The sequence below is a fragment of the Rhinolophus ferrumequinum genome, chromosome 22 (assembly GCF_004115265.2).
Source record: "Rhinolophus ferrumequinum isolate MPI-CBG mRhiFer1 chromosome 22, mRhiFer1_v1.p, whole genome shotgun sequence".
In the NCBI taxonomy this organism is placed as follows: domain Eukaryota; kingdom Metazoa; phylum Chordata; class Mammalia; order Chiroptera; family Rhinolophidae; genus Rhinolophus; species Rhinolophus ferrumequinum.
Genome location: NC_046305.1, coordinates 49,823,122 through 49,935,296, shown reverse-complemented (window position 1 = coordinate 49,935,296; position 112,175 = coordinate 49,823,122). Strand labels below are relative to the sequence as shown.

The window sequence follows — 112,175 nt, the reverse complement described above, 5'->3', positions numbered from 1 at the left end:
TAAATAACTTCTGTTAGAAATTTTCTTTTTAAACTTTTTATTGTGATATAGTAGTAGATTCATATGCAGTTGTTGTAAGTTTGGGATCTTTTTTGATATATGACATTGAGATATATGACAATTCCATGGCGTCCTACTCCAGCTGCTTCCCTCCACACACAGCCATCCTGTCGGGTAGCTTTCCTTGTTATGATAGGTTCACTGAGAACTTGGACCCCACCGTATACCCAAGTAAGCCACCAAGGTAAGCTGGCCGGGAAGCCCCAAATTTTCAGAGAGAAAGCACTCACTTCCCAATGGTCCCATGCACAGCTTCTGCACGGACATCTAGAAAGTGTATAGGGGCTGTTTTCTCAATGTATGGTGCTCTCACTGCCTGGGAAGCTCATTTAAAATGTAGATTTATGGGCCTTAAGGCAGACAGACCAGTGGATTTCTGAGGGTGGCTTCCGGAATTTTTAACAGCTTTCCAGGAGGTTCTTATAGACGCTAACAAGGCTGGAGGACTGGCTGTGAGAATCAAAGGTGTCTTAGAACAAATCAGGACCTTCACAGTGGGTAAAGGTCAACTCTGATTTGCCTGGAGAAAGGGGCTGAGGGCCAGAGTGATGCTAGCTGTGCTTTTCTTTTTTTTTTTTTTCCTCTAGGCATGCTAACTCCACAGCCTGAGCACAGCCAAACAACCACCTGTGTTTTGGTTCAAAAAATTCCCCTTACTTCCTTGAATCTAATTAGTTCTTTCCACTTTTATACAGTCTTATTTTGGATATGTTGACCTTGGCCCTGACGGGGTATGCTCTCAGGATGTCCTGTCCAGGCTCTTGAGAGGTTCAGATGAGTTAGAATTAACACTGAATCAAGTGCTTGGTTGTTGTTGAGGCCGTATTCCTGAAGAAGGAAGAAGCATTAAATAATTGTGTGCCCCTGTGCAAGTTACTTCACTCTCTCTACCTTATTTTCCTCATCTAAAAAAATAGGGATCATAATAGCAGCTTAGCGCATAAGATTATTATGAGGATTAAATAAGGACTACACTTAAAACCCTTAGAAAAATAAGTGCTTTGTAGTAAGTTTGCAATAATTCTTACCCATTATTATTACGAATTTACATTCACAGTTTTCCTTCATTATTAATCAGTTTAAATGTATATTTAAAACTTTTGGCTACCAATTATTCAAATTGAACTGAAAAGGCTGATAACTGTATGTCTCCCAAATTTGGAAAGAGGCATTATTTAAAATACATAATTTTAAATTTTTATTTATTTATTAGAACTCATTTGCGGATTCCCTACTAATATAATTCTCATGCAGAATTAATTTGATCCATCTAATGTGTGAATTAAAGGGAAGGATAGAGAGAGAGGAAATTTAAAATTGAATATGTAAATTAAAATTCATAATGAAAAGTAATAGATGTTCATGGTCTTCCATAAGAACTGTTCTGAACTTCTCCACATTTAAATTTGGGTCTCCTGCCCTTTGGGCCTGGGCAGTGCTAAAGGCTTTCCATATCTCCCCACTCCTTAGTGCTCCAGGACTAACCCCTTAGGATAACTAATGGTGGGAACATTTCCTCATTTTCCAGAAGCCCTCCCTTTTATCACTGGGTGTGATTTACCACCTGACTTTGGTCAGATGATCACAAAGGAGCTCAATGCAGGCATATTTCTGAAGTCTGGAATATTCATTCTTATTCTTGGCTACTCAGTTACACACCCATACCCAGGCACATGTACTTTTTCATTTTTGCCCAAAATGGATACAACAAGCAGAATGTTTTGCTATATACTGTTTCACTTAGAAATGTATCATGAGCATTTTCTTAGGCCGAGGATTTTACAACATTTTCATTGACTCAGTAATATCCATCATATGATTATACCATGATTTATTTCACCAGTCCGCTTTTTTCTTGTTTGTTTGTTTGTTTTTTATAATAATATTGTGGTGAAGATTTTGGCCCGTAAGAAACACTTACCGAGCCTTCGAAGTTTCCCTGGGCAAGGGGCAGTCACCATGTGTGTGACAGGAAATGGTTTATTTAACATTCCAGTACATGGTCATTAAGTTAGACTTATACATTATCTTCAGGTCCTCCATATTTTTGTGTTTTATTTATTTGTCAAGATCTGAAGGAGGCTTATTAAATTCTCTCACTATTATTTTTCTGTCCATATCTCCTTGTATTTCTGGGGGCTTCATATAGTCCAATGCTTTATTTTTCAGTGCAAAATCTTTCATGTTATGGCTTTGTTGCATACTATATTTTATATCAAGAAAAATAAATATTATGGTTTGGTTTGGTGATTCTTCCTTCTTATTTTGTGTGTGTGGTTTTAATCTCACCTCCCTTTTTTGTTATATCAACTGCATGTTTCTTAATTTTTCCCCCTAGTACTTTGGGAGGCCTACGTTTTTATTTTAAAATAACACATGCAATCCTATATTTTTCCAACTACTCACATAGAGACTAAATAATATCTTTGTAAGTGAAGAATATCGTGGCTTTCTACTTCCTCATATTTCTTCTTCTCCCTTCCTTTCCTCTTCCTCACACGGTTCCCAAGTTTATGTTGGTATAATCTGGAGTTTTAAGCCTTAATTTAAAAAATTTACTATGTGTGGAGAATTATTTATGATATTTGTATTCTGATTGTAACTATACTTACCTATAGTATGTTTAATTCATTTTCTGCTTAATATCGTCAGTATTCATCACCAGCCTTTTTCATACTTTGCCTTCTTGAACTCTTTTTAAAAATTCTCTTTTGACTTGAGTGGATCATGACATACATTTCTCTTTAAAGAAAGAATTTGTGGGTATTTTGAGTTTTTGCATAATTGAGAATGCCATTCACTTACCTTCACTCATAAATGAAATTTGGCTTATTGTGGAGTTCTTGGCTGAAACTTTTCATACTTACCATTCTACAGATGTTCTATTCTTTTCTGAAATTTAATATGTTTTGGAGAAGTATCAAGCCAAAATCTTCACCACAGTATTATTTTATTATAATATATTTTCATCCTTCGTAGGTAACTTAATAAACATCTTGTTCATCCAACTTGGAACCGGAGGGACTAACTCCACGTGGGGAGGGATGGCTGGAATTAAGAGCTGTGATTTTGGGTTTCTTGTCCTCACCCTAGCTTTTCTTTTCCATTAGAGCTGTTACAATCCCCATGACCAATAGTGGCCCCCCCCCGACCCCTCCAGACCATGTGCACAAACCCTCCCCTTAAATGTCCATATCCCAGCTGAGTCTAATGTGTCTCGTTCACTAATAACACCATGCTAAATGATAGTAATTATATCACATAGAATAATATTTGTGATGGTGACGAGAGCTAATACTCACCAAGTGTTTCCCATGCCAGGTTCTGTTCTACAGTCTTGGCAGGTACTAACTCATGTACTCCCTAACTTAGTCCTTGACTTGCTTCCATATGGCAGAGGCCATCGTTTCCTTATCTTTTGGAAACATATTGAGCACACTGGGACACTTTGGATTCCGGGCTGAAGAGAATGGGGCTCAGACAGAGAAAGAAATTCCCTTTTTCCTATTTAAGACTCACTTTCCAACTCCTCTTTTTCTCATCCTAGAATCTTGCACTTTCCAGGACTTAACATTGAAACAGCCATTCTCTTCCCAGGAAGCAGCACCTCCTACTCTACGTTCACAACTGGACAAGAACGTGAAAACATAACTGTTCGTTAGCAGTACACAAGCCGTGGGTTTCTTATATTTCTAAAATTGTAGAATCATGTCTTTATACTTGCAACTAAAAATTTATCTAGATGTTCCCCCTTCCCCCTTCTCCCCTGTACATGGTAAATTCCTTCCAATTTGCTGTTTCAGGTCTTTGATCAGCGCAGAAGTCTCCTCCTGTTGTATCTTTGATGCTTATGGTTCACTTGCCCTGATTTTCCCTGAGGAGTACCAACAGCTATGTAGTGGGTTTCTATTGCTCTTTTCCATATCTGTGATCTCCTCTCTGATAATTCTCGTCTGTTTTTTTCCTCTTGGCATTCTGGGAGAATTTCTGATGTTTATTCTTTACAAAACTGATTGGACTTTCTGTGTTGCTAAGTCTGCTCTTTCATTCCTCTTAATTCTGCTGTGGCACTGTTTGCTAACTCTGCCAGCTCCTTTCCCATCTCGGTCTATTATCTTATTGTCTTATATTTCATCTCTTGTTTTATAGAGTCCATGTTTTCTTTAAAAATTTTTTGCGAGCACAAAATAGATTCAAAGCTTACTTTTACTTTCTTAGGTAAATATCTTTGGAAATTATGCTATTCTTTTACTTTTGGTGCTCACTGTTTGTTTTCTTCCAAGGTCCCTGAAACAAAAAGACAGGTTGTCAGCTGTCTCTTTGTTGTTATTTTCCTTGTCTGTTACTTATCTGTAAAGAGGAGGGTCTCAATCCCAGTGTATATGTAGGACCACACTAGACACAGTAATTAGGTCAACAGGATTTTTAAAAAGTCAAGAAGTGTCTTTGACTACTAGACAAGTCAGTACCTAAAAAATATTTAAAGGGAAGGCAATCAGCCTATAATTTAAGAAGGATATAGAGTTGTCCTAGAAATTATTGCTTCGCTGTAATACAATCATGAAAAAAATTGGTGAAAGTTGAGGTTCTGATCTGGGAGTCATTAGAGATATCCGTGTTTGTTGTAAGGCCATAAGAACACTCCTTGTCATTATATTTGTTTTAAAGATGTGATTGAGGATTTTTTTGGGGGGGGGGTTACATTATATTCTGTTGGTTCAGCTTACTTACAATTATTTTATCTCATCCATTTTCTGTTGGTTTTATTAGTCTAACTCAGTTCTGGAGGTGCCTCGTTCTTTCTTCCATCTACAGATCTAGCCAGTGTAGAGTTGATAGCTGTAGCAAATGAGAAAGACAGAAAAATGCAACTGGAAAACTTGGATGAGTTAGAAAGACTGAACAGTTTTCAGGAAAGCTGAGTACAGAAGCTAGAGGAATTCCCCCTGCCTGTCCTCCCCGCCCGCCCAAAGAGACTCAAAACTCTGTTCTGGCCAATGGAGTCATGACCAGATATTATCCTGGGCTGAGGGCTTTCCTTATAGTGGCAATCAAACAGCAATCTGGAAATTGCGTTATCGTTTGTTGTTCAAATCCTGCCTACTTCCAAGATGCATTTGGAGCAGATTACAACATGTATCATATGTGCAATTAAACCATTAAAAAAAAGAAAGAAAGAAAAAGGAGCCAAAATTGATGTCATTACCTCAAATCTTGCTCCTTTCTAATTTATTCTGTCCCCAGTAGTTGGAATAGACTGGGGGATAGTGACCAATAAGATATGGTGGAAGTGATGGTATGCGACTTCCAAGGTTAGGTCATAAAAAAACATTGAAACTTCAGCCTTGATGTCTTAGATCACTTGCTCTGGGGGAATCCAGCCACCAGCTCATGAGGACCCTCAAGTAAACCCATGGAGAGGCCCAAATGGAGAGCAACCGACTTACCAGCACCAAGTGGCTAGTCATAGCCATGTGAATGAGTGGGTCCTACCTCCCAGGCAGCCTCTGTAATTGTAGGTCCAGTCAATATCTGACTGCAGGCTCATGAGAGACACAAAGGTGCTCCAGGATTCCTGACCCACAGAAACTGTGAGAGATAATACATGCTTATTTTTGTTTTAAGCCACTAAGTTTCAAAGCAATTTGTTACACAGCAATAGATAACTAATACACACATCATTACAGGAGACATTTTTACTAAATATTGACATGGCACAGCCCCGGGCTCTATCCCTGTAGCCTTTAAATTTCATTTCTTCAGTACTCACTGGTTAACTGTTAAGACAAAGCCACATAGTTTAGGCTTCTGTTATAACTACCTTCAAACTCAATTTCTGTAAATAGGTAAGATAATGCTAGATCCTGTAACAGATGAATCTGGAGATCTTAGAGGATTAATACAATAAACGTTTATTTTTTTTAATTTCCTGTAATGTTCAAAAGCCCAGTTAGTGGGAATTGGTAGGGTTGGAGGCCTTCTGATCTGCAATCATTCAAAGACTCTGACTACCATCTTCCACATACAGCTTCCAAGGTTACTGTGAGTGATGATAGCCAGCAATTCATATGGAAATCTCTTTTCCCTCCTTTAGTTATGACAAAGCAAGCCTGCTTGCCTTCAAGCCTGGAACTCCTGGGACCCTTTAGGGAACCTCGTCTGAAGATATATTCCTATGTAGCGTCAGCCTGCCTCTGGTGCTGGGGAGTGTTTGGCCAATTACTTCCTTCCTGCCTTGGGAGATGTCTCAGTACTCATTCATTTGCCAAACATTACTATGTTCCAGGCACTGTGCTAAGTGCTGAATATTCAGAGATATATAGGATAAAATTGCTATCCTAAATTTGCTTGCGGTCAGATGGGAGAAAAGCAAGAAATAAAACAATTCGGTAAGTGCTGTAATAGAAGTGCACAGGAGTACTGGCGAATCACAAAGGAGGGAGCAACTAACTTTGTCTTGGGAAGTTTGTGAAATTTCATAAAGAAGGAGACAGCTGAATCTGGAAGGGTGAGAAGTAGCTGATCATAGAAAAAAAGGCAGGACAGGGCACAAAGAACATGGAATTCATTCATCACTACGTACCAGGCCTGTGCCTTCTGGGGACCAGCTGATGGTTCCACATGGCTGGGGCAGATACATGTGAATGGAGGTGGGAGATGAGGCTAGAGGGGTGGTACATTAGTCAGAGGCTTGCATACAACAGAGATAATTTTGGCTATGTTAAATTTAAAAAAAAGGGGGAGGGACTCTGGGGTAGCTTAGCAAATTGAAGCAAGTCTGATGAACCAGGATCCAAAAAAAAAAATCTTAGCATTTTCCAGAAATCTACCAGGTAAGCAGGAACTAACTGTGAGTCTCTTTAGGGGCTTCTGTCAAGATAAGTCAATTTCAACCAAGTTTCAGTCTCTCTGTTACTCCACTCAAGATTCATATTTAGGGAGAGAGTGTATGGTTGGCCCATCTGAGTAAAAAACTAAGCCTGACGCTTGGCCAGGGGAAGTCACATAAACATTACTAAGAGTCTCACCAAGACTATCCACTTGAGGAAGGTTATTTCCTGTAGGTAAAATTGAAATGTTGTTATAGAAAAAAAGGAGAATCGATTCTGGGCAGATAAAAACAGACATTCTTTCTAGGGGGGTTGAAGTCAGTTGTAACGGCTTTGTAAGACATGTTGAGGAATTGAGAATTTGTTGGATGAAGAGCCATTGAAGAATTTTAACTAGCGAAGTGACATGATAAATCCCAGGCAGAATCGGTCAGTTAACTTTATTTTAAGTAATTTATTTTCATCTATAATGGATATTTAACTCTTTCTACAAGTCTCAATGACATGGAAAAGTACAAATCCTATTCTTTTGCCTCTTTCCATAAGGCCAAACAAGTATATGTACGTTTTGATTTTTCTCGAGGTTTGTGTGAGAAAGGGAGGAATCCAATCTCAATTGATAAGGAAAGTTTTCATGTTCTTTCTGAGTCAGGTACTCCTCCATTCCACTCAATGATGTGCTGGAGATGGCTTGTCCTGGCTTGTAAGCATCATTTGCTAAATTTCCTGAAATTTTGTGAGCTAGTTGTTAAGTACAGTCCTTATTAACAATTAAATTACATAAACTTCACTTAAAAATATGAAATACAAAGGTAATAAATACTGAAAGCTCTTCACTTCTTAATTATTTTACTATTATCCATGCTCTCGAGGTTACGTATAGCTAGTGTATAGTGGGAATATTTTATAAAGTTGTACTACTGCATATCTCTTCCCATCTCTGTGTTCAGTGACATTGTGTTTCTTGAAATTGGTGGTGGTGGGAGAATTTACACCAAGGAAATTGGCAAACGTTACAAGCCAGGGCCTCTTTACCAGGGGAGAGCTGGTTGTTGAATATTTACCAGCATACTACTGCCTCTCTCTCCATACCCCAGTCCTTTTGTTCCCCAACTCCTTAATTCCAAAGGAAGAATAGCCAGAAACTGGGGCAGTTTCTTCACAGTCTAGTTTAGCGGACAAGTCAAAAGAAAACACAAAGAGGGCAAAAAGTCAAGTTAGTTTTATTTGTTTTGTAACAGTCTTCCACCTGGCTATTAGCTCTGACATGAAGGTGTGGAAAGTTGGAGAATTCAAGACACAGTCCCAATAATGGCTGTCTCCTCTGCCAGGGATTTCTCAAGGAGGTTATGATTGTGCTTCTTAGCTGAGTCTTTACTGATCTATTTCATTGATGGAAAAATTTGCAGAGAAAGGCAGTGGAGCCATCTGTTTTTCCCTCCAGGAAACTTTATGAATCCTTCCAGAATCCTCTTTGTCTTCACTGGAGAACTTCCAGACAGCAATGGGGCTGGAACCTACAGTATATCCCACGGCTACCTTGGTGGCCATTGCCACAGCAGGGCACCACTTTTCCTGGCTTTGGGAGCTGCAACGTCTAGGACAGTGGAGAGTACCTTGTCTTTCATAAAAAGCTTTCCTTCCTCTTATCTAACTGCTGAACCCAGAATTTTGTTTCCTTTTCTTCCTTCCCAATTGCATATTTAGTTATAATACAATCATAACAAGAAGAGAAGTTTCCCTGACTATTTCACTATCACTTCTAGTCACACACGTACTTCATTTTATAGATTGTATTTACGCTCAGAAGAGTTTCCATTCAACCAGGCAAACCTTTTTCATCTAAACTTTTCTAACTTGCGTGATGTGATCATTTGCACACAATATGCATAGAGGGGTAATTCAGGGTCAGGGGAAGGACAGAGGAGGAAGTAGAGGGAGTGGGATGGTGTGTGGGGGGACACTCCTTCCCCCAGCATGCCCAAAGGACCCTCCTCAGGAACTCCGGGCCTTCCGCATGGCTTGGACCCAAGAGTCCAAGCGGCTCTTTCAGGACCCATGGACTCCCGTCTGCCAGGAGTCAGAGACCATCTAAGGGGCTGGTTGTCTCTACACGTGGGCCCTAGTAAACTGAGTACCTGCAGTGCCACTTTCAGCAATGAATTCTTGCACGATTAAAGGCAGTCTTCTTTTGTAATATAATTCTCAGGAATTCAGGGCTGCAGAAATGTTGACTTCTTGCCTCCCCCTTAATTTACTTCCTTCATTTTATTTATTGGCTTACTTTGTATCAGTAGCGTAGTTAACAATCTGAGTGTTTGAAGGTGGTGACTGTCATTGCTTCAGTATCCATTTTACAATAAGGACTTCTGACCGGTTTGGATAAGGCCTTCCTCCTTTTCCTTTCATTTCCAAATTAGTTGAGTTAAAAGAAACCCCACTTATTTCTTTTAGTATGCTCATAGTGTTTCCTGGGTATCGATTCACTTGATCTACCTTGTGAAGGGGGGCAGAACTTGTTACCCCCAATTAACTGAGGGAACCTTGTCATATGGAACAGTTATGTGACATCTTGGGGTTCCCAGAGTCAGCAAGGGGCAGCCAACATTTCTGACTTGAACTTCATTGTTCTTGTGGGAAAATCTGATCCCCAGGTCATGCTGACATTCAGAAATATTTGTCTAATTCTGTGTTGGATGCTTCACCTGTGTGGCAAGTGACAAAGGCATGGTGAAAAGCAGATAGGCCTTTTTATAATGCCCCCAAATACTAGGCATGGGGATTACAGAGCCAGGCTCAAAACTGTCTAACTGAACTTTGACTGACTCTGTCCCTTCTGGTCACAGACCTCCCAATGAAGGTGTTATAACTGCTGTTGAGCTATTAGCCCTTTTCCTCTGAAGGGAGAGGCACTTTTGATGTCCTGTTGCCAATGCTTCTTTTTATTGCTAAGTCCACATGCCCTGTGAGGTTAGTTTAACAAGGGAAGGACCAGAAGTAGAATTTAAAGCTGTACCTAATGGAGCCCAGGGGGGTTCTAATCCTGAGTCAGTCATAATTTTTTGCCTCAAAACAGATACTGAGGGATCCAGCTGAATAGAGTAAGGGCCTCCACAGACACACAGCTGCCTGTGAATGGAACCTGGCACTAGTTGTGTGGCAGCTTAAGATGGGGCATGAAAGGACATTTTTCAGAGGACGAAAGTAAGTGCCAGTTGGTCTCCAGACATTTCTCAAGGTCAAGGAGCCTCAGGTTCCTACTAAACAGATGCGGTCAAGATTCTGTTTCGAGTCTTGTCTGCGGAAACTGATCCATTCCACACTGAAAAACGCTCACCACGTAACTGCAAGGCAGGTTGGGAGGGTCAGAAGGAAAGCACCCACCTGCCCTTCTTCCCAGTCTCCCTGCTGTTGGAGGAACCTCTCAGGGAAGGACACCACTTAGCAGGCTCCAGGTTTGGAAGCCAACTCATTAATCCTTATGATATCCCTGGAGGTAGGTTGGTGGCAAATGGCATCTCTAGTTTGTAGACAGAAAACTGAGGTACAGAGAGGTTAAGGGATGACAAAACACAGCAACTAAGTAGCAGAAAGAAAAAAAAAATCCTGGACCCTTGATGCCAACATCGGCTTCCTCTTTTGTTGGGAAGACTAAGGGAAAATGGCAATATCCCTGGGTAAGTAGAGGCATTGAAGTAGATGCTGCTTCATCCAAGGAAATACAGTCACACACACACTTGTGGCCCAGCAGAGACGAGGGGAGCAGCAGCCTTCACCTACACCTACACTTATACATCTAGTTCCAAACAGCACCAGCAGTTTCCACTTAAACAGAATGTAGGTTTCTTTTTCTTTTCTGGTTTGGATTAGGTCCTAGTTGAGACAGATGCTTTATTCTGGTAAGGATCACGCTATTCTCAGGCCCTGAGTTTATATCTTCTTAAAATTGCTCTTCAGGAGCAAAACTGTAGGAGCAATAGTGCAGCCATTGGGGTCAATGATGCACTGGCTGGTTCCCAGGCCTGGCATTTTGTTACCTCTCTCACCGTACAGAAGAAGGTCTGTGTGGCATAGCATTGGATGCAAGGGCAAGATTCAAGCAGCAGCCAGGAGGTCGCATGTCTGCAAGACAAATACGTACACCTCTTTCTAGTCAACTGTCCATTGTCTGATCCATTCCTTCATTGAAGTTTGGTCCCTTTGGATTAACCCAGGTAAGCTATATCTTAGGCTTTCTCTTTTAGAATGTAAATTTTCCTTGGAGTAATTATCAAACAATCAGACCTCGGTACGAATTTAATTTTTAGACCGCTCTGCTTTAGATCGGGGCACCAAAGAACGGGAACATGTCACGGAGAGGAATAGCTTCAGAAGAAGCTTTGCTCTAGAAAAGCATTTCTAGAATGCATATCTTCAAAGGAAGGTGGTAACCAGAGGGCCACACAGTGGATTTGGACACTTTGGGATGGTGCTGGGTGTGGGGGAGACAGAATGCAGGTAGCTTTTCTGGGTACCTCTTTTGGGTCCCCGATGGTCTCCTGTCTAGATCCCTGCCATGTCACCGTGGTTTCCATTCCCCTTACCTCCGCTTTGGCACTGTAGTCCATGAAGCATAACTGTGGTTTAATAAACCATCTTGGTGATCACTTTCTCCCTCTGCTCTGGGCTTTGATTGGCTCGAGGTAAAACGGCTCCCTGTGGGAATATGCACTTGTACCTGAGGATTTCCTCTGGCTGGACTCTGTGTTTGAGGAGTATTGGTTGTGGGGATGAAGAATAGGAGAACTTCGAGACCCTTCTTGTACCTTTTACTTCTACATACCTTCCAGGGAGGAAGCCTGGCCTGGGACTGGGCTTTGGGACCCTGGCTGTGGTTGTTTGAGCCCCCACTTTGTAAGAGGCTCCCCCTAGTGCCACTCTGTTGGCCCTTTCTATATATGTCTGGTGTCTGAGAGCTGACTCTCCTCAAGACAGGTCTGTGGGCAGGTATCCTCTGGCTGGAAGCTGGGCTTGTTCCCCCTTCCTAATAAAGGAGGTGTAGATTTTAGGCTGAGCACCGACGTTGGAAAAGGAGAGAAAAGAAAAAGGACTTTGTGTTTCAGGGAAGAAAACGGTGACCAGGCCTCAAACCCTTTTTAGTTCACAGGGAGAGGGCTTGGGGTCTTGATTTCTTTCTCTGATGGTGCCCGGAGCAGAATTCCCATCAACATAAGCTGTGTAATCCAGGGACTACAGTGACCCAAGGGAAAGGACAGTGAGAACTCTGGGTATCTCTGGTTTAAACTGAACACTCCAAAATGGTACAATGGAGTTCAGAAGCCACAGAAACAAGTTGAAGCCATAAACAGTATGAGCAATTCCATAGGAAAGCTGGGCTCGGTAGTATAAGCTGACCACAGGCTCGATTTGGCTTGCACACATTTTGTTTTCCCCATGTGATATATTCAAAATTTAATTGACAACATTAAAATGTTGGAAATTTCACGTGAAAGTTTGGATTTCTGGCTTCTCTCAAACAATCAGATGGCCAGGTAGACCTGCGTGGACCTGGGCAGCACCTGCCCTCTGCCCTCTGGGACTTTCACAGCCCAGCTCTCCATGGCTTTAGAACAGGCCACTTCACCACCTGAAATCACCTGCCTGTATCCTGTAGGCATTTGCATTTGGGACCCCTGATACATGGTCACATGGCATCTGCTAGGGAAAGGCTGGGGTGACAAAGTCTGGCTGAGTTAGTGAGCTTGAGACAAGACTAGTAAAAAGCGATCGGGCAATCACAACTCTGATCAGAAGGATTTCTCTGGAAAAAAGGAGATGAAAGCAGAGTCCTCCAGAGCCGTTAAGATAGAGGGGCAGGGCAGTCATATGAGACAGGGAACTTTGATGGGCCAATGGGTTTATCTCGGTAGCTCTTATGTACGAGAAAGACAGTTTCCTAGCTGTACCACACGCACTGTTCCATCATATGCTTGTCCAACCAGAGGTGGGTGTGAGGGAAGGCACATCAAAAGATGCCTTGGGAAGAAGACTCAAATCCTGTTGACATCTTCTTCTTTCATCTTGCCCTGTATGTCAGCTCTGCTGGTTTTTTTCTTTTCTTTTCTTGTTTCTTTCTTTGGTACCACTTCACACAGTGAGATCATCTGACCTGGCCCTACTGCTGGCTTTGCTCAGCCTGCTCAGGGGTCTGGTGTCATCCCCTGTCAGCTCTGGACACAGGGAAGGTGCTTTCTCAGCCGGCAACCCGTGGTTTGTCACCTCTTTCTCACTCTCCTTCCCCACTCCAGGGGTTTCCACTCTCTCCCCCTCCAGCACTGCCATGGTCTCCTGCCCTTCTTCCTGGCTCACTCTCTCTGCTTCCTGCCCTTTCTCCCCGACCTTGGGTCCTGCTCCCCGCTCCTCAGGCTGCTCCTCCCCCTCCACTTCCTGTGCTCCCACCTGAGCGTAGGAAGGCAGTGTCTCTTGGTAAGCCCGGGAGAGGTCCCCAAGGGGCCCTGTGCCCATCTTCTCCCCCAACTGACTGAAAGGCTTGGCAGGCAGTGGGCTGGTCTCCACCACGCCCACCTCAGTCAAAGGGAAATAGTGGGACACGATTTTCTCTTCTTCGAGGAGCTGGTAGCCCTTGGCTTTCTGGATGGAGGAGACAGCGACGGAGTGGAGGGACTTGTCGGGGATCCCCCCCAGCGGCTGCTCCGCGGGCCTCCTGAAGGCAGCCCGGATCGTCTTCAGGCCTAGGTGGCTCATCTCCAGCAGATTGAGGAAGAGGGACACAGAAGCCACAGACAACATGAACAGGATGAAGACGGTTTTCTCGGTGGGCCGGGACACGAAACAGTCCACCACGTTGGGACAGGGCCACCGGCTGCAGCGATAGAGGGGCAGGATCCGGAACCCGTACAGGAAGTAGTGGCCCACGATGAAGCCCACCTCGAAGAGGGTCTTGAAGACGATGTGGCAGATGTAGGTCCTCAGCAGGGTCCCCTCCAGCCGGAACTTCTTGGTGCCTTTGCTGCTGCTGCTGCTGCCCTTCTTGAGGCTGCCCTGGTCGGCGGGGAGCGGCAGCCTGTCGCCACGGTCACCTGCCACCAGCTGGCACAGCTCCTCGGCCTCGCGCTCCTTCCGCTTCTCCTCCACGCGCACGTGGTGCATGGCGTGGCCCACGTACACGAGCGACGGCGTGGACACGAAGATGATCTGCAGCACCCACAGACGGACGTGGGAGATGGGGAAGGCCTGGTCGTAGCAGACGTTCTCGCAGCCCGGCTGCTGCGTGTTGCACACGAAGTCGGACTGCTCGTCCCCCCACACGAATTCTGCGGCCGTGCCGAGGATGAGGATGCGGAAGATGAAAAGCACGGTGAGCCACACCCGGCCGATGACCGTGGAGTGCTCATTCACCTCCTCCAAGATGTTCCCCAGGAAACTCCAGTCGCCCATGTCTCACCTGCCTGGAGGAGGGAGAAGGCAGAAGCTGAGGGGCCACAGGGCAGCCCCAAGGCAGTGCCTCTTTGCGAACTCTTGGAATACCTGTCCTTTCTGAGTTGCTGGAACAGTCCACGTGTGAACAGCACCTACTGAGTGCCTCCTCTGGGCAGACTAGGATTAGGGGACAAAAGGGGCACAAAATTATCTGCTTCCATTAGCTTCCTCATCTGTAAATTGGGTTTAATGGCAATCCCTGTTCTTCACAAGTGATCTAAAAGGATAAGTAGGGCAATATGTGTATGATGCCCTGAACTCCACCCCAAATGAGGGTTGACTATTGACGATAAATAGAAACCCATGGTTCCATGGAGTTAAATCAAGACCACAAGCAGAACCAAGGTTCATGAAGCATAATGCTGGAAGAATACCTTATACCACCAGGGTTTGGCCCGGCCCCCCCCACCCCGAAATTCTTGCACATATGAAATTGTCTGTAGCTATCTTTATTTTTGACTATTTTAGATATATAATGATCATATGTTTGAAGGGAAGGTGAAGGAAACTGATACGTATTGACTATCAGTATCTACTTTGTGACAGACTTTTGACATTATTTCATTTCATCTGATCCTGCTAGACTGTCATCTTCAGGAAGATATGGACCATACCTTTTTTATTTACAGCCGTATAGTCAATGCCTGTCACAGGGCCCAGGAGAGCTCGATAAATGTTTGTTAATTAATTTGGTTCCAACACAGGAGACAACTGAGAGGTCACATGAATTATCTATGATCAGACAGCCAAGTAACAACAGTCTGTCTGCCTGACCTCAACGGCTGGGTCCGTCCCACCACACCACTGAGATACACTGCCTGCGATCAGAGCTACACAGTTCTCTGCCTCCCGTATTCTTAACTTACGTTTTCCCTTTTGTTGGCTGAAATCTGAAAACCCTTCTTAATAGCTTTACAAATGGAGAGCAGTATTTTAAAATTATTGTTATTACTCTTTTAAACCCAGGGAATGGAAAGAGAGTGCTTTGGGAAGGAATCATGTTATAGAGTGAGGAAGGTTCACTAGGACACTTTCAGAATGAAAAGGGTTTAGGGTCTATAACATGTGGTTATTTTCACAAAGCTAAAAATTGATCTGTGGAAAACACCAACAACCATTAAACATGATAGTATCTAATGCCCTAGCAATAGCGACGACTGATGGAGATGGAGTTGAACTGACAGGGGTGATATGTGCAAACTGGGTCATTTATCCTGGGCAAACCCATTGTGCAAGCTGGTAACCTGTGAAGGATTATGATCAAACTCCCCCCTCGGCCTAGGACAGATGTTCCTCCAGCTTGATCATCTTTAGAGTTGTGACATTGATTCATCACTGCGCTTAGACCAGAGCAAGAGTCCTTCTGAGAGACGCTGCTCTCGCTTACCTCCAGCCATGTCCCACACTATGGGATCAGACGCCCGTGGGGCCAAAGGAATATGCCCACTGCTTTTAATGACAGTGGTATTTGTTAAACACTTGAATGGGTGATGAAAAGGGGTGTCTTCAATTAGGTGTGATTTTCATCTTAAGGAGAGGATAAACAAAATGGCATCTTAAAGCTTCCTTCCAGCCTGTGGTTTGGAGCCTGGCCAGACAGTAAGTGCTTGCTTGCTGACATTGATTGAAAGCATGAGCAGTGCCCAACCTGTGCTCTCAGAGTACCCACAATGGCTATCTCCTTGTTGGAGAGCAGAGGGCTTTACTTCTCTTGGAGCCCCAGAAACTCCCAATTAGGTGGGGGCATCCGACAGCAGCTCCTTTCCTCCTGGGAAGGTGAGAGCAGCCGTGGCATCCCCAGGCATGACTCCAGCACTGGGAAGAGCTCCTTGTAGCAGTGGGGGATTGACAGTAACAGAAGGCCCTCTACTCAGAACCAGCGGTTCAGAATCCTGGTTGCATGCATCTACGAGTAGTTCTACTTCTGCTGCTAACACTCCTCCAAGTACAGTTAAATCTAGTGCTTGCCCTTTAAAGAGAGGCAGCCATTCCCACCTCCTTCTGGAAACAGGTGGGAAACGTCACAATCAGGTAAGCAGCCCAAGCATAAATCCTATTGGTGGCAGAGCCACCAATAGGTTGAACTGTTTGATAAGAAATTTGGTGGAAAATCCAAATTTCTTATCAAACAGTTCAATCTGACATTCATGTTGAAACAACAATTTATGTAATTTATTCCTATAAGGTCAAGTCTGGCTTTAACGTACTCTAAATCTAGTGTTGCTAATGACATTCCCACTGATATGTCAACTCAGTTTTGAAGTCTTACTCGTATTATACCCTGTTAGTCCTCTTGGATTTCTATGTGTATTTCACTCATGTACCCACACGAATGTGTGCAGTGAGCCTTGTTTTTCCTCTTTTGGATCAAAAGCTCTCAGATGGCAGGGATCATTTTGTCTTCATCTTCCATGAACCATCATGACACAGAACAAAGGCCGTCACAGAGTGGGAGCGCATAGACATCAGTAAATGGGACCAATAGTAATTGTCCGAAATCTGAAATTCTCAATCCCCCAGTGCACGTAATGCCGCTATTACTTAGAGTCTCGGGGAACTCCAGTCGTGTTTGCTGCAGGTAGCTGTGGGGAGATTGAGAACTTGCCAAGAAATGGTAACTACCGAAAAAGGATAATAAATTGATCCTAAACTTGCTGTTAGGAGACACTGTTTTATGTAATATCAAGTATATAAACTGGAAGGCCAATGCCTGTTGACACATGAGTGTCAGGACACATGTTTATGACACACAAAGTATGCTAGGATTGTTTGAGTGTGTGTGTGTTTTTTAATAGTTACAAAGTTTCTTGTAATAATGGAAGGAGAGAAACCATAACTTAGGACAAACTCTTCTCATTTTCCTGCTATTGAAACAGGCCGACTATACTGTCAGGGAGAGTATCCTTATATGTGTGAGTGGAAAGTGCCCTTGGTTCTTGGTGTCTAACAATAAAAATTATACTTAAAGGAAGTCAGATCAGAATAAATCTGAGCAAACTGTTCCACTGCAGCGGGGAGACCTCTAAGCTGAAGGAAGAAGAGTTTTCTTCCCGTCTTCAAAGAGGCAATTCTCTGTTTTCTTTTGCTTGTGAAAATTTAGCGAACAGATCTATTACAGATGGAAACTAAACTGCTGGAGTTCAAGCGTCCACCCCAGGCCATTCATCTGAACATCCCACCAGAGGGGCCCGGTTTTAGGGTGGCCCTTATCTATTGATAAATTATGTACTTTCACACACCTTATTTCAGTTCTCATAACATCCTGTGAACTAGGCCAGTGGTTCTCAGACTTGGATTTCACAGAGTGGTACAACAACAACAAAATAGGCTGACCACCAAAGGGCTGTCAAGTCCTTATTTTGCCAAGCAAGGACATAAAAACAAGAAAAGTATGAAATCACTAGCTATGATTACTACCTATTTCCAACATCATTTCATAAACGGGGAATCTTAATACAAAATCGGAAAGGACATAATTTCAGAATGAAAGCCAGGCCTTCAAATCAAACACATTTAACTTGGTGAAAAATTGATTACATTGTTTACTACATTATTGTCACTTTTTTCTTTTTGGTCACAGCCTGCTGAAAAATTCCTTTGGACCAGAACTGACATGTCCACAGATGGATGTTTGAGAACCGTTTGTCACCAGCCCCCATTACCAGACTGGGAGCCTAAGTCAGTGTCCCAGGACGGCTCAGCTGGTGAGGGCAGAGCCAGGATGTGGGCCCCGGTTGTCCAGCGACAAGCCCAGGGCTATTTCCAGTGAAATCATAGCCTTCTCCTGGCTTTGAAGAGGCAGAACAACGCATATGCATCCATGTCAACAAGCATCCCCAAAGGATTAGATGACCACTTGGTACTCTGGTGGGTAAGGGAGTGTAAATGTGCCTCCATTCATGTTTCTAGACCCCCACTTCAACCAGCAGCTCCCATAGAGAAACAACAGAACCTACTCCCAGGAGGAGTTTTACGGTCCTTAGCCAGATCCATTCCCATGCTCCGTGAAACGCTCCAACAATGAAAACGCTCAGCATGAGGCCTCCCGTCTACCCACAGCACTCAATAGTTATGACTATTACTCCCATTGCAGAGTTTGAGCGAAAAAGTGCAAAACTCTTCCATAAACATCAAACACTTAGTTTAGGTCTCTCTGGATTCCTGGAGGCGTGTTAATTCATTCTGAAAAATGAAAAGACCTTAAAAAGTCACGTTGTAGTTAGCATTTGGACATCTCTGTGCCTCCTCTCCCCCATTCCTACATTCCTTTCCCTTCTACATCTTTGCCAACTCTCCGGCCAATTCCAAGAGAGTTTTCAGAATTGAACTCTAAGTCCAGCTATCCCAACCCAAGACCGAACCTAAGGGGCAACATTTTTCCTTCTGAAGAAGCCCAGAAATGGCTCAAAGATTCGGCTGGGAAAGAAGCGGGGGTAGGGTCTGAACGGTAGGGGTTTGGGAAGGCTATAAACTAATAACAGCCAAGGAAAACTTGCCAGTAGGAGTCGGCTCCCCGGGAGAAATATGTGCTCTCTTTCTCTGTTGGCGCTCAACAGCGAAATGGCAACTTGGGCCTCTTTCCTTCGGTGCCTCTCTTCTCTACCCCGCCTCTACCGTGCTACACGACTGAGCAGAAATGACTGGATTGGCCCTGATGGGTAGGTTTTAGTGTCCAGCAATATTTTAAGCTCCCAGCCAGCCAGCTTTTCTGAAGGGAGGGATGTTTGGAAAACAATAGGAGAGAGAGAATGGGAGAGCTGTATTGGGCACTGAGGGGAGGAGGGAAAGTGGTTGTGGGAAAGCTTACATGGCACTTCTGCAGCCTCCAAAAGTTTCTTTTAGCAGCAGACAGGTCCTCTACAACAGGAAACCTCTGGCTTCTCTCCAGGGGCATGAGTCCAGGGGCATCTTCCCAATGTCTCATCATCAGCTTAGAGAATCGTAGGGACAGTAAGAGGTCACCTGCGTGCATCCTGCTGACCTACGTCGGACTGTGCCAAAGCCACCCCAGAAAGAGAGTGGTTGGTTTTCTCTCAAAGGATGATATTGCATCCTCCATTGGTGGTTTGTTCTTGTGTCTCATAACTTTCATCAGGGCACTGTCCCTTTTTGAAAAGGAGCCTTAAAACTCCAAAGCATCTGGCGCCGTTTGTCAAGGTAATAATATTTCCCCCTTGTTTCACTGATAATTACAAATACTGCTGAAAAGCTGCAGAATCGAGGGGATTATGCAGCGCCAGCTAACAGTTTCAGACTTTAGCACCTCCATCTGTGAAATGGGGGTATGATGTGTTTGCTTACGAAGAGGCTCTCAGATGAAATACCAGTGTGGTTTCATGAGGAATGATGCTCTCCACCTCCCGAGGCCCATTCCCTCCCCACTGTTTGGGGCTGACTACTGCAGTGGTATGGAAAAAAAAGATTGTTTTGACCACATTTCCCAAATTAGAAATTGGGACATTTTCTTCTACAAATCTAGTTGTGGATACAATGGAACAAAAATAGTTGAAAAGTGGGATTGTTTAAGGAAATCTGCAACAGTATGATTACTCAATGGAAGGCAACTTGGGGGGTAAACCAAAAAAATAAAAAAGTCTAAGCACTTGCCTCTCCCCCGTCACTCCACTCCCGTTTCCTGTCCTTTTTGGTGTCATGGGCATATTGCATTTCGATGCTGAAGGAGGATGGAACCAATGTTGTGTGAGTCTCAGACTTCCATTTTTATTAAAGTGTTCGGTAGCCCACAGCCTTATTTACTTTTGAAGTCTGATTTCTTTTGAACTGCCAAGTGTGACGGCACACACTGACCAGGACAATGCCCTCTATGGAATCCCTCAGTTAGAAACAGCTGGTTGAGGCTGTTCCCCAGTATCCATGAGGCAAGAAGTCAGAGGAGGGAGGGAAGAAACACACTCATTCTTTCGAGAACATTCAGTAAATGCCAATTCCCAAAGCGTGAGCTTTCCCCGAGACATTCCAGAACTTACAAAGCTTCTCTTGAGAATGAACTTGTCCCATCCAGGGCTTCCCAGTCCAACTTGGCTGATATGGTGGAGTGGCCCCATCACCTGACATCATTGTGTGAGAGATGCTAGTAGAATCTGGAGAAACAGGGACTATCAACAGAGCCCCAAACCAATGCGGCGACTGCCATTGGGAGAAGCCTGTTAGATTTGGGTGAATCTAGCTTTCTAATTTAGCACCTACTTACTTGGTTGATTTACTCTGCTGTCATTGAAAATGCTCTACTAATAATACCGAATTGATTGAATTATTTGTGTTGTCAGTTCTTCTGTTTGCAGCTGCAAAGTCCTTGAAAATAGAAGCACTCCATCCCATACCTCTGGAGGAACGTTTTGAAAGGGATGGGAGAAGGCTCTCATCTCAGCTGTCACTGAGAGATGCGTTGTCTACTCGTACCCTGCAGAAATCAGAGTCAGTTTCTCACGTCTTCTCGTGGCGGCCCTGTTGTTTCATTTGATGTAAAGAAATCTCTAGAACATGAGATTCACCACGTTCAAATACAAATTCCAATTTTGTATTCTGTAATCATATAGAATAGGTTATTAGATTAGTGACATTTTAGATAATCTAATGGTGGCATTCTTCTGCCAGGGTGAGTTTTAGAAACAGTGAAACAGTCACGTGTGCGAAGATTGTGGGATTTGCAGTCAGGAGACCTGGCTCTGGGTGTGGCTCTTTTGCTTCCTACTGGTAGGCAGCTTGCTCCGCCTCTCCCAGTCTCGGTTTTCCAATCTGTGAAATAGACATGATAATAACTGCCTTTCCTGTTTTGTGTAAAGGACTTTTGATAACGATGGTGGCTGCGTATCTCACCCATGCAACGCTGTGAATCCTTTTCATTTGTTGGTTATGTTTGTTGTAATCTCCTCCCCCCGGAGCATGGCTGTGTCCTGTGCCCCAGGGTCATAGGTTGGTTTGTTTCTAAGTGTGCCTCGACCAACGTCATACAGTCCCTGCTTTCCACAGGGAAGATGCCAGAACTGAGAATGATTAGAAGAGATCATTGGTTCCACCCCCTCATTTTATAGATGAGGAAACCAAGGCTCAGGATGGAAATGACACACTGAGGTCATGGCGCAGCTCTGAGGCCCAGCTGCCTCCATGTGCAGACTCACCTACACAGCAGGCTCTTTAGGGAAGACCAGGTAAGCCCTAGCTTGAGTGAAAGGGCAGGCGGATATATGGGGCCTGAGGGAACTGTCCTCAGTTGCTTCCTGTGGTGGCTGCCATTGGGAGAAGCAGAATTTCTCTCTCCCAGCTGCTGGGGTATGCAAGGATGAATAGGTCTCTGAGAAAGCCCGGACCAGGAGCTGTGGGTGAGTTGGGCCACTTCCCTGAGCATCTCAGGCCTGGCTCTGAACTCTGAGGGAGTGGGGGGAACAGTCCAGGGAGAAGGCTCTCAGCAGCAAGGAGGCCAGAGGGGCGGAAACAGAGCGGGCGAGACAAAACCGGTTGGGAAATGTCTTTTGAGTCTCTCCAGTTATGGTTCGTTTGCCCGCCTGTTTCTAAAACTCCAATAATACCCAAAAATGAGGTACTACCCAGCATCCAATGCGTAACTTTTCCTTTCCCATCCACCACAGACTTTTGCTAAGCAGTTGCTGTGTGCCTGGCACTGTGCTGGAGAACAGAGATGGCTGAGTCCTGGCACATGCAGCGTGCAAAGAGGTCTCACAGACATCTGCCCAAGGAGAGGGGACTCTGATCTCCCAGCTCCCAATCCCCTGAGCTGGCCTCAGGGCTGGGCCTCCATCTTGTAGGAAACTGAACTTGGAAGTGGTTCCTGCCAGACTTTGGACTGACAGCGTCTCAGCGTCACCACTAGCCAGCTGACTTGGCATAAGTGACTTTCCTTGTCTCCACCTCCGTTTTCTCTCGTGAAAAATGGGAACCAGGGTCTTCCTCAAAGAGTTGTAGTGATGAACTAAAACGCGGTGTGGAAAACTGAGTTCAGTACTTGGCATACGGTAAGCCCTTCTTGGAGGTTTGGATATTATTGGGGGGCGAGCCAGGGTTCTTTGCTTTGCCGGTATAGCGATAAATACCTGCTTTTTCTTGTTTGTGCCCCCTGGAGCGGACTAGGAGGTGAGGCATGGCCCTCTCTGTCCCTTCTCCCTGGCTGGCTTATGGAGATTCTTGTTCATCACGGCCATTTGGCTGAGGTTCAAGGGCTCCCGTGGCCTGAGGGGCAAAGGGTGGGCTGGAGGGGGGGTGGGGGACATTTTCACTTGGGAGAGGATTGCCCGCACGGACAAGTTGTCAGGACAAGGCCAGGCTCTCTATTGAACGGAGTAGCTCATGCGTGAGAGCGGACTGTGCCAATTCTATGGAGCACCACCCCTCGGCCCAGGCTTCTCCTGCTAACAAAGTTATCTTCCCAATCTGCTTAGGCAGAAGGGGGACACACTTCCCGTCCTTGTGCTGAGCACACAGAGCAGGCAGGAGCCAGGCCAGGCCGGGTCTGGCTCTCAGCCATTCCCCCAACTCCTGTCCTCTGACCACTAAAAGTCTTGGGTTTTCCTCAGCTGCCCCATCACCTTGGAGAGAGAAGCACAGACCATAGACACTGGCCATTGGCCTCAGGCACAACTAGGGAGTGTCCTGGCATTCTAGGTGCCTCGGGAGGTGTGGAGAGAACATTCCAGAAGAGGGGTAGGGAAAGAGGCTGCTGCAGCCTAAAATCCACTGGGGTGGAAGCAGTGATTGATGCTCTAGGTTGGTGGGTCTCACACTGTGGTTCCCCAGACCAGCTGGGTCAGCACCATCTGGGAACTGGTTAGGGGTGCAAACTCTCCATCTCTACCCCATACCTACTGAATCCGCAACTCTGGGCTGGGAGACCAGCAACCTGGGGTAACAAGCCCTCCAGGGGATTCTGATGCCTGCTACAAATTCAGAACCACTACTCAGGGTAGCCCCCGCTATTGAAATTGTTCATCCTGCCTGGTGCCCAGCCCAGGACTGTTACAGTACAGCCCTCTCCCACACCCCACGGCACTTCCTGACACTCTGCCACCAATACAGGGCCCTAGAAACATTTATTTGGGTCCATCCAGAAGAAGACAAACAAACCAACAACCTGTGGACTTCCCTGCAGCCTCTCAGCCGCCATATGAGCCTGTCCTGTGCAGGTAACATTATAAATCAGAAGGGGAGAAAAAAGCTTTGTACATCGATGATGTGTGCATCAGGATTGAGGGGTAGGCACTTTTATCTCCATTTATTATTATAATTTGCCTTGGTCAGAGAAAGGAGGGGGCAGGGCCAGACTGGAACCACGTCTGCTTGACTCCAAAGCTCATGTTTGCTCTGGCTGTCCACGTTGTCTCCTTTAATTATGAGATTGAATTCTACAGTGTTGACCTTTCAGAGCCTTTGGCGTCTCCGGTCTTTGTGCTAAGCAGTTAACATTTGGGGGTTTAAAAATCTTTTGTTGTTGGTCTGAAAAATCAACACTGCAAATGTTTTCTAAATAGATTAATTTACTTTGTATATATCCGTATATAATTTTTAAATTACAAATGTAATTTAATACTTACACACTGGAAAAGAAATTGAATAATATAGGAACCTGTAGGATAAAAAGTAACAATCTCTCCTTATGACTTTCTTTGTATCCGATCATCACTGTAATCATGCTTAACAGTTTGGTGTGTGTTCTCCCAGACCATATATATATGTGTGTGTGTGTGTGTGTATATATATATGTATATATATGTATGTATATGTATATATATGTACATACATATATACATATATACATGTATATATGTATATATGTATGTATATCATATGTATGTATATACGTATATATACTATATATACGTATATATGTATATATATACACGTATATATCATCAATGTGTTGTATATTATTGTGTGTCTTGCTTTTTTTATTTAATATATCTTCATGATCTTTCTAGTACACATAGATCAACCTCATCCTTTTAATGTCTACAATAGTATTCCATAATAAGGACATCTTGTAAATTTGTTCAGTCTATTTTCTATTGAAGGACATATAGGTTGCTTCTATTTCTTTTCCTATTACTGATTTTTAAAATAATAGACATCCATATGTACATTTGTTTGAGCACATGTAGGGATATTTTTGGAGGATGTACTACTACAGATAGAATCGATTGATCAAAAGATAGGTACATTTTAAAAGTTGGTAGGTACTCTCAAAATAGAGTGTACCAGACTACACTCCAAATAGAACTTGTGAGAGGTCACTTCACGATATGTTCTTACCACCACTGGCTATTTTTCCATCTTTATGATTTTTGACAATAAGATGGGCAGAAAATATCTTGTTATTTGAATTTGCATTTTTCCTCTGATTATTAGAAAGATGGAATGACTCATATGTTTACTAGCTGTTTGCATTTTTTTTTCTTTGAATTACCTACTCATATCCTGTGTTCATTTTTGGTAGGTTATTTACCTTTTCCTTGTTGATTTATAAGCTCTTTTTTACTAGACTATAGCTATTGTTCCTCTGTCACATATATTATAAAATTTTTTCAAACTATCACCCATAACTTTGCTTTGAGTACGTTTTGCTGTACAGAAGATTTATATTCTTACCTATTCAAATCTGCAGTTAAAAAAACGTATGGTTTCTTGACTTTGTACTTGTTTAGAAAGGCCTCTACATTTTGTTAAAATTCAGGAAACCAGTTAGAAAAAAATTTTGCCAGAATACATTATTCTATTTCAGTTCAACATTTAAACCAGGATTCTTGAAACCCTGAATTGTCAGAGCAATATGCGTACTGCCTGCCTATTCTCCTCCTAGTTTTTAGCCTCTTTTTTCTACTGGCCTTTTAAATTTTAATAATAAGGGAATTATATAATTTTTATTCATCAGCTTGGTGCCTTGGGGAACAGATTTCATCATGATCACAGTTTTTAAGGGCCTATTCTGATTTGCAAATCAGAAAACAAAACCTGGCGGTCATCTGTATCTTTCTGCTTCTTGTTTTTGTTTTGCCTCTTTATGATTCCAGATGCCTGATGTGCACTTATAGTCAGATATCATGTGTGGGTGGAAAAAGAGTGAGCAAGAATGTTATGTTTTTTCTTTACAGGCATTTTTTTCTGCTCTTCTATGGGGAGGAACCTCCCTCTTTTGTCTTTTCTTTATGACAAAAAACATAGCTGTAGTCTGGGCCAGTTACCCTGAATTCCAAAAGAAACTCTTTCTTAATCCTTTACCACCTTTTTTTTTTAAACCTAAGTAAGGGGTTTAAATCTGACTAAATTCATCAGACAGAACATGGAAAACTTCATTGTCTATGGATTAATCTATTTGGCCTCTCAATCACCAAGGACTTCAGTTTCTTTACCGCTGAAGTAGGGATAAAGCCAATCGCATATAAATATCATCCAATATGGATCCTAGTCCAAAGAAGACTCAAAACAAACATTATTTCCTGTACATCCCTCAGTTTCCTGACCTGTAACACGGGTAAACAATGAGACATACCTTGCTGAGTTGTTTGGAGAGGTAAATAAAAGAACACAGAATTTCACAAATAAATGTGACTCGGGTTAATCTTGCAAACAGGCTTGGTTCCTTGTGGGAGTCATGCTTCACTCATACCACTAGATGGAGCCACCAACTCAGCCAGCTGGTTAAGATCCGCTGTCTGAAGCCCAAGCCGGGAGAGGGGTTTCCCCACTTCATTTTCTTCCCTCTGAATTAAATAAGTTTAGCAACGATGATCACAAATGTAACGAAGAAGCCTTCATTTTTGCTGTAAATCATTTATTACCATCAGAGCTTTCCTTAGGCAATAGACTGCCCTGAGGCTTGGTTGGAAGTGAGGCCCAGAAGCCAGAGCGTCTTTCTGAAACACAAACTTGACCACATCCTTCCCAGACTTACGACCCTTCTGTATGTAGCTTGCTATTACACCAGAGGGATTGGTCAACCTTTTAATTTCAAGTTAAACCTTACTTTGGAATTCAGTACTATAAAAATTAGCCACTCAGATGGAGGGTGGCAGGCCCCTAGTCCTGCCTCTCAGGCACCTCAGAAACAAGGGGCCCCCAGGAAACAAGGCTCAAGAACCACTGCGGGATGAAGCCAGGGGCCTTTCACATGGCGTACAAGACCCTCTGCCATCTGAAGCCTGCCTGTTACTCTAGCCCATCTCTTGCCACTCATAGCTTTGCACTTGACCCTCTGCATCTATAGTCTACTGAGTTTCCGGTACACATCACCCTGATGCCCATGCAGTGCCCTCTACGTTGGGCCTCCCTTCCCCCAACTCTGACTCATCCATTACGGATCACTGTGGGTTATCCCTTCTCCAGGAAATTCTTCTCTCGCCCTATCTACACTGTTGTTTGGATGATTCCTTTGTGTGTCTGTCTCCCCCACTAGTCTGTGAGATTTTTGAGAGCAGGAAGTGTGTCTTACTCATATCTGTTTTACGGAAGCTGGGGAAATGAAAGAAATCAGTGGGTTTTTGTTAAGTGAATAAATGAATGACTGATAAGTAGAGAGAACGGCATTCCGGGTAGATGAAATGGCAGGAGATGCAGATGAAGAAGTGGGAAAGGGAAACGAGGGTTTCAGGGTGTTGATGGTTTGAATTTGGGAGTAAGGGGAGTCTTCCGGCTCCAGGCTGAGCCCTCCACAGGAGATCAGGCTGAGCCCTGTTTTGTCAAAGCCCCAGTGGCAGCCCTCACAAGGAGTCACCAGGGGGTGGGTCACCAGTATATATAAATATATTTATATATTATATAAATATACTTATCTTTCTTTGTTTTCTTCCTTTTCTGGGATGGGAAGATACCTGAGAACGTCCACTGGGGGTCCCCTGAGAAGGGCAGGACAGGGCCCCTTGGGGTAAATGAAGGTGACCTTTTGTGGATGAGCAGATCCAGGGGGAACAGCCCACATGGTTCTAGGAAGAAAAAGCTGCAGGAAAAAAGGGGCGGGGAAGTGGGAAGGCGGATCTGGTTCCTATGATTTCAGACACGGGAGGGAGACAGCACCGTGTGTGAGAACCAAGGGAGCTGACCAAAAGGCTGGGATCCTTTAGTCTCTGACCCGGTAGGGCACAAGGCTTTCAAAACACTTGGAGTTTGCTTTCCCCCTAAAAATGGCAATGGAATCCTGCACCCCGTGACCTTGGCACTTCCTAAGAAGCAGACTCACTGTGCCAAGATGTTGCAGGTCCAACTGTTGAAGGAGTATGTCGCTTTCTCATGAGAATGGCACCGCAGTGTTCAGTCGTCTGGTCCCTGAAGTTGGAGTCTTTACCTGCTCACTCTTGCGAATTTATAAAGAACTGAAAAAGCTTAGTTTGAAGGGCCTTGGCCAATTCACGCCCCCAGCCCACCCTCCCAGGAAACACTGGGGAAGAGGCAGTCCATTTCCTGAAGACTTTCTGATCGAGGGCTCTGTACTTCCCCAGGTCCTGTGGCTACTGAGGAAGCTGGGATTTCCTTCAATGTCTGTGCTTCTGAGGACTTGCCAAGGCCAGGCTCTGTGGGCACCAGGCCCCTTTTCTCCAGAGGGTCCACCAAAATAGGTGAAAGACGGATTACACTCTCGCAGGCATGAAGGGGCTCTGGGTACAGAACAGGGAGGCTGTGGGATCCCCAGAGGACAGACTTCTAACCCTCCCAACATTACCACAGTCATAGGGCTCCAGATGTGCCCCCGAGACCCACTGAGGCATGTTAGTTGCTCCCCCTAACTGTGTAGGGGGACATCCTGGTAACAAGTCCCATTGTAGCTTAAGTCTGAGAGCTTGCAAAGGATACAGAAGAGTGTTGAGAAAGCTGAGATGGGAATTCTAAATCCACCGAAAAGAGGGGTTCTATTAGCAGTAGTGGGTAGGTACAGCTCATGGCAGCTTTGCTCACCACGACCCAGGGCTCATCTCTCACCCCCAAATGTGTACCTCCCTAGAGGGCAGAGGGGGCTCTTGGTCTGAAACTGGGAGAGAAACCACTTGGATTTTTATTATTATTTTTTTATTTTTTTGAGTAGCTTCTTCATTTTCCTTCCGAGTGGGTCCCCAGGCATCCAAACAATGCCTCTTCAGGCAGCCTGGCACGGCTGTCATAAAATGCAACTGAAATCCGTATCTATGGAAACAGGCTGGCTCCTTTAGCCGCTGTCACTCCCTGCTTCTGGGCTGGCCAGGATGGGTCTGGACTCCAGGTTCTGGGCTCTTGTGTAGGGGCTGCTTCAGCGGTGCCCTGACCACCCTCCCGTGTCCACTCTCCTCTGACCGGAGCAAGCTGGGAGAAAGGCGACCCCAGTGTGGTTGCCAAGCCTCAGACAGACCCAGAGAGAGCACAGAAACATTGTGTGTCTGCCTAGGGGTCCAGGGAAAGCAGGCAGTGCAGCTCAGGGAGACAGGGCTGACCTGGGTACCCCAAACTTGGTGCTCTGATCCTGGCTTTGGAGCTCAAGGCCCAGACGTTTATCCAGTCAACAAAACTCCTTCTCTGCCTCCTCCACGCACCCTGGGCTTGGATATGATTCTCTGGGCCTTTCTTTCCTTTGCCGAAACAGGTAATTCATTATTCCTTCAGGGTACATATGTGATGGTGTTTGGTTTGAGAGGTTTTTATTTATTTATTTGGATGTAAGACAAATGACAATCGGTCTGCTTCAACTTGGCAGAATGGACAGAAATGGAAACAAAGACATCAGAACTCTCTTTTCCTTGCCAGCCCAGATCTGCTGACGTACCAAAGCGCGAGTTTTCTTGCAGCGGCAACCTATCCTCAAAACAGACATTGCTGACAAGTCTGGCTCCTCGGTGCAGGAAATTGGCTGGGAGGGTCGTGGGGGCAGGGTGATGGCCTCTGGAGACCTCTCCCTTCTGACAAAACATAAGTCACTTGACAGTCAGAGTTTCTAAGGAAGTCATTCCTATTCCAACAGTGTGCCTTCTGCCTGGGCAGTCCAGGAAAGCTTCCAGAACACCACGGAGTGGCCTTGCGTCACTAGGGGGCGATGCAGTCTCTTTTTTGCTCCATGCATGAATTTTTAGGAAATCTTCAGAGACTGTGGCCAAGATAGAGGCCAATTCTATCTTTGTATCACGCCAGAATAGATGGGCCTGGTCTAAATGGGAGGGGCTGAGAGGGTAGGAAATGAAAGGGGCAAGACCTGGGCTTGAACTGGGGGGATTGTTTATTGTATGAACACATTTCCTGGGCCGGTCTTCTGGTTGCCTTCCCTTTCACTGTATAATGGCCTTTACACTGGTGGAACTTGTTGCCCCGGAGGGGACCCCTTTCTCTTCTTCTTTTCTTCCTATTCACTAGCCCCTTTCATCACCAAAATAATTACCCTGTCTCCTTCCACGCTAAAACCCAGCACCACCAAACCTGAGAGCCTCAAGATGCTCTGCTACCTTCCCTGGATCTGCCCCTGTCTCCTCTGGCCCCGCAAAACTCTACTGTACCCTTGATTGTACCAGGGGCAATATTGGATTAGGAGAGGGCAAAAGTAAATTATGCAGAGTGTTGGTTCACGTGATGGCAAAACAAAGGGCAAACATTAGCAGATCGCAGACCTTGACCTCAGAGAGACAGAAACATTCTGGGGCCATGCTGGTTAGAGTAACAGAGTCCATTCCAAGAATTATGGCTGAGGCTGTGTGAATTTAACTCCTCTACCTGCATGCTACAGGCAGCCTCTGTTGCTGGGGGCAGGGTTGGTATAGCTCCCGGGGCCATGGAAGTGGTTAAAAGGGGGCCTCTGCTGCCTCCCCTTGGGCTTGCCCTCCAAAAGCCTGCTGACTGATCCAAAGTTACAGCCTGCATCAACGGAGACTCCAGCCAGGCTCCTACTCATTCTGCCCGTGCCCTGTCTGCAATCCCATTGGAGTGAAGACTCCAGAGGAACTTCTCTTCTCACTAGATCCAGCAAGCGCGTTTTCGTGTCCTCCTAGAGGACGAGGGGGTCTTGCATGGAAGCCTCTGTCATGAGAGTTCATTGTTGGCTTTCTCAGTATGGGTTAGTACTTTCTGTGCTCTCAGATAGCCTGGCTCTGAACCTATCGCTCACTAATATTTGGTAAGTTAACTCTTTTCAGTCTTGGTTTTAGCATCCGTAGTTGGAGATGATTGCTCTGGGGATTTGATGAGATAATCTGTGTAAAGTACTTGGCCCAATGGTGGCCCATAAATGGTGGCTGTTATTATCTTGAAAGACAACAGAGGTAGTGGCTAAGCCGGCTGGCTCACATCTGGACTCTGTCACTTACTAATGGTGGGATATGAAGCAAAGCACTTAATCTCTCTGTGCCTCACTTTCCTTACATATAAAATGCAGTTTAATAACAGCACCTACATCGTAGGGTACTTGTTCGGGTTGGATGGCCAATGAACGCAGAACCCTGACAACGGTTCCTGCTACATAGTAAGTACCCAGAGTAGGGGAGCCCTCATTGCCTGCCAAGCTGTGGCCTGGATTATCCATAAGGGATCTGCATCTGGCTCTGGAATTCTATGGTGTGTGTTTTAAGAGAATTCCTTTCTCATTGGACTTAGTTTGCACTAAGATGAATATTTGTGTGTTGCTTATGCAACTGGTCAATGCTGGGGTCAGGGACTAACCACGTGGCTGAAGGATGCTTGTTAGAGAGATGGGAGATGTGACGCAGAGTCTGGAAAACAGATAATTTGGAGGTGCTTGCGTGGCACCTTTTCAGCAGGGGTCCTGTATAGTCTATCTTTTTACTATATATCAGTATGGGGAGAAAGATTTTCTTGTCATACCAATCTTGCAGGTGGAGAAACAGGTGAAAAAGATAGATTGCGTCCTTGCCTGAAATTTGCAAAGGCGGGATCTATGCTCCACCCCATACACCAATTGTATTTAAAAATAAATATTAATCAAAGCAGCTTTTGGCACTGCCCGACAGGCAAGGTCATGGACGGTGTGTTTGACATGTCATTCAACTGTGTTGGCAGCCTTCGGCACAGCTACAGCGAATCTGGGGTAATGCCAGGAATAAAGCACATCTCAGTGCTTCTATCACACTTCCTTGGTTATTTGTTTATTTTTAGAGTCTTCAACAAGAAAATTTCAAGAGAGGAAAAAAAAGAAGAAGCTGTGGGTAGAAATCAGGAAAGCGCAATCTAGACAAATCTGAAATTTTCCTAAACATTTCAAAATATATATTATGAATTTTAGGATGCTTTCTAGGTCCTGGGCCACTGTGATAAGACAATCTCTAAATCACATCCTTATCTTCTAGGAGGAGAGTCTTGAAGAATAGAAAGATCAGAATGAGAGCAATGAGCCATCCATCTTTCTAAAAAAGTGAGGAGAATTAATCTGGAGAAACAACCTATTAGGGTTGACAACTGTTTAAGTAAAACTGATGAAATGGAATTGGGGAGAAAATACTCTGCTGACTTCTTAAATGGGATGATGATTCATTAGCAAGGAGAGGTAGGGGTGTTTATAGTCCTTTTCTGATTATCTGTGGAGCAGTAGGCAGGATTATCCAAAAAGATATTTGCTTTTGGCTTTGGAAAATGTCATGGTGTTTGGCATCCGTAGTTGGAGATGATTGCTCTGGGGATTTGATGAGATAATCTGTGTAAAGTACTACGGTGTTTGGTTGGCAGTAGATTAATTTTCCAACTAAGCCTGTTGGCTTGATTAAAAATATTTTATTAGAGAGTGATGGGCATATGAGTGTTGTAACTTCTTTTCATTCAACAGATATTTATTGAGTACCTATTCCGTGCCAGACATTGGCCTAGGAGCTGAAAGTTCAATGGCACACTAGCTAGACATGGTCCAGGAGATAGGCTTCAAACAAATAATATACACAAGTAATCATTAAATTAATATTGCCTCAATGAAGGAGACATACAGAATGCTAAATATGTATGTAATAAAGAGTTGGCCTTCCCAGAGGGTTAGAAATATGAAAGTCCTTTGAAAGCTGTGACATGCTAATTAAAGATGGAGCAATTACCTACTCTGTACTTTATCTGGATGGGTGGTTAGTCCCTGGATGGGCACAGGTTACTCCTGCCTAAAGCCTGGGCCACTGTTTCTGCTGGAATTTTCTCTCTTGAAGGAGGCCAACTTTCTTCTCCAAACTCTACTGATAAGTGAGTGGGAAAGGCCCCAGGGGTGAGTGGAAATAGATTGAGGAATGGTTCTGTCAGTTACTGGAGCAGAGAGATTGGTTCAGTTCTATTAATTCATCATCCATTTTGGTTGGAACTCTAACGATAAAAAAAAAAAAGGGAGCACAACAACTTCTTTTGTTTTTCACAACAAATTCTTGATCAAAACTATAAGCAGTGGGGGCTGGCCCGGTGGCCCAGGCGGTTGGAGCTCCATGCTTCTAACTCCGAAGGCTGCCGGTTCGATTCCCACATGGGCCAGTGGGCTCTCCTCAACCACAAGGTTGCAAGTTCAATTCCTCGAGTCCCGCAAGGGATGGTGGGCAGCGCCCCCTGCAACTAAGATTGAACACGGCACCTTGAGCTGAGCTGCCGCTGAGCTCCCGGATGGTTCAGTTGGTTGGAGCGCGTCCTCTCAACCACAAGGTTGCTGGTTCGAATCCCGCAAGGGATGGTGGGCTGCACCCCCTGCAACTAGCAACGGCAGCTGGACCTGGAGCTGAGCTGCGCCCTCCACAACTAAGATTGAAAGGACAACAACTTGACTTGGAAAAAAGTCCTGGAAGCACACACTGTTCCCCGATAAAGTCCTGTTCCCCTTCCCCAATAAAATCTTTAAAAAACAAAAAAAACACACAAAAAAACTATAAGCAATAAAGTCTCCTACTGTCCATCACTTATGCGAATTAGGGAATAACACAATGTAGTTCTCATGAACCAATTACATTCTAAGAGTTAGACATGCGTGGATATGAAAGTCAATGTTACTATGAAAAATGAAAACATTATATACCTAAAATTGAAGAGTCTTTTTTCTAATAGTTAACACTTACTAAATACACATTATATGGCTTACTCCTTTACATACATCGTATCATTTAATCATCATGTAAGCCCTAGAAAGTAGCTCTTTTGTTCCCATTTCACAGATGGGGGAACAGAAGTTAAATATAGTACGTCACTTGTCCAAGGTCACAGTGCTAAGAAGTGACAGAATCAGGATTTATATCCAGGCCTCCTGAACTTGAGCGCCTGTGTTTTTTCCATTACGTGGTACCCGTCCTTTGGAGAATGTAGAGATAGAGATAGCAGCCGGAGTTCAAGACTCTGGTAACATTAGTTACTTTCTCTTGATAAAGAAACAAGGAGGGGAGGGAAGGGAAGAATCGACAACTGAGCTTTAAAGTGGGGATTAGTGGAAGCAGATCTTATATCACGTGAAGTTCAGCATGCTTTATTGGGTGGGCCCCGGAATGAAAGGCTAGGAAATAAGACTTCTGCTTTGAGGTGGGAGTAGAAGATCCTGTGCTTTCATGTGCCCATTCAAGTGAGAGATAATCAGTCAGGAGAGAACTTGGATAAAAGAAACTGACACACGTAACTGGCAAAATAGAAAAGAGCATAAAAAGGACACAGACCCAGACGATCACAGAGAAAAGGGACACATAGTTCATCGCCAAGCTCGAGTTATTTCTGTTTAGAGAGACACCAACGTCCTCCCCTAGCCCTGCTCCCTCAGTCTTGGTAATGTGAAGCTCTGGGGGTCATTTATGCTAACTCCCTTCCCTTTATGGCTCCCTGTATAATTAGATCCAACCTTTTAAGGAAGAGGGCCCTGGCAGATATGTCTCATGGTTTATGCATAACCCAGTTCCTTTCATGTTTCCTGCTGTAAATTTTTGCTTGTAAATTGCATTTTTGAAATCCTATTGTAACCATTCCTGGGTGTGGGAAATTTTTTTATAACCAGACCAGTTGGTTGCTGTTTGGCTGACTGCTAAAGTAGATTGGAAGAAGAGGCAGTAGAAGAACTGTGCACAGATAGCAAGGTAAGAACATCAAGAAGATTAGTGTCCAATCTTCCTTCATCTCGTACTGTCCATAAGCAGTCAACCTTGGACAGTCTTCTCCTCTGAGTCCTCTCCAGCTGCCTTATAAAACGTTAAACTTCCAATTGTATGATTTTGCCTGTTGCCATTTCTTTTATTCTTGAAAATAAAAAAACCTATGGTCCCAAAGGGATCTTTTTTCTCCCTCTTGTTAGTTTTAAGTTTCATGATTTTCATAACCTCTTTAAACTGGTCTTTTTTTCCACTAGTATAGTCAAATGGAGTTCATGTTTATATCTGCTTAGGAGTTAATTAGCTTAGTTTAAGAATGGACTCAATGTGGCTCTAACTTTAATTTCAGAACAACTGAAATAGTGACCACAATAATGATAACACTGAAACAAATTAGAGCCTGACTTCTCATAAGAAATCATGAAGGCTGGAAGAAAATGGAATGACATATTTCATAGGTGGAAAGAAAAACAAGCCCCGTCAACCCAGAATTCAATATTCTATGACAATATTCCTAAAATATGAAGTGGAATAAAAGCATTTTTAGATAAATAAAAAGCTAAGAGAATTTGTTGCTAGCAGACCTACATTCCAAAAATGCTACAGGATAGTTATTAGGCTGAAAAAAAAATGATACCAGATGAAAATTCAGATGTACAGGAATGAACGAAGAGTGTAAAAATGTAAGTAAATGTAAAACACCATCTTTTTTTCCCCTCTTAATTTCTTTAAAAGATAAGTGATCACTAAAGACAAAATAATAAGAATATATTGTGATGTATATAATAGACATAGCAAGTATAATATATGACAATAATAGCACAAAGAATAGAAGAATAAATGGAAGTATAGTGTTGTAAGATTCTTACATTTCATATGAAGTGGTATAATATTGATTCCAAATAGATTATGATAAGTTAAAAATGCCAATGGGAGTGTCTATCGCAACAACTAAGAAAAGAAATCCAAAGAAATACAGCTTACAAGCCAACAGAAGAAATAAAATGGAATACCAAAAAAGTTCAATTAATCAAAAAAACTGAAATCAGACAGGGAGAAATAGAGCAGGAAAATCCAGATGGGACAAGTAGAAAAGAAATAGCAAGATGGTAGACTTAAGCCCAATGATCTCAATAATTACGTTAAATGAATATGGACTAAACATTTTACTTAAAAGATAGATTTTTTTTTTCAGATGGAATAAGAAAAATCAAGACTCAAGTATATGTTATCTATAGGAGGCAGAGTTTAAATACAAAGAACAAACATATACACTTATAGTCAAAGGATGGAAAAAAGATATACAGTTAAACAGCAAATAGAAGCAACTTGGTGTGGCTATGTTAATATCAGTAGACATTAGGCCAAGGAGTATTTCCAGACATAAAGAGGGACATTTCACCATGATAAAAGGGTCAATTCATCAGGAAAACATAACAATCCTAAACATAAATGCATCCAATAACAAAAGAAAGATGTGACAGGACTAAAAGGAATAAAGACAAATATCCAATTATAGTGGGAGATTTTAATAACTTTCCCTAAGTAATTTATAGAACAAGTAATAAAAGGTCAGTAAGGCTAAGAAGCTGAACAACACAATCGACAACTTGACTTAATTGACATTTATAGAACACCCCATGCTATAACAGCAGAATAAATATTCTTTTCAAGTGCTCAGGGAACATTCCCCATTTGGATTATATGCTGGGCCATAAAATAACTCTCAGAAGTTTGATATCTTACAGACTATATTCTCTGACTACAATAAAATTAAATAAAAAAACAATGACAATAAGGTACCTGGAAAAATCCCCTAATATTTGGAAATTGAACAACACATGTATAAATAACTCATGTCTCGAAGAAGAAATTACAAGAGAAATTAGAAAATATTTTTAACTAAATAATAATAAAGAAAATGTTGATGCATACCTAAAGAAATGCTTGAAGGGAAATTTAAAGCTTTAAATACTTTTTTTTTAGAAAAGAAATGTTTAACATCAATGGTCTACATTTCTAATTTAGGAAGCTGAAAAAAGAAGACCAAATTAAACACAAAGAAAACAGTAGGTAGGAAATAATAAAGAGCTGAGGTTGATTAAATAGAAAAAAATACAAATAATAGAGAAATTAATAAAGCCAAAATTTGATTATTTGAAAAGATTAATAAAATCCATAAGTCCCTAGCAAGGCTGATTAAGGGAAAAAATTCAAAATCAAGAATGATAGAAAGAATGTCATTATATTAATAGATGCTACAGGACCAGAAGAAAAATTTAGGGACAATTTTATGTCAATAAATATTACAATTTAGATAAAAATAGACAAATACACTGGAGAACATAACTTAAAAATTGATTCAAAAAAAATTTAAAAATTGAATAAAAATGAGAAAAAATCATTATCATAAGCCTTCTCACAAAGAAAACTGCAGGTCCAGATGGTTTTATTGGTGAATTTTATTAATCGTCTAAGGAGGAAAAACACTGTTTCTACATAAACTCTTTCTGAAAACAAAGGAGGAGAGAATACTCCCAAATCATTTTATGAAGTTATACAAACCAGATAAAAGACTTTATAAGAAAAGAAAACTGAAGACAATTATCTTTGAAGAACATAGATTAAAAAGTCCTCAACAAAATATTGACATATTGAATTTAGTAATGTATAAAAAGAATAATTAAAAATAATTTAAAAAAAAAACCATATTAAGATGAAGCGGAGTTTACCCAAAGACTATAAGGATAGTTTAGCATTTGCAAGCCAATCAGTTTGATTAACTACATTTATAAAATGAAAAACAAAAGCCATATGATCAACTCAACAAATGCAGGAAAAAAATTTAAAAATTCAACACTCATTCATGATTAAAATGCTCACCAGAGAAGGAATAGAATCCCCTCAATCTGATAAAGGACATCTATGAAAAATTTTACAGCTAATATTGTACTTAATAGTAAAATATTGAGTACTTTTCTCTTAAGATCAGAAAAAGTGCTCTCACTACTTCTATTCAATACTGTATGGAAGGCCCTAGCTAGTGAAATATGGCAAGCAAAAGAAACAACAGGCATAAAGTTTGAAAAAGAAAAAGTAAAATTATCTTTATTTTTAGATGGCATGATTGTATATGTAGAAAATTCTAAGAAATCTAAAAAATACCCTACTGGAACTAATAAGTGCATTTAGAAAATTATGGGATATGATGTCAATATACAAAGGTCAATTGTATTTGTATATACTAGCAGTAAAAAATTAGAAGATAAAAAATGTAAAAATATTACAATGGTATCAAAAACATCAAATACTTAGGAATAAATTTAATGGAAATGCAAAATTTCTACACTGAGAAGCACAGTACATTGAGAGAAATCAAGAAGACATAAACAATATGGATGGACCTAGAGAACATCCTGGTAAGTGAAATAAGTCAGACAGAGAAAGACAAATACCATGTGATTTCACTTATATGTGAAATCTAAAGAAAAGAATAAATGAATGAACTAATCAGAAAGAGTCTCAGAGACATAGAGGAAAAACTGAGGGTTACTAGATGGGAGGGGGTTGGAGATAAGGGAGAAGGTGAGGGGATCAGAAAGCACAATGGGTAACCACAAGATGGCCACGGGGATACGAAAGTCAATTTGGGGAATGTAATTAATAATGTTGTAAAGATTTTGTAGGGTATCCAACGGACACTTGTCTCATTAGGGAGACCACCTCAGGGATGATGTAGATGCCTGATCACTGCACTGTACACCTGAAGCTGAAGCTGAACAATCATGAATGTCAACTACAATTATATATATATGTATATATATGTATATATGTGTGTGTGTATGTGTATATATATATATATATATATATATATATATATACTTCTTCTGTACAAGAAGCGGAGTACAGCATTAGGAATAGAGACAGTGGAAATGTAATGGCTGTATGCGGTATCAGAGGGGTAGTAGATGGGGGGAGGGGGGTTATCACTGTGTGAGGGATATAAATGATAAATGTCTAACTATTACATTTTTTGTACACCCGAAACTAACAAAAATTTTTTTTAAAAAAAGAAGACATAAACAAATGGAGAGATATATCACGTTTGTGTGTTGGAAGAATCAATATTGCTAAGGTGCCCGTTCTCTACAAATGGATCTATTGATCTAGTACAATTCCAATCAAATCCTAGCGGATTTTTAAAAATGTAAATTGACATGTTGATTCTAAAATTTGTGTAGAATGCAAAGGACTTGAACAGTCAAAATAATTTGGAAAAAGAACAAATTTGGAGACTTCACATTTCTGAAAATGAATACTTTGAAACTATAGTAATTAAGATTGTGTGGTATTAATGTAAGGATAGATAAATAGATCAATGGAACAGAATATAGAGTCCAGAAAGATATATATCTATATTTCTATATCTATACCTCTATATCTCTATACATCTACAGATATCTACAGATATATATATATATATATATATAGTCAATTGATTTTTATTTTTAATTGGGGAATATTGGGGGACAGTGTGTTTCTCCAGGGCCCATCAGCTCCAGGTCATTGTCCTTCAATCTAGTTGTGGAGGGCGCAGCTCACTGGCCCATGTGGTAATGGATCAGGCAACCCTGTTGTTCAGAGCTTGCGCTCTAACCCGCTGAGCCATCCGGCCGCCCCTAGTTGATTGATTTTTGACAAATATCAATCAAGTTATGAATGTAGAGGAAAAGACAATCTTTTCCTCAAACACAATTATTTTCTATTCCATGAGTGAATAAGATTAGGAAGCAATGACTTAGACAGGAAGTGCTGCTGGAATTCAAACACGAGAGAGGGAACTCTGGCTGAGATGCTCTGGGTGGAGAACCCAAGGGGAAGAACTAACAAGAGAGAGAGGGAAGGGAGTATGTGGAAGGGGAGTGAAGGATGGATTGGAGTGAGACTGGCTTTGACATGTTTGGGGACAGTGAGCAGAGCCACCAGACTGGAGCTGGGCTTATGGACATGAATTAGGTTGGTGCAAAAGTAATTGCGGTTTTTGCAGTTATTAGCCTTTTAAACCGCAATTACTTTTGCACCAACCTAATATTTGAGAGGTGGGTGCTTTTCAGGTGAAGGCCTCACTAAGAAACTGGAGCGCGCTCTGCAGTACAAACCCCCCTGTTCAGCTTTCCCATGGGATTTAATGTATGCGTGTAGGAGGCTGGGGGTAGGGAAGGAAAAGTGTGTGTGTTTGAGAATAACAGGCTGTTCCCGGACTGTGTGGCGGACGGTTCTGCTGGATGCTGGGAAGGGCCAGCCCCTCAACCTGGAACCTCTGGTGAAGTCTGGCTTTCCTTTTCACACAGCATTTGTTCTCAGCCCCTGGCTGTCTCCCCCGGGGGGGACATCCGTGGGGACAGTTCCTGTTCCCCCCGCCTTTGCAGGCCCTTGCCTTCCTGAACGTGATATGATTGTTTCTCTGGGCACAGTGCAAAGATGCCAGTGGAGAACGGAAGTATCTCATGCCTCAGCAATTTTTTTTTAAGGCAAAAAAGAAAAGGCTATTGAACTTGGGAACCCTGGACCTGGAGTCCTCTCTTCCTGGTGTGGGAGCAGGGACATTGTACAGGGCCTATCAATCAGCCCCGTGGGCCAGAGAGCCAACATGGGAACGATTTGACTCCCATCCATCAGCTAAGCAGTGGAAATAATACTAAATTCCTTCTTGCTCTCAAACTGCTATATTTATGCTGTTCCCTTGGGGGTCTTGGGTATGGAAGCAGAGGACTTTATCCTCTGCTTCCTCCCCCTCTTCTCTTTCCACATCGTCACCCCCTTTTAACATTCTTTCATTCATTCACTCCTTTTACTCACGTGCTCAACACATATTTCTTGAGTATCAATTATGTGTGAGATGCTGAGCTAAATATTGAAAACATAGCATTGCTTGAGAATCCCTCCCCCAATTGTTGACCTCATGCATTTGTAATCTGATGGAAAAGATTCTGCATGATGTGCAAGTATAGTTATAGCAGGCATGGAGAGACTGAAAATACAGAAAAAGAGAAATGACAATGTAAAGGAGTATGTCTCAAAGCTCTTTGAAGGCTGGGTTTGTGTGTAATTCATCTCTGACCCTCTTATAACAAAACACATACTACAATGCATGGCACATAGTAGGGGTATCATGATTGTTGAATTAATATTGACAGAGTGAATGAGAAGTAATATAATATATAATACAATATAATAACACTGTCTCTGGAGTTCCTCAGACCTGAATTTGATTTCCAGGTGTGACCTGGGATAGGTTGTATAACCTCTCTGGGTCTCAATTTCCTCATCTGAAAAATGAGGATAATAATACCTATTGCATGGGAATTTGGTAAGGATCAATGAGTATGTCAATATGTAAGTATAGAAAGTACCGGGCACAGAGTGAACAGCAAAAAGTGTACATAGTTCTTTGGTGTTGTCAATAATGAAAAATGAAGTTGCAATGAATAGAAAAAAAAAAGTTACCAAAGTATGGAGGAAGGTGTAGAGAGCTGAGGCTCGCAGAGAGGTGGGGAGGGACTGACCTGTGCCTGGAAGGTCACCCACGTGTAGGTAAGTGTGTGTGTGTGTATGGGGGAGGGACAAGGTAGAGCAGAGGGAAGAAGCAGCAGTGAGGCACTGGGCGTAATCAGGGCGTCCTTCCAGGACGTGGTAGAGGAGGGAGCCCAGACAGAGCGAGGGGATGGACTAGCATGGAGAGCTCCTTCAGGCCTTAACCCAAACCAGGGGAGTCTTAAATGCAGACCTTTCATGTGCTAAGTAGTATTTTGGAATCGTCAGTCTGGGGCATCTAGAGGTAAAATTCAGGAAAGTGTGGGAGACCCCCTAAGGCTGCCAGCACTTCAGTTTTTAACTCTAGAGCTAGTCCACACTAAAAACAGTTACCTTAGCTTTTAGGGGTCAAACGAATGTGTCCTTTTGTTTTTTAATCGCGATCATCATTCATTTGTTTATTCAAAAATATTTCTTGAGGGCCTCAATGTGCGCTGCCCTGCGCTAGGCTTTGTGGGAGTTTTAAAAAAACGTTGTGACATGGTTCCTGGCCTAAAACTTCACTGACATCCTCCTAAATCCCGTTGTCCCCACCTAAAGCTGTCTTCCACATCTGAAGCTGGGTTTTGCTCTCCATTTCATCCAGTGTCGTGTAGGAGCTAGCATGTTGTTCGAATCAGACAGATCTCAGCCCAAATGCTGGTTCTGCTGTATGCCTGTCTTACGCACATTTCTTAGCTTCTCTGAAGATGACAATAGCCTATCTGAATGGATTTTCATGAGGATTAACTTACAATCACATGGCACGTAGGAGGCAGTCAGTAAATGGTAGTTATTTGAATCATTTTCTCTGATAATACCAGAAGTCTGTTGATGAGGTGCCACTGTCCCTGCAGAGCCTTTTCTGACCAGATCTAGAGAATATTTTCTACTTTGGAGTCCCGGAAAGCACCCAGGGGCACATCTCCTTTTTTGGCTGGCATCAATTCTGTTGTGTGGAAACCAGTAGACTGAGTACCTTAAGGGTAATATTATACCTTAGTCTATTTCTTAATCTCTTTTGGTTTTAGCACCGTTCCTGAAACACGGTAAGCAGTCAAACATTTGCTGAATTGCAAGCAGTTGTGAGGCTTGAGAGCGCAGGTTTTGTGCAGACAGAACGCTGTGAAGGGCAGTGGCAGGCAGAGGAACACCACGGTCCTCAAGTCGCCCTGCCTGGCTGGCTTTTAGAAAAACAGCTGCAGTGCTGTGACTCCAGGATTTAGTCAGAGAGTCAGAGAATCTGCAGGACTGTGGGCTGCTGGGAACCAGAAGCCACCGATAGCCGATCATTGGCAAGGAACTTGGAAGACGAGAGTCAGGGAGACTTATTCTGATTTTTTCCATTTAAAGAAACTCCTCATGATCTCAGGAAAGCCAATGAGCTAGAAATTGAAGAGGAAGGAAACTAATGTTTATTGAACCTATGAATTTTGCTAGCATTTAATACTAAGAAGGTCCCCTACAAAATAGTTATCATCTGCCCATTTTAGAGATTAAAAAAAAATCCAGAGGGGAAAAGTAACTAGAGTGAGTTTAGTAAACAGTGATTCACATTCAAGTGTGACTGCAAAACCTTCTCTCCTTGATAGCCACTCAATCCTGCCATTACTTAGTGAGTTCCTAATACGTACTAATCTCTGTGTTAGAGCATTAAAGATTTAAAAAGGTATAGGGCATAGATCTTATCTTTCAGGAGGCTGTAATCTAGAGTTTAGTTTGTGGTGGGTGAGTTGGTTGGTGCAAGATAACTGAATTTAATTCAAGACTGTGAACAGTCCTATACTGACACACACGCGTGCGTGCGCACACACACATTTGTCGGTATAAGAAAATAGAGTGAAAAAACGATTAACCGCAACTGGGAAGATGGGAAAAAGTTTCTTAGAGGAGATGGACATTAAAGAAAAGGTAGGATTCTGATTTTAAGAAGGAAATCTTATGTCTCTCCCTGGCCCCACTCATGCTTCATTGTTTAATCCTGGACCAAGTACACACTATTGCCATTCTTAGCTGTGACAAGGATTAGAATACAGCTCTGCTTGGTAATATACCTGAACTCAGACTTAATTAAACAGAAATCAGGAAATACTGAATTTGCAACCAAAAGGAGTCAACTGTGATCGAACATAACGGATCCACGGAAACTAACTTCCAAAGGCACTAAATGAGACGTACGTGCTCTGCAAACAGCAAAAGACTGTTCCTACTATGTGCAATACCGAAAGAAGAGTCAAGCAATATTCCTGCCTTTTCGTTTATGCTGCTGTGCAGTTAATTCTGGGATCCTAAACACGGGACTTTGCACTTATCTTGGTTATATTTCACCTTCTTATCCTGGGGCGATCATTTTGGATCCTGACTCTATCAATCTTTGGATTTCGTATTCTTAGCTTCATTTGTATTTTCATCCAGTTTATTGTTAAAAATGGCACACAGACCAGAGCTGAAGCCAGCGAGCAGAGACAGGCAGTAGTGGATCGGTGATGTCTGGGTACAGCCACCTCCTATAGCACTAGTGGCGCCCAGATGGACACCTCCATCAGCTCAGTGACACAGATTTGGAACACACTTGGTTCCTTCTGTCCAGAGTGGCCAGGGCAAACCAAAACAACCGCTTTCAAGTGTGTACGAAGACTCTGCAACTGTAATAAAACCCATCTCTGAGTTTTTTGATTGCTTTCACATTGATTCTCTCATTTGGGCTTCACAAGACCCTCATGAAGGAGGGTGTGCTGATTTTCAGACAATGCTGATGAAATCAAGGCTGTCAGAACTGCAATAACTTCCCGAGTCTCCTGTAGCAGTCAGCGGGAGAGCTGGGTCTCAAACCTTCTGACTCTCAGAACTGCAATCTTTGTACTTGCCTAATAATAATAGCCATTTGCATGGAAAGGTAAGACCGTTTTTTTCCTTATTGTCGCTTCTGAGGACTGGTTAGTTGCGTCTCCCCACTAGACTCTATGCTCCCTGAGAGCAGGGCCACGCTGGTCTACTCACAGCTGCATCTTTTGCGTCTCTGTGGTGGCCAGGATGGGGTATGTGCTCAATGAATGTGTCCAAACACTAAACAAATGATCAGACACAAACGATTATCTAGAAAGTAATTGTCCATAATAATAATAACCGTTCCTTTATTTAGCGGGACTAGGGTTTAAAATTGCTCCCTTCCGCTAAGCACTGAATAACTACAGCAACATGGCTCTCCGCACTGTTCTCTTAACAAAGAACTCAAGACACTTGCTACGTGCACTCTATTTATCCTCACACGCACCTTGACGATAGGTATGGGTTAGTGGTGTTATAATATCACCCACAAGGAGAGAGATTCTTCATCTCACCCAAGACCGCACAGCTGTTCTCAGGAGCAGCTGTCAATAGATTTTATGTTTCTCTATATTCCATCCATTGCCTCGGCTGCTAAATCCTACTAAAGCTATCAGGCAGCAGAGCCTCAGGCTGCTTTGCAAGGGTCTACAACGCTCCCAAGTTAATTCATGGAAATGGCTTCAGGGCTGTGGAAAAACAGCTGGTTCCCTCCCAGCAGAATTAGCTGTAACCAGTTTAGTCACTTGCTGAGGAGAAGGCAGGAAATCTCGTGCACAAATCAGCAACGTTGCCCACGATATAATAGCCTGTAAATCTCTTTCTGAGGAGACCCAGGTCAGGCCTGGTTGCTTTAGGAAGATTCAGGGGGCAGACAGAGATCTGTCGTCTAAAGAATATGAGAGATGTTAGAGCCAGACCCGGGTCTTTGATTTGGTAACTCTGTCACAGAGAGAGCACACATTTTTGAGAATGGCGAGAATGATTTGTCAGGGAAGTTAAAGCAGAAATGTGGACAGACAGAAAACCTTGAGCCCCACTCAGGCATCCACTGCTGTTCTAACAATAGCAGCTCCTTTCCTTAGCCTGAGATCAGCAACAAACTATTGCCCTCCATTCCCACATGTGGGAGATGGACTGCAAGGCAGAGATGGGGGACAGCCTACCCCGGGGGAATCAGGCCATAGCCTGTGTTTTTTAATAATATGCTTTTGGATTACTTATTTTTGGAAAGAATCACAAAGTTCAAAAAAAAAAAAAAATCTACAAGCACTGTAGCGGTTAACTACTTTTCCTAAACCATTTGAGAATAGGTTGCCAACCTGATTCCCTGTCACCCTAAAACTTGGGTGTGTATTTCTTACAAATAAAGACATTCTTCTATATTCCAACAATACAAGCAACAAAATCAGAAAATTAACCTCAATACATTACTGCCACCAGACCACATTTAAAATTTGTCAAGTGTTGCAATAATAGTCTTTGTAGTAAAAGGATCCAGTTCAAAGTCACATGTTGTCTGTGTCAAGTCTCTTTGGTTAACTTCAATTTGGAATGGTTCTTTCATCTTTCTTTGACTTCACGTCCTTGTCACTTTTCAACACTACAGGCCAGTTATTTTGTAGTGTCTCTTTAGTTAGGCTTGTCTGCTGTTTCCTCAGGTTAGGTTCGGGTTATGCATTTTTGGAAGAAATAACGCAGAGCTGATATTGTGTTCTTCTCAGTGCTTCGTACCAGGTTGTGAAAAGTTTCAATTTTTCCTATTACTGACATTAATTTTGGTTACTTTATTGGGATGATCTCTGTCAGTCTTCTCTAGTCTCAAGTTACTTATTTTCTCTTTGTAATTAATATCTTGTGTGAAAAAAATGAAAACTATAATTATCCTATTCCTCAACACATTTCCAATTTATTAATTTGTTGCTTTATATTTGTAAGGATTCATGGTTTTTTCCCTACTTTATTCAGTGAATTATAATCTTTTACTATCATTACTTATTTTGTTACTCAAATTGTCCCCAATTTAGCCATTGGAAACCTCTTCAAGCTAGTGTTTGGGTGCGTTTGATTTATCCCTATCATTCTTTGAGTACTTCCTGGTCTCTGGCAAAAAAAAAAAAAAAAAAAAAAAAAGGATGTTATAGAATCATCTTATACTTTCCCAGCCCAGCCTTGAACTGGGACATTTCTCCAAGGATCTCTAGTTCCTTTAAGTGGTGAGTGTATTTAGAAACCAGAAGCTGGGCAATTGGTGTGCTTATTGCAGTTGGGGAGTTGTTTCTCCCAAAATCTCTCATGGTATAGAGCTAAGGAATTTTACATATATTTGTTTCTATATCTAGCTATCTCTGTATTGCATACTGATACCTCCAATTCCAACCCAATGTCACAGAGTTCATTCTAATTTTCTGCTTTTCCATATTTGTGATTCCATTTTCTAGATAGTGGGAGAAATCTGACTCCCACTATCTAGAACATATTTAATTCCTTAATCAATACCCCTGTATGAAATCAATCTCTCGTCTCCATGGCTATCCCCTCACCTGCAAAGATGCCCTCCTCACTCTCCTCTTGCTCTAGGAAGAGGACCCCAAGCTACTGGCAGGAGACTGATTAAACGACTCAGCTGCAAACAGGGGCTACCTTTTGTAAAAAAGGAAGAATGACTCAGAAGGCAGAACACAGAGTTCAGAGCGTGGGGAGCTATAGAACATTTGTTCCCATGCCTTGAAACTTAATCAAGGAAGTCTAACACTTTTCAGAACTGTGATGAAGCGGGGACTCTTTTTTACATCCCATTTTCCCCCGTTTTTGAACCAGAGTGTCTAATGTTATCATCCTATGACTGTCCCCCCGTTGTATGTTGAGTATGTCGGGGTGGATAATTTGTGTCTTTAGTTTCACAGGCCCCTACATGCGAAGGACTTGTTCCCCAGGAGCTGTACTTAATAGAGTCCACCCAGCATCCTCACCAGAACCTGATGTAGATGATTACGTTTTGGACTTTGCTGAGATGAGGAGATTTAGATTTCAATGACGAGATTTGCTGATGATGTAATAGGATGAGGACCACAGAATGGTGTATTAGTCAGCTAGGGCTGCCATAACAGAGTATAACAGCCTGGGTGGCTTACACAACAGAAATTTATTTGCTCACAATTCTGGAGGCTGGAAGTCCAAGGTCACGGGTTCAGCAGGCTGGGTTTCTCCGAGGGCCTCTGTCCTTTGCTTGTAGATGCTGTTTTCTCTCTGCGTCTTCACGTGGTTGTCTCTCTGTACGTGTCTGTGCTCACATTTCCTCTTTTTATCCAGGCATCAGTCAGATCTGATTCGGCCCCACGCTACTTGACTTCATTTGAACGTAATTACCTCTTTGCAGACCCTATGTCCAAATCCAGTCACATTCTGAAGTACGGACGGTTAGGACTCAACATATGAGTTGGGGGTGGGACACAGGTGAGCCCATATCAGATGGAGGTGAGTGTATTTTGCATGTGGGAGGCACATGAATCATTGGGAGCCAGAGAGACTTCTGTGGTAGGCAGAATCCTAGGATAGTTCCCCAGATTCCTGTCCCCTGTAAATATGATGACGTCGTCACTCCCGTGATTACCTTATATTTGATAAGACTCCATCTCAGCAGACTGGAGAGAGTGAGATTCTCCTGCTGGCCTTGAAGACAGAAGTGGCCAGCTTGTGAGAGGGCCACATGGCAAGGAACTGTGTGGGGAGGAGGGCCTCGAGAAGCTGAGAGCAGCTCCACTGACAGCCAGAAAGAAAGCTGGGACCTCAGCCACAGGAACTAAACTCTGCCAACAACCGTATGAGCTTGGAAGAGAACCCCGAGCTCCGGAACAAAATGCAGCCCAGCCTGTGAGACCCTGAGTAGAGGACCCAGCTACGCCATGCTTGAAGTCCTGGCTCACAGGAAGTGAGTGCTAATAGATGTGTTGTTTTAAGCTAAGTTTGTGGTGATTTGTTGCACGCCAATAAAAAACTAATATACCACTCAAAGTTTCCAGCTCTTGTTGGCTCTAGGCTGCACTTGCTACTTACCCTCTACCCCAAAATCTTACCAATTTTGGGCTTCCTACCAACCAACAAACAAGCATACAAATGAACAGTTTTTTCAATAAGTATTGGGATTCATTAAACTCACTTTGCTTCTTGGGACTCTCCAGGGCTGGGTTCCATGGAAGGAGCCAGCATCTGATGCCAGTTTGTCATCTGGTCTCTGTGATTCCCAGATTTGCATTGGAAGAAGGTTGCTCTTGATTCTATGTGGTGGGTGAATTGGCAAGACCAGCTGCAGGGAGACCAGTTAGGAGGCTGCGGCAGACCTCCAGGTGAGAGGTGGTGGTGACGTGACTAAGTGATAGCAAGGAATCTGGAAAGGAGGGCATGGATTTGAGGAAAGGCAACAGAAGTCACTGTCAACCTCAGTGCCCGAGATCACCAGTGTCCTTATTGATATTAACCACAGTAATACTTTGGTGTGTTTTCTTTCTCTCCTCTTTTTCTATATACATATATATGTACAGTTGGGCCTCCGTATCTGCAGGTTCCATATCTGTGGATTCAACCAACTGTAGCTCGAAAATATTTTTTTTTTTTAAAAGTTATGCTGCTGCTCATGTGCTTTGCAGTTAGGCCAATTATAATTGCATCTGAACTGAACACGCAGACGTTTTCTTGTCATTATTTCCTAAACAATATAGTATAATGACTACTTACATAGCATTGCATTGTGGTAGTTCTTATAGGTAAACTAGAGATGATTTAAAGTATATGGGAGGATATGCATGGGTTATACGCAAATAATATGCCGTTTTATATAAGGAACTTGAGCATGGGTAGATTTTGGTCTCTGCAGGGGGTTCTGAAACGCCTCCTCCTATACTAAAGCACGACTGCAGGGGTATATTTGTATAGTGTTGGGATAACATTGTGTTTATAATTTTGTATGTAGACCGTTATCTGTATCTTATTTTACCAATTATCTGAAGCATTAAATATTACTTTAAAATATTTTTAATAAGTGATTTATTGTTTCCCTTGTGTGGTTCCTGGAGTCGCAGTAAAAACATCTTAATGGAACATACCTAGGAGAATTTGAGGAGGAAAAAAAATGGAGTGAATGATGCTGAGAGCTACGCGGGCTGTGTCCTGCAGGTACCACTGGTTCTCCTGCTGTGAGAGAAGGTAAGAGAGGTGCCATCTCTGTGGAGCTTATACCTAAGAGGTGTGGTTTGGGGAGCAGGACCTGGTCTCGATGGTCAGTCCCTGACAACAGCACAGCCCACCCCTTGCACCTGTCACGGCTCACTGTCCCCAGCTACCAGGTGCTGGGTATAACCTATAGCATTTAATCCCAGTCAACACGTTTGTCATAGTGTAACTACTTGCTGGGTACTTAAGGTGATCTGGGTGGATAAGGGTACATTTTCAAATGGCCTTTTAGAAGGGAAGCAAGAACAGGTTGGGTATTAGGAGAGCAGCTGGCTGTTAGTTTGTTTTTTAAAACGAGTCCACTAAAAACAACAGATCAGTCATCCTTTGAGAGCTTACCAGTTGCATTTAAGCCACGCAAATTTCCCTGCAATTCTCTTGTCAGAACTTGTTGTCTGCTTCTCAGGAGCACTTATATAGATTACACAAGACACACACACACACACACACACACACTTACACACGCCCCTCCTGGCCCTCCCTCCTCTGTTCCCTCTCCCACACACGCAGGGCTAGCAGAGCAAGTGGCCAAGTTTGTGGAGACTTATCTCTGGTCTCCTCTAACAGTTCTCTCCTCCCACTTTGCATTCCCTAAACTATCTCCCTTCTTCACCTTCCCCCACCAGGGACAAAGCAGGGTCCCTTTCCCACACACACTTGGAAAGTTGTCAAATAATTTAAGCCAAGGTGTTTGCTGATAACAAAGGTGCTGCGGCTGATAAGGAAAGTGTTAGCTGGGAGGCTTCACAGCCCAGAAATAATTGCATTTTCACTGGGGCCTTCTGGAGAGAGAGGTGGTCTTTGGGCCTCAAGGGAAAAAGTAACTTGTTGAAATGGCTTTTGGGGGACTGAAATTTGGGAGCAGAGATCCCAGCATAGTCTCCGACCATGCTAGTCCCTTTCAGATAAATGCCTAACTGCTGTGAGGGGACAGTGAGAACCCCCACAGGCCCCACTAGCTGAACACCTGCCTTGCCCTCTGGCCTGCTTTCCTCCCGGTCTCTCTGGGAGCTTTAGGAAGAAGGGCAAGGGTGAGGTGACAAGTGCTTGTTTCACTCTAAACTGGGAGACATAGGTCTATCAGAAGATTATTTCCTTTTTTTCCCCCCTGCATACGTATATTAGAAACAATTTTCTATAAAGACCATGATTTGACATGAGCTACCTAAATTAACACGTTGGACTTATCAAACTCCATTTTTGTATTGCTCTGTTGAATATGAATCTCCAAATGGGCCAAAAATTGCACACAATTTAGCATCATAAGATAAAAATCCATCTTGTACTTTTTCTGTGTTTTGTCGCTGTAGTTTCTAAATATCCTGTCATAGGAAAAACTTACTTTTATTCTGAGGTTCTTTCCTATCTGTTAAGACTCTATGACACACCTCCTTGCTTTTCTGCCACACTCCTTTCTCTTCCTAATTCCGGCAGTCTTTCAACTTTTCCATCTTTCTTCTCTCTGCTTCTTTCCTCTTTGCTTCGCTCTCCCCACCACCATCGAGGGGTACAAAGGACACGGAGTCTGGGGCTGGGGTGGAGATGAGAAGCAGAGAGAATCAGACACATCTGGCTGAGGACCGGCTAGCCCATGGGCCAAGTGATAGCCCCCTTGGGCTTCTTCCTGCGCCAACAGCGCCAGGCTTCGGACTTGGCCCCCCGACTGCCTTCCTCACTACCCCAGAGCTTTTACACGCAGCAACCTCTCTTTGTCCTATTAGTATGAGTTCCTCAAGAACAGAGAGGCTTTCCAAGTGATGGCCTTATTCACAGAGCCCAACGGAATGCAAAGTACTTTCTTCTTCCATTTACAGAACAAACAGCTGAGAGTCAGGAATTCTTCTCCCCACCAAGCCCTGCGAGCCACCCCTTCCCTCCCCCTGGCTTCTCACCTCTAGATCCCTCTAGCCCACAAGTGCACTATCGTATGACTGCTGGCGCCCCCAGGGAGGTGCAATTTAATCCCCAACCTGTTTCTTCAAGGAGATTGCGTTTCTGGAGCACATTTTTGGGAGAGCATACATGTTTGAGGTCTGAGCGTGGGTATTCCTGGTCCGGCCCACGGTCAGCCCCTGTTAATGCATCCTTTGGACTCCATCAGCAGTCTCTTTGTAAGCCTGCTCTGTTATCTCCAGCTGTACCCGGCACCCTTCCCTCACTATCATGATTCCTCCAGCCCAGTTTCCCGACATCCCCTACGTGTTTAGAGACGTGGGCATAAAGCCGGCTTCCCTAGGCACGTCCAGGTGCACCGTCAGCTCTTGCCTGTCATGGAAACAAGCCGAACACCCTGTGCACGCCGAATACTCTCAAATAAACCAAGTCCTTTAACTGCTCGTGAACTTGAATTCTGTTTCTGGTGCAAGCATTTTCAGGAACTAAGAGGACACGTTTTAGAGCGTTTTAAGTTCCCATGAAACACATGAACACATCTGTAAATCTACGTTATTTTTGTATATCCTGATCACCACTAGCACTACTCAGATTAACCTTATTTTAGTTACATTATAACAGAAAGGCAGTATTTCTTGAGTGCGTTACAACAAATCACGGTTGGGTCCAAATTGCCTGTGAATGTAACAAAGGTCTAGAGATTTTGTTTTCTGAGCTGACCTCACTATGTTATGTCAGTAACTTCCAGGGACCCTGGGGACAGGCAGCTAGTGCTATACGATCTTTCAGAAGTGACTCGCCGACTATTCACACAACCATCCCCAACAGTATGAATGAATTTCACAAACAAATTTTGAGAAAAAGCCAGCCAGCCATAAAAGATAAACTACTATATGATTCTATGTTTCAAAGTTCAAAAGCAGGGAAAACAAATCTATTAGGCCAGATGTTAGGATAGTGGTTAGCTTGGGGAAATCGTGACTGACACGAAATGGGTGTGGGGGGAGGGTGCCTAGGGTGCTGGTAATATTTCCTGAACAGCTATGTTCACTTTGGAAAAGTTCATAGCACTATGACTTGTGATTTTGCACTTTTCTGTATGTGTGTTATATTCTAATAAGAAGTAAAATAAAAATGGTTTGTCCGGGTTCTGGCTGCTGTGTTTGGCATCGGTGTGAGGTGAGAGCATTATGTTACTACAGAAGGAAATTATGTGTTTCAATGACTCTTTTATTTTTTAAATTTTTTATTAGTTTCAGGTATACAAAACAATGTAGTAGTTAGACATTTATCATTTATATCCCTCACACAGCGATAACCTCCCTCCCCCCAATCCACTACCCCTCTGACTCTTGAACATAACTAGTTCCTTTCAACTCCCACACATGGCTATAGAAGGCGGCAGGCCAGGGCAGACTCGCAGAAAAAGTACAGACAACAGTTTAGGGGTTACCAGAGGGTAGGGGGAAGGGAGATGGTAGAAGAGGGAAAAGGGGGTCAAATATATGGTGATGGAAGGAGAACTGAGTCTGGGTGGTGAGCACACAATGCAACACATAGATGATGTATTATACGAATGTACACTTGAAACCCGTAGAAGTTTACTAACCAATGTCACCCCAATAAATTTAATAAAAATTTAAAAAAAATACATGGTAAAACTTGAGCTCTAGGAATCATGCTGGATGTTCCTGATGCTCTTGGATGCTCTACTTCTGAATCCTAAAATGAGGGAGGAGGGTGAGAAGGACAACTCTCCCATGAAGAAAGCCAAAGGGGGGAAGATAGCCCTCCCGCTCCCGGTACTGGGGGTGGCTATGTGGCCCAGTCTTGGCCAATGGATGCTTGGGCCCTGGTATTTGAATCTTTGGGGCAGTTGACAATATTTAAGGCAGCAGAGGCAGAGATTTGGGTGTTGAGGATGCAGAAGAAGCACGAGTCGCGCGATGGTGGAGCCTGCCACTGCTTCCCAGACAGCCTGTTTTTGTTGCGTGATCTAAATGAGTTCTCAGCTGTCCAGCCTTTTTTGGGTCTGTCTGACTTTCAAGCCTCCTCACGGTTCTGAGGACAATACCTGATACCCTTTCTAAATCCTGTTTCTGATTAAGATAATCAGAGTAAGTTTCTGTGATTTGCTAGTATAACACCTCCCCACTCCTCACCCCGGACCCCCAGCAAAAGATTTCCAATTCTGCTTTGCAATTCTTTACCCAGATTTTATCCCACGACTTCTAATTCACTAACTAGAGATTAGTTGGGGTTAACTTTGCTCCTGTTTGAAAAATACCAACATTCTTGGAGGGCAATGACTCATTCATACTTTGATGCCAATTCTTTCAATACAGTTGCTTTTTCCTTCATATCTACCTGAGATCAGTACAGAAACAAAATAGGATGGAGGAGGGCGGAGTTCAGGAAGAGTTGTTTGGAGCTTGGGGTATCTCAGGGAGGGCAGGAAGGAGATAGGTACTAAGGTGGGGAGGCTTGGCAGGTCAGAGGGTTTCACGAGGTCACAGGATTCATATGGGGGTGGGAAAAGAGGATTGTCAGGAGATAGGGAAGGGATCAGAGCCACTGTCAGAGAAGCAAAGATAAATTCTGCAATTCACCTTTAGGCTGGTCTTTTGCATTTAACTATTTTTTGTTTTGTGTTAGGCTAGGTAATTGGGAGCGCTGGCCTAGGAGAGCTCTGGGAGTGATTACAGGTGATTTATCATGTTATTGTAACTCCCAGCTTATGTTCAGACACCATCAGGAGAAGCAGTGTGTTTTTAGGACCCACCCTGCCAGACTAATCTTTGTAAAACAACAGGCGCTCTCTCAGAACCAGTTATGCCAGACGAAGCTCATTTCCTTTGTTGACGGGGTTACCAGCCTGGTGGGTTTCAGCGGGATACAGACGTGTGAGCCCAGTACAGTTAAGTGGATTTGTAATTGGTTGAATAATCACATGCAAAGACTGATGATTAAGGAATCTGTGTCAACTTTAAGGGAGGTCTCTAGTCATTTGCTGCAGGGTCTCAGTCAACCTTTTTATTAATGACTTGGATGGGTTTACAGAACAAACTCATCAAATGTGCTGAGGGAGGGTGTAGAATGACAAGATCAGGATTCAGAAAGCTCTCAGCAGACAAAAGCTGATGTCCCAGATATAACAAGTTGGGATTTAATAAGGATAAATGGGAAGTCTTACGCTTAGTCCTAAAAAGACAACTGTATGAGGTACATGTAGAGGCTGGAGGTGAGCTGGCGTAACAGAAGCACGATTGAGGGAGACTTACCCCGGAGCAGGGGCGGGATGTGCCTGAGTGAGGAGGGCTCTGCCTGCTGGCTGCTGCAGGGCCACACCTGGAGACTGGCGCGGTTTGGACTGTCCTTGAAGAGAAACAGGGACAAAGTGAAACATGTCCAGAGGTGGGGGCCCGGCCATGAGCAGGTCTGAAGCCATTTTGTAGGAGAGAAAACAGCTGAAAGATGTCTAGCCCAGAGACAGGGGTGGGGGGCGGGGAGGGTGCCTGGTGACAAGGCCACCTATTTTTAATTATTTGCAGACTAGTAAAGTAGAAGATGAATTAGGTATGTTGTGGTGGCCTCAAAGGGTGAAACTCACAACCATGGGTGGAAGTTGCAGCTTCCACCGAAATTATAAAACTTCGTATAATGGAGGGACTCAGCTTCTGCTCCCCGTACAAGAACGCAGGATATGGCGATGCCAAAAAGGACCAACAACGAAGCCATAGATAGGGGAGTCATACCACTATATCCTCGCTGGCGGCTAGGCTGGAGACACAGGAAGCAGGAGCCACACGACTTCCAACCTGCCTTCCGTTTCTCTGCCAACCAACCAACCCCCTAGGATAGCCATGGCAGTTATATTAGTGGTTAATGGCTAACGGGTTATAGCCGATGGCCACCCAGTCACAGCGGATGGCCACCTGATTACAGCTGATGGTCATCTAATAACCGAGCCAGCACCTTTCCGTGTAAGGCCGAGAGCCTAGAAACTGCTCTCTGGGACTCTGTCCCTACACTTAGGAAATCTTCCCAACAACTAAGAAAGCAAGAATGCACAAAGGTAAGATCCCAGGCTTTGGAGTTGGGTCTTGGTTTGAATCTCAAGTATGCCACTTATTAGCTGCGTGTTTGGGCAAATTTACTTTTACTCTTTTATTCTCACGAGGATTAACTGAGATATACAGCACCTAGTGTACAATCTGCTACACAGAGGAACTCAGTACATGAGAGCTTTTTGTAGGATGGTGCTTATTAGTGTTTCTTAGAAGTTGAAACAGTGGCCTCAGATGGAGGTGAGTTTAAGCATAGCTGGAATAACAGAGAGGGGATTTTTATGGATCTCTTGGTGGTGGTGGTGGGGTGGGGGAGAGGTTGATTAGTGGGGCCCGTTTAATTCTGAGATTTGAAGTCTTTTGGACAAAATGAAGTGTGTGTCCCAGTGGATGAAAGAACACATGCTTCATATCTGTCTTTTCTTTCAGATTTATTCCCAGAACAGCTAGGTTTTGTGATTAATAATGCCAAAGAAATTTTTTTCCCCTCAAACTATGTACATTTAAAACTTGAACTAGGGCCGGCCCGGTGGCTCAGGCGGTTAGAGCTCCATGCTCCTAACTCCGAAGGCTGCCGGTTTGATTCCCACATGGGCCAGTGGGCTCTCAACCACAGGTTGCCAGTTCAATCCCTCGAGTCCCGCAAGGGATGGTGGGCAGCGCCCCCTGCAACTAAGATTGAACACAGCACCTTGAGCTGAGCTGCCTCCCAGATGGCTCAGTGGGTTGGAGCGCATCCTCTCAACCACAAGGTTGCCGGTTTGACTCCCGGAAGGGATGGTGGGCTGCGCCCCCTGCAACCAGCAACGGCAACTGGACCTGGAGCAGAGCTGCGTCCTCAACAACTAAGACTGAAAGGACAACAACTTGACTTGGAAAAAAAAAAAAAGTACTGGAAGTACACACTGTTCCCCAATAAAGACCTGTTTCCCTTCCCCAATAAAAATCTTTAAAAAAACCCCAAAACTTGACCTATGGGCCAGATATAAAATATAATTCATAGTGTTAATAATGGCTTCTCTTTATTGAGGTCAGATTATAGGCTAGGAAGTGTGCTGATCACCTTCTATATATCTTTGAAATATTTTAACATAGGGACATAGGAATATTGTATAATAAATATTATATAACACTTTAATATAATAGCATGGGAGTACTATATAATAAATGTCACAGGAACATTGAGAGGGAAGAAATGCTCACTGGAGGATTAGGGAGGGCTTCTTGGAGAAAGTGGCATAGGAGTTGGGTCTTAAAGGATGAGTAAGACTTTAATTGATGGGAGTCAGCGGGGGGCAAGGCCTTTCGGGCTGGGAAACGGCTTAAACAAAAGCACAGAAGTAATTAGCAGAGATAATGAGCCATCTTCCCAGAGCAAATTCTGCCCTTTTTCTTAGGGATAGCTTCATCCTTGCCACCATAGAATGTTGATATGAAATTATAGGAAAGATTTTGCAGTCAATGACTTCTCACCATTGACCCCCATGCCGAGGTCATTTTTGTTTGTTTTATTATTACAAGGGGTGCAATGCCTATGACGCGTGCAGAGTCCTAAGGTCTGAGGCACGTGACTCAGGATGCCTGGGAAGGGAGCTTCAGGAAGAAAGAGCTGCATAGCAGGAGAGGAGGTCTCTGATCTCAGGCTGATGCAAGCTATCTCCACCTGTCCGGGAGGGGCTTTTGAGGCTTGGAGAAAGCCCTTTCTGGTGGGATTAAGTCCACCCCTGGAAGTTGCCCTGTGACTGGGAATCCATCCACACTCAGGCCTGGAGTCCTTCACTGTGCTTTTCATGCAATTCCTTCATCATTCCATCATGCATTCCTTGATTCCTTCATCAAGGCCTGGGAAGATGCGAGTGACCAGGGAGAATGGCAGGTCACACGGCAGCAAGACCCAAGGCCAGGTGATTTTCCCATGAATGGAGGGAAAAAGACACCTCCTGCATACACCCCAGTCTGTTTGCTCCCAGCAAACCAGGCCCTCTTGGAGCAACTGCACCATGTCTAGAACAGCCTTAGAGCAAGATGGTGTTTGGCCTTCGCCCAAGTTTACTGCAACTCGCCTGTCAGTGACAAAGGGGCAGGGTTAACGATGACGCCAGAATTTCCAGATTGGTGGCACTTAGGAACAGACATCAAGTTGGAGTTGGTGTTAAGGTTCTTGTCTTGAAGCTGCTTTTGCAGGGTAAGGTCTCTGGATTTTACTTAGATTGTACAACTTACACCAATAAACAAAGCAACGTTTTTCAAATACGCTTTTGTTCTCATTTCATATAAGACTAAGATGACCATTGTCCACGTCGATGGGAGAGGTGCTGATGGAGATGAAATAGGATGAACTTTAAGCCACCCCTGAGCAGGTGGACAATGTAGGACCTGGGGCAGAGAACTGTCACCTGGGGTTATTCCTGGCTCTTAGCTCCAGCCTGAAATGGGATTCAGGGGCGAGACTCCAGTGTCCCCGGTGGAGAAAATGGTTAGTCCTTTCTGGAGAACTAGAAAGGAGCTCCACCAGAAGCCCGGTTGAAGAGGAGCGGGACCTTGGGGAACAATTCAGGGGCCCAGGAGACAGCCCCACTATATCTTACCTGAGTATTACTCCCATTCCTTCATTTGGCATTTATTGAGCACCTACTCTTTGCTAGACGTGGGGAACTATATCGGGTGCTGGAGACAGACAGGATACTGATAACACATAGCTGCAAGTTCAGGGAGAGAGTGGTCAAAACTAAGTACCAAACTGAGATGGGAGCCAAGAACCAGGGTGGGGTGGGGGAGGGTGGGGGCAAGAGGTAAGATTGCTTAAATGAAGAGTAATAACAAAAGTCACCATTTACTGGCACATACCATGGTTCAGACCCAGTACTAAACTCTTTGTAGATATTATCTCGCTTACTCCTGACAACAACCCCAAAAGGTAGGTCCCATTTTACTGAAAGGCTATGTGACTTGTTCAAGGTCTCACAGCTAGACTCCAAAGCCTGTGCTTGGAACCACCCCACTGACAGCCTTAGGATGGGTCCGAGAAATGGGGCAGGGCTAAGAATGGAGGGAAAATGATTAATGAAGGGGCAGAATTATAGTAGGCAGAGGCAGGAGCTGACCTACCCCTTCAGACTAACTGCTGCTCACTGATGTATATTTATCCAAGGTAATTTTTATCTCCCCAAGAGTTTATTCTAACACGGAGAGGTAAGATTTTGGGCAGTGGTGAAAGTGGGAGAGGAGGGCTGGCAGTGACAGTGAGAAAAAGATAGAGGGGAAAAAAGAGTTTGAGACATATTTTCTAACCTCATAATTTTTTCAAGGGCTGACCCTCGCTGTGGAAAAGATTTGTCCAGCAACTGGGGAGAATTTGAAAATTGAGCCAGCTGAGATGGATACCACTGTGTTTCTTAGTCTAGTCAAACTGGTGCCGTTCCACCTGAGGAAGAGAAGAGAAAGCAGATGTAGAGATTTCTCTGTGGATTTGGGGGTTAACTCTATGAAGGATGGCTAATCAAAGGGACACGACTACTGGGTCACCCAGCTTGGATGTCAGTGTCAAATTTCTTAGTTAGGTAATTATATCTTTCATTGAATGACTATCTTCTAGTTGAATTGTTTATTGAAGACACAGTCTTTGCCCTCAAGCAGTTTATCTTTGAGATGGTAGGAAGTGTGGGGGAAAGGAGAATGGGAATAACCGGTCTTTTTGCCTTGGATACGGAATGTAAGAAGTGAGACAAAAATAAGCCATAGCATTAAACCACCCAAAGAAAAATCATCATACAGCAATTTGGCTTATTTCTCAACCTTACATCTGTTTATGTTTCTATTTTTGGAGAATTTTTCCCTTCGTTCCCATTGCTTGAACACTGACCACTTTCCAGCCATCTCAGCTCAGTAACACTCAGAGTGGATGTCACAAGACCTGCGGGTCTGAGGAAATGGCAGCACACAGCCAAGGACCGACATGTCTCAGGCTGCTTGGCAAAGAAAGGTCAATCCACAGCCTGCGACGGGGACATAGCATTCGTTGTTGGCAACCAACTCTAACAATTCTTAGTGATTAGCAAATGCAGAAGGTGTTTTCTGAGGACTACACTGTCTCATATAGCCCCAGTGTCAGTCAAGCACCTTCCTTCCTTCCTTCCTTCCTTCTTTCCTTCTTTCCTTCCTTCCTTCCTTCCTTCCTTCCTTCCTTCCTTCCTTCCTTCCTTCCTTCCTTCCTCCTTTCCTTCCTTCTTTTCCTCCCTTCCTCCCTCTTTCTTTCATCTTTCTGAATTTGCTTTCTTTTAATGTAATTTAATTCTTCAAAAAGATAGTTCTTTGAGTAGACACCCGAATATGGGCTTAATTATTTTGCCTTACGACTTTTCACCTAAGTAAGTTAACATATCTGAAGGAAGAGAAACCCCCGTCATCCGTACCGGGAGGCCAGGCATTCCAGTCTTTGATTTTGGAAAATAATGGTTATGGCACAGGTAGGAATCAAAGAAATATTGTTTTCACTTATAAGAGGCAACTTTTTGTCAGAAATGGACTTTAGGCCAGACTAGGAGAGGTCAGGAATGTAACCTTGGAGTTTTGACATGGTAGCTCCCCAAAATAAGTTTTGGGATTACAGTCGGTTGAGAGAAGCTGGGAAGGAAACTAATATCCATGGAGCATCTCCCTGTGCCAAGTGCTTCCTACACAACCTCATCTAATCTTCAGAACTACCCTCTGAGGCGGCAGTATTAACCCATTTTGTAGATAAGGACACCGAGGCCTGCCTTTAGTGCCCTTCAAACAATGGATTCCTTAAGTTCAAGTTTTCTTTTTACAAGGCGTACCTATGAAGAAAGGACATTTTCCTAGCAGAAGGAAAAAAGTAAGGGAAGATTTGTTGGCTTAGAAGGGAGAAAACTTCCTTCTCAGCTCTGCTCATGTCAGAGTCCCCACTCTTCCTCGAGTAAATCTACGGGTGATAAGTCGTTTGGCTCGATGACAGCTTTGGAGATGATCTTATATTTGCACCTTCTTCACACCAGAGAGGGAGCTTGGAATCTCCCCCAGGGCTCCCATATCTTGCATGTGAGTTATTTGAGATAACTCTCTGGACTTAGCATGATAAATCTTTCCTGAAAGCTTCTGCTTTGACTCAAGAGAAACTAAATAAAAGCTTTCAGAGTGGCATTGTGTATTATCTACACTGTTTCAAAGAGAATCCCAAGTGGAGGATACAAGATATTGTTTTAATTACAAAGGGATAATAGCCTGATATAAAGGAGTTTTACCAAGAAGAAATGAGTCTCACAAAAGGTGCAATAACAGCTATTGCAATTGTTACTATTGGTTTTACTCAGGGCCAGGCCTCAGTAAGATTGGGGACAGAGGTCACCTTGTGCCTGAACACCATTCTTCCCTGCCCCATACGTTCCCTTCTTCTCTGAGCACCTTTTCATTCTTCTTCTTTCGTAATTCCCATAATGGAAGAGCCCAGTCCTTTCTATTAAGAGGAAATCCTGGGTTAAATGTATTTATACAAGAGTAGTAGGAACGTAATGTGTTACTTGTCCCAGAGGTCTTTACACTTTAAAACTTTGGCCCGGAGAGGGCAATACTGAATGCAAAGGAACAAGTCTCCTCCAGTGGTGGGATTGCAGGATTTATGGGAGGGAGAATTTCAAGAGAGACTTTTGGAGAAGAGGATACCAAGGGTTATGATAAAGGAGAGACAATAAGATCGTTTTACTTATTTTCGTTGCACAAGGATAATAGCCTAAAATGAGGCATACTCTGAGCAGGATGAAATTCTTTTTCCTATTTTCCATACCATGTTTACAGCGGTGTCTGTTCACCTTGCCTCTACATAGGGATGGCCCTGGTTTTATTTACTGCTTTCTAAATCAAAATGACTCACTTGAGGTGGCTTAGCTCAACTCAAGTCAATTCAGCTCGAAGGGAATGTAAATGCACAATAGTGTGGTGATGCAAAGGAGTAAAACAGGGCCCTTACCTCCAGGGAGTTGAAAATCCCTTTGGGAGATGGAGGTGGTTCTCCTCCACGACATAGTGGAACAATAGAGTGCATTACTGAGGCCATCGTAAGCTTTAAAATAATCTTCCATCTATTCCCTTTGCCTTTTTCTAGAAAGAGTGCCATCTCTACTATTTTATATAGAAAATTTGAGCCTCTGCTGGTTGTTACCAATTTGCTGGGAGACAAACGCATTTACTGAGAAGTTTTATGGTGCCCTGTCTCTGCAACAAATCAGTGTAATGCCAGCCAGAGTTCTTCCTTTCTTATGGTGTAATATTGTGGTTTATAATAAGAAATGTACATTTGGTCTTCCTGTTTCTGACACAAAGCTCCTAAAACCCTTGGGATTTCCTGAGTGCTAAGAGCTATCGAGGTGCTTTTTATTATCCATTACAAGCCCCTTTCAACCACCTCAGAGTTTATGTTAATAAAGTGACTTTTGGAAAACCCTACGGATGGGGCCTAGGAAACCAACCTGGTGATTAGAGGATTGGAGCTTTCAGCCACTGGCTAGTGATGTAAACAATTGTGCCTAAAGGACAGGGTTCCGGCAGCTTCCAGGTTGGTGAACACGTGGAGGTGTGGGGCGGTTGGCACCTGAAGAGAGCCTGGAAGCCTCATGCCTCTTCCCACAGACCTTGCCCTAGGCGTCTGTTAAAAGATAAACTGAGACATATTCACACTGTTTAAGAGATTATTTGAGCAAACATTGATTTGAATCGGACAGCAGCAAACCAGAAGTGGTTAGGAGCACTCCACCATCAGGAGACAGAAGCAAGGTTTTGACAGACAAGACTTGGAAGCAAAGCAAGTTAGGATGCTTTCAGCTGCAAATAAGAGAAAACGACTCAAAGTGGCTACAGGAAATGGTATTCAGAGGCTCAATAACTTCTTCAAAGACCTCCTTTCAATCTTTCTTCTTCACCTGTGTCAGCCTTTTTCTCAGGTTAGTTCCACTCCTGCTTGGAAGATGGCTGCCATATATTCCAAATGCAGCCTCAAGGATGTCCAGCAGAAGAAATAACTCTTTAAATGAGCAATGAATGCACTTTTCCAGGAGACTCCCTGCCAGGGTTGGCTTCATGGGCATGACACCTGTGCAGTCACATAGGGCCCGGTGCTCAGAAGGGCCTGACACTTGGTTTCCTGTTTCTTTAAGACTGTCCCCATCTTGAAATTCTTAGTAATGTTATGTTTGAACTTGCGTTTTGTAAGTGAAGTCTGATGGGACAATGGTGCATGCAGGTGAGCAGAAGAGATATGTGTCTCTGCCCTTCCTTGACACTCTATTTGCATAGTATTTGCAATGTCCCCTGAGCACAGAATGGGTGGGAGTTCAGTAAGACTCCAAGCTGGTACGACGCAAGCATGTTATGGAAGCCGCTGGCTTCAAGTGAGCGTTGGTAGAATGTAGACACATCAAGAAGTAAAAGAAAGCAGTTGAGTTTTGTACAGCCTTTCCACTATTCTAGTAAGAACAAAATACGTGTATGAGCTACACAATACGAATTGTGTGATTTCACATATAAATTAAATGCTCTTATATTTGCATCTAACACTGGTATCACACAATGTAAACAATAAAATTCATACTAATAATTTAAAACTTAATTTTTTTTTTTTTTTACTTAGAATGACAGTAAACAGTAAAACCAAACCGGGAAAAAAAAAAAAGACAAGATTAGAGAGAGACTACAGAAGAAAGGAAAAAGCTTTACTCATCTACTTCAGTACCTTTAATGGCAGGTTTTCCTTGCTTTTTAAACAAGGGGCTGTAAATTTTTATTTTGCACTGGGCCTCACCACTTACGTGGTCAAACCTGCTCCCAGCCATAATCACCTTGGCTGTAATTATTCCTGGCACTGACAATGGGTTTCTTATGATTGGCACAATGAATGAAGCCATTGGCTCTGACAAGGAGGATTATCAAAACAAAACGAGGATCTGTTAGGAAGGAGGGAAGGGAATGAATAATAGTTGGGCGGTGCAATGGACTGAATATGTCACCTCCAGATCCAGATGTCGAAACTCTAATCCCAACGTGATGGTATTTGGAGGTAAGGACTTTGGGAGGTGATTAGGTCACAAGGCTAGAGCCCTCATGAATGGGATTCTAAGAAGAGGCCGGAGAGTTAGCCAGCTCTCTTTCTGCCTCGTGAGGACACAAGGACAGGCCAGCTGTCTGCAACGAGGAAGAGGGTTCTCAGAAGCCAACCACGCTGGCACCGTGATCTCTGACTTCCAGCCTCCAGAGCTGTGAGAAGTAAATTTCTGTTGTTGATAAGCCACCCAGTTTACGTTATAGCTGCTCGAACTAAGACAGATGGGCAACCAACAGTGTATACGTCACCTGGATGTCTGTGTTTTTAACAAGCACTGTGGGAAATGCTCATGTACACTAACGGTGAGAACTTTTCCACATTGTGTTTAGCTGAGAAAGAGCTAAGTGGTAGCTCGTGTCTCCCGAGCACGTTTGATTTCAGGGTTTCTCTTTGTGTTTTGAGCATCTTTGGGACTAACTGAACACACTTTGAGAAAAACTCCTCCTTTCGAAGTTGGGATTATCAAGACTAACAATTCAGTGGGTGGGTTTTGCCCTTCGAGACACTACAGCTAAAGTTAAGGTAAGTGACACCAGAATAATAAAGAGACCTGTTTGTGACACTGTGGGCCAACCTACCAGGCTTTTTCCAGATGTGAAGAGCCGAGTCTCAGAACATTGAGTGTGTGTTTCTACGAGGGTTGATCTTCTTCTATTAAAATGTAGTTCTGTTAGAATAACTGTACATTTTAGCTAATGTGCCAGTCAACTGCTCTAACCTTCAGTTCCACACACGTTTTCAGACGTGTTAATATCCCTCTTGCCCTCCCTTCACAATTATTGAACTCTCACCTATGACTCCTTCTGCTCTTAACAGAAAGTCTCCAAAAACAATCAGAACAAACAAACTGCAAACGTAATTTGAGGTCTGATTATGGAATTTGTGGGAAAGGATCTCTAGTCTGGCTTCCTCACTGTATAGATGAGGAAACCGAGGCCCCAAGCAGCAAGTGATTTAAATAGGGTCATACTGCAAGTTAGGAGCAGAATTCAGGTTAGAATTCAGGTGTCTCGTGTTGTTGTTTGGCTGGAGGTCCCACATCCATGTGGCTTTCAGCATGGCTCCTGTCTCCGAATTCTTTCTTCCTGCCAGTCTCAGCACTAAATCTCGCAGAACCAACTCAGAAAACAGCAGTAACTACAATGTGACTTGGTTGGAGTTCCTTAACTATTGTTTCTTTTCCTTCCCTTGACAATGTTTTCAGGCTCAAAATCATTCTCACGTGCTCTTTTTTGGGGTCTCCTTTCTCCCACTCACACTGTGCATTCAGTTCTCCCACCTCCTAGCCTGTCATCGTTCTCACGTAACATTTCTTACGAAGCAGAATGAAAATAATGATCTTAATAGCTGGCATTAGAATTCCTGTTGGGAGGAAATTGTCTTTATTTAAGAAAATCCCTTGATAGAGTTGGGGGTAGAAGACTAGAGATCGTGAGTGTGGCAGGAAATAAGAAAACCATCAAGATCTTAAACTGCTGTGCATATGAGATGAACAGGGACCTGGCGTGCGGCAGGGGTGAGGGAATGGAAGGAAAGGTACAGAGAGGAGCTCAGCAATTTTGATGGAAATTACCGGGAAATTGCAGAGGGTCTTTTTAAGTACACAGACTTTTTAATGTTCACTTTTCATTTGTTTGCATTGCTGTACAGAAACTCCTCAAATCTGTTTCCCTCAAAATGCCAGCAAAGGCCTTGTCAGATTTGTGGGGAGTGTAAGTGAATCCAGAAAAGGGACCGAGTTTCCCTTTTGAGGTAGAAGGGGGGCCACAGGCCCTGGAAGGATTTGAGTTGATAAACGGAACTGATTCCAGAACCAGAGGAGACCACAAAAATGTAGCTGCCCTGAGAAAGTGCAGACATCTTGGGAAGGGCACTGAACTTTCCACAGGATGTGGACGAGAGAGTCAGGCAATCTTATCTGGATCTCAAGTGGCAGGGTGCCTGCAGCTGCCATTTGGGTCATGTTAGATTTTTGTTGTATTTATGTGTTATATGAAATCCATTTCCTTGGCCCTCCATAGCCCTCCCGAACCCTGTGAAGCCAGCCTCTAACACGGAATCCTGCTGCTCCAGCCGGGGTAATGTCGGTGTAGTCTCCAGAATACGTCACGCTGACTCGGGGCACCCAGTCTTGACCACATTTCTCCCTGAACCTCAAATACCCTTCCTGCTCTACTAGTCAAGCCCCCCTGTGAAGGTCTGGCCCCCTCCAGCCTGTACACTCTCTGTTTCTGGCTGCTTGTTGCTGTAATTCTCATACCCATGAATGCAATCTCTCTCTCTCTCTCTGTCTCTCTGTCTCTCTGTCTCTCTGTCTCTCTCTCTCTCACTAATAAACCTTATTTTTTAGAGCAGTTTTGGGTTCACAGCTAAATTGAGCAGAAGGTACAGAGCTCCCATAGACCCCTGTTCCCCCGCCACGTATACAGCCTCCCCCAATATCATATCTCCCTCCAGAGGGGTACCCTTGTTACAATCGATCAACCTCTAGTGACACATCATTGTCACCCAAAGTCCGTAGTTTACTTTAGGGTTCACTCTTGGTGTTGTACATGCTTTGGGTTTGGACAAATGGATGGTTCCTTTGTCTATTCAGCCACTGAAGGACGTCTCGGTTGCTGGGTCTGCTCTTAATCAACACATTACCTGCCACACTGCGGGCTCAGGAAGGCTCTTCTTGTCCCTTGGATGCCCCACAGAGCCTCATCAGGTGCTTTGTATTAATGCTGGATTCTGACAGCGTGACATACACGGTCCTCTCTGGGGCAGTCCGTGCACCAGACCCTCTGCTTGTTCTGTTGCCTTTAGCTCAGGCTTGTCCTTACGTTCAGCAGCAAGGATCTTCCTCTTCCGGGACAGTGGAACCCCCTGCTCAGGCTCCCTCTCAGGTCAGATTTCTCTGCAGATGCCCTCAAACCCCCGAGCTGAGGTGATGGGCAGCACCCCCACTCCGTAGAGCCCACAGCCCCCAATTCGTGAGTGGATGGGACCAGCCCTGGATCCGGAAGGCCCTCTGCCACAGCCTGTAGTAGGCACTGCTCTGTCTTTGTGGGAAGGCTTTCCTAAGACAGTAAGAAGTGCACTTAATACTCATTGCGGAATACTCAACACACACACGCACACACACACACACGCGCGTGCACGCTATCTAACCAACAGTTTTACGAAACAATATTTGCTCTTACTTTGTGCAATGCACATTGATCTTTTCTCTTCTGGTTTGATTTATTTTATTAAAAATGGCGATGGCAGCCCACTAAACTGATTTTGTGACTGACGACTGCGTTGTGATTTGCAGTGCAAAAACCCCTGTTCTAAAGGGTCAAAGAGCAGTTGGCCGGGGAAGAGAGGGACCCAACCGTGCTGAGGCCCTCAGAGGGTGGCCACTGCGGAGAGTGCTGGCCCTCAGTGGTCACTCTTCCTGCAAATTCAGGGAGAGTCAAGAGGCAGCGTGAGACGAACTGATCTGTCATTTGGATCTGTGTCATCTCGCCGGTCTCTGCGCGTGGACCAGGTGGGCAGCGTCCTGAGGACATCTGAGGACGGGCACGGGGTTCTCTGGCGGGGAGTGGACACTGTGTCTCCTGTCACACTGTGAACTCCATGGACACGTAGGACAGTGTCATGGTGGTGTTCAGTAAACGCTTCCTGAGCAAAGAACTGGAGAGTGATGACCTGTTTCTATAGTTCTCTGTCAGCTGCTGATGAGGAAAAGGCTCTGGGGAGAGAGAGGATGTGGAGGAGGGAGGGCCGAACACAGAGTCTTGTGACAATGGACGGTCAAGCACGCAGGTGTCAGTCCTGAAGAAGGCAGGCACCGGCTGGGGTGTTCCCCAGGCTCCCTCTGCATCCTCAGTGAGGGTCAAGGACAAACGCAGCCTCTTCAAGGTCTTTGCCCATGGACAGCGTTCTGGGGCTGAGCGGAGGAAAGGCTGCGTGGGGCTGGAGGACTGAGGACCCTGACATTACACTGGCTGTGGCATTTCATCAGAGATGCTGCCTGCGCAGAGGGAAGAGGTGATGAGGAAGAGCGAAAAGTCAACAAGGTGCTCCTGATGTGCTCCGGCCACCTCTTCCTGCTGGTCACTGTCACACAGAGTGGACAGTGACCTCCTCCCACCCTCTCCCCCCCCACCCTCCCCACTTCCCTGGTGGAAACTCTGCTGTTCTCTGCCCAGCACCGTCCCTGGGGAGCAGAGTGGCCAGGGCACGAGGCTCTGCTGGCCTGCAGGGTATAGGGGACCCTCTCCACGTTGCCACCTCAATGCTGGGAAACAAAAGAGGCAATATTATGTCTGAGCTGCAATCTGGGGGGCCTGTCTCTCCCTGTGTGTGGGAGTGTGGGCAGCCCTGAACTGTGACCTTGAGCGAGTTATTTTAATTCTTTAAATGGGGCTTGACAATGCCGTGTGTATATGTACATATATATGTATGGGTCCTGTGGAGATCCAAATGAGATTAATTTATATAAAATCCATGGCACAAATTAACTCAATTAATTAATTCGATATTTAATGACTGCCTTTTATGTATCACTCATTATTCTAGGTGCTGAGGATACAGTGGTGAACAATTCCTGCTCTCATTGAGTTTATGTTCTAAAAGAGGCAGACAGATAACAAACAACAATGAAAATTATGTAAATATATATGTCAGATTGTGATAAGTACTACGGAGAAAAGTAAATCAGGGTAAGGTCAATAGGAGTTTGTATGGCAAGGATTTGTCATTCTATGTATGTCGATCAGGGAAGGTGTTGTGGACTAAACGTTTGTGTCTCCTGGACATTCATGTTGAAGCCCCAATCCCCAATGTGATGGTGTTTAGAGATGGAACCTTAGGCAGGTCACTTGGTCACCGGGGTAGGACACCAGTGGAGTCCAGCAGAGCCAGAGCCAATCCACAGCCCTGAAGAAAAATGTCTGTGCTTGTAAACCACAGAGGTTTGGGGGTTCTTTGCATTGCAGCCAAATCAGACTTTGCGCTAAGCACGTTCCGATGTTATTTCATGGAATCCTCACACCAGCACTTCCCAGAGTAGTGGGTGGTCTCATCCAGTTTTGGAGATGAGGAAGCTGGGGCCCAGTGAAGTCCAGCAACATGCCCAGGGTTATACAACCTTAGATCTAGCTGACTCCCCCACTGTTAGGCCAGGTGCCACTTTCTTTCTTTCACATGTGAGCCAGTGGAAGAGTACGAGACAAAGAAGTCCCTATGAGGGTCCTAAATACCCTATGAGTAAAACTGGAGTTCTCTTTTCCCCACAAGCCCAATAGACTCCTTTCCTCTCTTCTTCCTCCTCCTTCCCCAAACCCCTGTCCACTCCACCTCCAATGCTCTTTGTCTGTCGTTGTCTTCCAAAGGGCTCTACCCTCAGTCTTCCCCATCTCAATTCATGGCAAGTGTATCTTTCTGTGGAGTCATCTTCCCCTCCCCCATTTTTTTTAAACACCTCACATTCAATCCTTCAGTGAATCCTGTTGCTTCCACCTTCAAAACACGTCTGGAATCCGAGCACTTCTCCTCATCCCACTGCTACCACCTTTGTTATATCTTGCCTGGATGATCGCAACAGTGTCTTTTTCTTCTACGCTCACCTTCTACAGTGTATTATCAACATAGAAGCCAAGTAGATTTTTTCGAGAGTATAAATCCAACCATATCACTCCTCTGCTCAGAATCCTACAATGGCTCCCTGTTTCCCTGTAAAAGCCAAAGTCCTCACAATGACCTATGAGATGTCGTCACACCATCTGGTCTCATTAAACGCCAGGGAAGAGGTAGCAAAGAGTACCCATCTCCAACATGCTAAAACAAAGACTAATTTTATAGCTCAATTTACTTCTGCAAAGAGAAAACATAACTCAGGAGCAGAGCTACTGTTCCCGACAGATTCCAATTGCCCAGTGAGGTACAGAAATGCAGAGGAAATGAAGAGCTACTCCCATGAATTCCTTTGTCTTAAGAAGAATGCCGGAGTTCAGACCTGCGTCATTTTATGACAGCAGATTTGGGTGGAGACTGGCCATGCATGACCACTGCTGCTCCTAATTCTGGTCTGAGAACCTCTTGCTAGTTCAAAGTCATTTTTGGGGGTCAACATGTGTGTTGGGATCCAAGTTGTCCTGAGCTGGTTGCCCAGCTGGCTGGCCAGCTCAGGGAGACATCCCCCTCTACGAAACTGATTTATTTACATGTCTGCATTCCTGACTTCACCATCTAATCAGTTAAGTATCCCTGAAGGCAGACGTCAGAGATGTAAAGACATGGGTCCCTGGAAGAGTTGGTGTTTCTGAATGCTGACAACACAGGGAGCTGAGGAGACAAAGGGCAGAAGCGAAAACCTCTCCTGGCTAGAACAGCACCTGATGGTTGGGTCTTCCGCAGAACTGAGCTTTTAAGGGCAGTTAGTCTTCCATTGCAGTTTCTTCTTTCTTATCCGCAGCTCTGGAGGTTCCTTCAGCTCCCTCAGGCAATGAGTCCTGTCCCCTGGTCCCCCTCCCTTTGGATTGTCATCATCGGATTACTGTGTCTCCCCAACTAAACGGGGCAGGGGTCAGTCTTACTCATCTTCGTCTCTGCATAACTCTTTACACGGCCTGTTAGGGTCACACAATATTGGGCACGAAATGGCAACAGAAATAAAACCCCATGTGGCCTCCGTCAAAGGGGAATGGCCATCACATGGAGTTTACATGCCAGTTATGGCGCCCATTTGCAGCTCCGACCAACCTGTGACATATTCTTTTTGGAAGAGGTTTACGAGCCCTTGCCTTGCTGCCATGTTACAGGTGGGACAACTCAGAACATGAGGCAGAAGGCCAGCAGCTGAGAGAGAAACTCAGCTCATAAGGGATGCTGGTGAAAGACTTACCACATGCATCAGAAGGGAACAGAACCTTAGTAATAGTGAGGATACATTCTCTGTACTCAGGGTGCCCTCCGACCAAACTGCGGTGAAGACACTGAGACTTTCCTGAATACAGTGAGGAGGCCACCACATAAGGAAGTGTCCTGTCCCCCAGGGAGTGCTGAGACCAGGGTAGCACGGGACATGGGAAGGATCAGCAGGATCTTGGTAAAGGAAGGAAACAAGGAGTCTGGATGTACCACAGCTGACACGGTCCGTTTGCCTACTGCTGGCTGAGTTGTCATCTATTCCTTCTGATTAAGGAGGGGCTGCACGTGACCACCAGGGTCCCAATGTGAGGCGTGTGCCGCTGTCTATAATTACGTCTGCCATTTATCATACAGTAAACCATACACGGTTCTCATCCCTTTAATGTTTTCATCTCTCTCCAGATGTTAGGTCTGAACCCTGTGGATGTGACAACTATTTTGGTCCTGATTCTGGAGTTCAGTCTGGGTAAGACTTGGTTCTTAACAAAGCATATTCTTGTATGTGTGTGGTCTGGTTCAACCTGGGACGTGGTACGTACTTCATCAGTGTTCAAAGAATGGATTTGGCTCAGGGGCCTGGTGCCATCCCTGGTACAGCCCACTCAGGACCATTTCTCCAAGGCCCCTTACTCCGGACTACTCACCTGTCCCTAATTTTTTTCAACACTAAACAGATGGCTAAGCATTAAGGAATCAGTACAGTTCACAGTACAAGTCTTTGCTTTGTCACTTCACTGAAGAGAGAAAAACAAACCTATTCAAAGGAGCATCTGAATGGCTGGAATTTATTCCATCTAATCTTTTCCTCAAGTTCAAGTTAAACAGTGACAGATTCTGTTTTGGTTTCCCTGCTTTCAATTCCCCAGACAGGAAACCATCTGCCTTGATGAAAATGATTTATCACTGGAATTGTGTGTAATGGGGAGAGAGAAATGGCCCACTTGAGTCACGCTGGCTATGGATTCCTTGTGTGAACCAAATAATTCACGACAATTCAGTTGGTGGCACTGTTGAGAAAGGGAGCACGGCAAGCTGACTCCATCCAGACTTTGGGCTCAGACAGCGCTGGATTTGAATCCTGGCTGTCATACTTTCTACCTGTGGAAACTCAGGCGTGCGCCCTAATGTTTCTGAGTGTCACCTTCGTCATCTATGAAATGGGGAATTATTATGCCTCCTTGATGAATGGCTATTGTGAAGCCATATTATTATGGGACGGAATCTCATCAATGGATTCGCCCACAGGTACTGATAATGGACTTTAATTTAATGCACGACCTCCTTCCAGAGACATCTGAATAGGGCCCAGGGCCTCATTCTAGGGAACGAAGCCCTGATGTGATGTGGGCACATCACACTGTGTGAGTCAGAAGAACAAGAACTTCCAGAAGGAACAGAGCCAAGAGAGTGGACCTCAGAAGCAGGGAGAATAGTGACCAGAAGGAATACAATGAATTCCTTCAGCTAATATGTGAGTACCTTTTGTGTGTGCCAGGCGCTCTTCTTAGGAAGTGAATTGAAACAGGTCACACCCCCACCCTCACAGAGCTGACATTCTAGTTGAGAGGTGGGTAATAAGCATATACATAAATTAAATGTATGGTGTGTCAAAAGGCGTATAAAGCAGGGAAATTGGGGGGTGGGTGCGGGAGTTTCCAATTTTAAACAAGGTGGTCAAGTATGCCTCCCCCAGAAGGTGACATTTAAGCAAAAAATAAAAAATAAAAAGGTATTCGGTAGCCTGGGTGTGGGTGGAGATGGGTGGACAAGGGGTGAAAGCCTGGAGGGAAGAGTCCTACTCTCAGTGCCTGGTGATGGTGAGAGCGAAGGGCGGTCTCTATGCTCCTTATGTTTTCAGGGGGCCAGCTGGCAGGGACCCTTCCTCTCTCCGCCCACCGGTGCCACACTGGATCTCTGCCTGCCTCCAGCAGCCTCATTTCTAACAAAGCAGATGGATGAGCCCTTCTCTGAAGTAGGATTGTTGTGTATGGCTGTAGAGCTGCAGGTAGAGCTGCACAGGATGACACATCTGAAGGGGTCCGCTTACATTTGAGACATCCTAGAGTGGTATATGATGGTAATTTTCTGGCAGGTGGCAGTCAAGTGTCTTCTAACAAAAACAAAAGTATATTACAATACTTTTCTGGACACTTGGAATAAAGCATTTTGAAGGAGGGGAACCTTTTTCTAATTGACATTAAGGCACCCGGGAGCCAAGTGGTAGCCCCAAATGGTACCTTTGGGTGAATCTATTGATGAGATTTCTTCCCATAAAAATACGACTTCACGATAGCTATTTATCAAGTAGACATTATAATCCCCCATTTTATAGAGGAGGAAAGTGACACTCAGAAACATTAAGGAACATGCCCAAGGTCCAGATTTCCAAAAGGTTCCACCAGTGGTTTGTTGGGGATAGATTTTATTGATTAAGTGAAGTCCCTCCCATGCTGAAAATTCTATGGTGGCGCCTGTCACATACTGGAGAGAGCTCCCTAAAGAGTCACAGCAGCAGTGGAAATTCCAGAATTTCTGTTTTGGAGAGGCTTAAGGTAGCCATCTGATTGGAGGGACAAGGGAGTCAAGGAACCATAGGCTGAAGCTGCAATTGCAGGGCAGGCGTACAAGCTTTATTTAGTTTTGGGGGAGCAGCTGCTAGAGATGGGGAGTAGTCAAGCACCGCACACTACCCCTTGACTCCATCACTGCAGATGGATTCCTTCTCCCCTTGGTCTCTGCACCTTCTCTTGCCTCATCTCTCATCAGCTCTCGATGGAGTCCTACCCGCTACTAGAAGCCTGGTCACTCGCTTGCGTTTGCACAAGGTGCTCCTGCTGCTGGGGGCGGGGTGTGTGTGTGTGTGTGTGTGTGTGTGTGTGTGCCCGCCACGTCCCTCCCTCCTGCCCCACCACAGCTGCCGGGGATCATGACCTCTGTGACGCCTTCCGCATACCCAAATCCCGCTCCCTGTGACACTTGGTTGCTCCATTCTGGCTCTCATAAACACTTTATACTAGTTCCTTTTAAGTATAGCTTTTCTCTGGATGGAAATGACAGGTTCATCTGTCTATTTGTCCCACTAGACCATGGAGCCAGTGGAGGCTTGACTGTGTCTTATACCTTGGTAAACCCTCCCTGACCCTGTACTTGCTCAGCACCTGTGCTGTCCCGCACTGTTTCTCCTGTGATTGCTAAGCATCTTCTGGTGATAATAATGAAAATGGTCCTTTGAAACACACATTTGTAAACCATGACATCTGCCACAAGCAACTTCTAAATCCTCTAAATCCTAAGAAGTTGTGTTTTCCATTGGTCATGTCAGCATTGAGCCTGACGGTTTCTCAGGAACTGAGATGTAAATATGCATCAGATGAGTTACACGTGCAAATAAGAATAAGCCTTGCGATCACGGGGTCACGGGTCAAATAGCCCAGGCTACCGTCTTCACACCAGAGGCTGTATGTTCATCCCGCTTTGGGATGGAGAGAAATCCCATACCCCAGTATGACAAGAATGGCCCCCCCGGGTTCCAGAGCCCCTGTAACTGGGCAGCCCCTGGGTGTTGCAGCCTTTCAGTTTCCAAAGGCCTTGATCGCTAGAGAAACGTACCGAATATGTGGCCTTCGTAACCCCTACGCATAAGTCTTTGTGCAAAGTTGCCATTCTCAGGCAGCAGGCACGTCCATGAGCAAAGTCCCCAGGGTGACTCTGGGCCAGAAATATCCCAATTTAAAAATATTCTCCAAGTGGCTTACAAAATGTATACAAGTTCAATTACTCTCTGCCTCCATGTGCTGTGGCAGCTGTCCCGTCGTGTTTATTTGTTCCTCGGAGTCGTGATTATTCAGAGGGACCGCATTTGTCTCACTGTCTCCTCTGTGAGAGGCAAGGAGCCCCTTAGACTCGAGGGCAACAACCTCATGTAATTGGTGGCTCCGGTGGGGACGTTTGTGCTCCAGGGATGGAGATCAAAGAGTGTTGCCCTCCTGAGGCAACTGGGGGCGGGGTGGGGGGGCAGCAGTGGGTAGGGCTGGGTGTTATCTAAGTGGCGGTGTGGTCACCCAGGGAGGACAGTGTGCTACTGTTTTTTCCACCAGCCATGGCAACCGGGCCTGGTGCCATCTTGATTCCACTGTAGGAGGCCAGTCCTGCTTTTGCTGTGTCCTTGGGGGCAGAGTGAAGGAGGGTGTCACTAGACTAATTAGGCACAGCGTCAGAGGGGAGTTGGTAAACAGGACAAATGATTTAAACAATAGAACCCACGGTGTCACAGACACACCGCCTTGTGTGAGTCTGATTTCCTCCTCACCGTCATGTGGTTCGTTACTGTTTGTAAAGCCTTTCACATCCCTGATCTTGTTTGATCAACACAGCCCTGAGAGGTAGGTAGAATTCCTAGCCCCGTCTGTGGATGAGAAAAATGAGGCTCAGAGAAGTGAGGTGACGTATGCAAGGGTCACCCAGCTTGTAAGCAGGGGAGCCAGAACCTGAACCTAGACATTCTGAGCCTATTTTGGTCTGACATGTCAGTTATGTCCGTAAATCACTGATGGCTGCTTGAGTGCGTGTGTTTTTAATATTTAGTAGAAAGTATTTTTTAGTGTTATAAGTGCGAGCATGCCCTCCAGTACATGTATGTGTATGTATAAATTATAAAATATATGATGGTGTTAATATATTAAGTACATTATACAACATATAGAAACATATTGTAAAAGGGTGAAAAAATGAAATAAATGATGTATTTTTAAAAAACAATAACACATAGGAATTTATTATATTACCCTGACTATTTTTGCATATGTGTGAGATCTTCTATAATAAAACATTAGAAAAAACAAAGAAATAACAAAGGACCAACACACAGTCATTGACGCTTTGGCCAGGGTCTCAGACCGTGGCCGGGGACACAGGGAGAGGGTCCAGGAATAGCCTTTGCAATTGCTTGGCTTCTATATGGTAACTCTCCGTGAACATATGGTGACAATGACAAGGGTTCGATTAGTTCTGCTTCTGTGATTTCAGCAACATCACTTTGTCTGAGCTCCTCTGTCTGTGAGAGGTTCTGTGGTCAAGAGGCTAGGCTGCTGGGTTTCGTATGAGGCCTCTGCCGCTCACTAGGTATAAATCCTGGGATGTTCCTGAACTTCTGGGAGCCTCACTTTCCTCCTCTTAAAGGGTACGATAATAGGAACAACTTCACTAGGGTGGCCGCTGTGAAGTCGGAACAGTGTTTGAAACTTAGTAAGTGCTCTATGTACTACACTCATTGTTATAATAGCTCATATTCCCTCTGTCCTTATCTTCCCAGACATAACGGGATCTGAATTCTCAGGGACCCCGTTTCCCTTCTTTCCACTTCTGACTCAATCTCTGAAAATGTCTGACGGAGGAAGATGCCAGCCCTTTCTGAGCAAGTGTGATGCGGAGAATGGGGAAACAGCTCTGCCATATGCTACACGTAACAGGAAACAAAATCTGATGGAAAGTGGTGGGACGGTGATTCAGGAAAACAAATTTTAGTATAAGTTCAGCCACACTGGACACGTCCACTTCACTGGGCCCCAGTTTCGTCATCTCTGAAGGGACTGATCTGGAGCAGGTGGTCTCAGAGTTTCCTTTCAGAGTTGATATTTTTGACTGTGGTCTGATTTACTTTGAGCTATGATTAGTTGCAGGATTTTGAATTTCAAATACTCTCCTAGATTTAGAACCTGATCGTAAGATCTCCTGATCTTAGCTTCTAACAGATGCCACGTTACCATGTACCCTGCGACATATGCCAGGTTGACCTTCAAACTAACTAATCACAAATTGTGGATTAAACGTTTAAAAGAACAGATGTGTTATGTTCTTCATTATACGTACATGCTGATGGGCTGATAATGTAGGAATTCACACCAGAATGTCAAATAAAAACACACAAGTCACGTAAGCTGATCTGTATTTACGCAGTTATACATCGCTAGCCATATATCTCTCTATCTACTTACAGATATTTTATGATACATGTATCTAGTTATATGTAGGTAGATAAATCTGAGATACATATCACGTTCCAACCATGTTCCTGGATGCTTGTGTCATGATTATCTAGAACACGGCACTTAAGGAAAAAAAATGTGTTCATAATTTCAAACTCCACAATTTTTATCAAAAGTAACATATGTGTCTCTCTATAGATATCAATACTGATATACTGTTTATTTAGATAATGTTAACTGATTATTTCAGGGTGGTGGCGTTTCAGATGATTTTTAATTTTTATCCTATGGTTTATGTATTGTTATTTTCTTTTTAAACATTGAGTATTATTTATACAACCAAAAGAAAGAAACCTTTTTCGTGATGAAAAGGAGAGTACCTAAAATCCACTAATTCAGAGACTGATATAAAGATAAAATTATTAAAGGGAACAATTAGCAAAATGCCTGACGTAATAACTAAACATTACAAGTAAAGAATCCCAAAAATTTCCTAAGGCAATAAACCTCTAACACATGGTTATAAATGCAATGTTTAAGATATTTTTGTTCCATGATTGAATTGAGTTGGATGTCTCACAGGACTGACTACAACCAGGAAAGCCTAGAAAATGGTTGGAGCTGGGACAGTTTAGCTTTTCAAGGACAAACAAGTACTTTAAACACTCGGGTAACACATTTGCTTGTGAAGACTATTAATTTTCTTTAGTTTCACAAAACTACTCATCATCACATGTGTGTTGGGTGTTTCAATATGTTAATACTGGGGAATCCTGAGACGGGACCTCATCTCAGCCTGCCCCCCCAATACACACACACACACGCCTCAGTCCTCCTATGACAGAGAGCCCCTTCTCACTGCAGTCCTGCCCCTGTACTGGCCCAGGCTGTCTGGGCAGTGGTTCCCACAGCCTGGCTATCAGGAAAGTGGTGAGTGCTAAACAATAGTGGAGGAAGCTGGGGCAGGCTGTGAGCTGATAGCCTCCCAGACGGCATCCGGGGCAGGTGAGGGACCTAGGCACACTTCCTCCACGGTGGGGCTTGTCTCCTTTGCCCTGGATCAGGTTCTTCTTGGGAGCAAAGCAGCTCACTGAATGGAGTCTCCGTTGCCACTGCTGCGGGTGCGCAGGAGGAGATGAGGCAAACATCCTAAGAGCGGGTTCCTCCAGTATGCTTGTCACCTCCTCGTTTGCTTCCAAAAGCCACTCAGGCAGGATCCCAGGGGGCGGGAGGAGAATTCCACTTAAGGAGGCCAGCCCTGTCCCTCTCATTTAAAAAAATTCTACTTAAAAAACTCTTTTAGTGCTTAATACAATAATAGTAGTGAATATTTACTAAGCACTCATAAAGTGTCAGGGGCCAAACTAACTGCTTTACACGTGTGAGTTAATGTAATCTTCTCAGTAGCTCTTATCATCCCCATTAAATTTACAGCTGAGAAAACTGAGTGACAGGGAGTCACTTTCTCTAAGTCACGTGATGGATAAGTAGCTCGGTAGAATTCAAACCCAGGTCTGTCTTTCCCTCGAACCCATGCTCTTGACCTCTGTAATTCATAGCCACTATGCTCAAAGCTATGAATAAGACAAGCATCCTCCCTGCCTTCATGGAGCTCATGGTCTAACAGGAAGGAAAGACAAAGAAGAGTTAATTACATGTGCAAAACATGAGTGAGAGAGGAGAGGGCAAGGCTTACAGCACCCACAGCAAAGAGAGCTAACCAAGCTGGCCAGATGGTTCGCCTGTGTGTGTGAAACACACTCTAGAATATTCTATGAACGCAAGTCTAGCTTAAAAGCATCATCTTGCTTACCCAATACCTTGTCTGAATCTTTTCTGTCAAGGGGCTGCAGGCACTTGGGTGATTCAAGGTGTAACATTAGTTGGGACTGGTGGATCGCAACAAGGGGAGGCGGAAATGCATGTAAAGTCAATGTAAAAATTAGGAAATTTCTCTCCTCCTATAAATCCTTTGCTTCATCTTGCCCAGCAATCTTGGAATTCCTTGTGGCAAGGAGAGTGGGAGATTCTCTTCTCTCCAAAACACTTCTTTTGGCAAATACCTGAGGCTTCTAAATGTGACCAATGATCCACTGAGCCTTTGTCTGAAAAGAAACTGAGTCCTCCTGGAACAGCACGGGCACTGCCCTGCATCAGTTTCATCCCCCAAATCTCTTTTGTTTCCAAGTCTGCAGAGCGTGCAGGCCAGAGACAGTTTAAAGGGCTAATCTTTGAGCGCTGGCCTCCTGGAAAGAAAGTTAATTTCTAAAAAGTACACGATTATTCATATTTCTGTCTGTCTCCATGAAGTTATATTTCTATTCCAAGCACTCTGGTAAATAAAGGATTTCCTCCCCTTAATCTGTTCCTGCAAAGATAGCAGAAGATGGTGTCAAAAGAAGTTCCAACCGATGGCACTTTTACAAGGCAGGAAAACGGATTGGCACTTTATAAAAAGTGTTTATTAGGGAATGGCAGATGTCAAAGGTTTCATCTGAAGCTTATTAATTGCCAAGTCAACAATTTTGGAAAAAATTCAACCAAGCTCTGTGCTTCTTGGCAAATGCCATCTCACCATTGTGATTTATTTCAACACTCGATTCCTTAGTCCCTGCTACATTATGCAGTGGGAGAAAGGAGCTTTAACTTGGAGTCCAAACATCTGGCATCTAAACCCATTTGTTAGCTGCTTCACCTTGAGTAAATTCTTTAAACTCTGTTCTTCAGTGTCTTCATCTGTTGAATACAGAGCATACTTACCTGACAAATTGTTGTCACTTAAAGGATCAATACAATCATTTCAGGGGCCCAATAAATGACATCCCCATTCTCCGTTCAAGTTTAGGAAACAACAGGAGGGACAGACACAGGAGCCAGGCCAAAGGAGGTCAATGTCACCTCTGTTATTAATGAGACCAAGTTCAAAGGCTTGGCTTTGAGATGTTGCTCCCTGTCATACATCATCAGTTTGGCTCAAATAAACTCTTATAAAAATAATTTTAAGAAGGTGTATACATTAAATATGTACAGCTTTTTTGCATGTCAATTATACCTCAAAAATAATACCAAAAAAAGAATGCTTATTGGGAAAAAAATTTACCCATTTCCCCCGACCCTGGGGAGGGTCTGTGCCAACAGCTTCTGGACTGCAGAGCCCTTGAGCGTTACTCTACTACCTGAGCCCAAGGGTGGAAACTGGGCTCAGGAGGAGGATGGCACATGAGGCACCTGGGCTCAACAGCAGTGGGAAAAAACTCTCTACCTCCCCGCCTGTTCCACCCAGGCTCGTGTAGAAGCTGACCAGACATGCGTGCCATACTTAGCCTGCTCCGCCCTGGAATCATGGGCATGGCACTGCGCTAAGCTGTTTCTGGTTGTTGACATGCCACTGACAAGCCTGAATAATTGTCACTCCCAGGAAGAGCTTGCCCCAACACCTTGGAGAGCAGGAGTCTAATCGATAATAGCACTGGTTCTATGACACTCTGCATTTGGAACAGAGTAGTTCATTATAACATAGTAATGGATTGTCAGATGTGGAACAGCCTTTTTACAATGAGGACATCAAGGCTTGGAGGGTTGAAGGGACTTGCCCAAATCCCACAGCCACCAAGTGACAGAGCTTGAGTTTGAGTTGGGTTTAGAGTTCTTTGTGACATGTCTTGTTCTGAAGGCTTTGCTGGTGGATTATTCCTGTGGGTGCGTCACCTTGTCCTTGAGTCTGCAGGACTTCCAAGAGCCTCTTTCTCAGTGGTCACACAGCCATCAAGAAGCAAGTGGGCCAGATGGGAGGGGTGCTGGGGGATGGATGAAAAAGGTGAAGGGATTGAGAAGTACAAATTAGCAGTTATAAAAATAGTCATGGGGATGTAAAGTACAGCATAGGGAATATAGTCAATAATATTGGAATAACACGTATGATGTCAGACAGGCACTAGACTTATCCGAGGGATCACTTTGTAAGGTATGGAGATGTCTAACCACTACGTTGTACACCTGATACTAATATAATACTGTATGTTAACCATAATTGAGAAAATAAATTTAAAAAAAGAAGGTGGCCTGAGAGCCCTTGAACTTAACAGACTTTCTTACTTATAAGTAGGGGAACTTTTGGATGTAGAGACACAGCTTGTGACTTGAAAGACTCATTGTTTGGAAGGGCTGCAGGTGTGTCCTGGAGAAAACGAGAATAAAATGGTGAATCGGACGGAAGTCATGTCTTTGGGGGAGTCAAGTTCCATTGTCTATTCAGCCTCCCACTTACGAAGTTCAAGGGAGCCTGCCAATTGAGGGGTTTACTCTTAGAGATATTCCCAGAGATTCTAAGGAAAATAAGTCCTTTGCTGGCCTCCATTTAGATTTTCTCAGATTCAGGGCTCCCGTAGTGAAAGAATTTCCCAGGATTCTATGGTAGAGTGCTGCTGGGGGGGCGTCCTGCCAGCTCTGTCTTCGAACAACTATGCATCCTTCACTTTCCAGCCCTGGACTGGAAATGGGACTGAAGTCACTTGACCCTGACCTCTACCTAAATTGCTGGGGATGCTAAAAGCAAGGAACAGGTAGCCGAAGCAGAAGTGATTTTCTATTGGGTGTGATCCAAGATCAGGCAATTGAGAAATCATCCTGTGGATCCCTGAACACTGGAGGAGAGTCTTGACCCATCCTTTTCCTTGGCTCCCTGCTGCCTGCAGAACAAATTAATGTGGTTTGCAAAGCCCTTAACAATTTGACCCCAAACTCTGGCTTCTTTGAAAGCCAAGCTCCCACATACCTTTTGGTCCAGCTGTGTAGAATTATTTTCTGATCTTCAAAAATGCCTCTTCTTTTTCTCATCCCATGGCTTTGCTCATGCTGTGGCAAGCTGCCTGGGATATACTTCCCCTATTTCTTTGTCTGGAGAACTTCTACTCACTCTTCAAGCCATGCCACACATGCCATCTCCTCTGCGGAACTTCCCTGGCACTTTCATGACGTGCTCCTCTCTCAGTCCCTGTAGCATCCTGGTCTGAGCTCTATAATTGCCCTTCTCACATTGTTATGTCATTGTTTTGGTGGTTGAGTGCACAGACATTGGAACCAGACTGCCTGGATTCAGAGTCCAGCTCTAACCACTAACCATTTGTGTGACCTTGGGCAAGGTCTCTGTTCTTGCTTTTCACCTGTGTCAAATGGGGGTGCTAATACCTACCTCACAGAATGTTTATGAAAATTAAATGAGCTAATGTGTAAAAAGGGCATAGGACACTGTCTGGCACTATAAGTGATGTTTATTATTATTATTATTATTATTATTATTATTATTATAATTATTTGAAGTCACCTGTCATGATCTCCTCCTATTCAGGTCAACTTGCATTTCAACCATTATGATTAGGTCCCTTGCAGGCCACAGTCAACAAGTCAGACCTGAAAGGGAATGGGACTCTCTCTCTGCACCCTCGTGTGTAGGGTGAATAGACACCAACATACATGGTTCCAGATTCCCGTGCTCTGTTCCTCTGAGATCAGAGCTCCAACTTGATCCCTTGGATAGTCCTTGCCAGCCCCTTCCAGCATCATGGCCCAGCCCCCTCAATCCAGATAGACCTCTTGGATATCCCCGTGTCTTTGTAGACTTGGCAATCTAAACAAAGACAGCATTTTTCTTCCAGCTAGTTCTCCATGCCTGTGGGACTTGCAGGTGGTAACACCTCTGAGAGGGGTCTGGGAGCTCCTGACACTTTATGACACTCCTCGCTTTGGGTCTCTTTTCATGTCTGAGTCATATGGATATCTAGTTCCCAGCACAGTGCCAAACTCTGTGGGTTTTTCAAATGGATGGATGGGTGATGAAACAAATGAATAAAGAAATGGGTCAGTTATAAGTGGGCCACCCTTAGCTTTAACACACCCTATAGTTCCCACAGTGTCGAGCTCAGTGTGGTTGACTTCACCTGGGTATTCTGTGACTGACAGCAGAAAGCATCCTGATTGCAACACACCTCCAAGCGTTTGCTTATGTCTGCTCTTATCTGGACTACCCTTAAGATTTCAATGCGATGCTACCATCTGGAATAAAAAGTGCCTAAGAAGATGTTTTGTGTTCCCCAGAGCGCTGGGTGATGAGGGAAGGCAGCAGCTGTAAGAGTAGACTAGTTGGGCAGCCAACACGAACTCCAACTTCTTTCAAGCTTTGGCTGCGTATAGAGAGAATCAATTACTTAGAATCACAGAGACATCGAATTTCAGAACTGCAAGGAAGAGTCAGTGGAATTTTGCCTAATCCCTTCCTTTTACCAAGATGGAAACAGAGGGCCAAAGAGCATTAGTGATTTCTCAAGGTCACTGGACTCTGTGTCACTTAGTACTTGAGCTCAGGTCTTCTGAGTCCCTGATGAGCATATTTCTCCCTGGCCTCTCACTGTCCTAGCTGTCTTTGGCTTTCACACACATCCTTGCCACCAAAGGCAGAGTTGGTCCCTCAGCCCCCGAGACTGTGGGAGCTCAGGGAAACCTGGGCAGGACTGAAGCAGGTGACTGTTGTTTTGGGGGCAGCAGGCTTGAAGGGAGTGGCAAGAGCTTTTACAAAGTTTGGTTTAGCTGTTCAGGATGTAAACTTCTACCCCGGTTTACCCATAGAAATCATCTCCCAAGATTTTTGAAGGGCTTTCTCAGCATCTGTCAAGGTCACTCTTATCTCCCCCGGTGTTTCACCACTCACCCAGCACACTTCCTTTTGTGTGCTCTGTGTGTGGTGGGGAAGGGGTTGGTTGAAAGGGGAGGCTTGTATTTTTGTTTTGTTTTGAACTGTTTTGTTTAGAAATTCTACTTTTTCCCACGAGCTGTTTGTAAGGCTTTGAAATGAGGGCTCAGAATTACACAGAGTAACTTATTTGGGGCAGAGAGAAGAATGTGTCAGCAGCACCAAATTACTTTGTCTTAGACATGGAAAGGGGAGTGCTAGTTACCTTCAACATGGTGACATTTTTATTAACTGAAAATTGAAATACGCAATCATAGGGCATTAAATGAACTTTGCTAAATCCAAAGATTAAAAACACTATGTAACCCAAGGACTTAGCAATGGGTGGAGGGGACATGTCTACTGGAATCAGGCTAGGGGGTACCACACAGATGCTTGTCTTTGGGAATGCTAGTACGGTGGTGCCATCCTTGTAGAGAGAAAGGCACAAACCTTATATTGCCTTTCGGTGCCATTCCCTCTCACTGCACCCCAGATAATCATGAAAAAGGTGAAGAAGATATATATCTATTGACATAGAAAATGTCCCTGACATATCGGTAAGTGAAAGAAAAAGCAGATTACAATATAGTGTTCATAACGCAATCCCAATTCTGTAAAAAAAAAAAGTAGGAATAAAATAAAAATGTGATGGGTAAAAAGTAGTTATCAACATTTTAACAGTGGTTATAGGTGATTTTAACTCCTGTTTATACTTTTTCTGTATTACTACATTTTTACGATGCCACACTATTTTGTTACTTTTTATAATTAGGAAAACGCTATTAGGGTTTAAAAAAAAATAAAGCTTTTTGTTTGCAATTGGGCTCAGCGTTTTGTTTATGAAAGGGATAATGCTGAAGGGGTTAGTCCTTGCATTAAGCATGTTAGGTGATCAGTTAATGTTAGTTCCCTTTCCTGTGAAGAGATGGGGGCAGGAAGAGGCCATCCCCAGTGTAGGTGTGGGGTAGAGACTCTAGAATCTGAAACTCTGGAGAGTGTAGTGTATTCCTAGAGTCCCGGTCAGAACTTGGCATCTTTATTCCCATTCAGAGGCCATCTTAAGTCGGCTGTTAGTCTTCAGTATTCTCAGCACTGTAGTTAAGCGACATCATGCCTTAACTAAACTTTTAGGGGCTAGCCTGGAACGCTAACTACCCTTCACAACATTCTTTCTATGGGAAAAGATGCGCCAAATTCCACACCACCGAGTCACATGGGAGCTTTTAGGATACAACCATTTTCAGCTTGGAAGCCTTCTTGCCCTGTATTTACTAAATATTTCAAATATCCCTCTTAGGGGAGCGGCTGGATGGCTCAGTTGGTTAGAGCATGGGCTCTTAACAACAGGGTTGCCAGTTTGATTCCCACATGGGCCAGTGAGCTGCGCCCTCCACGACTAGATTGAAGACAACGAGCTGCCGCGGAGCTTCCGGCGGGGCGGCCGGATGGCTCAGTTGGTTGGAGCGCGAGCTCTCAACAACAAGGTTGCCGGTTCAATTCCCACATGGGATGGTGGGCTGTGCCCCCTGCAACTAAAGATTGAGGACGGCGACTGGACTTGGAGCTGAGCTGCGCCCTGCACAACTAGATTGAAGGACAAAGACTTGACTTGGAGCTGATGGGCCCTGGAGAAACACACTGTTCCCCAATAAAAAAAAAAGGTTAAAAAAAAATCCCTCTTAGATTGTAATAGATTGCAAACTTGTGGACAAATCCTTTTGCTTATGCTTCATTTGTTAATCCAGCACACAAAGGGTTTCTAAGACTGGAAGGATCTTAGAGATTGGCACCAATAACTAAATTTTGAATGAGTATTACTTCTCATTAATTGAGCTGTTAGAGTTGCCCAGGGATTGAGCAGCTATGTTAGTGATTTATGTCTTCCCTATTTGCACTGTGATAGTTAATTTTATGTATCAACTTGACTGGGGTAAGGATGCCCAGAAAGCTGGTAAAACATTATTTCTGGCTGCATCTGTGAGGGTGTCTCAGGAAGAGATGAGCATTGATTTGGTAGACTAAGTAAAGAGATCTGCCCTCACCAATTTGGGCTAGCATCACCCATTCTGGCCCAAATAGAACAAAAAGCCAGAAGAAGGTTGAATTTTCTCCCTCTCACACTCTTCTTCAACTGGGACCTCCGTCTTCCTCCGCCCTTGAACATTGGAGCTCCGGTTCTTGTGCCATTGGATTCTGGGATTTATACTAGCCCCGCCCCCCACCCCGCCCCGAGTTCTCAGGCCTTTGGCTTTAGAATGGGAGTTATACCATAAGCTCCTCTGGTTCTCAGGCCTCCAGAGCCAAACTGACTTATACCACTGGCTTTTCTGGTTCTCCAGCTTGTAGATGGCGTATCATGGTGTATCTCAGCCTGCATAATCACGTAAACCAATTCCCATAATATCTATCTATCTGTCTACCTATCTATCATCTATCTATCTATCTATCATCTATCTATCTACCTACCTACCGTGTTTCCCTGAAAATAAGACCCAGCTGGACCATCCACTCTAATGCGTCTTTTGAAGCAAAAATTAATATAAGACCCCTTATTTTAATATAAGACCTGGTAATATAATATAATATAATATAATATAATATAATATAATATAATATAATATAAATATAATACCAGGTATACTATAATATAATACAATATAATACCTGGTCTTATATTAATTTTTGCTCCAAAAGATGCATTAGAGCTGATGGTCCGGCTAGGTTTTATTTTTGGGGAAATACGGTAGCTATGTATCTATCATCTGTCTGTCTATCTATCTGTCTATCTATCTATCATCTAGCTCCTATTGGTTCTGTTTCTCTGGAGAACGCTGACTAATACAATCATTTATTTTCCCCCAATTGTTGGCAGAGGATTTAAGAAAAGAATTCCTTATTTTAAGGCTACGCATTCATTTACCCAATACGTTTACCAATTCACTGAGGTCAGGGCTAGGTCCTATAATCCTGAAGCTCCCCTAGCATTTGGGACAGTTTCATGACCATCTGTAAGGTGCTTAATAAACACTTGGCCACCTTATGTGGCAGTGGAAAGAGTGCTGGACTAGGTGTAATGAACTCTGGCTGCCAGTCTTGACTAGCTGTGTGACTTTAGAGAAGTGACAAAAGCAAGAAATGGATAAACTGACCTCAGAGGGCCTTTCCATACCTGACAGGTGAAGACTGAACTGAGAAGTTCACCTCATGTCTATGGGCGGATTTCAACCTGTTCAATAAGAGGCTTCTACGTCAGGGAAAGGGTAGGACACGTTGACCTCTTAGATTTGTTTCAATTACTGAGGAGGTTGGTGGAAAATCCTCTTTCTTGACCTTCTAGACCAAGAGAAGTGATCTCTGATCTCATCTGGGTCAAGAGTGCTTTGTGAATCAGATCAAAACTATGGCCTTTGTGTATGAATGAAAGAGTTTCTAGGTCCCGTGAAGCCCACCATAAAACTTCTAGGGGTCCATGCCTGTCATTTTAAGATCCTCTGGCCAAACTCCAAATCATCAAGTTCATGATTGGGCCAGAGACGTTTAAAAACAGTTCAAGTGCAAAAGTTTTGCATCTCCTCTCACAAACCTTCAGGGCTCTAACGTCATCTCTCGCTCTTGGAGACAAGTTGTTCCAAGAGGTCAAGAAATCATGTCTTTTCTCTAGTTTTTAATACGTTTATCTCCAAGGACTATCAGCTGCGTGCCCGTGCAGCAGTCAGAGGATTCATTATTAATTAATTGCCCTGATCAGCTCTAAGGGAAGTCCCCAGGTTTCCTCCATTTTCTGAGAGATTTGGCTTCTGCTCCTGACCTTGGCCTCGGACTCCTCCTCTGGTCCAGCTGCTCTTTCAGTTCTCTTCAAGCTCCAGTGTTCAGTTATCTGCGAGTCCCTGATACCTGGGTGGCACTGACAAAACCTTCTAAGAAGTCATGATTGTACATCTTAACTTTCGTCTGCTCCTGTCACCGAGGAAATTCCTTTCCAGAGGAATTTCTAGAGCTCCCTGTCTGAGATACACGTTTCTAGAGGCCTTGAAGGGGAGGGCAGGGAAATAATTTTGAGGTTTGCTGCTCTGCTCTGGGAAGAAACTTATTAAGAACCATCTCAGAGGACAGATGTCCACTGGGCAATTGTATGTATCCAAATAACCCCTCACCCAGTGGACCAGAAAAGGCAGGCCAGCATCAGGGCTTTAGCTGTGCCCTGAAGAAACAGAAACCTCCTCTCCACTCTCAGGCATTCTCCCACTTCCATGACTCACCTCCTCTCATTCCAGAAAGTCATGCACAGGAATTAATTTATGGGTCCTGTCCAGAGGTCTTTAAGTAAACAGTGCTACCAGTCCTTTCAGCTACCCAGACAAACTTGATTTCAGGCCCGAGGGAGGAAGTTAATGACTTGTAGTTACTTTGCTATTGTTTTCCGAAAACAATTTGACTTCCTTTCAGATTAGCCTCAGAATTCCTTCTTTACAAATTAAGGCACTGGAGCTGGGGAAGGGCTGAGCTCACCAGCTCAGTAGCACAATGTTCCAGTAAAATCTCCTTTCTGTGACAAGTTACAAAGGTTCCTTAAGGGTTGGGGGCAGGCGATGTGGAGACACAGACCCTTTTGGGAATGGAAGGGACCTCTGTGTTCTGGTGAGATTCTCTCCTGAGATCTCACCTCCATCTCAGAGTGTGCAATAATAACAAAGGTGGGTTCTGTGCAAAGAACAAACTTGTGAAGATGGTGTTATTATGACCATTTTACAGATAAGGATGTTGAGGCTCAATGGTTTGCCTGAGATCACACAAATAAGGAACAGGGATGAGATTCTGTCTCCAGCTACAATCTGTTTTACGACCACTTTTAAAGAGGCCATACAGATGCAAAGAGAGGTCATCTATCCAGAGCCGGCAGACTTTGGTCTACCTTCTGAGAAGTGAGTCTTCATGTTCCATGAGACTCCACATTTGAAATTCAGTGGGTGAGGGGTTTAAGTGACAGATCCCTGTCCCTTCTCGCCCTCCCCTCCACGTACTGCAAAGCTGGGGTGGGGTTGGGTCTGGTGTTGGGGGATCTGTCACTGAATCTTCCTACTACCACAGAAGCACCCTGGAAGTTCTCAGCAGAGTGGTCAGTGCCTTCTGGCTGTAAAAAAAGGTCCCCACTGGCTTTCTCTGGCTGTCTGAACCCCATGACAGAGACCTCTTGATTCCTTCTGGTGCTTGTGGGGACTTTTATTTTTGAAGGGAAGTAGACTTTCTCACTTTTTGCTCCTGCTGGTCACCACAGTCCCCTACCCCACCACCACCATTTAGAAGCACAGTTGGAAACCCTCGAATTCCTTGTACCACTTTGTACATGTGCCCACTTGAGAGTTCATTACATCGCGTTCTACTAATTGGTGTCCAGGGCACTCTCCCCAGCCATCAGGACAGGACTTGTGTCTCACCTCTGCACACCTTGTCGTTGCACACGACGTGTCCTCAATACACTTTCACGGAATTAACGATCAGTGAATGAATGACTCCAGAGAGCAGGTGCTGTTCCTCAGACTTTGGAAGGAGGATACTGTGAGGGAAATGCAGATTCAAGGGGAGAAACAGCACTCTCAGGTACAAAGGGAAGGTTATACGTGAATGGCACCTTCGGATGTGTGCAGCGCGTGGCCATTTCTGGTGGCCTTGAAGGTGGGCATGATAGTTACAATGATGGTAACACCATGTTTCCATGATAAAACGCTTCATTCTTTCCAAAGTGCTCTCCCGCCTATAATTTTGATCTTCAGAACAGACGTACGATTCACTGCATGCATTACCTATCTAGACACGTATGTTTTAATATGTACATTAAATATATATATATATTTAATTAGCACTCACTTCATGCCAAGTGTGATATACATATCTCTCTTTCAATCTTTATAAGCAATCTATACATTTGATAGTTATGTAAATGATGAAAATATATCATCATTTTACAAGTGAGCCAGATGCAGTTTTAAGGGAGAAAAAATGTTTCCTCTGCCTTTAGGTTCCTTACGTGGGGGCGTGCAAATTAAACTGACAAAGACAGATTGATTAATAGGAGGAAAAAATGTTTATTCATATGTGTAGGGGAGCTAACAAAAGTAGCTCGCTCACTAAATGGTTCAAGTTAGAGGCTTATATATTTAACTTAGTAGGGAAGACAGGAAGGAGAAAAGGCTTCTATGAGAGGAACACATAAGTTTCTTTAGGAAAGACAAATAGGTTTTTAGAAGAATAAATGGGAGATAAGAAAGTGTGTGATAATATTTGTTTATGCAGGTGCAGTGGTCATTCCGTCATCTGCCATCTTCGCAGCCATGAAACTCCCTCAGAGAGAAGAGTATGGCAGCCTCATATCCCAGTAGTTACGAATTTTAGTCAGAAAAGGGAAGCTCTGGGAAGGCTTCTTTCTACATCTGATGAATCTCAAAAGTCTTCAACTTAAAATAATCTGCATACCAACTCGGGGCGTCCAAATGGGTCCCCACGTGGCAACGGAGAGTCACACAGCTGCTGAGTAGTGGAGCCCAGATCTGAATCCAAGCACTCTTAAACCCTGGTTATCAGCCCCTAGTCCTATCCATTCTGCCTTGAGGTACTGAATGCCTTTAGCTGACTGAATGTGAGACCAATCTTGAAAAAAAATAGGGAATAGTCTTAATCTCCTAAATGCCTCTAATCCTCTGTAATAACTTGACCCCAGGAATTAATGTTGACTCTAGACAGCAGTTTGGGAGGAGATATAAAACCTTTGTTCTTGAATTAGGTTTTGACCATCACGGGCTACATTGTCAAGTCAGGCTCGTGGTATTGGATCTCTGTTTTACAGGCAAGAAAACGCCTTTGTTTTGGAGCGATTTGTCTAAGGGCACCTGAGTTGTTAGCATAATTGGCAGAACGTTTCTTGACCTTGTATTTTATGATTTTTCCCAATAGAACCATACCTGGGGCTTGACTGAAAACACCTTTCAAAATAAAGGAGAAACAAACCCTTTTTAGTCCTTGTGGGTGGGGTTGGATCAAGGATTTGTTAGAGGAGAAGGAGCTATGTGGCAGGTATGCACTGCAAACCTTACACATTGGTTATAACTGAACCAAATTATCCTAAGACACTCAGTCTTCTTGCTTTCTACGACTTCCCTTCAGATCTCTAGGGCAAATACCACCCCAAGATCTCCAGGGAAAAGTCCCAATTTTTGTCTTAGGGTGAAATCCCTGGACTTGGGACTTGCAGAGCTCCACGGAGTCTGCCTCCTTCTGTTGCCTTCCTGCCCTGACTTCACCGAGACAGAATCGGGCGTGGCTGATCCTGGATTCCTTCTCCTCCTCTTAGTCTCACATCCATCCATGAAGCCCGCTGGCCCAAGCCCACCATGAAAGAGTTCTTCAGTTTGGGATCCCAAAAGATCACATCTGCCTTCCTCCCAAGTAGAGCTATGGACGTGACTTTGACCTTTTCTTTAGGATTACAACTTGAGATGTGTTGAGCAAAGTACCAGAGACAAGGAAGTCTATGTTTGTTTGTCTATTTTTCTTTCTGCTTCTTGAAATAGCATGCTCTTGCCCATTTTAGCTACTATCTGGAAAGTTAAGTCTTAAAGGGGACGGCTTATGCCTGTGGTGCCTGCATCTCCACCAGCAGGAAAGTATGACCTCAGCCTACGAATCACGGCTCCAATTACCCACTTATGCCCTCCAAGGAGGCCCAGGGGACTCACTGCTCTCACAATTAGATGCTGACAGGACGTATTGGTATGTTACCATTGTAGGCTCTGAGGGAGAAGGCCCTTTAAACATCTGGACCACCGTGTCTTGGGAAGGATACTCGTAGAGTTAGAGATTCACTGGGGAGAGGAGACATTGGAAAGCCTCCTCATTTGCCCTCTTGTCTCTAAGGAGAAGCAACTTTCAAAATGGTGCCTTTAAAAGACTAGAAGAGGGGATTGTGTCTCTTCCTGGAAATCTCATACTGTATAGCACCACCTTCACAGTTATGGCCAAACTCCATGTCGCCTGCTGGGGTTGGACGCCATTCTTCTTGCCGTCTGTTTGCTCCCACCGGCAGAGCCCTGTCCCCTCCTCTCTAACCAGGTCATTGGGTGTCATGAGAATTTCCTCTACAGCCAGGGGAGAAAGCGCCTGACCTTCGGCATCAGGCAGACCTTTCCTCCACTTATTCACTGAATAAGCTTGAGTAAGTTGCTAAATGTCTCTGAGTCTGAATTTTCTTCTCTGTAGAATGGAAATATCACAGTATCTACTGCGCAGGGTTATGAGGTGAAAAAGCCTGGTCCATAGAAGTCCTTCAATGAAATGGGCCTCTCCCTGGCCCCTTCACTGTAGTTCAGCAAAGAGATCACTCTTGATGAACTCGTTTTCCAAATGACCTTTTTTTCTCACGTAATTTAACACTATTATATCTTTATGCATTGAGGACAAGTACATACGGAATACTGTCATTTATACTGATTATTTTGTCTAACTAGCTCTTTTCTGTCACCAAAATGTCAGCTTCCTATGGATAAGGGATGGCCCTTGTCTCCCTCGGAGGATAGGCTGGGCCCATAGGAGGCTAATGCATCCTTGTCCAGGAGACCCTGATGCATAGTTCAGATGACCTTTAGAAGGTCATCTTCCTGTCTTTTCATCTCCAAGTAGAAGAATGTGAAGTACGCCTCCTTTAAAGCCTGGTACACTGTAGTCCATGTCGAGAAACATCCCACTTCTGCAAGCTTTCCTTGCATGTAGTATTTATCAATTCTTTGATCAGATTTCGGCTCCCTCTCCAAATCCTCTTTGCATCTCCATATTTTTTAATGTGTAGAATACAGACTTCAACACCTCTCTCTAAGACCCTTTCTTAAGCCGAACGTGAGGATGCAGAGGAGAGCTTGGCAGACCCTTAGTTCGCAGCCTGGCCCTTGTCCTACACCTCCTTTTCTGGGGCATTGGGTATCTGCTCACGGTGTCCTTCTTAGATACGTCGTGACAGCCAGATTCAGCCTCTTTAGACAATCACTCTGGATCCATATCCCAAATGACATTTTCCCTAATTTCCTCAGAAACTTACTGAGCTTGGGAGGGACCCAGGTGAGGACTAAAGTAGACTTCTGAAGACCTTGCCAAAGCAGCTTAGCTTTGGGCCATCAGAATACACTCTGTCCTCGATGCCATCCAGAGTGGCGTGCCTGGCAGGAGGGCTGCTTGAACTCACTGAGTTGGGCTGATCCGAGTTCAAAACCTCGATCTCCTCTCAGCCCTGATTCTGACTCGTTGGATCGACTCCAGCCACCCACCCAGTTTCTTCACCACTTTGCTCCTCTGCCTGCGAAGCAGGGTGGGATCATTTACCTTCTGCACCCCAGGCTCTCTCCAGGATCACGGGTGTGCCTACATCTCAGCAATTCTTTCCTTCTGGGCATTCAGAGGAAAATGGCACCCCCTTTTACCCCCAGCCTGACCCCCAGCGAGGCTCTCCCTTGGCAGCCAATGATCTAGGAATTAATAGTCCATGAAACCTTCTCCACTCTCAGATTATCTTTCAACTGAGACACAGGGGTTCTCTGACTGGCTATCTCTGGGGAGTGGCTGAGATGTAAGAACAAAGCCAACTGTGGGGACAAGCTTTGTTTTGGAGAAGAAACTGGGTATCACCCAGGACTTTCTATGGTTTCACATGCTGAATTCTGTCCCAGGAGTCTGGTCCAGCCAGGGTAGGTACAGGCAGGAGGAAATAGGTACTGTACTGTATTGTAATGTATTTTGCAGTCACATCCATAGCACTTACCATGCCTCAGACATTGTTCTAAGACCTTTACACACACTCATTAGTCCTCAAAACGACCCTAGGAGGTAGTTATTATTATCCCCAATTTACAGTTGCGGAAACTGAGATACATAGAGGTTAACTTGCCCAATGTCACCTAGCTAGTAAGCAGTAGAGCCAGGATTCAAACCCAGATGGGCTGGCCCCAGAATCTGCTCTGATGCTGCATAGGAAAAAAGGGTGAAACTGGCCAAGGAATCAAGAATCCTGGGTTTGTTGTCAACAGGGCTGTTGCCTCCCTGGACACAGGAATTTTGGTCCCGTGTTCTTTCCTGTCTTGCTGACCCTAAGCTTATTCACCTCTGAAAAATACTGCCCACCAAATAAACAAACTGTTTTGCAAAATGTTGGAATGTTTGTATCTGGCACAACATATGAAGGTGGAACAAAGGAATGGATGTAGGTCCTGGTCCTGCCACTGCCACCGACTTTACTGTGTGTGACATTGACAAGTGGCCTTGAGTCTCCGGGCCTCAGTTTCCCTGGCTTCTTCCAGACGATCTCTGGGGGGGGGGGTTCTTCTAGCTCACACAATTGGTGGGCTCTTGGTCATTGGCTTGTCTGGTTTCCTTCCATGCATAGCAATCCCTGTTGTTGATATTTATCACACTCCCGTGGGTCCAGCTAAGTGCTTCACTTGAGGGGAGGAAAGTAGTTGAGGATGAGGGGATTTGAGGGGAGCTTGAGGGGAGAGATGCCTCAGTTTTTGAATCTGCTCACAGTGACAGTGGTCTCACAAGGGACAACCATACTTCCATTGGCTCAATTCCAGCTGCGAGACCTGCATGCTTTTGTGGCAAGAGCAAAGTGGTGAATTTGGGCATTGGCTAAAACTTCTAATCCTGACTCTAACCTTTACTAACTGGGTCACCACGATCACGTTACTTGATTTCTCTGAACCTCAGTTTCCTCAAATGTGAACTGTGGAAATGTCTACCTCGTAGAATTGGAAGTTGGGATGATTTAAGAAAAATAAAAATTATATACATAGGTCGCCCTTAGCCTAGTGCTTGGGACTCTCTTCTCATCAGTGGAGGAGGAGAAAACGTGATCCCAAGTGGTGAGGATGCCCCTCCTTGTGCTTTGGGGTTGTCAGGTGACCCCTGGTGTCTATTCTGGGTGCTGGTGGATGTAATTCGTGAGACCATGTTTCCCACACCAGCTGTGCTCAGCTCACTGACATGGACATAGCAGAAGTCCCAGGAAGCCCTGCTCCATGATTGACAATAGGAAAAGGATGGGGAAGAGAACTCTCCTGGGTGGTGCCAGTTTTCGCGCCCTGGCCTGAGCAGCTTCAGGAGGCTCAGCAGAGAGGTGGGCAGGGAAAGCCGGAGGCGGTGGTGCCCCACCAGCCAGGGTGAATGCAAGGACTGTGGCCACAGTGACAGCAGGAGGGCAGCGGGGGAGGAGAAGGGCTCTGTCTCCTTCTGGGGAGAACGTGGTGGTGAGGAGAGGCTACAAGGAGGTAGAGGGAAGGAAAGGTTTTAAATGAGCAAAGAGTCTAAGAGGACAAAAGAGAGAGGGGAGGGAGGGACCCAGAGGGAGAAGGGGGTGGAGAGAGAGAGTAGGAAGAAGTGGGAGGAGGGAGAGAGACAGATACCGATTGAAAAGAGGGTGGAAGAGGAACAACTGACAGGCTCAAGAGCAAGGGACAGTGGGCAGGCAGCGACAAGGCGGCCAGAGGACGAAGAAGGCAACGGAAATTCCAGCGAGGAGGAAGAGAAGGTAAGGGTGGACTTGAACTTTAAGAGATAAACTACTAGTGCATGGGAAGGAGCCAGAGGAGAGAGCCTGGAATTCCAGGCTGGGTAACAGCAACGCTTTCTCTGTACCTGTGGGTTGTCCCCTGTGTCTCTGTCCCCTGTGATGGTGGTTTGGGCAGATTAAGGAGGCTGATTTATGAAGCCGAAATAAATGACTTGGTTTACAAGGAGCTGTAGAAAGGTGAGTGGAGAGTCCCAGGAGTTAGTCCACCCCTGCAGAGTTGCAGGGCTCCAGGGGCATCTTACACGGGGTCCCCAGTCCATTTCCAAGCACTGTTGTTAAGATGGAATTGGCCCTTTAAAAAAAACCATCACTGTTTTACGATGCTTCCTCTAGGCTTGGAATCTTTTTTGAAATGCTTTCCGCAACATCTAGGGGAGTGTTTTGATTTTTTTTCCCCCTAAGGCATGTTGGATGGTTTAAAAATATTCCCTGCTTAGTTTCCTGCAGAGGATCATGTCCCCGCTGTGCATTGTGAGTGATCTGGCCTGCCACTCGCTGTCCTGTCGGAGGAAAGAGGCTGGAGAGACCCGGAGCCGGTGCCGGAGCCGGGAGAGGCGCTCACTGCAGGTCTCCGTTCCTCCTGGGTGCAGGGCAAAGGCCGCAGGGCACAGTGGTTTCTGTCAGCTCCTTGCCCTCTCTTCTGAGCATGTGGTGCAAGAACCCAGGCACAGGGGCCGGGAGACCTGAGTTCTGGGGCACTCAGTGGCTAGGTGACCTTGGGCTGGACCCTTCCCCCACCTGGGCCTCAGTTTCCTCATGAGGGATTTGAAGTGGAGGGATCCCTTTGGTTTTATTCAGCAGCAACATTGTACGAGGCTGTGATTCCTTAGGCTCCAACGCAACTCAGAATCACTGAAAAAGGGAAGCTTGACACAAGGCTTCTACATCCCTACCGCGCCTTTGTTCAGTTTTTTCTTTACTGTCGCTGCCAGTGTCTCAGAATGGAGGGGCTCCTGCTTCTTACCCCTCCGCACCTCTCGGGGCTGTTTCCTGAACGAGGCTCTGGCTGGCGCACTGGGTCCGACTGGCTCGAGAGAAGGAAGGGCCGTGCGAGGGGCACTGGGTGTGGTAGCAGGGGACCTGGGAGAGACCCAGAGGGACTGAACAGAGAAGAGGCCAGGCTAGTGTTCCGAGCTGCGGCACCTCTGCCTGCCTGGTGGGGGGCGCTCACTGCGGGGGGGGGGGGGGGGGCACGAGCTGGTATTTAGAGGCGTCCCAGCCGGACTTTACATCAGCAGGCCAAGCGGCGTCCATCTCTTCCACCCAATGCCCCCGGAGTCCCGACCCAGCCCAGACCCTGATGCACTGCTCTCTAGGGACAGCTCTGAACTTTCCACCTTCCTGCCAGGTTCCCCAGAGCTGCTGGGAGCCTGCTCCCCTGGCGGTCCCTCCAAGCTTTTTCCTCTCTCAGCAGCTGGCAAGGAGCCGTCCCAGTGACCACAGCACGCATAGCACAGACCACCAGGAGGTGTGTCCCCTGGTTTCCAACCGGGCACCCCTGGGTATCCCCTCTCCCAGAGCCATGGAGTAGCAGTCGTGCTGCCCTGCTTGGCCGTTACCTCGGAGCCCCAGAGATGGTCCTGCTGGTCCTCATTCTTGTCCCAGCTGCCTCACTTCTGCCCCCCAGTCCTGGTCCTGGCCTCAAATCCTAGGCCACTAGAACTGAAGAGGTCTCTCAGATTGCCAGCCAACCTCTCCTTTGACAAAGAATGACAACAAAGCCTAGAAAAGGGAAGTGACTTGTTAGAGATGACACAGGGTGCCAGGGCCAGTTCTGTTGCTCTGCTCACTCCCACCTCGGGCTCCTCCGACTTCCCTCCTTGGCTGTGGTTCTGAGACTCTGTCTCTCCCCAAGCCTTCCTGCTTCTTCCACTTAGCACCTCTACAGCCCTATTTTCTGCCAGTGACACCCACCGGCCTACCCCGTTCCTCATCATCTCCGCTGGCTGGTGGGAGGCACAAGCAGTGGAAAGTTCTGGGCTCTAGCAGCCAGTGGGGCTGCCAGAGTGCAGCCTGGCCTCTTGGATCCTGGCTGATCCCACTTCTGGGCCCAGCCAATTAAAACAGGACAGGGAGCCTGTCTGTTTCAGGACAGGAATTACAAGACCTGCAGTCCTCGGGACCAGTGAGACCCCAGGCCCCGGCTCTGTCCTTTGTCCCAAGGGGATCCCAGCAGCTCTCTGTGGGAAGTGGCCTCATTGTAGGCTCAAGGACTGAGCTGACCAAAGGGGAGAGATGCCCGTTCTTGCTGGAAAGCTTCAGGTCTCCCAGGAAAGACGCTGACTCCCTTTCTGCAGTCAGAAGCCGCTGGTGCCTGGCAAATGACTGCTTGATGCCACTTTGAGAATCAGTTGTTTCTGACATATTAGCAAATTATGGGCAAGAAAACTTTAGCCTTCAACAATCCATGGACCTTCATAAGGAAAGGGAGTCGGGAGGTCTCAGAACCACAGGTATGAAGTTAGCTCAGAGGGACCTCAGCACTTGTGTTCAGGGGTAGGGCAGAGGGAGAGCCTGGGCATGCAGGGTCATTATGAGTTAGAATTTCAACTGTGTGACCCTCGGTGACTTATGTACCATCTCTGATCCTCAGTTTCTTTGTCTGCCAAAGGGGTTAGTGAATACCTTCCTTGTAAGGTTTTATGATGATGAAATAAAATAATGTATTTCAAACGGCAATCACATACTAAGTGCTTAATGAACAACAGAAAAATGGGGTGAATCCAGTTCACCCTGCCGTTGGCCCAAGTCTCTTTGAATTGCATCTCATTTGATGCAAAGGCCTTTCCACTGTGAATGCTCGCTCTGACATATAATTCTGAGAAAGTACTGCTGGGTTTCGATGACTGCAGATTTTTTTTCCTGGGACTACTTTTGCTGACCTCTAAGCTGAGAGTTACAAAATCTCTATTTGCCTCTTGGCTTTGCCACTAACTTGCTGTACCGTCACAATTGGGGGCGTCACAAAGTCCCCAGATGTTCTAACTTAGAGCTACAAGGGCCAAAGCAACTGTCCAGCTCAAGCACTTGGTTTTACACACAAGTGAACCGAGTTTGGTCTTGTCTAGAGTCACAAAGAAAGAGCTGGAACCGGAAAGAGCCTGTTATGAGGCTCTTGGTCACAGAAGATTCTAGAATCGTCATTGAACCTGGCATCTTCATGATTCAGAGCTTCCTGATTCAGAGAGGGCAGATGTGGTTACGGGTCGGGACACCCTTTCCCCTCAGATCAGGGAGCAGACAACCTCCCATTTCTCTTCCAAGTAGAACTGAGCCAGTTTCAAACCTGCCATTGTGGGCACGCCTTCAGATTGGTGACTAGATTCGAAAGTGTCGCAGCTTCTCAGAAGGAAGGAATCACGTATTTTATAACTTGGGCTGATGGGAGTCACCTCCAGGCTCAAAAGCTTGAATTAAAGAAAAGTTCGGAGGCAGCCTGGACCACTCGCAGGAACAAGAGGAGCCTTACCTGAGCAGAACCCTGCACCTATCTCTTCACCCCGGTCATTTCTTGCCTAGTGAAATAATCAATTTATAGTTAAATTAAAATCCTTCCCGTTGCTTGTGTTTTCACCACCTCTGATAGTCCCCCTCCCCTACCTGGTGCCACGCGATGGTCCTCACTGTGTCACCCTAACCATCCTGCTGTACTTTCAAATTCTGCAGCAAGTTGGATCATATTTGAGAGTTTTTACGGGAAATGTCAGAAAAGAAAAACAAACTAACATTATTGAGTATGTGCGATGTGTCAGATACTGTCCTAGGTGACTCCACAAACCCACACATTGTTTAATCTCCATGAATAAACATCCCCTCGTTTTTCAAATGAGGAGGAAACGGAGAGATTAAGTGACTTGCCTAAGGTCACACAACTGGCACGTGATGGAGGCTGGGTTCGAATCCCGCTGTTTCTTAGGAACCATGAGCCTCTCCACCTCGCTGTTTCTGTTTCCTTTGCTCTTGTTATGATCTGACATCAATGGAACACCAGAGCCCGGCAGTAGACACTGCCGCAGCCAAGAGCACTTACTGGCTAAAAAAGGAAATAACTTTCTATATGTGAATTCTGGCCAAATGGTGGCAGATGCTAAAGTCTGGGAATCCTGACCACTGTGGGCTGAGGGCCCCGATGTAATCATTAATTCTAGGAATAGCATATGCAAGAGATGGCCAGCCAACAAGCCAGAGGCGAAACGGAAAAACCCTGGGCCTCTTCGGGGGAAGTAGAAAAAGCCCTGTGCGGGGAGTGAAGAGACTAGAGTTTTAGCCATGTGTCTGTCACCAGCTGTCAGTCCTAGGGCCACCCTGATTTTCTTTCCCTTTTAGAGACACAGAGAGAATGTAGGCTTTGGGGTCAGGTATACTGGTTTCAAGTCCTTTAGGAGGCATTTGCTAGTTGTGTGACTTTGTACGAGTGACTTAGCCTCTGAGCCTCCGTTTTCTCATCTGTAAAATGGGAGGAGACTGCTTTCCTAGCAGAGTTTAATGCAAGGGTTAGAAAGTAGAGCTGTACACGTGGGAAACACTCAACTTAGTGGTATCTATTATTGCTGTTACCTAACTTCGCTGGATCCTCGTCTTCATCTTGTATAAAAATAAGGGGTTGTGTTTGATTCATCCCTGGATTCCTTTCAGCTTTACTGTACTATGACTCTATGACAAGATGGTGGAACTACTAAGGAAATGTAAACATTTCATAAATATAATTTTCATTAATAACTGCATAAGTGCGAATCCACCTTCTCGGGATAATTGCTGAAGACCTCCCCATAGTTCCTTGTAATTGAAAATCTCGAAATCTATGTAATTTTACTAACAATTGTCACCCCAATAAATTAAAAAAAAAAAAATCTCCATTTGTCACCCCTCCCCCTCCACTCCTTATAAATATTTCTCCTGTCAACATTTTAAGAAGAAAAATGACTTACCCTAGCATAATTCTCTTTCTCCACTTTGCCTGCTCCTTTCTACTTCCTTGGCTTTGAAACAACTGTCTGCCTGCCCACAGGGTGTCTCTGAATGGATCGCTCTGTCCTTGTCAGAATAAAATAATTACATTGAAAGAGGAGTTAATGATCTGCCATTGGCTGGAGTGGGAGGAAAACTAAAGTGCTACTTGGTCTCAGCCATCTGTCTCTTTCTCCTCCTCTCTCACTCATCTCTACGTCCGTCTCCCCTCTACAGTGATCAAGGTTCAGGGGTGCAGGCCCCCCTTGGACTTCTAATTCTGAGACAGTGGCCCATCCCGCCCAACTCAATCGCTGTAGCTGTATCAGACACTTGGTTGTCTTCCCTGAGGCTGGAGTGCGTTCCCCAACCCTAAGTCAGGGAAAGACAGTAAACTCGAAATGGAGGCATGACCCCAACCATTTACAAACCAACTCCCTGTTCTAACAGTTACCTCACAAACACCCACGTGGCAGGCATCTTAGGTAAGAGTGGCGGGACTTTGACTGGTAAGAATTTTCTAGAAAGGGACTTCCGGCGATGTAGGGAGAGTCTAGCACCCTTGTTAAGACGGACACCATTGCCAGACAAGACAAGAGCTGGGTTTGAAGCCAACTCCACCTCTCCCTAGCATCTGAGCTTAAGTCACCCTCTCTGAGCCCTGGAAAAAGGGGATGGGGACAGTCCCCTACCTTCTCAGGCCGTTGTGAGAATCAAATGAGAAAATACATAGAAAGAAACTTGCAGAGTGCCTGGCACATGGAAGACGCTCAGTAAGTGCTAGCTTATTTTATTATTACTACGATCACTCAGATTCAAATTCTCTCTTTGTGTGACGCCGGGTGAACTAGGAAATGGAGCTGGGAATCTCCAAGGATAATGAAGGTTACTGAGGTAGCTGAGCTCACGACCACTTTCTCATGTAATTCTCCCGATGGATCCATTTTAGGGAGAAACTACTGGGGCGAGGGGACATCTGAAAGATGTACACTAGCGAATAAGGTACAGAAGAGTTCTGAGATGACGGCCATACCTGGCGTTTGACTCGATAAAGCCACCTGTGATGTCTGCCATGGCTCAGGAGCTCCATAAACACTTTCTGAACTGAGCTGCATGGACACAACACTGTGGCTCAGGCATCCTTTCAGGGACGACCTTTGGGTCTTATTATAACAGAATTCTCTTAGTTGGGAAGCAAGGCAGCCCTCCTCCACCCACATTCCACTGTATGGTGAGCAGAAGGACAGACAGCGTGGGGCCAGGGGTTGTTATTATTACTGTGAATAACGACCTTTGTTGAGAACCAGAGCTCTGTTCGATCCTGTCCAGAACATGTGTCATTGTCCAGAATTAGACTCAGACTCTGCAGAGTGGTCTTCTAATCTAATTTTGACAAACTGGGGTGAGCTCCCCAGTGCTCTGGGGGAGGGGGCAGAGGACCAGTTCTTGCCTGTGGAGTCTCTGCTCTGGACACATCCAGTCCTGCTCAGCCAGGTGAAGGGCTCTCTCATGGGCGGAAGGAAGGCTCAGTGGTTTTTGTCTCCCTGGTATCCTGGCCACCATGGTCACCATGCAGGTGCCCCTGGGCTACCTTCTCAGGGACGCCCATCTGCTGTCATGAGGTGTCCTGAGTGACCCAAGTGCTGTCATTCATCACTGTTGTCATTCTCTCAAAGTAAATGAATAACTACCAGGTGTAAGGCACAATATTAAACACTAAGGGGGAAGAGGCGTCAAGGAGATTTCAGAGAGAGGATACAATAGTGAACGCTTGTCTTCAAGGAGCTCAGGGTTGAGTTGGAGAAATAATATACAGCCAGTGGAGCAAATAATTCACTTTGTGAAACTTAACTGAATTATTCTTTTCCATAATCCCCTCAGCACCCCTACTCAGAGCTGGTCACCTCAAGGAAACATCATAAACATTTGCTTGATTGCATAAAAGCTGACCCCCAGGTCTTATCACTAAATGGCAGTCATGTCTCCGATCACTCACTGCCCCAGGGTGAGCAGGAGCTTTTGATGGTCCAAAGGGGATGACGTAAGAATTAATGGGTGCTACCCTTGGAGGGAGAAGAGGGGAGGCTTTCTGGTGTGCACCAGACTTGATCAGAAACTTGGGTGAAACCCTGGATCTGTCCCTATTCGTCTTTGGTTCTTTGAACAAGTCTCCTATCTTTTCTATCTGTCTCTCACTCTGCAAAACAGGCAATAACCATCAGCTCACAAAGTGGTCATGAGGCTTCATCCTTTTAACAATAAAAATTGACTGTCTATGTGTCTTGAAGGTATTCAGACTCGAACAAAGAAATATGGTCCCACCCTCTTGGAATCTACAAGAGAACGTAGGAGAAGGACATTTTGAACGGTGGAAAGTTTTATTTTTTATCACTGGACTTAAGAAGGAAGATACAAGCCTCCCTAGGATCACTCTGCAAATTTACCACTACACCAAACAGTTTTTTCAATCATTAAGAAAGCATTTATTATGTACCTAATGAGAGAACCCTAATGGAATAAGAATACAAAGTAGAAGACAGGGGCTTTGGACTTTAAGAAGTCTACTGCCCATTTGAGGGCAAAAGCCATTAAATCCTTGAAGGCACGATTCATGCCCGATTTCAGAAATTCAACAGCAATCACTGAGGGCCAAACATGCAGCAGGCCTGGTACCTCTTTGGTATTATTTTCCAGTACCCAGAACAGTGGTGGGCACATAGCAGGGACTCAAAAAATTATTTGCGGGTTGGCTGCTAAACAAGAACCTTTTGGAGAACACGTGTAAGGCAGCATATAACCAAGCACGTACCCTACGTGCTGCATGATAATTTAGGGTCTTCAGATTTCAGAAGACGTCAAAGAGGGCTGAGGTCTTGAGAAGACTTCTCCAGGGTCTACTTAGCTTTGTGGGGTCAGAGGAAGAGGTCTTGCCTATGAGTTTATGTTTGGGTTGCTCTAAATCAGTTTTCTGCGGAAACACTAGCTACACAGGGAGGTAACAATGTCCACGTAAGAAGGAACATGGGTGGGGAATGTAGATACTGGAATTTTATTTCTAGCCATAACATGAAGTAACGCTATAAAATGATTCATGTCATGCCACACAAATGCCTTCCTTTGGCCCTTTCCCTCTTATCCAAGCGGCATATCCTGTTCCCTGGCGCGTCCTCCCAAATGTTTGCTTTGTCCCAGGATATGACACATCAAAAGAGGTTGTTGAAGGTTTTGGAGCGAAGAACCTTCAGATTTGGGATGCCCTTGTTCAATTTCTAGGGACCTTCGCTTTTTGCCTTGGGGACTTCAGAACTTGTATCAGTTGCAAAGGGGCTGCAGAATTCAATTATCCAGGGCTCTTTGGAAGGCCCTGATCTAATGAGGCCCTCCCCAGGCCCCAACGCCGGAGTCAGCCTCCTGCCATATATTCCCATAAGGCCCTGTATTTCCTTAATGTTAACACATCGAGCTTTATTGCAATTATGCATTTAATCTCTCCCCTTAATGAAGGGGAATAAAGGTGGTTGAGCTCGGTAAAGGCAGGAACTCCTTGATTGTCTTTTTAACTGCTGTAGCTTCAGTGCTTTGCGTGATGCCTAGCACCAGGTAACCACTCGATAAGCTTTATTAAATGAATGAAAGAAAGGGAAGAAGAACACTGTAGACAGAAAACATGAAGAGCCAAGATAAAAAGGTGAGACGTTGTGGGCCATGTACAGTATATGTGTGTAGCTTTAAGTATGAAGTATGCAGTGTTGAGGATGTGAGGGGAACAAGGGAGAAAAGGTAGAGTGAGGCAGTGCTGTGGACGTTCTCAAGTGCAAGTTTGTGGTAAGAGGTAGGATACCAGGGAAACCCGAAGCTAAAGCAGTAAGATATATTACCATTGTATTTGATAGAATCTATTCATGGCACGGGCAGCTTCCTTTGCCTCTCCTAACATGCTTCCTGCCAAGAAGTGGATAATAAATAATCTACAAAGCATTTAAATGCTATACACCAGTAAACTCTGTGAGGATCTAGTCTACAAGCTTCTTTGGCTAAGGTTGGGGGCCAGTGTAGCTGGGAAACTGACTTCATATCCCAAACTGCGCAGCTCCTACGTGGTAGCAATTTTAAGTTTCTGTGACCTTGCGTGAGTCATCTAGGAAGACACAAGTGAGAGGTCCTTTACCCTTTGTGCCTGCAAAGTCCCACGGGTCTGCCCCACCCCCACCCATCCTCAGCTCGGTTCTCTTGTTCCCTCCAGACGAGGCGTCCTTTCCAGTACTGTCTTTCTGATGTTCCATGATGTTCCTTTCTGTATTTGTGCTTTACTTTTTCCAGGTGGGATTTCTGGGACCACGTGTGAGGGACTCAGCTGCAAAGCCTCTTGGCAGACCAAACCAAAGCATCCCATTCTTTGCCTGAAACTGTTTTTAGACTTCCTTGCGGGACTTGCAAGGAATAAGTGACAGAGTCAGAAGATCAAGGGAAAAGTCTTCAGGGATTGAGGAGAGTGGGAAAACTTGCCCCAAATCCTGCAAGAATATGACACTTGTTTCTTTTTTCTTTTCGTTTCCTTTTTATTTCCACTTCTGTTTGCCTCTCACTTTCTTCCCTTCCTGCTTTTCTGTCTATTTCTCTTTTCTCTTTTGTAATGCACCTCTCTGTACTTTCTACTTCCTTCCTCTCTCCTCCAATTCTTATCCTTCCCGACCCCTTACCTTGCTAGTAATGGCTGCCTTTTATTCAGTTCTTATGCTGAGCACTGTACCAAGTGCTTTCTATGTATCTCCTCAAAACACTCTGTGAGCTAAATAATAGTATCCCCATTTTGCAGATGAGAACATTGAGACACAGATCCAGTAATTTCTCCAAGCTCAGACACATTAACAGGCATTTGAACTCCACTGAGCTAACCCCTAAGCCATCTTCTGTTAACCGTTACATGGTCTCTTTTTCTCCATCTCCAACTCCCCCTTGTCTTTTCCTGCTTTCGTCTCCTCCGCTCTCCTTCGCTCAGACACTGACCACACCCTGTCCCCGCACGTGTGTGGCTGATTGTGAGGGTGCTGAACGCTGTGCATGTGCCCAGAAGAGATGACAGACCATTCAAACTCTTATCTAATCAACCATTTTCCTCTTGAGCAAACGCTCCACATTTTTCCACATTTGGAGGCTAAGGGAGGGGACCCTTCACCACTTTTGGAAAAGGGCAGATGTCTGATCACAAACCAGAGGAAAGGCCTCAAGACCTAGCTGGGTCTTTGATATGAAGGGGAACAGAGATAAGGCCCTTTCCGCTCACTCGTGGACTCTGCCACTGCCAGTGACTCTGCAAACACTGGGGCGTGGGGGGCTGGGAGAACACAGGCCAGGAGGCTGGTCTCTTTCAAGGTATCCACTCGGAAGCCAAAAAAGCCTGGACCATGAAATGTGGCCCCCCCCGCCCCCCCCCCAGTCCTTCCTCACTTGAATGAAGAATGTTTGGATAGGAACTGGGGGTACATTGGCAACAAAGACGTCAAGGTCAAGGTTTGAACTTGGCAGTCTCTAAGTCCCATCACAGTCTGAGGTTTTATGATTCTAAGAAGGGAGCATTTATGTTCGGTTCCCTCCTACTTTTTGTTTTTCATTCTGTTGATTAAGAGTCGAGGCTTAAACCATAAGAACATCTTTGCTCATCACGGAAGAATTCTGGAGGTTGGAGATTCAAGAGTTTCAGAGGCCTCAGGGCATTTTCGAGATGCTCTGGGCAGTTGAGACATCTTGGCTCACACAACCCTGTCCACGGAGAGTGGGGTTAGGGAGGATTTCAGGTGAGAGGATGGAAAAACCTTTCCTAGAGCACTCCCTCCACGTTGGACTGTCCCGGTACCTCACCAACGAGACCTAACTGCGGTGGAGACTGAGCGAGTGACATGTGGCCTCTCACCCTGCAAACGGGACCCAGGCAAGGACTACGGAATTGGTTTGCCACTGGGTAGGAAACACCAGTGCTGCCACCCGCCTCGTTCCCTTGACTAAGATGTAACAAGCACCCACTCTGCGCCGGGCTCTGGGCCAGGTGATGATACAAAGGAAGACAATCCCTGTTCTGCAGGAGCCCCTACAGGAAGAACACAGACGGACAGAGGATTACTACACAAGATGGCAGTGGTAGGAGAAGAGTGAGTGTTCCCAGCGCCACCATGGGAGCTGAAACCGGAGCTTGAGGGAGCAGAGAGGGGCTGGAAGAAGCAACGACTGGGTTGATTTTGAAGGGCAAATGGGATTCAGCTAGGGGTGAGGGGGCACGTAGGAGGTGGTTGCGGGGGGGCATTTGGAATCTCCCAGGATTTAGCCTGCTGGATAAAGGAAACTATTGGGGACAGGCAGGAAATGAGGCCGAAGGAGAAGGCAAGGGCCTGCTGAGGGCAGGTTGTGTATGGGACCTAGAGGTTTGGGGCATTTATTCTGGACATGAGGGTGAACAGGTTTGTGTGAATGCCTTCTGTATGCACGCAGGAGGACAGGCCGAGCTGTACAGCTGATGGCTGCACTGCACTGAGGGGTAGCAGACTGGTGCCGCCTGCAGCTTACCAGTGGGTAAACCTGGGCATGCCTCTGTGGTACCTTTCGCTGGTGTGACTGAGACTTTTTGTTCGCCACCTCCCAATAAGCTGGCCCATGCTGGATGGTTCTCACTGTTTAAGGAGGCTCCCTGAGGGGCCAAATTTGCCACTCACTCTTTCCTCCTCCATCTAATTCGGCCCTCTAGAGCCATAAAAATGTATTCCTCCACCTAACAGCCACTGAAACACATGGAACATGTGTGGTATGATTTTCAGCATATCACATACCTCTCTCATTTAATTCTCGAAATCCTCTGGTGTAGCGATTCCCATCCTCATTTTGCAGACAAAGAAACAGTGAGGTAAACGCCCAAGCGCCACATCTGTAGACTCCAGTCCAGTGTTTCTCCAGGTGTGTGGTTCTTGGCCTGCCTGCATCAGAATCACCTGGGCTGCTTGTAGCAAATCCAGATTCGGGGCTGGGGGGCACCCACACCTCCTGAAGTAGAATCTCTGGGGTGGGAGTAAGAGCACAGAATTCACATTGTAACACACATCTCTGTTCATTTCTGGATCCATTGATGCGTACCGTGCTCTAATCTTGCTAACGTGACCACTTTGAATCTTCTCTTTCTTTTTCTTTTATTTTTTTTCCTGGGGGGGGGGGAGGGGAGAAATAAGAGGCTCTTAAGGTGAATTTGACTCCTTCGTGGCACTTTGGTAGGAACCAGTGGAATCCCACAGCAGGAGCGGCTCTTCCGGAGTTTTGCTTAGCGTCCTTCTCTGTCTCTCCCCTAGTTGCGGAAGCCTTGGCGTCTGTCCTCTGCTGAGCCACGATGGGTGACTGGAGCTTCCTGGGAGAGTTCCTAGAGGAAGTCCACAAGCACTCCACAGTGATCGGCAAGGTCTGGCTCACCGTGCTTTTCATCTTCCGCATGCTGGTCCTGGGCACGGCTGCCGAGTCTTCCTGGGGGGACGAGCAGGCCGATTTCCAGTGTGACACGATGCAGCCGGGCTGCGAGAACGTCTGCTATGACCAGGCCTTCCCCATCTCCCACATTCGCTACTGGGTGCTGCAGATCATTTTTGTGTCCACGCCGTCGCTCCTGTACATGGGCCACGCCATGCACACGGTGCGCATGCAGGAGAAGCGGAAGCTACGCGAGGCCGAGAAGGCCAAAGAGGTCCGGGGCCCTGGCTCTTACGAGTACCCCGCGGCCGAGAAGACAGAGCTGTCCTGCTGGGAGGAAGTGAACGGAAAGATCGTCCTCCAGGGCACTCTGCTCAACACCTACGTCTGCAGCATCCTCATCCGCACCACCATGGAGGTGGCCTTCATCGTGGGCCAGTACCTTCTCTACGGGATCTTCCTGGATACCCTGCACGTCTGCCGCAGGAGCCCCTGCCCCCACCCGGTCAACTGTTACGTGTCCCGGCCCACGGAAAAGAATGTCTTCATTGTCTTCATGCTGGCTGTGGCCGGGCTGTCCCTCATCCTCAGTCTGGCTGAACTCTACCACCTGGGCTGGAAGAAGTTCCGACAGCGGTTTGCCAAGTCCCGGCAGGGCCTGTCTGAGTGCCAGCTTCCCGGTCCCTCCGCGGGCATTGTCCAGAGCTGCACTCCACCGCCTGACTTCAGTCAGTGCCTGGAAAACGGCCCCGGGGGGAAATTCTTCAATCCCTTCAGTAACAAGGTGGCCTCCCAGCAGAACACGGACAACCTGGCCACTGAGCAGGTGCGAGGCCAGGAGCAGATTCCTGGGGACGGTTTCATTCACATCCGTTATGCCCAGAAGCCTGAGGTACCCAATGGAGTCTCCCCCGGTCACCGCCTCCCCCATGGCTACCAGAGCGACAAGCGTCGTCTCAGCAAGGCCAGCAGCAAAGCCAGATCAGATGACCTATCAGTGTGACCCTCCAGCGTGGGTCACACTGGAACCAGGACCAGGTGGGAACAAAGGAGGCTCAGGAGGGAAGATGTATCGCGCCTGACTCCATCTCTCACATTCTCATCACTGCTCTGCTCCTTTTGGGCCCCAGATTCTCGATGGCATTGCTCATTTATTCCAGAAGGTATGACTCAGGCTCTGAGAGTTCAGTCAGAGACATGGTGACCCAGTTTGGCTGCTGTCCTTTGCTCATGCCTACCCAGTATACTCAGCAAAGCCTTTCAGATTCCTCACTGAGCAAGGCAAAGGAAGGCAATCACGGCAGATCTGGCCAGGGACGGATAGGACAATTCTTTACATCCCAGCCACACACCGGCTGGGTTCTCCGAGTCCCTATGGCTTCCTTGACCTGATTACCCTTCCTCCAGCCAGGAAGAGCCCAAAGTCCTCAGCCAATAAAGAGCATGAATCAAGGAACCTGCATTAGATGTGCTCTTGGGCCAAGCCTTGGAGTGGTGGTGAGGTCTCCTTGGACTGCCCTTGGCGGCCCCTCTCTCTACCCAGCCTTACTTAAAAAGAGGTCCTTGGAACTTGCCCAGCAGCCTCAACTTTACAAGTGCCTTGGTATATACGTCTGGCAAAGGTCCCATCTTGTCCATGTTGCAGCCTTTCCTTCTGCCAGGGTGTACACCCAGCCCAGGGGGCGCGAGCTCTCCTAGGGAGTCACTGTGCACAGACTCCACTGGAATTCCTGACACCACCTGTCATCCTGCAGCTCTTTTACAGTTCATCCCGGTGATAGAAACCATCCCTTCCCTTCCTCCCTTGGCTGTTCACCCAGTGCTCCCCTAAAGACCTTATCGACCGGAATGCCCAAGAAGCCGTCGTCCTCTCTCAGATCCTGACCAGATCACCAGCCACAGAGACCAGTGGAATTTCCCCAGGTCTTTATTAAAACAAAGAGGACATTGTGTTTCTCATATTCCCCTTGGGAAAAAAAATAATTCTGCTGTGAAGATGAAAATTAAAGAGGAGAGAAAATACTGGAAATTGACTTTTCCCTCCTATTTATTTCCCCTGCTGACTGTCACCTTAGAGTGCCAAGAAGAGGTGTGATGACAGCTATGGAGGCCCCCAGATCTCTCTCTCCCTAGAGGATTTAGTGGGGGGCGTGGAAGCATAGGGGAATCTCCAGCTCTTTTGGCAGGGTTCTCGTTTAAGAGCAGAGATTCTTGTGTCTCCCTGGTGCTCCAAGGAGACTGCCAGGTGGAGACTGCAGAAAAACCCTGCCTTCCTCAGGCACTGGCCTGGTTTCTCTATTCAGTCCAGTCATCGTGGGTTGCCATTTTGGATGAAAGTAAAGGGTGCTCAGAATTGGACACTGAGACATAGAGAGAGATGGTTACTTTTTTAAATGTGTGTGTGTGTGTGTGTGTGTGTGTACCCGCTGACAGGGTGGATGAAGGGGAGGGGAGACCTGAAATAAGGAAAGGAAACCTTAGAGAAACGTGTGTCATTCTGTCCTCCCCTCCAGGTGCCTTGCAGAGGGGCTGAGCCTCACTGTTTTCAGTGTCATCTGTCTAACCGGGTAGGCATTCGGGGTCGGGACAGAGGAGGGTGAAGGATCAGAAGGAGGTTGAAGCTTTGCCCCGCCTGCCAATTTCCTGGCTCCTCGTGGGATAGTTGGATGTTATTGATGGGTGAGAGAAGGATGAGGGGAGAGAGGTGAGGGGAACTGATTGGGGTGCCATTGAGGAAGAATGACTGGTCATCCCAGGTCCCTGGAGCGGACACCGTTTTATTTATAGTGTGGCCCTGGCATGAAGAGTCTCTCCAAAACGAAACGAAAAAGACGCTCCGTCTCTGAAATGTGTCTGTTTTATGAAATGCGTGTTCTTGAGTTAGAAATTCTATGAGGTCAGTTTTTGATGCTGGGGCTTTCAGGAAGGAAAAAGGAAAATTATGTGTAGTTTGTCTTAATAAAGTCTGGCCTTACCTCTAACTCTCCTGGTGTCCCTTTCATGCTGTGAGTACCAGAGAACGATGGCAGACTTGGTGGGGGAGGGAAGCTTGGACCGCACCCATTAGCCAGTCAGTAAGACAAAGAGCTTTGGAGTCAGACAGGCAAGGGTTAAAATCCCAGCTGCTGATTTACAGCTGGACTCCAGCAAGCTACTTAATCTCTGAGTCTTGGTTTCCCCATCTGTAAATTGAACCTAGTCATATCTACCTCAAGGGTTGTTAAAGGAGAGACTGTTGATAAAGAATTCAGCAGAGTGCCTGGAAAATAATAGTCTGCCATTAAATGGTTATTGTTATTGTCGCTATTATTATCTTTATTATTTTGTTGTTATGTTGACTATATAGTATTTGGAAACCTGGTATGTTGAGAGATAATTCCGGAACTTCCCTTTGTGGAGCTCACAATCTACCTAAGGTGATCAAATAACTCACACAGAGGAAACAATTAGAATAGAATTAAATGGGAATTCACTTATTATCAATTCTAAGAACCATAAGGCTCCAAGAAATGACACATGTGAAAAAAACTACATAGAAGGGGAGAGACCTTACCTGGGCCCTAAAGAGTGGCTAAGGCTTCAGAGAAGTGAAGACCTCAAGGATGACTCTGTGGAATAGGTCTTGGTATACCCATTTAACAGACATGGAAACTGAGGTTTAAGGTGTCCTGACAGTGGGGCAGATTTCACTGGCCTTTCTGATCGGGATCACATCTTTTGGAAGAAGAGCAATGATTCTTGCTACAAAGAGTCCAGGGACCACCCCACCGTTCACCAACAACTGGGTGCCATTTCCTAGAGAAAGACACAAAGGCTGGAAAAAACAAATAGAAGTGTTATCTGAACTATCAGTCTGTCTTGTCTATCAGGGCAGGCAAGCTTTTTGAAAGGGGGGCTTGCAGAGAGATCACAGAACACATTTTGTGACACCGATATTCAGACTCGGGCTGCACGTGGATTCTGTCCAAGAATAAGGTGCTCAGCCTAGAGATGCCTGAGTAGTTCACCTGGAAAAAAGCACCTGGAATCCATTTTTTTCCTCCTAGAAGAAATGTATCTCATGGTTTTATACACATTAACAATATAGTACACCCAGACGGCAAAAGCCAAGGGACCTGATTTGTAGTAAGATTTCAACCTCATCGATCTCCTCGCATTTTCTCTCCCTTTCCCCTTTGAAAGGTCCACCACTAAAGAGGGGAAGCTGGATAATAATCTAGTGACCACTCTAAGGTGGTCTAAGTGACTCTAAGTTGTAGCCTCCTGTGGGCCCTTTCCTTCAGTTCCTTCCTCCAGTGCCAGATAAGACCAGCATTTCTACCACTAGTGTTTCACCCTTATGGCTACAAAGTTGAAGTGGTTAAATGCTAATAAGAATTCTAGGAAGAATCACAGCTTGAATGAGTATCAGATTTTTTTCCTCATAGCAAATCTTGAGGCCAGAGAGAAAAAAAACAAAGGAACAAAGGTGCTAGGTAGCTTGCAGGTGTCTTGAAGGATTGCTTTCATGGATGTAGAGGTGAAGAAAACAGCAAGGGCTGGAGCGGGCTACCAAAGGTCAGCTGCCTGCTTCCCAACCCTCAGGAGATCCTAGAAGCCCCCTAGTTGTTCCATGAATTGGCCCTTGACAATAAGCAGGGTTTACAAATGATAGATATGTAAATAGAACAGGATCAGTGGTTTTTACTCTTGTCGGTCACCTGAGGGTCAACAGAGATGGGTATGGTCTATACTTTTTTTAATTATCATTTCCATTGGAAAAGCGAGAAACGTTCATTCAACAAATATTTATTGAACACTGCTATCGGGCGAGGCACTATGTTAGACGGTAGGAATACGATTTTATAAAACAGATAGGTTCCTGCCTTCCGGAGTTTACAGTGTGGTGGGGAAGATGTCCTAACATAAGTAAACAAACAAAATAAGTATCGATTGTGATCAGCGTCAAGAAGGAAACAGATAAGGGGCTCGCAAAAGTAGGGAAGGAAACTTTGGGGTGGGTGGAAAGTCGTTTCTGAGGAGGTGACATGATGCTGAGATCTGACAGCTGAGAAGAAACTGAGCACTGATGAGTAGGAGAAGAATCCAGGTGGGGCACCCAAATTCCTTCCAAGAAAACGCAGAATACAGCTGTTCCTGACCTCGGTCTGGCCCAACATTTTTGAAAGATATGGAATTCAAGCAACACCTAGACGGCACCTAAAACAACACTGGGGCTAACTGTCAGAAAACACACACACTTTTTCAGCAAAAGCCTCAAAGGATAGAGAAATCTTTTTGCTCACAGAAGGAAAAGGAGCAAAGATCTTAATTAAACCCCAGTATATATACGATACTAAGATTCTAAAAAGCCCTGTTTGATGTTGCAGCTATTATTTTCACCAGTATAGATTCTTGCAACAGGCCTGAGCCTTCTCAACTGGGCTTGTTCCCTGGAGTCCAGGCTGGGAGGCAGAAGACGGCATCCAAGGGGCTAGGAAGGGCCAGCAGGGCGTGGTCGAGAGG

The 112,175-nt window shown here is 44.9% G+C and overlaps 2 protein-coding genes and 1 long non-coding RNA gene across 6 annotated transcripts; 2 read left to right on the top strand and 1 right to left on the bottom strand.

Moving 5' to 3' along the window:
- Positions 1–13,016: 13,016 nt before the first annotated feature.
- GJA8 (gap junction protein alpha 8) lies at positions 13,017–14,327 on the bottom strand. The gene has a single exon (XM_033093798.1). The coding sequence runs from the start codon at positions 14,325–14,327 to the stop codon at positions 13,017–13,019; it is 1,311 nt and encodes a 436-aa protein (XP_032949689.1).
- A 7,013-nt stretch (positions 14,328–21,340) lies between these two features.
- Positions 21,341–70,433, top strand: LOC117015234 (uncharacterized). 2 transcript variants are annotated; one of them, XR_004421682.1, is made up of 5 exons: positions 21,341–21,538; positions 21,977–22,360; positions 47,081–47,224; positions 47,950–48,970; positions 70,370–70,433. It is a non-coding gene; the product is annotated as an uncharacterized LOC117015234 (long non-coding RNA). The 2 variants fall into 2 exon arrangements; XR_004421681.1 differs by lacking the exon at positions 70,370–70,433 and adding an exon at positions 51,174–52,064.
- Positions 70,434–94,076: 23,643 nt separating this feature from the next.
- On the top strand, positions 94,077–109,658 carry GJA5 (gap junction protein alpha 5). 3 transcript variants are annotated; one of them, XM_033094155.1, is made up of 3 exons: positions 94,077–94,241; positions 94,721–94,850; positions 106,559–109,658. In XM_033094155.1, the coding sequence occupies exon 3, from the start codon at positions 106,597–106,599 to the stop codon at positions 107,671–107,673; it is 1,077 nt and encodes a 358-aa protein (XP_032950046.1). In that variant the 5' UTR covers positions 94,077–94,241; positions 94,721–94,850; positions 106,559–106,596; the 3' UTR covers positions 107,674–109,658. The 3 variants fall into 3 exon arrangements, with proteins under 3 accessions (XP_032950046.1, XP_032950045.1, XP_032950047.1); XM_033094154.1 differs by lacking the exon at positions 94,721–94,850; XM_033094156.1 differs by lacking the exons at positions 94,077–94,241; positions 94,721–94,850 and adding an exon at positions 105,158–105,376.
- Positions 109,659–112,175: the final 2,517 nt, after the last annotated feature.

Coding starts and splice junctions, on each gene's coding strand:
- GJA5 (XM_033094154.1), top strand. CDS start 106,597: ATGGGTGACTGGAGCTTCCTGGGAGAGTTCCTAGAGGAAGTCCACAAG.
- GJA8 (XM_033093798.1), bottom strand. CDS start 14,327: ATGGGCGACTGGAGTTTCCTGGGGAACATCTTGGAGGAGGTGAATGAG.